At 45.8% G+C, this 144,179-nt stretch overlaps 3 protein-coding genes and 1 long non-coding RNA gene across 4 annotated transcripts; all 4 read right to left on the bottom strand.

The window, feature by feature from the left end:
- Positions 1 to 19,592: 19,592 nt before the first annotated feature.
- LOC132833923 (histone-lysine N-methyltransferase PRDM9-like) lies at positions 19,593 to 32,544 on the bottom strand. The gene is made up of 6 exons (XM_060852586.1): positions 32,508 to 32,544; positions 32,115 to 32,252; positions 30,333 to 30,604; positions 27,106 to 27,173; positions 24,053 to 24,243; positions 19,593 to 20,875 (listed from the first exon to the last, which is right to left on the bottom strand). Exons 1-6 carry the CDS (start codon positions 32,542 to 32,544, stop codon positions 19,755 to 19,757), a joined length of 1,827 nt encoding a protein of 608 aa, XP_060708569.1. The 3' UTR covers positions 19,593 to 19,754.
- Positions 32,545 to 54,071: 21,527 nt separating this feature from the next.
- LOC132833984 (nuclear factor 7, ovary-like) lies at positions 54,072 to 77,798 on the bottom strand. Its single transcript, XM_060852694.1, has 7 exons — positions 77,721 to 77,798; positions 70,221 to 70,574; positions 69,023 to 69,213; positions 65,468 to 65,563; positions 62,544 to 62,777; positions 60,802 to 60,824; positions 54,072 to 57,914 (listed from the first exon to the last, which is right to left on the bottom strand). The coding sequence occupies exons 2-7, from the start codon at positions 70,525 to 70,527 to the stop codon at positions 57,716 to 57,718; spliced, it is 1,050 nt and encodes a 349-aa protein (XP_060708677.1). The 5' UTR covers positions 70,528 to 70,574; positions 77,721 to 77,798; the 3' UTR covers positions 54,072 to 57,715.
- A 15,174-nt stretch (positions 77,799 to 92,972) lies between these two features.
- On the bottom strand, positions 92,973 to 106,240 carry LOC132833994 (histone-lysine N-methyltransferase PRDM9-like). Its single transcript, XM_060852706.1, has 6 exons — positions 106,204 to 106,240; positions 105,811 to 105,948; positions 104,029 to 104,300; positions 100,384 to 100,451; positions 97,333 to 97,523; positions 92,973 to 94,294 (listed from the first exon to the last, which is right to left on the bottom strand). The coding sequence occupies exons 1-6, from the start codon at positions 106,238 to 106,240 to the stop codon at positions 92,973 to 92,975; spliced, it is 2,028 nt and encodes a 675-aa protein (XP_060708689.1).
- A 7-nt stretch (positions 106,241 to 106,247) lies between these two features.
- LOC132833989 (uncharacterized) lies at positions 106,248 to 107,968 on the bottom strand. The gene is made up of 3 exons (XR_009647136.1): positions 107,883 to 107,968; positions 107,519 to 107,589; positions 106,248 to 106,381 (listed from the first exon to the last, which is right to left on the bottom strand). It is a non-coding gene; the product is annotated as an uncharacterized LOC132833989 (long non-coding RNA).
- Positions 107,969 to 144,179: the final 36,211 nt, after the last annotated feature.

Raw genomic sequence — 144,179 nt, forward strand, 5'->3', positions numbered from 1 at the left:
GGGTAAAGAGTCCCACCGGTAGGGAGCACAGCTGGCTAGAGGTAGGTTTCTGGGCCTATCGAAAGGCATTGGGTCAGTTGAGGTGGCCGGGAGGATAAACAGTCCCACCAGTAGAGAGCACACCCTATTGAGCCAGCGTTCCCAGCTGACCGGTAGCTACTGACTAGAAATGGTGGCCAGGAGGGTAGAGAGATCCCACCTGTAGAGAGCACACCTTGCTAGGAGGCTGCTACAGCTGTATGGACGGTGCTGGGACAGTATTATTGGCCACTGGATTATGAACACTTTACTGTTAGTAGTATCTGGGCATGCGCAATCTGCTAAATCGCAGATCAAAGTTTTAATAAGATCCTACAGTTTCCCTTAGAGAGAATTACAAGGCAGACAGACAAGGGCTGGCAGAGAAATAAAGAAGAATGGTTGGGACTCAGCACAACAGAGAGAGTGGGGGAATAAGCAGAAACAGAATAAAACTATAAAGATTGGGGTAATGTTAGTACACCAGTTAGCCAGCCTAATTGAACAAGTGAGTGCCTCCATAAGTAGGTGGAGACAGGACCAGGAGCAAATTAGAGAACTGGAGGGCAGAATAAAAAATTTAGAATTCACCTTAGAAAAATGCGAGAGAGAGAAATTGTCTGTCTCCCCTTCTACGAAACTGTTCCCTCTGTTGGACATAACATGGAGGAGTATAACTTAGCGCCCATTACCAAAGGAGACCCAGATCTCAACCTAAATGATAAACCCTCCACCCCAGGGGAGAGGCAGCAGATTATGGCCTCCCAGGTCATATTACAGCCACGGAACACCAGGTTCTGGGAAGAGCTGGATAGTTAATGGGTTGGGCACCAACTACACCTAAGGGATATACACCTGCTGGTCCAGGTAGCCTGCTCAGCGGACAAGTGGAGGCAGGTTGCTGGCTGACCCAATGCCACCGCAGCCCGAGACTTCTGGAGAGGGTGGTGGGCACATGCCGTTGCCCTCACAGCTGAGGTGGATATCCAGCAGGCCCCCTTCACTGACTTTAAAGAAGAAATCCAGAGGGTGCTAGGAAAGGTTCCCACAAAGTGGGGCAAGATCATGGACACGAAGCAACTTAAAGGGGAAGCAGCTTCTGAATATGGAAGACTATTGTTTAGGGTCTGTCAGGAATGTTCAGGGCAAGCAAACCCAGATCGGGGATCGGGCATTCATCCAAAATTGTAGAGATGGGCTCTCTAGCGCTCACCAAGCCATCCTGAAAATGGGAGTAATAATGTCCCAGGATTATTATGATCTAGATGAGTGGGCTAGTGGGGTGCAGGAAGCAAAAGCTCCTGCAACAAAGGCAAGACCTGACAAAGCAGCCTCGCAGAATGGAGACGAGAACAGAATAAAACAACCCTGCCACAACTGTGGGGCAGTTTGCTTGAGAGTCGAGGGTCCCACGAGCAGGAGATAGACCAGGGAACAATGTAAAACACTGCAGTCACTGCAAAAGAACAGGACACACAGAAGCAGTGTGCTGGGAAAATCATGGGGCATCCCCCAAACACCACCCGAACGTCGGGGAACTGCGGGAGTCCCAAGGTCAGCAGAGCTGACAACCAGCTGTATCCAGTCGTGAGGATAAGGGAGAGGGGAGAATTTACATACCCGCAGTAATAGGAGGGAGGAAATGTGAGCTGCTAGTGAACCCAGGAGCCGCTGTATCCATCACAAATCTACCCTAGCCCCGCATAAACAAAATAATTCGCTTAAGTGAGGTAGGAGGAGATAAAAACACCAGCTTACCTAAGCGAAACTACCCTCCTAGAAATAAATAATACATATCCCCATGAGATTCTGTGTATGCCAAAATAATGAGGACACCATAATGTGCAATGATCTCATGAAAGAGACTCAGTGGCTCAGTGGTTAGCACTGCTGCCTCACAGCACCAGGGACCCAGGGTCGATGCCAGCCTTGGGTGACTGTGGTGTTTGCACATTCTCCCCATGTCTGCGTGGGTTTCTCTGGCTGCTCTGTTTGCCTCCCACAGTCCAAAGATGTGCAGGTCAGGGTGAATTGGCCATGCTAAATTGCCCATAGTGTTAGGTGCATGAGTCAGAGGGAAATGAGTCTGGGTGGGTTACACTTTGGAGGTGTGGACTGGTTGGCTGAAGGGCCTGTTTCCACACTGTAGGGAATCTAATCTAATCGAATCATAATGTTTGAATTGATTGTGCAAAAGGGAAATTGATTTGGCCCAGACAGGATATTCGGAAGACTGAGATTGGGAAACTTATAAGTCACCTTGAAACTATTAAAGAGGCTATAGCCACTAATAGGGACCGGAACCTCAAAAAAGGGAGATTCTGAGCCTCTGTCACTGGAGCCTGGGCAGAAACAAAGTTAGACACAGGTCTAGTTAACATAGACCTGATAAGGATTCCCAGACCAGAGCATAAGCCTGTGGGATATAGGTAAAGCAGTGTTACTTCTGCAATCGTAATTACTTATGCAAAGTAAATGAACTCACACCAGTGTGTGATTGTTTCAGCCAAGAGCTGAGTCAACAAGAATGAAAACTGTGTGAAGGAAATAGACAACTGTTTTTGTATTAGCTAAAATGTGCATACAAGAATGAAATGTGTCTGCAAACAAAGGTAGGTGTTACAGACAAATAGATCAGGTGCTGTGAGGGGAGGGGGTTAAGCTAGATACGCCTGTACAAACAGTAGTTATAAGCATCTGTTTCCCGCTTCTGCAGAAACAAGAACAAACCACAATCAAGGAGTCATGAGGTCATATGGTCATACAAGTGAGGGTAGTGAAGGAGGATGTGCCTAACAATGGACCGTGGCGGGATGTGGTCAAACGGCCTTGTGAGGCCAGGAATAAGCATTTTGTCACAGACAAGGCTGGATAAGGCAAGAGATAAACAGGAGTAATGGGCGCCGGTCTTAGGGAAGTGGGAGATGTAAACAGGGGAGGAGCAATGGGAGGATGGAATAGAAACGAATTACATAAATGTTGTGTACTAGTTGAATTCAGTGTGTGTCCCTGCCTTGTGGACAGTGGACACCACACCCCTCTTGCAAGAGCGAAATAAATGACACTACTGATTCAGATCTTGTCTCGGACTGACATTATTGAAGTGAGTGAGCTTCGTTTCTCACAAGCCCCACCGGCAATACCCAGTAAAACCCAAAGCAGAAAAGGCAGTTGTGGAGATGGTGAAAGGCTAGTGAAGCAGGGAATCCTGAAAGAAACCACAAGTACAACTATTTCCCCAATGTGGCCAGTAATAACACCTGCTGGGAGCTACAGGCTCACCATTGATTATACAGAACAAAATAAGGTCACCCCCCAAATTGCACCCCATTGTAGCAGACCCCTCCATCATTTTAAACGGCTTGGCCCCCGAACACAAGATTTTTACTGTTTTCGACATAGCCAATGGTTTCTGGAATATCCTGTTACACCCTGAGTGCCAGAACAGATTCACTTTTACAGTAAGGGGCACGTGGACTCGCCTGACACAAGGGGTCCACCACAGCCCCACTATTTTTCACAGGGTGATGAGCGACATTCTGAAGAGAGTACATTTACCAGAGAGTAGCACTGCCCTCCGATATACAGATGATATCCTAATTGCCTCGGAGTCTGAGGCAGGACACCAGGAAGCTTTATGTCTAGTATTGCAGGAATTGCCAACCACAGGGTTAAAAGTTAACCCCACAAGGGCACAAATTGGCAAAACACAAGACATGTACCTGGGACACCTCATATCTCAGGCAGTCAAAGAAATGCCCAAATGACTACAAGGAGGCAATCCAACAGATGCCACGACCTGCCACTGTCGGGGGTGGGGGGGGGGGGGGGCTCAGAAAGGTCATGGGGCTATTCAACTCACAGTCAGAGCTTTATACCAAAGTGCACAAAATTGGCTGAACCAATCCAGAGATTAGTTAAAGGAGGCAAACCTGCCTTGAAATCTGTGACCTGGAGGCCTGAACAGGAGGAGGCAGACAGTCAGCTTAAAACCCATATCGGCCCCTGGGCTAGGGCTGCCAGATCCGAGAAGGGATTTTCACATCTCCTGTAATAATGAGGGAGGGTTTTACTCCACAGTGGTCATCCAAGGCTGAAGTATTGCCAGCCAGACTATTGAGATTAAGAGCCACCACAAATCAGACAACCGGGCTAACACCAGACACATTAATGACCGAGCAATGCAATTGTCAGAGACAATAATGAAGGTGGCACTGTTGTAGGTCCACTGAAAGACAAGATTCAGCAACATGTGATAGAATTAAGCGCCCAATTGAAAGGGGTGCCGAAATCAGTAATTGATAAACAAGACAAAAAAGGACAAGGCAGGGGAACTCAAAGTCTTCCCTGAGGTCCCAGCAACAGGAGTCCACATCCTGTTAATAGGTGGGGACATCTGTGCTTGCTCCCATCAGGCTTTATTACTGGCCACATTGGGGAAATAGTTGTACTTGTCGTTTCTTTCAGGATTCCCTGCTTCACTAGCCTTTCACTAGCTCCACAACTGCCGTGGTAATAGGTGGGGACATCTGTGCTTGCCGAGACAGTAAAGGAAAAGGCACATAGAAGCACTGGTGAAAATGTGTTGCTGGTTAAAGCACAGCAGGTCAGGCAGCATCCAAGGAATAGGAAATTCGACGTTTCGGGCATAAGCCCTTCATCAGGAATGAGGAGAGGGTGGCAGGCAGGTTAAGATCAAAGGTAGGGAGGAGGGACTTGGGGGAGGGGCGATGGAGATGTGATAGGTGGAAGGAGGTCAAGGTGAGGGTGATAGGCCGGAGTGGGGTGGGGGCGGAGAGGTCAGGAAGAAGATTGCAGGTTAGGAGGGCGGTGCTGAGTTGAGGGAACCGACTGAGACAAGGTGGGGGGAGGGGAAATGAGGAAACTGGAGAAATCTGAGTTCATCCCTTGTGGTTGGAGGGTTCCCAGGCGGAAGATGAGGCGTTCTTCCTCCAACCGTCGTGTTGTTATGTTTTGCCGGTGGAGGAGTCCAAGGACCTGCATGTCCTCGGTGGAGTGGGAGGGAGAGTTAAAGTGTTGAGCCACGGGTGGTTGGGTTGGTTGGTCCGGGCGTCCCTGAGGTGTTCTCTGAAGCGTTCCGCAAGTAAGCGGCCCGTCTCCCCAATGTAGAGGAGGCCACATCGGGTGCAGCGGATGCAATAGATGATGTGTGTGGAGGTACAGGTGAACTTGTGGCGGATATGGAAGGATCCCTTGGGGCCTTGGACGGATGTGAGGGAGGAGGTGTGGGCGCAAGTTTTACATTTCCTGCGGTTGCAGGGGAAGGTGCCGGGAGTGGAGGTTGGGTTGGTGGGGGGTGTGGACCTGACGAGGGAGTCACGAAGGGAGTGGTCTTTGCGGAACGCTGATAGGGGAGGGGAGGGAAATATATCCCTGGTGGTGGGGTCCGTTTGGAGGAGGCAGCACTGGACCCAGCTAAAACTGTTTAAAGACTCCTGTGACCAAACGAATGTCATTGACCATTCCCCAGGTGCGAACAAGTCAGTTCATCCCGGGGCGGGTGGGGTGGGGGGGAATACCGAAAACACAACAGAGCAAACCACACAAAAGCATGACTGCACCTCCAGACGAAAACAAAGACTTTGACTGTTAACTTTATTTTAACTGCAAAATTTATATATCTGTATGTATTTCACAACTGTCAGGAGCATGTCAGGATTTGAAGATAACCTCTTCTATAAAACCCACCTAAGTTTGCATCGGAACCGCACTGTCTGCTACCCACTGGCACGATCAGTAGAATCTCTATTGATGGCCACCCCACTGTGGACCCCTTGCGATCTGTATATCGCGGATACCTCGGGAGTGCAGTGTAAGGGGCAGAGAGAGAAATACAAACAGGGACTCCAGGGTAGATGTGTGCAGTGGGACAGGACCACCATCCCATGGGCCTAGCCTAGGGAATGGAAGACCCATTTAAAACCCAGTAATTAACCACTTTGTTTCACGGGGCAGGGATGGGGATGCGTTTGTGTCCTGTTTCCCAAAAACGACTCATGCGTCCAGACTCAGTGCACATATCAGCGCTGTACAATCACGAGGGGACAGTTTATCTGCACCTGCAGCGAGCAGGTGTGCTTAAATGTGACAGCAGGCAGACAATTCATATGTGGCCAATGCAATAGTACCCATGGACATATCTGTTCAATACTTAACAATGTGGGGAATATATTTGTGAAGAATGTAAGTGTTTCTTCTGCAAGAGGCTTGTAAAAAAATTAATTTTGTGTAAAATATAAGGCTCGGTGCTGCAGAAACCACATTCAGAGGGTCATAAGGCTCAGTGTGGACCATAGTGGACGGAATGTTGCCTTAGCAAACACGTACACAAAACCACAAACAGGTCATAAGGCTCAGTGTGGGGGAGAAGTGTTGAGCTAGCAAACACTTACACAGTTTGCAGCGAAAAGGGATGCACGCTAACAAAAGACCACAGAGGGATATGATGAAACGGTCAAGCTAACACTTGCACTTTGTCACGTATAAGGCCAAATAAGACAAGAAACAAACTAGAGTAAGGGGCGACAGGCTGAGATTGGTGGGAGAAGTAAACAGAGGAGGAGTGAAGTGGGTAGCTTATGATAGGTTTGACACTTTGCATGCTAAGCCAATAAGGTAAAAGAGGAGTACCGAGAGACTCAGTTGAACTGTATAACTTGCGATGTAACATGTTAATCGGGTGTGCCTACTTGTCACCCATTCTTATAAGAATGTTTTAATAAATACCAGCTTCGGAATTTGACTCAGGCTGAAATTATTGAAGAGTGAGAGCCACTTCTCACAACTGGGGGTGTTGTCTGGGATACTGTCACCACCAGCAGAGTGGTCACCATCGACGACTGGGAAGACAAGTCCCGTTCCTTTTGGAATGGTCCTGTGTTTATCGTCAGTGGGTGCCCCATCCAGTTGCCTGACGATGATCCTAGGGGAGTCATTCTGAACCAGAACAGGAAAATAAGGCAGGCGTGGAATAGTAGGCACAGCTGCAGTCAGGCAACTCCGTGCACGGACCAAGGTAAGCAAAGAGATTTTTAAGTATTGCCATGGTGACTGGGGGGTGTGATAACTGTCGAATTGAGGGACTGACAGGTTGAACACCATGGGAGGCAGAGAGCCTTGGGGGAAGTAAAATAAGACGCCTGGGAAAATGGATAGAGATGTCCCGGAAAAACATCCCTCCGGAAAGTCCTTTGGGAGGGATGTTCCACTGGGTTTGATTGGGGTTAGAGTCTCCTAGGTTTGATTGGGGTTAGAGTCCCCTGGGTGTGATTGGAGTTAGAGTCCCCTGGGTTTGATTGGGGTTAGAGTCCCCTGGGTGTGATTGGAGTTAGAGTCCCCTGGGTTTGATTGGGGTTAGAGTCCCCTGTGTTTGATTGGGGTTAGAGTCCCCTGGGTGTGATTGGGGTTAGAGTCCCCTGGGTGTGATTGGGGTGAGAGTCCCCTGGGTTTGATTGGAGTTAGAGTCCCCTGGGTATGATTGGGGTTTGAGTCCCCTGGGTGTGATTGGGGTTAGAGTCCCCTGGGTTTGATTGGGGTTAGATTCCCCTGGGTTTGATTGGAGTTAGAGTCCCCTGGGTGTGATTGAGGTTAGAGTCCCCTGGGTGTGATTGGGGTTTGAGTCCCCTAGGTTTGATTGGGGTTAGAGTCCCCTGGGTGTGATTGGGGTTAGAGTCCCCTGGGTTTGATTGGGGTTAGAGTCCCCTGTGTTTGATTGGGGTTTGAGTTAGAATTGCCTTGGTGACTGGGAGTGTGATACCTGTCACACTAAGGGACTGGCGGGTTGACCACTATGGGATGTAAAGGAAGCAAAAATGAGGCGCGTGGGATAAGTATAAAGAACTCCCAGAAGACATCCCTCCAGAAAGTCCCTTGGGACGGGTGTCGAAAAATTGGAGAAATAATTCTTGTACAAGGGAGAAGGATAAGAAAGCTATGATAAAATATTGTTGTTTTGTCTGGACCAAAGAGAGTACTCGTCCACCGTCGGAGTTTAGGCCGAAACATGGGTCGGATGAGGATTGGGTCTGACAATTGTTGAAGTCATATGTTAATGAAAAACAATCTTTCTTTTAAGAGGAGTCCAACTATGCTTCCTGCTGGCAGGGCAATCGGGACGCGCGTTTAAATAGTATTAAAACTATGACAGGAAAGGAAGAAAAGCCGCCATCGGCACCCCCTCCCCCTTGGGAAGTTCTTGACCATTTGCCCCCACCATATGACCCCCCCACCCCTCCTCCAAAATGAGCCTGACGCTCTACAAGCCTGGGTTAAGGGTGGCGGCTGGTAGCGAGCAAGGGGAGGGGGGAGATGAGGAACAGGTGAAACCAAAAGTCCTGAAAGGAGGACTGACAAAGGAAGTAAAGCAATTAGAAAAGGATATTGAGGAATATCCGTTCCCGAAATTAAATGAACAACACCAAGAGACAACGTATACCCTCTCAGGGAAGTTCCCATAGGGTAGGGAATAATTGGCTTCATAAATGCCCCTTTAACAAGCGGCAAAGTCAGGAGATGAAACTTCTTATTGAAGATCCTGTGGGTCTATCTGAGCAAGTAGATCAATTTCTAGGTCCCACTCAGGTACGGAGTTGATGTCTATTTTAAATATTCTCTTCACTGGGGAAGTGAGAGGGATGATCAAAAGAGCAGCTATGAGGTTGTGGGAACGAGAACACCCCCCTGGGGAGGGAGTTATGACGGCTGAACAGAAGTTTCCCAATACAGACCCAGGCTGGGGGAATGAGGCAGCTGACCAAACCCAGATGAAGGACCTCAAAGACTTAATAATAGAAGGAATCAGAGAGGCAGTTCTAAATCCCAGAATTTAACAAAGGCATTTGAGGTCCAACAAGAGAAAGATGAGACTCCCTCAGCATTTTTACTGAGGCTGCGGGACTCAATGAGGAAGTATTCAGATATGAATCTTGAGGATTCAGTCACAGAGGGCCTCCTCAAAATATATTTTGTGACTAAGGCATGGCCGGATATCCAAAAGTTAATTCAGAAAGTAGAGGGATGGAGTGAGATATCATTGGATGAATTATTGAGAGAAGCACAGAAAGTGTTTGTAAGGAGAGAGGATGAGAAGCAAAAACTGAAGGCAAAAGTGATGGTAGCCACGGTTGATGAGGTAGTCAAGAAAAGAGTGAAACCGGTAGTAAGTGACCAGAGTGATGATGGCTGGGCGGTATGTTGAAAATAGAGGTAGGGGAAGAGAATGAGGAGGACCCGTTAGGGGGTCCAGTCAATAGGGATAGGGATTAAGGTGGAAATCCCCACAGGCGGGATGTCACTACTGTGGACAGACAGGTCACTTTAAGCGGGTGTGTCCGGATCTGAAAAGGGAAGAGAGGGTGATACCGCTTATGAACTTTGATGAAGAATAGGGGTGTCAGGGGTTCCTGCCCCCAGGGACCCACCGGGAACCCTTGATAAACTTAAAGGCGGGACCTCATAAAGAGGATACAATTTTCTTAGTAGATACGGGGGCAGCACGATCATCTTTAAATTTTATACCTAAAGGAGTACAATTTACAAAACATAAGGTAACAGTGTCCGGTGTAAAGGGGGAAGGATTTACAGTCCCCGTATTTGAACCTATGACGATCAAAAGTGATGAAGGAAAACTTGAGGGACAATTATTATATATTCCGGACATAGAAAGTAGTTTGTTAGGAAGAGACTTAATTATATTATTAGGACTAGGGATCGGGGTGAGCAACTGACAACTAGTAGTAAAAATGGCCCTTTTGACCAAGGAACAGGAAAAACAAATAGACTCCACAGTATGGGAATGGAAAAGCAATCGAGGGGGATTGCAGATTCCCCCTCTCAAGATCAGCTTGAAACAGGTCGGGGAGACAGTATGTGAAAGACAATACCCGATTTCGACTGAAGGAAGAAGGGGGTTACAACGCGTGATTGAGCGGTTAATTAGGGACAGCCTGCTGGAGCCCTGTATGTCCCCCTATAATACCCCCATTTTGCCAGTAAAGAAAGCAGATGGTACAAGATCTAAAGGCACTTAACAGGACAGTACAGACTCGACACCCGATAGTCCCTAATCCTTATACCCTCTTGAGTAAAATCCCACACGACCACAAGTGGTTCCGTGTGGTGGACCTAAAGGACACCTTTGGGCATGCCCCCTGGCAGAGGAAAACAGAAATATGTTCACCTTCAAGTGGGAAGACCCAAGAACGGGGCGGAAACAGCAATATAGATGGACAGTGCTTCCTCAGGGATTCACTGAGTCCCCGAACTTGTTTGGACTGGTTTTAGAACAAATTTTGGAAAAGTTTATAAGTCCCCAAGGGACAAATTTGCTGCAATGTGTAGATGACCTATTGGTCAGGGAGAAGATGAGAAGGGAACAATGGAAGAAACCAATAAATTGCTAAATTTTCTGACAACAGGGATTGATGGTTTTGAGGAACAAATTACAATATGTAGAAAGGGTCGCAAAATACTTAGGGCACCTGGTCAGTGAATGAAAAAGGAAAATAAGTCCTGAAAGGATTGAAGGGATAGTGGGAATGCCAGTCCTTTGGACTAAATGGGAATTGAGGAAATTTCTGGGGCTAACAGGATACTTTTAGATTATGGATCGAGTCGTAGGCCCAAAAAACAAATTATACCTAAAATTGCTGGAAGAAGAAACACAGCTGTTCAAGTGGACAGAGGAAGAAAAAGAATTACTAGAAGGATTGAAGAAACGTTTGATCCATGCCCCTGTCCTTGTGTTGCCTTCCCTAGATAAGCCCGTTCACTTGTTTGCCACCGTTGATAGGGGAAAAAAACAATGACTGCAGATGCTGGAAACTAGATTCTGGATTAGTGGTGCTGGAAGAGCATAGCAGTTTAGGCAGCATCCGAGGAGCAGTAAAATCGACGTTTCAAGGGCTTTTGCCTGAAGCATCAATTTTACTGCTCCTCAGATGCTGCCTGAACTGCTGTGCTCTTCCAGCACCACTGATCCAGAACCGTTGACAAGGGAGCAATCCTAGGGATCCTGACCCAGCGATGGGGAGGGATGAAATAGCCAGCAGTATTCTTGTCTAAATTATTAGATCCAGTGTCTAGAGGGTGGCTCGAGTGTATATAGGCAGTAGCAGCAACTGCACTACTGGTGGAAGAAAGTCGAAAACTCAATTTCGACAGGGCATTGATAGTAAGCACCCTGCGTCAAGTACAGGCCATACTGAACCAGAAGACAGGGCGGTGGCTAACGGACTCTGGAATTTTAAAATACGAAGCAATTTTAATAGTGAAAGATGACCTTATATTGATGACAGACCCTTGTCTGAATGCAGCTACTCTTCGATAGAGAGGGGAGGAAGTATTTCCCTCGGACCTACAACATGACTGCCTTGACATTATAGAGTATCAAACTAAACTAAGGATGGACCTTAGAGACGTCCCTTTCCACGCAGGGGCCAGACTGTTTGTGGATGGGTCCTCCAGAGTAATTGAAGGCAAAAGACGTAACGGATGTGTGATAGTGGACGGAATAGAGGGGAGTGTAGTCGAGGTTGGTAGGTTGTCCAATGACTGGTTGGCACAGACCTGCGAACTCTATGCGCTAGATCGCGCGCTTAAGACTCTAGAGGGGAAGGAAGGAACTGTCTGCGCAGATTATAAATATGCCTTGGGGGTGGCACACACGTTTGGGAAAATATGGCAGGAGAGAGGACTGGTAAACAGTAGAGATAAAGGACTGGCCCATGAGGCATTAGTTCAGCAAGTATTGGAACCCCTTGTGCTGCCAAAGGAGATAGCCATAGTCCACATTAACGGTCATCAGAGGGGAGATGATCCTGAGATAAGGGGAAATAGGTTGGCGGATGAAGTCGCTAAAGAGGCAGCTCTGAACCCACAGGTCACCCAACAATACAGGAACCTACGGGGAGACCCCTATTTAGTGCTAGGGAAGAGAAGGAGTTGGAGGAACTAGGGGCTACAAAAATGGTAGAAGGTAAATCGGTGCTACCCGATGGTCGGGAAATGTTATCTAAGATGCTGATACGAGAAGTCACGGCTGTCCTACATCAAGAGAGTCGCTGGGGAGTGCAGGCAATGTGTGATTTGGTTCTTAGGAAATATGGATGTAAAGGGACCTACACAATTGCCAAACAGATATGTGAAGGCTGCATAACATGTAAAAAGATACACAAAAAGGTACAAAGGAAACAGGTCCCAGGTGGGAGAGACCCTGGGCTAAGACCATTCCAGAGCATACAGGTAGATTACACTGAATTGCACTGGGGAAGAAGGTTAAAATACATGTTGATTGTAGTAGATCATTTATCCAGTTGGGTGGAAGCATTCCCTGGCTGCAGCAACAGCAAGTGGGGTGTCTAAGATCATTCTTGAGCAGATAGATACCCAGTATGGGATTGTGGAGCGTATAGACTCAGACGAGGGAAGCCACTTCACCCCTAAGGTGCTCTAGGGAATAATGCAAAGATTGGAAATCTCCTGGGATTTTCACACCCCTTGGCACCCTCTGTCTTCAGGGAGGGTTGAGAGGATGAACCAAACTCTTAAAAGACAGTTGTCCAAATTGGTATTAGAGACCAGAGTCCCCTGGACCCAATGTATGCCGATAGCACTCCTACGAGTGCGAACGGCTCCAAAGAAAGATTTGGATCTGTCCCCTTATGAAATATTGTTCGAGCTGCCCTACTTGGGGATGACAGGGGGACTGCCAATCCCCAAGACTAAGGACTTGTTCTTAAAAAAGTGTATATTGGGCCTGGCCTCCTCTTCATCTTTTCTCAGGAGACAGGGTTTACTCGCACAGACTCCACCTCTCGATTTTGCCGTTCATCCAATCCAGCCGGGAGATTGGGTCCTTGTGAAGTCATGGACAGAGACTAAATTACAACCAGGTTGGGAAGGGCCATACCAGGCTCTTTTGACTACCGAAACGGTGATAAGGATGGGGGAGAAAGGTTGGACTCACTACACCAGAGTTAAGAGACCAGTGCAGTCTCCAGTTGAGAAAGAAGTCTGGACGGCCGAATCAACGAAAGAACCATTGAAACTCAGGCTTAAGAGACTCTGGATAACTGATTATACAGTGGCGAAGCGAGCACGGGATTATTTCTGTAGGATTGTATATTAAGTCACTCAGTGCTTCAGCACAATTTTTGGAATGAGGTGCATACTTAGATATGCGATCTTAGCTCTTCTAGTCTTGGGATTTCCAACCTTGGTGTGGTCCTCTGACTTGGTGATAACGGTCCCTGAGAGTGCTAATCTGCAAGTAATAGATACCAATGCCTGTAGCCTAGTTGATTGTGGAGATGTAGAAAATCAGAGACACTATAGCAACTCGGATATACACATTAAGTCCTATGGGGATGGACTTGGGGATGGTACTTGGATTAATCAACTCATCACAATACACCGGCACCCCTTCCAGCCAGCTCTTGAGTTACAAAATGTAACCTAATATATTTAACAATAAAGAAAACCACATGGCACGAGGTGGTTCGAGGAGGGGACTCCTGTCAGGTCCAATTAAATGAAACATTTGGGATAGAGATGAAGGCAGACGGGAAGGTTTTCTCGGGCTGTTGTTTCCGTATACAGGTGGGCAGAGGAAAGTGGCCAGTCGAAGTGAATGAAAAGAGCGCTCAGATGTCACAGGTATATCCCTTCGCCCCTCCCAATGATCCTAAGGTGATACAAATTATAGAGATAAAGGACTTAAAGCAGGTCATCGAAATAGAAATTGGTTACAGGGATTCAAATGCCTGGCTTGAATGGGTAAAGTACACTGTGAAAAGTCTGAACAAAAGCAAGTGCTGTACATGTGCCTCTGATAGGCCAGTAGCCCAAGTAGTTCCCTTTCCACTCGGGTGGCAGCAAGACAGGCAGGCAAGGAATGTACGATCGCCCTCTATCAGGATAAGACTGCGTGGAATAATGGGAATTGTACTACCCTATCACTAATGTTCCCTCCCTTGGAGAAGAAATATTTAAACCCACCACCCCCTCCATGTGATTGGCCACTGTCAGCAATCACACATCGTGTGTTAGCAGACAAGGTCTAAATCAGTTCAGAGATTTGAGTGAGCTGAAATCATGTATCGATATTGAAAAAGTGACTGGAATAGACAAGGGAGGGAACTGCTCAGCACTGCAAGTTCCCCGAGTGGATCTGTGGTGGTACTGTGGTGGGAGAATACTGAGACCCGCCCTACCTCCAGATTGGGGGTGCACATGTGCAATTGTGCAATTGGCAATCCCATTGACCTTGGCATTTGAAAAGGAAAATGTCACAAAAAGTGGTCGGAGTATAAGATCATTATTGGATACCTCTTTTGATGGTCGTATATATTTGGACTCTATAGGAGTTCCTAGAGGGGTACCGGTTGAGTTCAAGGCTTGCAACCAGATTGCAGCAGGCTTTGAGTCGGCTCTCTTCTGGTGAGGTACTGGTCAACACAAATGTAGGATTGGATAAACTATATTTTCTATAATCAACAAAGGTTCATTAACTACACTAGGGATGCAGTCAAGGGTATAGCAGAGCAGCTTGATGCAACCAGCAGAATGGCTTGGGAGAACAGATTGGCCTCAGACATGATCCTAGCCAAAAAAGGGGGCGTGCGTGGTGTTAGGGGGGAGTTTAGATTAGATTAGATTAGATTACTTTACAGTGTGGAAACAGGTCCTTCAGCCCGACAAGTGCACACCACCCAGACCAATTCTCCTATATTTACCCGTCCACCTCACACTACGGGCAATTTAGAACGGCCAATTCACCTAACCTGCACAGTTGTTGTACCTTTATTCCAAATAACACAGCGCCTGATGGTTCAATCACTCTACCCTGCGCGGGCTGACTACCTTGGCAGAGGAGTTGGCTGAGAATTCAAGGGTAGACATTTCTCTCACTGGGTGGCGGGAATCTGGCTTGGGAAATGGAAAGGTATAGTGGTCTCCATACTCATCTCCTTGATAATGGTTGCTGGAGTACTGATAGCTATAGGATATTGCATCATACCTTGTGCACGGGGACCAACCCAGCAGCTAACTAAACACATGTTCCTAACTGGTAATCAGCGACAGGAACTTTACCCGTTGAACCATGAGGGGATGAGTGATATGAAGATGCTTCCAAGATAGATGAGGTCTCAGGGATGCTGCTGACAAACTTGGAGGTGGCCTGTGCAGAAGGTAACAATTATTAGCCTAAAAGAAAAGGGGGAATTGTGGAGAATATGCTTGTGAAGGATGTAAGTGTTCCTTCTGCAAGAGGCTTGTAAAAAAATTAATTTTGTGTAAAATATACGGCTCGGTGCTGCAGAAACCACAATCAGAGGGTCATAAGGCTCAGTGTGGACCATAGTGGACGGAATGTTGCCTTAGCAAACACGTACACAAAACCACAAACAGGTCATAAGGCTCAGTGTGGGGGAGAAGTGTTGAGCTAGCAAACACGTACACAGTTTGCAGCGAAAAGGGATGCACGCTAACAAAAGACCACAGAGGGATGTGGTGAAACGGTCAAGCTAACACTTGCATTTTGTCACGTATAAGGCCAAGTAAGGCAAGAAACAAACAAGAGTAAGGGGCGACAGCCTTCAAGAGGTGGGAGAAGTAAACAGAGCAGGAGTGAAGTGGGTAGCTTATGATAGGTTTGACACTTTGCATGCTAAGCCAATAAGGTAAAAGAGGAGTGCTGAGAGACTTAGTTGAACTGTATAACTTGCGATGTAACATGTTAATTGGGTGTGCCTACTTGTCACCCATTCTTATAAGAATGTTTTAATAAATACCTGCTTCGGAATTTGACTCAGAATGGAATTATTGAAGAGTGAGAGCCGCTCCTCACACAAAAAGGGGGGAACACACAGAGGATCGGGGGTGACATGGGTAGACAGACAAATGGAAGTACAAGACAATATATGTTACAGAACAGAAAAGGGATTTTTTTTTTCTATTCAAGGTGACTTACGTGACAGACACCCCAGACCTCCCAAACCTGTTTACAGTAGGGACAATTCACCCCTCACTGTACCAAGCCCCAGAGGAGGACATGTTCGGATAATGAAAGTGACCCACTCCATGAGTCAGGAGTTCCGTGCTAACTTGCAGACCCTCACCACTTTGGGATATGGATTTTTGGGATCTCTATGTTTGGGCGGTGGGGGAGGGGGGGGGGGGGGGGAGCGGGGCGGGGTGGTCAGCAGGGCTCCTCAGTGTTAAAATCTGAAGTTATCTTGAATATGGTCTGACAACCCTAGGCAACAGTACCTCAAAATCTCTGGAAGCAATTAACACAGAGCTAGCTGAACTCAGACTCTATACACACAACAGACACATTACACGGTGGACTATCAATCAGCACAGCAAGGGGGAGTTTGGACAATTATTGGTGACAATTGTATTACCCATGTTATTGATGCCTCTCATAATATTACAGAAGCCATCAAGAATATCTGAGAGCAGCTAGACAGTTTTCGACAAGGAGCTACAATTACAGGCTAAATTGTTTGCTAGGTAAATCTTGGGAATCCTATTTGGCACACGGGATAGTTCTCCTCATTGCACTCATGCTGGTATTCTATGTGGCCTCGGGTGTTTAAAGCTCTGCACCAGCAGCGAGTATCACCACGGAAGAGTCCCCAATGAAATTGGCACTCCATGATACCGTTTGGGAGGAGGAGCTCTCGCTACATTCAAATTGGATCTCCAAAATTGCCTCCTTGACCACAAAGGGGTGGAGGTGTGGGGGGCAGTGAAGTGGGAGATGGAATGGGGCGGGGTGATATTAGACACACGGACACACAAGATGGCAGCTGAACCATACCTTGGCCAGGTGACACACAAGGTGGCCACCAAACCACAATATGGAGAGAGACAGTAGAGCAAACACAGATACTGCCTGAGGTCACCAGAATGCCAGCACAATACACTCATAATCTAGTTGATTAATTAAAGGCGGGTGGGGGAGAATACACATGAGTAGCATACACTGCCCACCAAAGTGTCTGGGTCCAGCCAACACCTTTGATAGAAATGCTAACAGTTTGATACGGACTCAATACAAGGTGATAATAGCCAGGGCTGCAATAATTGTCCTTCTCAGGAAGAGCGATTAGCGCCCATTACTACAGCAATAGATTTCCATGCTGATATTGAAACTGACAATGTTTGTGCTGAAACTAATAATGACTGCATCAAAAGTATCAATGATTCTGCAATGTTTACCATAAACAAACTATGTTACAAAGTCAATAACCTCATCACTGACCTATTGTATCACAAAATATATAAAAGCTTCTTGACATAGATGACCACTGTGCTGTTGGTGTCTTTCTCTCCCTGTAGCTCCGGTATTTCCTTGTGTAATTGTCATTGTCATTGAACCCTGACTCTGACCCCGAGAAATGTGAGTTTACAATTATAAATTCAATCTTCACATTAAATAGTGCATCCTTTAAATTACAATGGTGCTTGAAAGTTTAAAATCAATTGAAAATCATCAATTTGCTAGGAAACCACTTCCTAATATGATTGCAAAACATCAGGAAATAGAACATAGAACAGTACAGCACAGAACACGCCCTTCAGCCCACGATGTTGTGCTGACCATTGATACTCATGGATACTTTGCAGAACAATAAAAGATCAAACAACAAACTATGGCATTTTTTAAAAAGTCATTGTTCATAAACAGAGATTTCTAAAAGAGAACTAATTTCAAGATGCATTGTAAGATGAGCTCAAAGCTGTGTATATGTTCAGCAAGGCAGCTCTGATTGTCACATGCTGCCAATTCCAACAACCCTTCCATCGTGAACAAAATTAGGGCGCATGGTATTGGGGGCAAAGTACTAACTTGGATTGAAAGGTGGTTGGCTGATAGGAAACAAAGAGTACTGATAAATGGCTCCATTTCAGAATGGCAGGCAGTGACCAGTGGGGTACCACAGGGACCAGTGCTGGGACCGCAGCTTTTTACAATATATGTTCATGATATAGAAGATGGTATTAGTAATAACATTAGCAAATTTGCTGATGATACTAAGCTGGGTAAAATCTGAGGAGGATGTTAGGAGATTACAAGGTGACCTGGACAGGTTAGGTGAGTGGTCAGATGCATGGCAGATGCAGTTTAATGTGGATAAATGTATGATTATCCATTTGGTGGCAAGAACAGGAAGGCAGATTGCTACCTAAATGGAATCAATTTAGGTAAGGGGGCAGTAGAGAGAGATCTGGGTGTTCTTGTACACCAGTCAATGAAGGTAAGCATGCAGGTACAGCAGGTAGTGAAGAAGGCTAACAGCATGCTGGCCTTCATAACAAGAGGGATTGAGTATAGAAGCAAAGGGATTCTTCTGCATCTGTACAGGGCCCTGGTGAGACCACACCTGGAGTACTGCGTGCAGTTCTGGTCTCCAAATTTGAGGGTAGACATTCTGGCTATTGAGGGAGTGCAGCATAGGTTCACGAGGTCAATTCCTGGAATGGCAGGACTACCTTTAAGCTGAAAGAATGGAGTAATTGGGCTTGTAGACCCTTGAACGTAGAAGACTGAGAGGGGATCTGATTGAGACATATAAGATTATTAAAGAATTGGACACTCTGGAGGCAGGAAACATGTTTCCGCTGATGGGTGAGTGCTGAACCAGAGGACATGGCTTAAAAATACGGGGTAGACCATTTAGGACAGAGATGAGAAGAAACTTCTTCACCCAGAGAGTGGTGGCTGTGTGGAATGCTCTGTCCCAGAGGGCAGTGGAGGCCCAGTCTCTGGATTCATTTAAAAAAAAGTTGGATTGAGCTCTCAAGGTTCGTAAATCAAGGGTTATGGAGATAAGGCAGGAACAGGATACCGATTAAGGATGATCAGCCATGATCATATTGAATGGTGGTGCAGGTTCGAAGGGCAGAATGGCCTACTCCTGCACCTATTGTCTATTTCACACCTGGACCCAACACACCCTTCTCAGCTCTGGAATTATGGTTTGGCGGGGGTGGGTTTCCCTCCGTTAGCTGAGAGGCAGGTCTCCACCATGTTGAGTGTTAGCAAGACTAATACCTTTAAATTGTTCATCCCACCCAGAGTAATGAGCAGTATAGAAAACCCACACAAGTGTGGTAGGATCTAGTTGTATGAGGAGGTGTCCAAAATCTCAAAATTCTGTTGAGATACAGAAATGCTGATAGGTTGATGGGAGGATAAGGCATTTGATGGCAAGTCAGAATGGAAAAAAGACTTTATCCTCACCCAAAATACTCCCATCAGAAGAACGAATTTCCCACAAATGAAAAAGAACACTTTTATTGTATTTTTTCCAACAATGTACTTTATTTCAAAAATTCTTAAGAGTATGCCATAAAACATCTCAAATTCCAAATGACAGAAAGTGTAATAAAATTCAAACTTGTCTGCAAATGGCAGAATACACATGTGGGAGTTTAAGTCCAATTGTAACTGCCTTTTCTCTCAGGCATACAGTCTGAGGTGAAGGTTCATGTGGGGACTGGCAACAGTAAATGGTTATATTTTCAGTCACCAATGCAACCAAACAGCAACAAAATAACAATAATCACAGTGACCTTTCACTGTCACTGTAATGAACCAGTCTATGGGACAAAGATGAAACACACTCTTTAACCACTTTAATCAGTTAAAACAGAAATAAATATTGAAAGCAAGCAAGCCAGCAAATTATTTATCATTTGCTGTATCAGGTTTCAAAACAGTTTCTCAAGTGAACTTTAAAATTTGCTGAATCTTTAAAGTCGTTTCCACAATGTTGGCAGGTTTTAAAACAAGTGTGAGCTTTCAAGTGGTAGGGATAAACAAAGGTCTCCCCACAGTCAGGACATTTATACGGCCTCTCTCCGGTGTGGGTCCGCTGGTGACAATGGAGGCTCCCAGCCTGTGTGAAACTCTTTCCACAGTCAGTACATTTATACGGCCTCTCTCCTGTGTGGGTCCGCTGGTGAGAATGGAGGTGCCCAGCCTGTGTGAAACTCTTTCCACAGTCAGTACATTTATACGGCCTCTCTCCTGTGTGGGTCCGCTGGTGAGAATGGAGGTGCCCAGCCTGTGTGAAACTCTTTCCACAGTCAGGACATTTATACGGTCTCTCTCCTGTGTGGGTCCACTGGTGAGAATGGAGACTATCAGATCGTGTGAAACTCTTTCCACAGTCAGTACATTTATACGGCCTCTCTCCTGTGTGGGTCCGCTGGTGAGAATGAAGGTTCCCAGCCCGTGTGAAATTCTTTCCACAGTCAGGACATTTATACGGCCTCTCTCCTGTGTGGGTCCGCTGGTGAGAATGGAGGTGCCCAGCCTGTGTGAAACTCTTTCCACAGTCAGTACATTTATACGGCCTCTCTCCTGTGTGGGTCCGCTGGTGAGAATGGAGGTGCCCAGACCGTGTGAAACTCTTTCCACAGTCAGTACATTTATACGGCCTTTCTCCTGTGTGGGTCCGCTGGTGACAATGGAGGTTCCCAGACCATTTGAAATTCTTTCCACAGTCAGGACATTTATACGGCCTCTTTCCAGTGTGGGTCCGCTGGTGAGAATGGAGGTTCCCAGACCATGTGAAACTCTTTCCACAGCCAGGACATTTATGTAACCTCTCTCCTGTGTGAGGCCGCTGGTCGATCCCAGACAATGGGAAACTCTTACCATAGTCAGTACATGTGTGCAGTCGTTCTCCTTTGTGGATTTCCTGCTGCAAGTGATTTTCATCTGATTTAGTAAATTCTCTATTCTGGATGGATTCTGTAAATAATCCCTCCTGATTTTGTTGATGTATACGATCATTTTTACTGAAAGGAGTAGACTGTCCTGCCGAAACATGACCACATGATTCAGGATGTCTTCTGATATGCTTCTGAAGAAAACTGGCAGTGGTAAATGCAACATTGCAGTGAGGGCATGGATAACACTCATCTTCTTCCCCTGCTGGAAGAGAATGGAGGAAAGTTGTTAGTGTAAATGAAACATTTTGAAGCTGTTTTTGGAAGTTCAATTCAACAATGTGCTGCGGTGGAAGGGTTGGTATTTGTTAATTTTCTGACAATCTTTACCAGCTTTGAGTCATGAGATAGCATTCTGGTTTCTGAGCCAAGTTTGTGGGTTCATGTCCAGTTCTAGAGATGTGTGCTTATAACCCAGACGAACACTGCACCAGTGCACTTGGAGGGCAGCACTCTCAGAGGTACCATCTTTCAAACCAGGTCCCTGCCCGTGTGTTAAGGCAGACAACAATCACATGGCTCCAAGTGAAGAAGAGCAGGATGTTTTGACAGTGTTGTGGCCAATATTTATCCACTGAGCAACATCACCCTGTCAGATGATCAGATCAGCTATCTCATTGCTACTGCTGGAACTTTGCTGTGTGGAAACTGAAGTGTTCTGAAAGGGTTCAGAAAAGATTTACAAGGATGTTGCCAGGGTTGGAGCATTTGAACTATAGGGAGAGGCTGAACAGGCTGGGGCTGTTTTCCCTGGAGCGTTGAAGGCCAAGGGGTGACCTTATAGAGGTTTACAAAATTATGAGGGACATGGATAGGGTAAATATACAAATAGATGGGGTCGGGGAGTCCAGAACTAAAGGGCATCGGTTTAGAGTGAGAGGGGAAAGACATAAAAGAAGCCTAAGGGGCAACTTTTTCACATGGAGGGTGGTACGTGTATGGAATGGCCTGCCAGTGGAAATGGTGGAGGCTAGTACAATTGCAACATTTAAGAGGCATTTGGATGGATATATGAATAGGAAGGGTTTGGAAGGAAATGGGCCGGGTGCTGGCGGGTGTGACTACATTGGGTTGGGATATCTGGTCAGCATGGACAGTTGGAACGAAGGGTCTGTTTCCATGCTGTACATCTCTATGACTCTATGAACTTCAGTATGCTTCAAATGGCAATATTTCAGGGTTGGAGAAATTTGGGACATCCCAAATACATCCAAACCTCTGCCAAGATTGCCCTTCTTTCTTCACTTGGAAGTATCAGGATGATTTTAAGGAAACAGTTCCTCAATTCAGTACCTACTTCAATGTGCAAACAGTCTGCGACTCAGAGACAACAACAGAGTCAATAAGGAGTGCCCACATTATAAAGGTGAAAGGCAGGAAGTTTTGAGGAGATTTCAGAAAAACATTTTTTTACCCAGTGAGTGGTGGGGCTCTGGAATGCACTGTCTGGGTGGATAGTTGAGGCGAATAACCTCACAACCTTTAAAAAGTACATGGAGTGTCACAACAGTCAAGGCAAAGGGCCTTGTGCTGCAAAGTGGGACTAGTATAAATTGAGAGTTGATTTGTTAGTACAGACTTGATAGGCTGAACAGCTCTTCTGTATTGTATAATTCTGTGACAAGACCTGAGAAGGACTGACACATCAACATGCCATTCTCTAGGGGAATCAGGAAAGGGAACAAAGTCATAGAGACTTACAGCACAGAAACAGACCCTTCGGTCCAACCCATCCATGCCAACCAGATATCCCAACTCAATCTATCCCACCTGCCAGCACCCGGCCCATATCCCTCCAAACCCTTCCTATTCATATACCCATCCAGATGCCTTTTAAATGCTGCAATTTTACTAGCCTCCACCACTTCCTCTGGCATCTCATTCCATATACATATCACCCTCTGTGGGTGAAAATGTTGCCCATTAGGTCTCTTTTACACTTTTCCTCTTTCACCCTAAAGCTATGTCCACTAGTGCTGGACCCCCCGCCCCCCAACTCCAGGGAAAAGACTTTGCCTATTTCTCCTATCCATGCCCCTCATGATTTTATAAACCTCTATAAGGTCATCCGTCAGCCTCTGACACTCCCGGGAAAACAGCCCCAGCCAATTCAGCCTCTCCCTGTAGCTCAATCATCCAATCCTGGCAACATCCTTGTAACTTTTTTCTGAACTGTTTCAAGTTTCACAATATCCTTCCAATAGGAAGGAGACCAGAATTGCAAGCAGCATTCCAAAAGTGGTCCAACCAATGTTCTGTACAGCCACAACATGACTTCCCAACTCCGACCAAGAAGAAATGAGGAACAACACCACCAGACCTCCAGTCCAGAGAGGACCTTTTGCAGTATAAACATAATTTAGCTGAACCTAATCTTCATCACTCTCTGTGCTCTATGATAAACACAAAGATCAAACAATCAATTATCTGTGTTCTCTGGTGAACTTTTTTTTAAACCAGTTAATATAATTCTATCCTTAGCTGCTTTATCACAAATTCAAATAAGTTAAACATCTTTAATGAATATCTCTGAAGCCTTCAAGGCACAACATGGAAAACATTCACGCCTTCCATTTGACATTACACAACTGAAGTCTCCCATTCTGAATCTGTTCTGGTAAAGCCCCACTGAACACGCCTCAGCACATTGTCATTTTTTCCAAATTGAGATGCCAAGCATTTGAAATAGCATTCTATCTGAAGTCAAAAGGGCCATTTATAAAGGTTCCTCAATATGCATTTGTGTCATGTCAATAAGTCCGTATCGATGTATTAAATGCATCTCTGAGTTACGTGAATCTCCAGATTCCTCTTAGTGCATGAACATTTTATTTAATGCCATTGAATTTACATTATCACTCCTCACACTACTCTGAGCTGAATTTCATCTGCGGTGTCTTCCCATTGTACGTCTATCTGCATTTTCCTGTGGTCCTCTACTCTCCTCTTCACTATTTACATTTTCAAGGTTTGTCAGCTGCAAACACTCATGTATCCCAAAACAGGTCATTAACATATAGTGGAATCCGCAGGAGGCCCAGTACTGGAATGAACCAGATTATAACCATCTAATCAACAGATCCTCCATCCAGAATTATTCTTTATTTCCTGATTCTTAAACCTATTTTATGTTCATGCTGCCACTCCTTCTTCACCACAAGGATTTCAATTCAACTAATGTGGCACTTTATCAAACAATGTTGATATTGAAATAAAATTAGCCATTTCTGTCTGTTAAGTTCTCAATTTTGGACAGAATTCTTACCTTTTGGATTTTGTTTCATCATCCACATTGCTGTCCATTTGATTCCAAGTTCTTTGGCATATTCCTCACCATACCAGACCAGCAGCTCGCACCGAGGAGGAACACGCTTGCAGGTTCTGTAATAAATTTTGCCATGGTGCTGAAAGGCTACAAAGTTCTGCTCCTCTTCCTTTCTGGCACAGTTAACAAATCTGGAACATAACAAGTGAATACTTAACTGACCAGAAGTCAGTTCAAATTGTTGCATGAACATAGATTGAGAAGCAGAACAAAAATGTGTCAGAATGACAGGGCATACCTCTATCCATTACAAAATTACAATGCATGCTATGCATACTGTACAAGATAATTGTGTCAAACATTTCAAAGGAGATGGGGAGGGATTTTAGAAGGGCGGCACAGTGGCTCAGTGGCTAGAACTGCTGCCTCACACCACTAGGGATTGAGGTTCAATTCCCACCTCGGGCTACTGTCCGTGTGGAGTTTGCACAATCTCCCCGAGTCTGTGTGGGTTTCCTCCGGGTGTTCCGGTTTCCTCCCACGGGCTAAAGAAATGCAGATCAGGGGAATTGGCCATGCTAAATTGCCCATAGTGTTTGGTGAATTACTCAGGTATAAATGTTGGGTAGGGGAATGGGTCTGGGTGAGTTACTGCTCGGAGGGTTGGTGTAGACTGATTGGGCCGAATGGCCTGTTTCCACACTGTAGGGAATCTAATCCATAAATAGAAGCGAGGGTTTGTAAATATGGGTTGCCCAGTCTACAATTCCTCTTCTGGAAAGTGTTTGGACCAAAACTTATCCTAGACAGCTGAGAGTCTAAGGCAGACTTCACAGAGTCATCATCCTACAGCATGGAGACAGACCCTTTGGCCCAGACTGGTTCATGCTGACCAAAATGTCCACCCTTGCTAACCCCATTTTCTTGCACTTGGCCCATATCCCTCTAATCATTTAATATCCAGGTATTCGTCCAAATGCCTTTTAAATGCTGTTCATGTACCTGCCTCAACCACTTCCGCTGGCAACTCATTCATATGCGTACCACTCACTGTGTAAAGTCGATGCCCCTCAGGTTACCTTTTATTCTTTCCCTCTAACCTTTAACTGATGCCCTTCAGTCCTCAATTCTCCAACCCTGCGAAAAAGACCAAATACATTCACTCTACCCATGCCTCTCATGATCTTGTACACTTCTGTAAGAACCCCCCTCAGTCTCCTACGCTCTAAAGAAAAGCATCCTCGCTTGCCCAACCTCTCCCCGTAACTCAGACCCTTGAATCCCAGCAACATCCTTGTAAATTTCTTCTGCACTCTTTCCATTTAATAATATCCTCCTGGCAGCAAAGTGAACAAAACTGAACACATACTCCAAGCACTGTACAACATAACTTCCCAACTTCTATACCCAATGTGCTGACTGATGAAGGCCAACGTACCAAAAGCTTTTTTCACTGCTGTCTCTACCAATTACTCCATTTTCAGAGAATATGGAGTCAGCCCTTCATCAGGAACGAGGGCTTATGCACGAAACTTTGATTCTCCTGCTCCTTGGATATGGCCTGGCCTGCTGTGCTTTTTAGCACCACACTCTCAACTCTGATCTCCAGCATCTGCAGTCCTCACTTTCTCCGAAGAACCTTATCAAAGTCTTTACTGAAATCTATATAGACCATTACGGGTCAGTTCATCAAAAAACTCTAATAAATTGTGAGGCATGACCTCCCATGCATAAAAGCATACTGACTATTATTAATCAAACCCTGTCTTTTCAAAGGCATGTATATCTTACCTCTCAGAATCTTCTCAAGTAACTTACCAACTACAGATGTTCAGCTTGTGTCAAGGTTCAACGGTGTCTGCATCCATAACCCTCTGAGAGAAGAAATTCCTGCTTATTTCAGTCTTACATTTGGCATCCCTTTAGTCTGAGACTGTGCCCTCTGGTTCGAGACTCTCCCATGAGGAGAAACATCCTCACAGCATTTATCTTGTCACGTCCCTTAAGAAGTCTCTACATTTCAATTAGATCACCTCTCTTTCTTTTAAACTTCAGTGAGTAGAGTCACAATCTGTGTAGCCTTTGCTCACGAGACAATCCCTCCATGCCAGGGATCATCCTCGTGAACCTTTGCTGAATTGCTTCAAATGAAATGATACACTCTCTTAAATAAAGGATCCAAAACTGCTCACACTCCTCCAGGTGCAGTCTCATCAGCACCTTGAACAGGTGAAGTAATAGTGATGCTCCAACCCCTTTGAAGTATGGGCCAGATTTCTGTGTTTTGTGTCCAAGTACCTCAAGTCCCTTTGTGTTACAACCCCTCTGTAGGTACAGATAAATTTTATGATGTTCATTACATTATTTATACATAGTTTCAACATAATTTATTCCAAGGTTGGATTTAGAATGGATAACATATTGGTTATTCTGTGTGTCTGAAGGTTTTGATAATTGAACCACGAGTCAATCTCCAGTCCTAAGTCCTTGGCTGAAGATGGTTATGCAACACAGAATAATAATGGAGAAGGAGAGAAGACTGTAAAAAAAGATTATCAGTTTTTTCCAGACTTACAGCCAAAGTCACAGATATATTAAGCATTTTGAGACATTAGGAGACTTTTCTTAGTTTGAGCACTGCACAAAAGATGTTTTTCAGTACTGTCAAGGGTCTTTTTGGGGGGTTTGTTGGTGTTTTGCAGTCAGTGAGATTATACTTTCACTGTGTTCGATGTTTTAGAAGTTGTGACATATGTAAAAGCATTAGTTTACTTTATTTTATCATCATTTATTCTGATTCATAAATTTTACTTTGATTATCAAAACCAAATCTGCAATATTGTGTGCTTATATTTCAGTGAGAGACCATCTAGCGAAAACCAAAACAAAACATAATCTACCAAGCTGGATGATGTCAGTCTGGGATCTGGCTTGACCAGTAATAACATGACGTAAGATCATAACAGTTATTATATGTGATGCTTCAGGGTAGGGGAAATTGGCTGCGAGTCAAGTAAACAAGTTCTGGCAATATTATATCTGTCTCCCCTTACCTCATCCAATTTGATTTAGATTCATCCTTTGCATCAATGTATTCAAAATCTTGCTTTCCTTTACTGATCTGAAGAAAGGTATTTGATAAAACAATTCGATTATTTAAAGGAATCAAATATATCTTTCTTTTAGCCATTGATCTATGTTTACAAGTGCTGAGTGCAGAGGCTTCACTTTTTTAGTGAAAGCTTAACAATATGGCATGGTGGCACAGTGGTTAGCACTGCTGCCTCACAGCGCCTGAGACCTGGGTTCAATTCCTGACTCAGGCGACTGACTGTGTGGAGTTTGCACGTTCTCCCTGTGTCTGCGTGGTTTTCCTCTGGGTGCTCCGGTTTCCTCCCACAATCCAAAGATGTGCGGGTCAGGTGAATTGGCCATGCTAAATTGCCCATAGTGTTAGGTTAGGGGTATGGGTGGGTTGCGCATTGGTGTGGACTTGTTGGGCCGAAGGGCCTGTTTCCACACTGTAAGTAATCTAATCTAATCTTTATTTTTAGTTCCCTTCTACCCCTCGCCTATTCTGCATTTCTCAATCAAAAATTTCAAGGTTCTGATTTTTTGTGGCAAGTGGCAAGATTAGATCATACACAATAGAGGTAGAACAAGATATTTGGATACAGAACTGGCTCGAAGGTAGAAGGCAGAGGATGGTGTGGAAGGTTGCTTTTCAGACTCAAGGCCTCTAACCATTGGCTTTCCACAGGGATCTGGTCTGGGATCACTGCTTCTCATTATTTATGCAAATGATTTTGATCTGAACGTGGGAGGTACAGTTAGTAAGTTTGCAGATGACACCAAAATTAGAGGTGTAGAGGACAGTGAAAAAGGTTAGCTCAGAGCACAACTGGATCTTTACACAGGCCAATGGAGTGAGGAGTGGCAGATGGAGTTTAATTTAGGTAAATGTGAGGTACTGCATTTTTGAAAGGCAAATCAGGGCAGGACTTATACACTTAATGGTAAGCTCCTGGGGAGTGTTGTTGAACAAAGAGTCTTTGGAGTGCAGGTTCATAGTTCCTTAAAAGCAGAGTCACAGATATACAGGGTGATGCCTTTGTTGATCAGTGCATTGAGTGTAGGAGTCGGCTGTACAGGACATTGGTTAGGCCACTTTTGGAATGTTGCAATTAGTCTGGCCTAACTGCTATAGGAAATATGTTGTGAAACCTGAAAGGGTTCAGAGAAACATTACAAGGATATTGCCATGGTTTAAGCTTGAGGGAGAGGCTGAGTTGTCTGGGGCTATTTTCCCTGGAATGTCGGAGGCTGAGGGGTGACCTTAGAGGTTGATAAAATCATGAGTGGTATTGATACGGTAAATAGACAGGTCTTTACCCCTGGATGAGGGAGTCCAAAAGTTGAGAGGGGAAAGATTTAAAAGGGATCTCAGGGGCAACATTTTCTCTCAGAGGGATATGCACGTATGGAAAGAGCGTCTAGAGGAAGTGGTGCAGGGTACGATTACATTTAAAAGGTATCTGGATGAGTATATGAATTGGAAGGGTTGAGAGAAATATGGGCCAAATGCTGGCAAATGGAACAATGTTTATATCGAACCTCGCAGTTTTCAGACAATATTGAAAGATCCACCATCCTGATTCGGTCTTTGGGAAGAGATTTTTCTGTTGGGAGATCAAGACATTTTTCACATTGGCATATCATTTGTGTAAAAGGCAGTGCTCACCTGAATATATTTGTGATTTAAAACGCCTTGTTTATAAACATAAGTATCTTTTATACTGTCAGAAGGCAAAAAGAGGAGATACAGCAGTCTCTCCAGGATAGCAGCTGGTGACTAGTGGAACTCCACAGGGGTCAGTGTTGGAACCACAACGATTCACGTTATATATTAATAATCTGGACAAAGGAATTGAGGGCCTTGTTGCTAGGTTTACAGATGACACGATAGGTGTAGGGAACAGGTAGGGTGCTAGCTTGGAAGAGGTTCAGAAGAGGATGACAAAAATGATCATGGGGGTAAGGGCTTGTCATATAAGGAGTGTTTGAGGACCCTGAGTCAGTACTCAATGGAATTTAGAATGGTGAAGTTACAAAGGAGTAAAGGTTGAACCTCCCTGATAATCATACCAAAACATCAGCCCAAATCTGTTGTGGTGGGAATATGTCTTCCCTTCTAATAATTAAATCCACAAAACCCAGAGAAGCCTGTTCTACCCTTTGCACACTGTTATAGGTTTAAATGAAAGGAATCAGTGATACTCGCTTTGTAAGTAACAACTCATTTATTTAACCCTAACAGTGAATAAATTAACAGAATTACAAACAAACCAACCAATTCCTCACTAACTACTAACTATTCCCTTATTGAACTAAGCTCTACTGGTCTGCTGTTCAAATAAACATAAAGAATAAGAAAACAGTTAATTGAAACCTATTCTCTCAGAGTTCATACAGAATGTGGCTACTGGAAGGCTATGTTTTCTCTGTTGTCTTTCCAGTCTTCCTTCTGCTGATCTCAAGTTACAAACACATTTCTTTTGCTGATCCTGCTGTTAGGGATGTCTTCTCTGTAATTTCTTCTGTGAGGACTTTTAGCTAGAAGCGCCATGCTACTTTATGCACAGGTGGTGCTTTCTTCAAGATTTCTTGTGAGAGCTCGATGTTTATTTCTCAGATGGCGGGTTTGCACTCTCTTTGGATGGCAGTTGGCCCTCCCCAGTTTTCCAAAATGTCTCCATTTTTTCATCCTTGATGACCTTTTAATTTCTTTATAATTCAATTGGTTCAAGGTTGTCAACACCATTTGATAGGTTTTTAGTATCTGAGGGCATAGTTCAAAATGATTGGCTAAATTTGAACAAAATTGCTTTTTTGGTAAAAACACTGATTGGGCTGCTCGATAAAAATTGTTTCAATTATATCTATCTATTTGTAATCTGCAATTTTAATTGAATAGAGGTTAACTTGCTTGCTTTCACCATGTTATGGTGATTGCTATTCCAGCAATCACTCAGCAACCATCAGCCCTACAAAGAAAACTTAAGTAGGCCAATCTTAACTTACAAACCATTACGTCTTTAGGTTTGTTCAATGCCAAGTACATTACTGTCAAACTTGATTCCCCTGGCTGTCCATTCATTGTCAAGACTGGAGAAGCAACCAGAAACAGAAACCTTAAACAACTTTTCACAAAAATGTTCAAATGAGTCCTGAGCTTCTTTAAAAACATGCAAGAAACCTGGTAATGATGACAGGCACTCACCACCCATGAATAGCCACTGACAGCAGATGATTCTTCAGTTGATGTGACTCCTTCATAGGGTCCATAATGAACTCCTTTAGGAATAGCCTTTCCTTCATTCCACACACCAAGACCAGCCTTTCGAATTTTGGATATCGCAATGCTGAGGCCCTCTGGAAGAGTTAAACGTGCTCGATCTGGTTGATTGAATTCAACAACTGTGTCCTTTATGAACACTGGAGGACCATGCACAGGACACTCTTCAACAAAAAATGTCTCGCAATCTTCGCAAACTGTTGAAACACACAAAATTAAAGATGGATCAGGATTTCAGTTTATTACTCAATATTTATGAAGGTGACAGGACCAGCATGGAGAAAGCTCTCAGAAACACTTTCAATCCGTTCATTGTCAAGACGGCAACACACATTTCAAGGAACGGTAACAACGCAAGAAAATGCCACCACCTCCACTAACAGTTATGGAGATGTACATAATGGAAACAGACCCTTCGGTCCAACCTGTCCATGCCGACCAGTTATCCTAACCTAATTTAGTCCCATTTGCCAGGACTTGGCCCATATTTCTCTTAACCTTTCCTATTCATGTACCCATCTGGATGCCTTTTAAATGGTGTAATTGAACCAGCCTCCACCACTTTATTTGACAGTTTGCTGCAGACATACACCATCCTCTGCATAATAAGGTTGCCCCTAAGATCCTTTTTCTATTTTTCCCCTCTTACCTTAAACCTTATTCCTATAGCTCTGGCTCCCCCAACCCCATGTAAAAGACTGTCTATTTATCCTGTCCATGCCCTACATGTTTTTATAAACCTCTATAAGGTCAGAATATGAACAGCATTAGCTCGTAGGAGCAAGGTACTGGCATCAACAGAGATTGGCTGACTGGCAGAACAGAATGGGGATAATGAGGTCTTTTTCAGAATGGCAGCTGGTGACTAGCGGAGTTCCGTGGGACTTCATGTTGAGACCACAACTATTTATGTTAACAATCTGGATGGAAGAACCTAAGGCATTGTTGTTCAGCTTGAAGATGACACAAAGGTAAGTGGAGGGACAGGCAATGCAGAGGAAGCAGCAAGACTGCAGAAGGACATGGACAAGTTACAAGAATGGGCAAGAAATGGCAGATGGAATACAATGTCTGAAGAGTGAGGTTATGCATTTGGGTTGGAATACAGACATAGGTGATTTTATAAAGAGGCAAAGGCTTTGGAAATCTGAAGTACAAAGTAACTTGGGAGTCCTGGTTCAAGATTCTCCTCAGGTTAATATGTAGGTTCAGATGGCAGTCAGGAAGGCAAACAGAATATTGACATTCATTTTGAGAGGGCTACAACACAACAGCAGTGATATACTTGCTGAAGCTGTAAACGGGTCTGTCAGACCACATTTTGATATTTTAGGTGGTTTTGGGCTCCGTATCTAAGGAAGGATGTCATGGCCTTGGAGGGTTCCAGTGGAGGTTTCCAAGAATGATTGAAACTTACAGGATACTGAGAAACCTGGGCAGAGTGGTTGTGGAGACAGGGTAGTTAATCTGTGGAACTGGTAGGAGACTGGGTGGTTAATCTGTGGAACTCGTTGAAGCAGAGGGAACATCTTGTGATCATTTGTAGTTGGTGATGAGGAAACATAAGTGCATGTTTCTGGGCAAACACAGGGCTTTTCCCTTGCCAGGCTATATTTCTGCAGCAATGGCCTAGTTTCTCAAAGCCTGTCATATCAACCCTTCCAATAAATTCTTCCTGAAGAATTGGCTAGGTAACTTTTCACGTACACAGAAAATCATCATCACAAAGTTCCCTTTCTTCAGTGTAAATCTTTCTCTCTTTATTTCTCAAACTGTATCTTCGCTCTTCCTTTTTATTGTGTGTTTCTTCACTTGAAGATTCCAAAGTGTTTCCAGTACAGACAACTGTGGAAGAAATCAGAAAGATTTGAATAATCCCTGAAAAAATCCAACATTTTTTTTGTTGTTTTATAGAAGGGGTATTTTCTGTTTCAAGGTCAGAATCTGTAGATAATTATATACAACAAGACACTGAGTAAATTTGATGAATCACTGCTGGAGTAGACACATTGCCATCAAAAGCATTTCCTCACTAAAATATAAAGTAAAATCCAAAATCAACAAATCTATTCAGAAATTCCTTTATTCCTGGACAGATACCTTTGATGGATTCTTCTTGAGCCTCAATTTCACTCATCGTGGTATTAGTTTCTCGGTTGATTTTTTTAACTGAAACTGTCTCTTCCAGGACTGAGGGAGTGTCCTCACTGAAGCTCCTTAAACCTGCGTCTTTGTCCTCCTGTAAATGGGATGCAATTGCCAATTGTCCTTTCTCGTTCTGAAATGTAAAATGTAATTTTTACAAATTGTAACTCTCAAGTTTCTCTGCATCACCAGACTCCGTTGAAGATAAGGTATTTGTCTGTTTCCCTTTCCATTTGGTCTTCTTTCATATTTAATAAACTAAGGTTCCCAAACACCCATTTGAGAAATGTATTCTCTCTCTCTCTCCAGTTACATATTTTAGGGATTCCCTTGTTTGAAACTATCCTTTTGCATTTCACTTAGGTAAAGTTAACCTTCCGAGTAATTTGCATGTCTTTCAATCTGCTGTTATTTGAAAAGTTCAGGTTCTCAGGGTGCATTTATTGATAATCAACATCAAGATGAGGTAATTTACAATGTCACTAGATCATGAAATTTAAAATGACAAACCTGCAAGTGAAGAATAGGATTTGAGATAGGAACAAATTAGAATCAAGGTCGCAGTAACTCTGGGCAGAAACACCACCAAGGATAAAAGGAAACACTGAAGCTGGAAATCTGAGATCAACACACAAAATATTCAAGTGCGTACTAGGTCATTTTGAGTTGGAAGACTAGATAATGATGTAAGTAGAACCCTGGGTCAATCTATTTCAGCTACAGGGAGAGGCTGAATAGACTTAGGCTGGTTTTCCCTGGAGATTCAGAGGCTAAGGGGTGACCTTATAGAAGTTTATAAAATCATGAGGGGTCTGGGTAGGATAAATAGAAAAGATCTTTTCCCTGGGGAGGGGAATCCAGAACTAGAGGCCATAGGTTTAGGGTGAAATAGGAAAGATATCAAAGGGACCTAAAGGACAACTTCTTCACACAGAGGGTGGTGTCTGCATGGAATGAGCTGCCAGAGGAAGTGGTGGAAGCTGGTACAATTACAGCATTTAAATGGCATCTGGATAGGTATATGAAAAGGAAGAGTTTTGAGGGAAATGAGCCAAGTGCTAGCACATGGGACTAGATTAGGTTAGGAAATCTGTTGGCGGGGACAAATTGGACCAAAGGGTGTGTGTTCGTGCTGTACATCTCTATGACTCTATGATTCTAATATATCTTTCAGATGTTGACAAGGTTGCAATGAATATCCAATAGTTTCTTTTTCACTTGATATGTTACCTGGTAACAACTCTGCACAGACCAAATTACCTTTTTGCTGTTCTCTTTCTTTGTCTTCTTGGTACCATCTTTCTTGAAAGGTGGCTTAAAGGTTCTCACCTCTTTAAAAGAATTGCAATTTCATTTTAGATCTTCTAAAGTTGAAGCTTTTTTCCATTAGCAACACTGACAATCCTTAACATTTTCAAAGCAGAATCAAATATAATGTAGCAAAAAAGCATATTTGTGTTAATTCCAAATGCATCTGCATAATCATATGTAAAGATAAATATTCAATTGACTTGACTTTGCAAGTTATAAATGTAAAGTGACTGCCTCCAGCTTGCTCATGGCTCACACAAAATAAGAATAAAACATTTTAAGATTTTTCACAAAGGAAACAAATTCAACTTACGTAGTGGGTTTTTCACAAGACATTTAGGTGTCCAATCTTCATCTGAATCACTAGACTCATACACACAAGGTCGATTACCTCTGCCATGTCTCGACATGAATGCTGGCTTTGGTACGTTCAATCCTGTAAAAATTACAATATTTCGATCATTGACCATTTACAATTGTCAGTATTTATTTTTACTTATCAGAGTGAAATAAGAAACCTGTTGAATCCAATCATTTCAGAATCTCAGGTAAGAGCAATACAGGAAATCTTTCCATGAATGGCACCCAAATATTCATCCAGCTACAATTAAGCAAGTTAAAAGAAGCTGTCACATTACACCAGATTGCTTGGAACACAGCACCCAGACCAATGGACATCCAGCAGCCTTTAAATTTATTTTTCCCTTCTAGTGTGTGACCAACTGCAGGGTCAAAATGGAAGCAGCATATTGTGATGCCTCAATGTACAGGAAAAGGAAAGGGATCAAAGATGCAAAGGTTACCTCCATTACTTCCAAGTGATTTTTTTTAATCTTGAGTCAGCACTTTAAAATGTATAAGGTTTACTACAATGAGCAAAGGAAAACAACACAAGCACCATGTCAAAGATAAACATGGACAGCACATGAGCCTGAAATAACATTAAAGTTTGCAAAGAATCCACATTTCAGTCAGCAGCTAAGTGTGGAAAGAGGTACTTACAAACTAATGTCAAAGGATTAAGATTTTTTTCTCCTTTCTCCAAATACCATTCTCATTATAAATGACAGTGGTTCATTGTGGTCTAACACTACTGATATCAATTAGAAATCAGTTCACACTGATTGTGTTTCAGGATTGGTTGGAATATGTCCTTTCAGGGAAGCAAAATTGAGTGGCAGAAGTATATATATTCCAGCACCGTGCTTAAAACAGCAGTGAGAGCCAGAAAGGAAGTGTGCACCCCAGCATCCTTTTCATTCAATTCAGCTCTTAGCCTGGAAGATTTTAAAATATGAAATCAAACAGCATCTCATTGCAACTTATTTAGTAAAATGCACTGATTAATTGAGAGCAGTAAGCTAGTCTTGCAGCACTTGATCAGATTTGTAGGTGGCACGGTGGCACAATGGTTCGCACTGTTGCCTCACAGCGCCAGAGACCCGGGATTTCAATTTCCGCCTCAGGCAACTGTCTGTGTGGAGTTTGCACATTCTCCCAGTGACTGTGTGGGTTTCCTCCGGGTGCTCTGGCTTCCTCCCACTGTCCAAAAATGTGCAGGTTAGGTGAATTGGCCACGCTAAATTGCCTGTAGTGTTAGGCAAAGGGGTAAATGTAGGAGGATGGGTCTGGGTAGATTGCTCTTCGGAGGATTGGTGTGGACTTGTTGGGCCGAAGGGCCCGTTTCCATACTGTAAGTAATCTAATCTAATCATCTAATGGCAGTTGTCTTTTCCCAAGGATGGGAGTTTAAGATCAGGAGGAATCCCATCACGACCCAGAACCTTGCCTGAGGCCAGGCGGTCAATGGCTTTGCTGAGCTCTTCTATACTGATGGCTCTGCACCTAGTTTGTACAGGCTCAGCAAGCACATGATGGCATCAGATGGTGAAGCAAATACAGTAGACATCAGAATATTGTTCAACCCACCTCTCCATCTGCTGGCCTGTGTTTGTGATTGCTTCGCTAGTAGAGGATTTGAGGGGGGCTATCTTGCTCTGAGCCTTCTTGATGCCTTTGTACACTCCCCTTATGTTCCCTGTCTGAATTTTCTCACTTAGCTGTGTCCCATACCAGTTAGTGCAACAACTGACTGTCTGCTAAACTTGGTTCCTGGCAGCCCTGAGAATCTGCAGGTTCTTCCTGCTAGCTGACCACTTGTACTCAGCTAGGGCGACACGCTTGGCTTCAACAACGGCGGTCATCTTGGTTGTCTTAGCCTCAAACCAGCCTTTTTTCTTGCTGGTCTTCTTCCCAAAGATAGCCAAGGATGTGTGGTGCATGGTATTCTACAAAGTTTCCAACTTCTCTGTGCCAGAGTCTCAGTGTTGTGACGCACTACGTTCTCTCTCGAAAGCCTCTAAGAACTGTTGCACAAGATTCGGTTGGGACATCTTATTGACATTAATGCAAAGTTTCCCCTATTGCTTAGTGTGATGGAATCTCTTAGGTTGCAGCCTAATCTTGCAACACACTAAGGAGTGGTTTGTGTCACAGTCGCACTATGATAAGAGTGTGCGTGGAGAATATGTTTGATGATGGCAGATCTAACTCGGATCAGATAAAGTTGGTGCCAATGCTTTGAGCGCCGGTGTCTCCTTGTGCTGAGGCTTTGTCTGAAAGTAGGAGTTAGTGACACATAGTTCAAGCAGTCGTTGTCCATTCTCATTCATTTTGCCAAAGCCAAAATGCCCAAGGCAGAATGGCCATGAGTCATGGTCTGCACCAACTCTGGCATTGAAGACACCCAGAAGAACAAATTGCTCCTTCCTTGGGATGCTGCTCATGAGGGGTGCAAGTTTGTCGTAGAACTCATCCTTTGTGTCTGACGTGGAGGATAGTGGTGAGGCATACACACTGACAAAGGTGACTGGGCCTGCGCTGATGTTGAGACGAAGAGTCATGAGTTGCTCTGAGACATTGCTGCCTGGTCCTACTGTGTTCATGATGCTGTTCTGTACTGCGAAGTTGACTCCGTGCCCTCTGGGCTGTTCAAAGCCCCTCCCCTGCCAGTAAAACATCTAATCCTTCTCTTTCAGTGAGCCCGCTTCTGCCAGCCTTTTTTCCTGGAGGGCGGCTATGTCCACGTTGAGTCTCTTGAGCTTGTTATTTATGACAGCTGATTTCCAACAGTCACTGATGTCCTGGAGAGGTCGATCATCATTGTCTGGACATTCCAACCTCCTAGTTTCAGAGCTGGCCATATTTGTTGTTTTCTTTTGTCGCTTGGTGCGGTGATTACAACCTGCTGTTCGGATAATTCCTATTCCCCGTGCACCCAAATGACGATAGCAGATTGTGGCGGGACAGCACTTTACTAGCTGGGAGCTGTCCAGCTTGAGGCAGGCAATAGGTATCCAGTGGGATCCAAAACTCCCTTCCACCATCAGGAGCAACCCCTGGTGTTGCGCTCTATGCCAATCTTGCGATGACTTAATACCGGTATCTGCTGCCTCCCATGTTGTGTTGAAGCTGCGGGCGAAGCAAACTGTCCTCTCCAGGTGTGATGGTGGCAGGATGCAAGCCTAGGCAGTGTGGTATGGGGAACAAACTGTTGCCTATGAAGCATGTCTCCTCCCTCTCCACAGCACTCAAAGAACAGCAAAGCCATTACCAGTTTGCTACCAGCGTCATTGCTGAAGCTGCCAGAACGAGGCTGTAGATAACAACAAACTGCTTTTGGGGCCCTGGCTCTGGATTTTTACTACAGGTTTATTTATGAAGCCTTTCCCATGGGTGAGTCTGACTGGAAGGCAGCAGAGGTTTGAAATCAGACTTTCCTTCAGCTTGCTCAAATATCTCCTAACCCGCCTTATCCACATCTCTCCTAACCCATAACTACCCTCTCCATTTGCCCAGATTGTCTACCCAGCCTATAACTACCTTCTCATTCAATATATATATCCCCAACACCTATCCCATAACTACCCTCTCTATTCATAAGTACCGCCCCACATCCATCCTATAACTGCTCTCTCTTTCTCCACTCCATACCCAACACTCATCCCATACCTCCTTTCTCTATTTACCACCCCCACAATTGAGCACCAACCTATCTCTCCCCATTCATCCCCTCTGCATCCATCTTATAACTACCCTGTGTATTTGCCTCCCCCCCAACCCAGCCCATATCCCTCTCTTTATATCTCCAATCCCATCCCATGCCTATCCTCACCATTTGCCACCCCGCCCAGCCCATACCGACACCCTTTTTGCCCTTGAACCATGAGACCACATTAACCCCTCTCTATATCCCCAACTCCCAGCGCATATTAACCCTCGTCTCTTCCCTTATCCCTCAGACCGCCTTAACCCATCTCTCACCTCATCCCTCAGACTGCATTAAATCCCCTCTGCCCCTATCCCTCAGATCGCATTAATCCTTCTCTCCTCCCCATTCCTCAGAGCACATTAACCCCTCTCTCCCCCCATTCCCCAACCGCTTTAACCCTTCTCTCCTCCCCCAGTCCTCAGAGCGCATTATAAGAATGGTACATTTGAGGATACATTTTAGCTTGCTTGAAACTGATATGCTAAACAAAATGGTGTCGGGGTCAGGGTATTGTCAGCTAGGACATGGCTAAGTATAAACAAAGAACTTACTGTGAACAGCAAGATAACGAGTGCACATGACAAAAGGCCTGTCCCAGCAGTAACTGAATTGGGGGCAGTTGCACACAAAACTACAGGAAATGCCTCTTTTTTTAAGAAAAAGGTATAAAAAGCCTTGGCTTGTGTAATCACACAGAGGAGCACTTGCAGCATTGCCTAGTGTGTAAGCATACACTTGGGATTGCTGGGCTCCCCCACCATAAGGTGAGAAGCAATCAGTAAAGCATCTTTAACATTTGGGGGGGCCTTGTCCGGGATCCCGCTCCCTGAAGAAATGTAAGCGACTGTGGCAAACCCAGGATTCAGCAAGAGTAAGGAGTGCACGACCGAATCCCTAATGTTCGGGCTCCGATAAATGACTCTTGGGAATACTGTGGTCCCTAGCTTGAGGTTGATCTGGTTCCCCACCGGGATCCAAGAGAGAACAAGGTGTAGGAAGGACTGAACTGAAGGAAAAAGGTTTGGTGTTAATTTACAGGAATATGGTGGCCCTTAGGAATTTGTCATGGGTGGACTTGTTCAGAAAATCGGGTCAGACACCGAAGTTTCTTGAGGGTCGGTTGTGGGTTGACAACTAACCCAGCCAAAGACAGAAGTCTCGATATAGGGCTACATAAGGACAAAAGAATTAGGAAAACTAAAAACTAATCTGGTCAGAGGACATACTCTGAAACAAGCTCTGATTGACCATTAAGGCTGTGTGAATTCTTTATTGGGATTTAGGCATAAATTCATCTTACATTTTAAAAGATGGGACAATGACTAGACAAGAGTGACGGGAATTCCCCAGTACAGTACATGTATAAACAGAATTTGGAAAAGGGAAAAGACAATAGGGCATTGAGCACACAGTTGACTAAATATCTGGGCACTGATAAATGGCCACAAGGGGGTACTTGGAATGTAGCTGCAATCAAAGAGGCCAAAAGGAAAATATGAGATAAAAAGGTGAGTGATAAATGGAAGGGAATGATTAGGGAATGGAAACAGGAGGCCAAGAGAAGGCAGGACTAAACGAAAATGAAGAATTGGCAAGATAATGCATGTAAGAGAGGGACTGGGTTATGTATGACAACAGGGACATAAAAGAAATGGGAAGTTTTGAAAGCTGACTGTTATTGGTGTGACAAACAAAAGGAATTAAAACCAGACCCAAAACCTGAGAGCACTCTCCAACTGGCAGTAACTCAAAAGGAGAAGGGTAAAGGCTTAAACTGTCTGGACGACCTGTCCAGTATGGCTACACTGTTTTTAATTCTGACGATGAGGATCCCGTTAAGGGTGGGTCCTGGGGAAATCCGCCACCATATGGCCCACCACTCAAAGGTGATGGCCAATCATCACCTTACCCATCAGCACCCCACTTGAAAATGATAAATCTTCTCCGGACGATAGGGGTGTGTGGTGATTAGCCCACCAGGACATGGTCTCAACCCCGCTGATGCAGCAAAAAAGCAGAGATAATCCCAGAGAGCCGGATAGATCAATTAAGTTTGCTGATCATTCCACCAACAATGATGATTTCTTCCGGGGAAATAGAAGGGTGGATGAGTTCGCCCAGCAAGGAGCACAAGAACGGCACCACCTTATTAGCGCAGCACCCTTATCACAACTTTACAACACTGCAGCCCTGCCCAAAAGCAAGAAGGTAAAGAGCATACAGGGGATGCCCCTGTGGTCAAAAAACACATGTGGCAATGTAGGGGTGTACCAATGACGGTGCAACAGTCTTTGGCTAACCCCGAATAGTAAAGTTTGTGTATCTGATTCCTTCTTCCCCACCCTGCTTAGTTCTGTCGACTCATTAATTCATGCGGGTAAAGGGGGAGTGGTAAAATTATGTAATGCAACCTGGTGGCACACGAAAATGAATAAGGAAACTGGTGAATTGTGGCATCTTGCCACATATGTGCCAAGCACAACCCAGGAAAATTGGTGCCAGGTCCAGGAGGGAAAATATTGCTTCCGCGACAGCCTTTTCAATGTATTCGACTTACTTTTGTAGAACTACCGCGTGTGCACTGTTACAAATATTGTTTGGTTATTATTGATGTTTTTAGCTGCTGGATGGAAGCACAGCACAGCCCACTACGGATGGGATTGCGGAAACCACCATTGTGATCCTGCCACGGGACATCATTCTGAGATTCGGTTTTCCTGAAATTATCAGTTCTGATAACGGCCCCCATTTTGTGACAAAGATAAATAAGGAACTGGGTGAGCATTTTACTATCAGACAGCAGTTCCACTGTGAACTGCAGCTGCAGGCAGCGGGTATTGTGGAAAGGACTAACGGGGTCCTAAAAAAAGTAAGTTAGCAAAGCTGGTTGACGAGACTGATCTAACCTGGTTAAAGGTCTTAACATTAGCCCTTTCTGAAATGAGGGTCACCCCGCACTCCACGACTAAATTGACTCCAGCAGAACTGATATACCGCAGGCCAGTAAGAACTCCCTGAGAAACCAGACGGAACCCAACAATCACTTGTAATCTACATACAATGAATGAGAAACTAATAACATATGCTCAATCTTTAACAAAATCTGTTTTAGCTCTACATTCCCAGGTCCAGGAGGCCCAGAAGGGTAACGACGGATTGGAGGAAGTGCCTGCCTTCAGCCCGGAGACCTGGTCCTAAAACGAAACTGGTTAGAGGTTAGAGCCATGGTGGAAAAGATCATTCCAAGTTCTGCTCACTTCTCCCACTGCTGTGAAGGTCGAAGGGCTATCCAATTGGATTCAGCGATTAGATTGCAAGAGAGCTGTCCCACCACCTTTGATGACTAGGAAAACCAAGACCACCAAGGACTGATTTTAACCATGCTTGTCTTGCTCCTTGTATCTTTTCAAACATCTTCTGTTGTGGGTCTGCGGGATAATTTATTCTGGTGCACCCATCTTAAAATTCATTGTTGGGAAAGGGAGTGTGTTATCCCCTACCGCTTTCAACCAGCTCAATGTTAGTTGCTACTCCTGTTTGGTCACTCTCCAGGGGCCAGCTCTGCACCCTCCTTAAAGTCTCCAACAGTATCAAAGTCAAGTGTCAAGAGGATGCATGGAAGACCACCCTGGGAGGGAAAGCCCTGTGGTGGAGTCTGACATCTTCAGAGACACCTGAAAAAGTGGGGAACCTAACTTGTTGTCAGAGAAATTAGGTCTATAGGGAATTAGTACATACGCCAAGGTCCCGGCTGAAGTGGAGAAACCGAACAAACAGGTGTCCCAATCTCACTTGACAATATAACTATGACAATGGCACTAGTTACCCGATGTGCCACAACGGAAAGGGATGGATGCCTGGAATGGTAATTGCATCCCACAACATCTCTTGTGTGCTGAAGCAATGCCTTCAACACAGCTGTGACTTAAGTAGCGAACAATATCATTGTTCCTGTAACACGTCCCAAGTGTGCAGACCTCCCTCGAGACACTCAGATAGTGTGTGGCAAAAGACATGGGATCATGTCCAGCTCGTGAACTAGTCTTTACGAGTTAAAAATCCTAATTCCAATGAGCAATAGTCACCTACAGATAATTGGCTCAAGGTAGGTTACTCTCGGGAAAAATAGCCTAGAAATTCCACTGGTTACCAACTGACCGGCGGATGTATGTTCATGTTCAATGGTACCTATGCTACCACTGTTAGGAACATCCCCACCTGATTGGTACTGTTAGACCGGTAACCATTCCCTGTCCTTATGATATCAAAGTCCCTCATTGACTTTCATCCCTATCTGTCTCCGAGGAATTTTGTGAGCAGTGGAGGGATCCTAAGACCATTGATCCTCCATGGAGTACGGTTTCCTAGGTACCCTCAGTCTTGGTGGGTCAGGAGTGATAGTCACCAAGAACAGAAACTTCTAATCTGTGACCTCACCATCCTAGGAAACGCCACCACCAAGGCCCTTGATAGCATGAATAAGGAACTCAGGGAATTGCGACTCTTTGCCTTACAGAACCATTGTGCCCGAGATTTACCTCTTGGCTAAAGAGGATGGCATATGTAAGGCGATTAGTGACATGTGCATTATTAATATCACTGACTTCTATTACAACGTGACCCAAGAGATAGAGACCATAAACACCTACATTGAAGGAATGCAGGAGGAACCCTCTGTGGGATGGTGGCCTTTTAATTTACTGGGCAATTTCTGGAGCATGATTAGTCATTATGTCTCTGTTATTCTGTTGTTTGTAGGGGCTATATTTTGGCCTAAATGTTTGCATGGTATTATTTCCAGCCGACAACCTTTTTGATATGTGATTATGGAATAATCAAAGGGGGAAATGTAAAAATGGTACATTTTAGGATACACTTTAGCTTGCTTGAAACTGATATATTAAACAAAATGGTGTCAGGGCAGGGCATGGTTAGCTTGAAATGGCCGTGTGTAAACAAAAACTACTGTGAACAGATAGATAACAAGTGCACGTGACAAAAGGCTTGTCCCATCATGTCCCAGCAGTAACTGAATTGGGGGCAGTTGCACACGAAACTGCAGGAAACGCCTTTTTTTCAAAGAAAAAGTATAAAAAGTCTGGACTTGTGTAATCACACTGCAGAGCACTTGCGGCAGTGCCTACCGTGTAAGCACACACTCTGGATTGCTGGGCTCCCCTGCCACATGGTGAGAAGCAATCAATAAAGGATCTTTAATAATTTATTTTTCTTGTTCTCTCGTTATTAGTAGGAAAACCAAGTGAGCTTTAACAGCATTAACCCCTCTCTCCTCCCAAATCCTCAGAGCACATTGACCACTCTCTCTCCCCATCCCTCAGACCACATTAACCCCTCTCCTACCCCATCCCTCAAACTGCATTAACCCCTCTCCTACCCATCCCTCAGACTGGATTAAACCCTCTCTCCTCCCCAATCCCTCAGAGCACATTAACCTCTCTCTTCCTTCCATTTCTCAGAGCATATTAACCCCTCTCTCTCCATCCCTCAGACTGCATTAACCCCTTCTCCACTACCATTCTACAGAGCACATACTTCTCTCCTCCACACCATCCTTCAGAGCACATTAACCCCTCTCTTCCTTCCATTTCTCAGAGCATATTAACCCCTCTCTCTCCATCTCTCAGACTGCATTAACCCCTTCTCCACTACCATTCTACAGAGCACATACTTCTCTCCTCCACACCATCCTTCAGAGCACATTAACCCCTCTCTTCCCATCCCTCAGGGCAATTAACCCCTCTCTCCCCATCCCTCAAACTGCATAAACCCCTCTCTCCCCATTCCTCAGACCACATTATCCCCTCTCTCCTCCCCCATTCCCTGAAACCACATTAACCTCTCTCATTCCCCATTCCTCAGCGCACATAAACCCCCTCACCCCCACCATCCCTCAGAGCACATTAACCCCTTGTACCCCCATCCTCAACGGACATTAACCCCTCTGCACCCCTCAGACTGCACGAATCCCTCTTTATCTCCTCATCCCTCAGATTGCATTAACCCCTCTCTAGTCCCCCTTCCCTCAGACCACATTATCCCCCTCTCCCCCACCACCCCTTGCCTGACGCACATTAACCTCCCTACCTGCCCCCGCACAATCTTTCGGACCACTTCCTAAGACTAACTTACTGCTCCCATTGCATAAAGGCCTCTGTCAGTGCTAGCAAGAAGGAGCTGTATCACAGGCCATGTGGAAGCCAAGATCATTTACCTCTCCAAAAACAACGGTGAGAGGAGCAACTGCAACACCTGCAGAGGTATCTCTCTCCTCAACACTGTCGAGAAAGCCTTTGCTTAGGGTCATCTTGACTCACCTGCAGAAACTGGCAGAATGTGAATACCCAGAGTCACAGTGCAGTTTCCAAGCTGAAAGGACAACAGTGGACATCATCTTCTCCCTTCGCCAACTGCACGAGAAGTGCAGAGAACAGAAAATGCCCTGTATGTCGCTTTCATCGACCTCACCAAGACACTGACCTGGTCAGCAGGTCTTTTCAAGGTTCTCCTGAAGATCGGATGCCCACCAAAACTGCTGAGCATGATAGAATCTTTCCACAGTAACATGAAGGGGACAGTAGTTCAATCGCAGTACTTCTGAGCCCTTCAACATCTGTAGCGGCATCAAACAAGGCTGCATCCTCGCTCACACGCAGGGATGTTTTTTTTTGCTGTGGTCCTGAAACATGCCTTTGGCACCACAACGGAGGGGATTTACCTCTGCACTTGATCAGGTGGCAGGATCTTCAACCTGGCCTGCCTTAGACCCAAGACAAATGTATGTGTCAGGAACATACTGTTTGCCAATGATGCTGCAGTTGCAGGAACTCCAGCAGGAACTCCAGTTACTGACACACCGCCTCTCTCACGCTTGCAAGGATTTAGGACTATCAGTCTGAAGAAGACAAGCGTCCTGGGACAGGACACAGAGGCACTGCCGGTCATCACTATCGATAACTACGAACTCAATGTCATCCACCAATTTACTTACCTTTACTGATAACCACTCCTTAGACACAGATATCGACAAGAGGATTGGGAAAGTAGCCTCAACTCTTGCTCACCTCACAACTCTAGTATGGACAAATCCCGAGCTGACGGTGAAGACAAAAATGTCAGTCTACAATGCCTGCATCATAAGCACACTGCTGTACAGCAGTGAAACGTGGATTACAAATGCCAAACAGGAGAGAAGACTGAACACATTCCACTTGAGGAGTATCCGCTGTATCCTAGACATATCCTGGCAAGACAGAGTGTCCAACACAGCGGTCCTATCTCACACTGGCCTTCCCAGAATGCACACTCTTCTCAGGCAGCAGAGACTGCGCTTGCTGGACCACATCCACCGCATAGAGGACAGCCGAATCCCAAAGGATATCCTCTATGGAGAGCTTGCATCCAGAAAGAGACACACTGGGCAACCCCAGTGGCGCTACAAGGACATTTGCATGAGGAACCTGAAAGCGCTTGGTATCGTTACGGAGTCCCAGGAACGGCTTACAGCTGACCGTACAAGACGGAGAAGCATCCTGAACCAACACCTTAAAACAGAGGAAACAAAGCTGATGAGCCCTGCAGTGGACAATTGGGCATGAAGGAAGCAGTGCAGCAGTTCTAGCAGATCAATGACCATATACAGATGTAACCTCTGCGACCGGGACTGTCAATCCAGCATTGGTCTCTTCAGTCACAAGCGACATTGCTTCAGGGAAGCAAAGCCAGAACGAGGATGCAACCCATGGTCAGCCATGACTGAAAAGGGCCTCACCTCACCTCACTGATTAATTATGACACAGGGACCAGAAACTCCTTCATTCAATGTTTGATGTGCTTTTTACTCACCTGTAGCACAGTGACAATAGAAATGTCATTGGTGGTTTTATTTTCAGTCAGGTGGAGATATAATTGTCATTTGAGAGTGGTCACTTGATGATACCATGGGCTTTAAGAGGTTATTTTATCCTGTTAGTTTTGAAGAGAGATTTTAAGTCAAAGCCGCTGAGCAGTCAACCAGAGCCACTAACCAATGGAACAATAGAAGAAGACTGAATGGGTGTGGTCAAGCTGTCACAGAACCAGAATATTTAGTTTCAGCCTTCAGCAGTTGCTGTTGGCATCTCAAAGAAGTGGAAGCTATTTTTCCCTTTCAGTTACAGCCAAAACTGGGGATTCTCTTCCTGTTCCTGGATTTGCATGTGAGATAATCTATTTTCTGAATTTGCCTTTTGTCAAGGGATTGTTTATGGGATGATACTGGAACAGTTAATTAGTAACATTTACTGCTTTTACTATTGTTTGTTTTCCAATAGGATCAAGTTATTCCAGTTTCTTCTTTCTTTTGTTCAATTTTAACTACCGTGGATGAATCAAGGGTGTTTTGCTTTAAATCTGACAACTCCAGGTTTTAGGTTTATTTTTGACCTTGTACAACCCAGTCCAACACCAGCACCTCCACATCATTACTTTAAATCTAGCAGTTTGGCCAACTGATTTGAATCTGGAATGCAATAATTTACATTTACCTTTAAAGGAAGAAAAAGTTAGGGCCTGGTCTGTGTTCTGAATATTTTGAGGGGGTTTAGTCTGGTCCATAATACAAAATAGTTTTTCAATTGAAAGCTAAGTCTATGGTGGTCCAATGAGCAAATAACCACACTGCTGCTTAAAATCACATTGCTAAAACTCATATAGGATTTCTCACTTTTGTACTCTGGAAAATTCAGAACCTTCATCTGCGATTTAACAATGAAAAAATCAATATTCAGAAGTTCCAAGGCTCAGGACAGCAATTTACTTCTCACAACAGGTCTAATGGGTATTAATAATGCAAAATGGAAAATCCCAATCCAATGTCTGTCTTCACAAAACTAGACTGGCCAGAAAAATGCAATATTCAGAGAAGCCAGCACATGTCAAAAATTGTCAGGAAAGGCAGCTTCACAGATGGAAAGCAAAAAACATTGACTTCGTACAAACCGATTGCAAGCATGGCCTCATAGTTCCTCTTCACATTCTTATAGCGTGTTTTTTCCCATTCACTTAGCTCTGCCCACTCATCTTTAGAAAAATGATGGGCAATGTCTTTAAATTGGTCTTTAATCTGAAAATATAAAATCATGGTAATTCTTTATATGTCTCATAACTGATTGTGTAATCTTCACAAACTCAAGACTTACAAATGTGGGATGAGCTACCTTTCCAGACCGACCATTCATTATCAGAATATCCTCCAGGTCCTCAGAGTGGGCAGCAAATAAACACTGGTAAAAAAATTACACAACAAACAACTATCTTACAAGACATTTCAATGATGGAGTTGTTGTTCATATGGGTACTGCGACAGAGTAAAAATAAAGTTATATAAGTCCACATATCCACTCATTTCACTCAAAAATTCTACCACCTGGCCAGACACCTCTTCGAAGACCATCCTGAACAGTCACCCCATGTTATCTGTTGTAGCAAATTCTGTAGGTTTTTTCTGGACCTCGGACAGTTTCTGCCATGACTGCCCTTTTGAGAACAAAGAAGCTCTGTATGTCCATCTTCATTGAGTCACCAGTGCAATAGACTTTCAAGGAAGGTTTTCATTGTTTCAATCTTTGTCATTTCTTCACAATTCCCTCTGTGTTCTGGGGTCAACAATTTACTGCACAATGCTACGACCTCCTGTAACTCGCTGGTCTTCTTGTACATGACAGTGAACTATTAGGAGACAACAATCAGAGATGACTGGAGTGACATCAACAAAGTTACAACCAAAAGAATACAAAGCCACCTGGCCTTGACCAGTTGGATCAGCATAGTGCTCCAACTGCAGACTTGCTTAAGACATTGCATAACTTGGCATCATTTCCAGTTTTCATCAGGACACTCAATGTGGCATTGAGCCTTTCCAGATGAACTAGCTGCACTGAGGTCGAATTGACATAAGTCTGCATTGTCAAGACTGTAGATGTCACCAACAGCAGTGGGATGTGCTGAAAAAAATGCTATTTGTGCATTGTTTTGACTCAGGGTACATACTTTAGTTAACTGAAGCAGAGGATCTTGTACCAGAGAATCAGTTACGTGAAAGTGCCCATCTACCACCTTCTAACTTCACAGGTGCTGAAGTTGCTGCCTGCCTGACAATACCCATGATGTGAATTATTTTCTCCTTTTATCCTTAATTCCATGACATGGATGTGCCTGGCGAGCATTTATTACCTGAGGTGAAAGTGAACTGCCTTTTTGAAGCCTTGACGTCTACGGGCCTGACAGAGGAAATTACAGGATTTCGATCCAATGACGCAAATCAATGCTCATGGTGGGATCATCACAACCACAGTCTGTTGTTTCTGCAAACTTGCATGTCACTTTTCACTTTTGAAAAATGCTGACACCAAGATTGTGCTGCCAACTGTGGCCAAGCCTGTGAATGTATCTAGGAAATGGACCATGAAAGACTGGGGGCTCATGACTGTTGAAAGCCTCCATGGATATCACAGACGACCATTCCTCTTGGATTCTAAGACACAGCCATTTGCTTGCAGCACTGGCAGGTGAGTTACTGTGTAAAAGCTGCTGTCACATGGCACAGGTGTAAGTAGGTTACAGCATACAGCAGGATGTCTTCCCCATTACTTAAAAAGGATTCACCATCAAGCCGAGATGTCTGCCTTTGAACACGCAAGAAGAAACAAATGCTAGGGTGCTAACTGACTGAGCGCTAAAAGAACAAGTGATCAGAACCCAATCTGACAGCTGGGTGTATTTAAACAGCAGCAGTGAAATGATAATTGTCAATGTTCCAAGCTAAGCAGTTTGAAATGTCCTATCAGTGGATTGGACAGATGCCGTGCCATTTTTGAGAGTCTGGACATTGCTGAATGGCAAAATCCATGGACATGGCACCCAGGTTAGGTGCAAGCAAGGACTGTAGATGCTGAAGATGGAGTCAATGGTTTGGTGCTGGAAAAGGTCAGGCAGTATCTGAGGAGCAGGAGAATTGATGTTTTGGCCTAAAGCCCTTCACCAGGCATGAGGCTGTGAGCCAAGGGGCTGCTGAAATAAATGGGAGGGAAGTGGGGCTGGGGAGAAGGTAGCCGAAAGTGTGATAGGTGGCGTTAACGATGATAGGTTAGAGAGGAGAAGGGAGAAGTTAGGTGGGAAGGAAAATGGACAAATGATGAGGGCGGTGCTAAGTTGGAAGGATGGAACTGGGATAAACTGAGGGGTGGGAAAAAATGGAAACTGGTGAAATCCACATTGGTGCTGTTAGTGTAGTTCTGTTCGCCGAGCTGGAAGTTTTTGCTGCAAACGTTTCGTTTCCTGGCTATTGGAGCCTCCTGTGAAGCGCTGCTTTGATGTTTCTTCTGGTATTTATAGTGGTTTGTTCTTGCCGCTTCCGGGTGTCAGTTTCAGCTGTAGTAGTTTGTATGTGGGGTCCAGGTCGATGTGTCTGTTGATGGATGTTCTTGCCGCTTCCGGGTGTCAGTTTCAGCTGTAGTGGTTTGTATATGGGTTCCAGGTCTATGTGTCTGTTAATGGAGTTTGTGGATGAATGCCATGCCTCTAGGAATTCCCTAGCTGTTCTCTGTCTGGCTTGTCCTATGATGGTAGTGTTTTCCCAGTCAAATTCATGTTCCTGGTTGTCTGAGTGTATGGCTACTAGGGATAGCTGGTCGTGTCGTTTTGTGGCTAGCTGATGTTCATGGATGCGGATTGTTAGCTGTCTTCCTGTTTGTCCTATATAGAGTTTTGTGCAGTCCTTGCATGGTATTTTGTAAACTTCGTTAGTTTGGCTCGTGCTGGCTATTGGGTCCTTTGTTCTAGTGAGTTGTTGTCTGAGTGTGGAAGTTGGCTTGTGTGCTGTTATGAGTCCTAAGGGTCGCAGTAGTCTGGCTGTCAGTTCTGAGACGCTCCTGATGTATGGTAGTGTGGCTAGACCTTTTGGTTGTGGCATGTCCTCGTTCCATGGTCTATCTCTTAGGCATCTGGTGATAAAGTTGCATGGGTATCCGTTTTTGGCGAATACCTTGTATAGGTGTTCCTCTTCCTCTTTTCGCAGTTCTGGTGTACTGCAGTGTGTTGTGGCTCTTTTGAATAGTGTCCTGATGCAGCTTCGTTTGTGTGTGTTGGGTTGGAGGGTCCCAAAGAGGAAGGCAAAGCGTTCTTCCTCCAGATGTCAGGTGGTTAGGGAGAGATGATGGGAGAGGCCCAGGACCTGCATGTCCTTTGTGACTGTGAGGGTGCATTGAAGCTTTTGGCTACAGGGCAGTGCATTTGGTTGGTGCTGGTGTCCTGGAGATGTTCTCTGAAGTGCTCTGCAGGTTGGGGGCCCAAGATGATGGCCCTCATAACCCAGAACTGCAAAAGTGCATTTATGCCATACGGACCAAAGGATACAAACACCTGGCTGTGTCTGGTGACAGAATGGCAGCTGCCATAGATTAGCAGGCCCAGCTCTCTCACAGTATGCTATAAATGAGTGATCCTGGACTCCATGACATTCATCGTTGGTCCTCAGCACACAGAGTAATTTGATAGGGATCTTGAGCTCACTCCAAGTGCACCTTCCTCAGGTAGAAACATGAATGTCTCCTCTAAAGACACTTCATAGGTAGTCTGGGCTTCCACCTCCGGCCTTGCTGGAGAGGCAAACCAATTCTGTCTTTCATATTATAAATTCTTGGCTTCTAGTCTCCTTGTGGTGTGTGGTAGGATTGGAAGCTCTATGTTAAGGTGGTGAGATATGCCATTTAAAAAGCCATCTTAATGCTGCCAACTGGAATCTTGTCTTGACATCTGGAACTTTGTGGGGAGAAAGTAGTTTGTTATATCAGACATCGAAAAATACCTCACTGCACATATCAGACGATTTGTCTAGATTAATTGCCATTGCTTAAATGGCAGAGCCCTTTCAGATATTGCCATGAGGAACACTGACAGCATTGACGTGACTGACCAGCTGAACCTTCCTCACACCAAGCTGCAAAAAGTCCTCTGACTTTCTGGTTTCCACTGAAAATCTCAGATGACCTTACCTCAGATTTCCTCTGCTCTGACATCGCCTTTCCCTCTCCAACATCTTTCCCATTACTCTTAGCTTTATCCATTCCTTCTTGAGAACAGGCACTTTGTTTATTCTACTTGAACCTTAAATTGTAGTTCTCTACTTTACACCTTAGTTTTCTCCGTGGCTATGTCCTAAGTCTACTAATTCCTCCCTTACTTTACCATCCTACAGGTGAAAATGAATCCTAAACTCCACCAAATATTTTCCTATCAATAATAGCATCTAATCTTTATGGAACTAATGTCTGAACTGCACTTTACTTCTGACTTTCCTTCACCATCTTAGCCTTCTTTCTCACTTAAATTAGATAAGCCAAATCCATCAGGAATTCATTTTATTCCCTCCCTGCAAAAAACAAAGTCACCAAACAAATTTCTAGAATATCAAACACAAGTTACAAACTGAAAAGGAACCAAAATTCAACCTAGTGGTTATTTTTCTTTTCCAGAAAAAGTCCAATCTTTCCCCTCTCCAGTTTCAAAAACCCAAGAAAAACAAATTGTAAAACTGGCCATTCCGTTACCAGTTACCCATCCATTTTCCAAATTCGTGTTAAGTTAACAAAGAGCTCCTTTAATCTAAACCGAGCAAACTCGCTAAATAACATGAAGTGATTTTAGTCTCTCGTCTTGTTGTTTTTTTCACCCAGAGATTTATTTCTGACTACCCCCGCCCTCACTTATCTGCTCCAGCCTCAAACCCTAACTGTTTGATTCCCCGAAGGTTTAGCTAAATTGAAATATCCCTCTCCCTCGAGTCCACCCAGTGAAAGAGTTCACTTTTCCCGCGCTCTCTCCCTCTGTCAGCCTCCCGCTTTCTGCCGATCTCCCGTCGACGCCGCTCCTATTTATAGCCTCCCACGCGCGCGCACCTGTGACAGTTGGCGGCTGTTTTTCTTCAAAAGATCCTCGAGCTCTGCCGCGCGCGGCGTTCAACCGTCGACGTCGGCCGCCCTCATTGACGGAACTTCGGTCACGTGCCGCTCCCCGCGCCATGACCTCGTGGTTTGGGTCTTTGGATGGGGGGGGGGGGTGACAGACGTGTTTAAGGTGACACCTCCACCTCACCGCTTGACCAAGAGTCTCAGAGAAATGCAACAGGCCCTTCGGCCCAAACTGGTCAGTGCCGACCATGGTTACACTTGCCCGCATTTGGTCCAGTTCCCTCTAACAATGTGTCTATTCAAATAGGAGACCAAGGTTCAAGTCGTCACCGCTCCAGAAATGTGGAATAACACCTTGGAACAAGTGGATTAGAAAATATTTACAGGAGAGCTCAGGGTGCAAAGACTGTAGCTCAAATACACTTAATGGGGTTTGAAAAATATAGAATGCCTCCAGTGTGGGAGCCTGGCGAGACTACACCGACTCTCCAAAGAGCAACCCACTCATACTCTCACCCTGCGTTTTGATGGCTAATCCACTTGCACATTCCTGGACACTATGGGCAATTCATCATGACCAATATAACTAATCTGCACAACTTGAACTGCAGGAGGAAATTGAAGCCACCTGGCAAACACTGGGAGAACATGCAAACTTAACATACACAGTTGCCCGAGTCTAGAATCGAACCTGGGTCCTTGATGCTGTGAGGCAGCAATGCAAACCACTGTGCACCCCATATATCCCCTCACTGAAGAGCTCTATTTTGTTCAATGTGAACATTTCCTTGTTTGAATAGCCTTTGATACAGGCACGTAGGAATATGAGTAAGCCATTCATTTCCTCAAGCCTCTTCTGTGATTCAATAAGGTCATAGTTGATCTATGGTCTAACTGCATATACCTGCCTTGGGCCAATATCCCTTGGGAGTCTTACTTAAAAAGTGGAATATCTGAGATTTAAATTTAACATTGACCACTGTTTGAGGAAGAAAATTCCCAAGCTCCACTACCCTGATTATCGAAGTGCTTCCTCACAGCTCTTTGAATGGTTGGGTCCTAATTCTTAGGTTGTTGTCTCCTCATTCTAAAATGATCAATTAGCAATTCAATAACCACCTATCTCAACAGAATAAATTCTTCCTATTCATATTCCCATCCAGCTGCCTCATCAATGTCGTAATTGTAATAGCCTTCATCACTTTGTCGGCAGCTTATTCCATACACGACACTCTGCGTGTAAGTGTCCCCACTCACCTTGAATCTATGCCCTCTAGTTTTGAACTTCACTATCCTGGGGGAAAGACCTTCCATATTTACCCTATTCATGCCCCTCATGATTTCATAAACTTTTGTAAGATCACTCCTCAGCTTCTGACACTCCAGGGAAAGTACCCCCTGTCTATTCAGCCTCTCCCTAATGCTCTAACACTCCAATCCTGCTAACATCCTTGAATCTTTTCTGCACCCTTTCAAGGTTCACAGCACCTATCCTGTAGCAGGAAGACCAGAATAGAACGCAACATTACAAAAGTGCCTAACCAATGTACTTTATAGCTGCAACATGACTTCCCAATTTCTATACTCAATGCATTGACCAATAAAGGCAAGCATACCAAACACCTTCTTCACTATTCGATCCACCTGCGACTCCACTTACAATGAATTATGAACTTACACTCCAAGATCTCTTTGTTCAGAAACACTCCCCAGGACCTTACCATTAAGTGTACATGATTGGCTTTTCCAAAATGCAGCACCTCACATTTATCTAAATTAAACTCCACCTGTCACTCCCAAGCTCATTGGTCCATCTGATCAAAATAACATTGTACTCTGAGGTAACCTTCTTCACTGACCACTACAACTCCAATTTTGGCATCATCTGCAAACTTACTAACTGTACCTCCTATCTTTGCATTCAAATCATTTACATAAATGACAAAGAGCAGTGAACCCAGCACTGATCCTTGTGGCACACTGCTGATCATCTTTGAACATGTTGGCTCCCTAATGGTTCTGAATGGTAAAGTAAATGCTGACAGGAACAATCACTCGTTCTTTCAATACCAACTACTCTTAACGATATTAAAATGACAGAAACTGGTTCTTCTTTTGTTGCAGTCTTATTTATCAGTTGTTTGTTTCGATAAAATGCTGTTATGATTCAAAGCTAATATTTGTATTTGTTGCGAGTTCATTTCAATGCTTCCATTAACTACCATAAAAATGTTATTTTAAGATTGATCAATTGCTGGACATTTATCAGATTTTTCAAAATTCTGATTGCCAGTTAACCTCTGTGAGGGGGAGAGAATAAAGAATGAGCTCCTAACTGAAAATCAAAACCTAAAATTCTCAAACTGATGGTTCATGAATGTTCTTTAGGCTGGAGAAAGGTTTGCAGTGAAGATCCCCAGGGGTCAATATTAGGGCACTTGCTTTTCCTGCTACATTTTAATGATCTGGAGTTTGATGCGAAGTGATACGTTCAAAGTTTGCAGATGGCACTAAACTTGGATGAATTGTGAGCTCTGAAGATTCCAGTGTGAAACTCCAGATGGACATTGACATGTTTGTAGAGGTGACAGATGAGGTTTGATGCAGAGAAGTATGAGGTGATGCACTTGATTGGAAGAATATTGGAAGACAATATAAAATCAGGGGTGCAATTCTGAAGGGGGTGCAGGAGCAGGGGGACCTGGACTTATATTTACCCAGATCATTGAAGGTGGGAGGACAGGTTGAGAAATACGTTAAAGCATTCAATGTACAAGAGCAGAGATATGAGGTTAAATTTATACAAGACATTTGTTAGACTCAGTTGGAATATTGTGTAAAGTTGTAAATGCCTTATTGTGGGAAGGATGTGAACACATCAGAGACAACGCAGAAACAGTTTACAAGAATGGATCCAGGAATGAGAACTTCAGTTATGAAGATAGATCAAAGAAGCTGAGACTGCTTTCCCTGTGAGATGGCTGAGGGGAGACTTGATAGAAGTTTTCAAAATAATGAAGGGGTTGGATAGAGTAGGTGAGGGTGGAAGGTAACTGTGCTTAGAAAAGGATAAAAAAGCAGAGGACCTAGAGTTAAAGCGATTTGCAAAAGAAGCAAATGTGAAATGAGGAAAAGCTTTCTCACAGAGCTCGTAGTTGCAGTATAGAACACGCTGCCTGGGACAGCATGGGATGATTATATAGATAGAAATAAAGGACAACGACATGAGAAAATATCACGAGATTGGCAGTAGGTAACGATGCTCTCTGGTGCAAACACAATGGACTGAATGGTTCTGTGATGGAGACTGGGAGAATGTGGAACATGCTACCTGAGGGAGTGGTTGAAGTGAATAGCCTTGAAACACTTAAGGACAGGTGAGAGAAACAGTGAGGGAGATGAGAATAGATTGTCAGGGTGGGAGATTTAAATAAGAAAGGAGGCAAGCATGAATACCAGCATGGATTGGTTTGGTCTAATGGTGCATGTATATGCCCTAAAGCCCTATGCTGCACAAACTTGTTGTGATGAACCAAAATGGGTAGGGTGGACACCTTGATATGTTGGAGGATGAATAGTCTCTGGGAGGAGGTAGAGCCGTGATAGGATACAATATACAACCAATAAGGTCATTTTCAATTAGATAAAAACAAAATATTTCCACATCAGATTCACAATGACATTATATCCCATTTCCATCCTGTTTGGAACACCTGTTATTCCATGTAGAAACCACAGTGTCTTCGAGGTCTTTCATAAACCACCCGTAGTTGAGCGAATCCTACTCTGCATTGTTGTCCTATAAATTCAGTTGATTTTGGAAATAATTCACACAATGCAATCACAAACAATTTAAAGACTGGCAGTGAGTCATCAGGTATTTGGAACCTGCCAGTGAAACACAGGATACCAGAAGGCTCAGTGCCCCACCTCTCTACCTCCTCTCTCCACCAGCTTTCCCCATCAACAAAATCCAAGTCACTAAAAATCATAGAAATATAGAACCTCTGCAGTGAGAAAGCAGGCTGTTTGGCCCATCAAATTCACCCTCTGAAGAGCATCCCACCCTGAACCAGCCTCCCACTTTATCCCTGTAACCCTGTATTTCCCATGGCTTATCCACCTAACCTGCACATCCCTGGTCACTATGGCCAGCTTAACATGGCCAATCCACCCTAACTTGCACATCTTCAGACTGTGGGAGGAAACTGTAGAACCCAAAGCAAACCCACTCAAGCTGGAATCAAACCCAGGTCCCTGGTGCCATGAGGTAGCTGTGCTAACCATTGAGCTACCATCACCACCTTTTTCCATATTTTCCTTCACGGAACATGAGGATTACTAGCAAGGTCAGTATTTCTTGTTTCTTCTTAGCTGCCCTTGAAGTGTTGCAGTCTACATGCTATGGGTAGATCCACAGTGCCCTGAGAGATGGGATTCCAGGAGTTAAACCCAAAACCTCTGAAAGAAAGGCGATAACTTTCCAAATCAGGATGGAGAGTGGCTCAGAGGGGAAATTGCAGGGGGATGGTGTTCCCATGTATCTGCTGCCCTTGTCCTTCCAGATGGAAGTGTTGTGGGTTTGGAAGGTGCTGCCTGAGGATCTTGGGTGAATGGCTGCAGCGAATTTTATAGTTTGGTAGAGACTGCTGCCACTGTGTGCTGGTGTTGGAGGGTGATCGTTTAGGTTAATGAATGTGGTGCTGATCAAAAGGACTTATCTTTAAATCGTATTGAGCTTGAATGTTGGAGTCACACTCATCCAGGCAAATGGGAAGTATTCCATCAGAAATGGGACTGGATGAGTTCAGGATATCTGGTTAGCACGGACAAAGGGTCTGTTTCCATACTGTATGACACTATGACACGCCTGACTTGTCCCCTTGTTGATGGTGAACAGGAGGCAAATTACTTGCTGTAGGACTCCCAGGGCCTGACATGTTTTATAGCCATTGCATTTATATTGAATTGAATTTTAAATTTGAATTTTTTGTCACATGTACCAAGGAACGCTTTGTCTTGTGAGCAATACAGGCAGATCACAGAGTTAAGTAGCATAGGTAAGTAAATAATAGGTAAACAGCGGCAGAAACAAAAGCACAGGTACAGGTAAATTTAAGAGTTTGTGAGTCCTTTCAGTATTCTAGCAACAGTAGGGTAGAAACTGTTTTGAAACTGGCTGCCTAACACCACACAGTTATATTAGATTAGATTACTTACAGAGTGGAAACAGACCTCTTGGCCCAACAAGTCCACACCGACCCTCCGAAGAGTAACCCACCCAAACACATTCCCCTACATTTACCCCTTCACCTAACACTACGGGCAATTTACCAAAAATGCACTTTCTTGGACTGTGGGAGGAAACCAAAGCACCTGGAGGAAACCCACGCAGACACGGGGAGAATGTGCAAACTCCACGCAGACAGTTGCCTGAGGCGGGAATTGAACCTGGGTCTCTGGCAGTGTGAGACAGCAGTGCTGACCATTGTGCCATCCACGATGAGTCCAGTTCAGTTTCTGCTCAATGGTCGCTCTCAGGACATTGCTAGTGGAGGATTCATTGATGGTAATGCTGTTGTGTGTCACGGGCATATGTTTAGACTCTCTCTTGTTATAGATGATCATTGGCTGCCACTGTGTGACATGCATGTTCTTAAACTCATCAGTCTATTATTCCCTCCACTAATTCCTAAATTCCCTCTCATAGTCAATGTTTCTCTCACATTACCAACAATTCCTTGAGCACAAATGGCCTGTTTCAAATTCTAATGAACTTCCTCTATTAAACTTAAACCAAACTTAAACCAAACCAGAATAATGCAAAGATTGAATTTTCAAAAATCCTCATTTTCATCATCGTCATTGACAGACAATTCATCTTCATTGTCATCCTCCTCCTCCTCCTCCTCCTCCCCTTCTTCCTCCAGGTCCTCATTTTTCCATGTTTGAAGGACTGAAGGTAAAGGGATCCCATCAAAATTTAGGATGGGTTGAACAATCCCATTATCTGGGGAAATGATCAGTGTTTCCAGCCTGTAGGATCAGATATAAACAAGGAAGTGAGAAGGTGGTGTTTAGAAATGTAATAACTACATACAGTGCCTAATCCTGGCAGAAACAGGTCATTTTTTCCCATCTTCTCCATGCTGTCATTTGAATCTCAGAATCCCATTCTGTTTGGGACAACCTATTTGGAAACTCTGTCTATCTCTGGCCCAGGCTGTGTGGTGTTGGGCAGTGGTGCTGGCTTTTCCCTGGGATTCCTTTCCAATCCAATAAACTCTCCCAATTCCCATCACTCAGTTTCCAATGTGATAGCCTTAGAATTTGAATTCAGTTAAAAAAGAAACTGATAAAAGTTTGACAAGGCTGCTTTTCCCTAATTTTTTAAAATCTCCCATTTTTTGTCTGTCTCTCTCAATCCCTCTCTGTCTGACTCTCCCAATCCCTCTCCATCTGACTCTCCCAAATCTCTCTCTGTCTGCCTGATATAATCCAATCCTTGATTATATACAGTCTGACTCTCCCGGTCCCTGTCTATATGACTTTCCCAGTCCCTGTCCGTCTGACCTTCCCAGTCCTTGTCCGTCTGACTTTCCCAGTCCTTGTCCGTCTGACTCTCTCAGTCTCTGTGCGTCTGACTCACCCAGTCTGTGTGTCTGTCTCTCCCAGTCCATGTGTCTGACTCTCCCAGTCCGTGTGTCTGACTCTCCCAGTCCGTGTGTCTGACTCTCCCAGTCCGTGTGTCTGACTCACCCAGTCTGTGTGTCTGTCTCTCCCAGTCCATGTATCTGACTCTCCCAGTTCGTGCGTCTAACTCTCCCAGTCCGTGTGTCTGACTCTCCCATACCGTGTGTCTGACTCTCCCAGTCTGTGTGTCTGACTCTCCCATTCCGTGTGTCTGACTCTCCCATTCCGTGTGTCTGACTCTCCCAGTCCGTGTGTCTGACTCTCCCAGTCCGTGCGTCTGCCTCTCCCAGTCCGTGTGTCTGACTCTCCCATTCCGTGTGTCTGACTCTCCCAGTCCGTGTGTCTGACTCTCCCAGTCCGTGTGTCTGGCTCTCCCAGTCCGTCCGTCTGACTCTCCCAGTCCCTGTCCGTCTGACTGTTCCAATCTCAGTCCATCTGACTCTCCCAAATCCCTCTCCATCTGCCTGAGATTTCTGATCCCTGTCCATCTGACTTTCCCAAGCTGCTCTCCCTTTCGAGAGGGAGAGACAGAGACAGCCATGACTAGTGGTGAGTTTAACCAGATGGTTACCAGCTCTCAGGCAAAGGGAAATGTTGAGGCAGCAGGGCTTTCATGGTGACTTCAATCAGAAAGGTTATTGAACCACATTGTTGATGGCACTCTATGTCTCAAACAAGCGGTGCAGTCAACTGGTGTTCATCCACTTCCCACACTCCAGGGTCTATTATTCCTAAATTCCCTCTCATTGTCAATGTTTCTCTCACATTCCCAACTATTCCTAACTATACAATCCCTGATATTTTCTGCTTGCCTATGTCAAATTACAGTGAAACCATGATGAGTCGTATTCAGAGTTGCCAAATCGCCAGTTGTGCCAAAGTGAGTCAGCCTGTCCTTCTGACCAGCAGACCAGGAAATCCAGAAAAAAAGGGATATCCATGATCAACCAAAGTCTCAAACTGATCATTCTGGATTTGTCAGCCTCATGTGTGCTTGTCATATGACCACACCAAGCAAAACTGGAGCATAGTTAGACCCTGATGGAGCCCAAAATCACAGGCAAACTGACAGAGGTGGTCTGGGCCAAGTCCTCCAATGAGAGGCACCAGGAGAGCTCTTTAACACTGATAATGATAATGTCACTTGGCAATGGCCTGGCGATATTATGACCAGATTATTAATCTGGAGACCCAGGTAATGTTCTGGGGACCACGGGTTCAAATCCCACCACAGAAGATGTTGGAATATGAATTCAATAAGGAGGAACATAGCACATTATAATACAGCACAGGCCCTTCAGCCCTCAATGTTGCACTGACCTATGAAACTAATCTGAAGCCCATCTAACCTACACTGTTACATTATGATCCATATGTTTATCCATTGAACATTTAAATGCCCTTAAAGTTGGCGAGTCTACTACTGCTGCAAAATCTGGAATTAAGAATCTTATGCTGACCATGTATCTGTTGCTGATTGTCGGCGGGGGGGCGGGAAATCCCACCTGGTTCACTAATATCCTTTAGGAAGGAAGCTGCTGTCCTTATTTGGTCTGGCCTACATGTAACTCCACATCCTCAGTAATGTGGTTGACAATTAGGGTAGACATATCCAGCAATGCACACATCATGTGAATAAATTAAACTAAAATCTGTACTCTGCTTTACCATCTTTTACCAAATTGCTCTTTGATGTTTCAGCATTTTTGAAGTGTGTGGATTAGGAAAGTGGACAAAACACTTCAAGAGAAGGAAGGAAGAGGGTCTCGTGAAACCCTGCCCGCATGAAAGCAGCCGAGATCCATCACAATCCCTCCCTGCACCACAAAAACTGCACAGACAATGGGATTCAACGAAAGGCAACATGTGCTGAGCAGACACAGGTGATTGAGCTTTTCTAGAACAAGATCCCAGCATTATTCAACAGTTGTGTAAAGGGATATGGACCAAGTGCTGGCAAATGGGACTAGATTAGTTCAGGATATCTGGTTGGCACATACAAGTTGGACGAAGGGGGCTGTTTCCGTGCTGTACATCTCTATGACTTTAAATTCTTACAGTGTTGCTGCGACATTGTGTTTTCATTCTTTTTCAACACAAAACAAACTTGCAGGCAAATCAGGCTTTATAATGGTTACCTTTTCTATCTTAAATTACCACCTCTGAAATTCAAATTAGCATGGTTTTACTATATTCCCGTTATTCCCTTCATGTACATTAGAAATCTTACCTCTGCATGAACTCCATCATACCCTGGAACACAAAGAATAGTACATGACCATTTGTTACCTGGAATGATTCACACAGACACACTCCCCTCTCTCAACATTGACACTCACTCACTTCAACATTGACATTATAGCACTCAAACCTATACCTGCACTCACTCATACATAAGCACGCTTGTGCCAACTATGGACTACTCGAGCACTTACACATGCACACTAGCAAACATACATACAGAGAGAAATTGAAAATTCACACACCCAAGAATAAAAATCCTCATGTTGGACATGTTCCCCACAGGGTAGATCAGGGACTGACAGTCTCAATGGATTGAAGTTAAAGTGGGGTGGCATAATGGCTCAGTGGTTCGCACTGCTGCTCCATAGTGCCAGGGACCTGGGTTCAATTCCAGCCTCGGGTGACTGTCTGTGTGGAGTTTGCACATTCTCCCTGTGACTGCGTGGGTTTCCTCTGGTTTCCTCCCACAGTCCAAAGATGTGCAAAGCTTCAGTGAATTGGCCGTGCTAAATTGCCCATAGTGTTCAGGGATGTGTAGGTCAGGTGCATGAGTCAGAGGTAATGTACTGTAATAGGTGTATGGCATGGATCTGGGTGAGTTACTCTTCGGAGGGTCAGTGTAGACTTGTTGAGCCAAATGGCCTGTTTTTACACTGTAGGGATTCTAATTCTAATTCTTAAATACAATGTCCACACAGACATGAGGATTCAGTTACATAGACCTTTAAAATGTCTTGATCAGGTGTCGAAAATAACCAAGAAAGCTACTGGAATTTTGGCCTCTATATCTAGAGAAACAGAGTACAGAGATGCAGAAGTTATGCTGTAGTTATACAAAACCATGTTTGGATCCCACATGGGCACCACACCTGAGGCAGAATATATACATCTTGGTGGGAGTACAGTGTAGGTTTACAAAAATTATACTTAGACTTCAGGGGTTATACAAATTAGATGTGTTTTCACTGTCTCACAGACATAGAGACATCCAGCAGTTACAGACAGCAGTTACAGAGAGACAGGGAGACAGCAAAAACAGAGATGAACACAGTCTCACAGAGATAGAGACAGACAAAGTCACAGAGGGACAGCAGAAACACAGAGTGAGACAGTCTGACAGAGAAAGAGATAGTAGAAATTCAGATAGACAGAGAAGGTCTGTCTGCCTCTCAGAGACAGAGTCAGCACAAACATAGACACAGTAACAGAGATAGAGACAGCAGACAGACACAGAGAGAGGTAGACAGACATGTCGACACAGTCACACAGATAGACAGCAGACAGATGCATTTATTAAGAGGCAGACAGAAACAAACACACAATCTCAGAGATAGAAAAAGAGACAGGAGAAATAAACAGCTACAGTCAGAGAGATAGCCAGTAAAAACAAAGACAAACAGACAGCAGGAAAATGGTCTCACAGAGATACAGACACAGCAGAAACACAAAGACAAGCAATAACAGTCTCTCTCTCTCTCTCTGTCTCACACACACAAAAAAAAACAGGCAGACACATTCACAGAGAAAGAGAGAGGGAGAGAGAGACAGCAGAAACAATCCGACTGGAGAAACTTGGTGGAAGGTGATACCAACACACACGAGACCCTCATGCAGAGAGAGGAAGAAAGGCGCGTCACACATAGCCTAGAGGAGAGACAGGAGGGAGGAGTGCACAGGAAGGAACTGCAGCAGAAAACTCAATCAGTGATCGAATCTGAAACGTCATACTCTGACAAACTCGAAGTTGTCCCGAAGCCTGGATGCCTCCCGTAACGATTGGATGGTATCCTCGCAGTGTTCCAGCCTGTGCGTGGCCTGTGCCTGGAGGCCGTGGATGGAATCGAGGTGGTCATTCCCAACGTGTTGCATGTCAATCATTAACCGCTCCTTCTCGTTCTGCAGGAACTCGATCAGGCGGTCAATCTGACCTTCTGCCCTGTCCTTGGCATCAGCAATCTCCACCTGAACACGGGGACAACACATGCGGTTAGTCAGGCATCGGAGTGCACTCAGTAGGGTTCTTGTGGTGTAGTGGTAGTGTCCCTACCCCTGGACTGGGAGTCCAGTGTTCACATCCCACTGCTCCAGAGCTGTGGAATAACATCTCTGAACAGACTGATGAGGACGAATAGATTACATAGAATCATAAAGTCATAGAGATGTACAGCACGGAAACAGACCTTTTGGTCCAACCCGTCCATGCCGACCCAGATATCCCAACCCAATCTAGTCCCACCTGCCACCACCCGGCCCATATCCCTCCAAACCCTTCCTATTCATATACCCATCCAAATGCCTCTTAAATGTTGCAATTGTACCAGCCTCCACCACTGCCTCTGGCAGCTCATTCCATACACGTACCACCCTGTGTGTGAAAAAGTTGCCCCTTATGTCTCTTTTATCTCTTTCCACTCTCACCCTAAACCTAGGCCCTCTAGTTCTGGATTCCGCTACCCCAGAGAAAAGACCTTGGCTATTCACCCTCTCCATGCCCCTCATAATTTTGTAAACCTCTTTAAGGTCACTCCTCAGCCTCCGACGCTCCAGAGAAAACAGCCCCAGCCTGTTTAGCCTCTCCCTATAGCTCAAATCCTCCAGCCCTGGCAACATCCTTGTAAATCTTTTCTGAACCCTTTCAAGTTTCACAACATCTTTCTGAATCATGTGTTAAAAAAATCAAAACTTGTTAAGGGACTCTTGTGGTGTGGTGGTAATGTCCCTACCTCTGAGTTCAGAGGTCCAGGTTCAAATGCCGAGTGCTCCAGGGGTGTTCAGCCGTGCCTCAGAATGGGTTGATCAGAAGGTACAAAGAGGAACTAGTCCCACCTGCTCCATAAAGCCAACTCTAATCAGGGAAGGAGGTTAAAGCACTGAAAGAGTCCACTTGGCCCATTCTGTCTGTGCTGGCTCTCTTGTAAGAACAATGCAGCCATTCCCACTCCCTCTCCTGGGACCCCAACATGGTTTTTCTCTCTAATGAACCAATTCCCTTGGAGGCGGTCACTGAAGCAGCTCTGCTGTACTCTCGGGAAGTGCACTCCAGATGCTAATCAGTTTCTAGAGTCACACAGCACGAAACAGCCCCTTCGGCCCAACTTGTCCATGCTGACCAGGTACCCCAAAACTGAACTAGTCCCATTTGCCTGCGTGTGGCCCATATCCTTTCCTAGTCATGCATCTGGTCTAATTATACTCACCTCCACCACTTCCCTAGGCAGCTCATTCCACACACGCACCACCCTCTGTGTGAAAAAGTTGCCCTTTAGGTCTCTTTTGAATCTTTACCCCTCTCACTCTTAAACCTCTATGACCTCTACTTTTGGATTCCCCTATCCTGGAGAAAAGACCTTGTCTATTTACCCTATCCATGCCCCTCATTATTTTATAAACCTCTATAAGGTCACCCCTCAGCCTCTGACGCTCCAGGGAGAACAGCCCCAGCCTATTAAGCCTCTCCTTGTAACTCAATCGCTCTGGTTTAAACCTTCTTCATTTCTCCATTTCCTCTTTGTCCAGGCCCCTCATAACTTTGAACACCTCATTAGAATCATATAATCGAGAAGAGGTCCTTCGGCCCATCAGATCTGTGCTGTTAAAAACTACTTTAATTTTTACAGTCGTCCCTCTCACCTGCATTAGGCACATAGCCTTGAATATTGTGGCACTGTAAGTTCTCATCCAAGTATGTTTGGAAGCTTGTGAGGTTTCCCACCTCAACTACCCTCCCAGCAGTGCATCCCATATCCCTACCACCTTCTGGCTGGAAACTGTTTTCCTCAAATCCCCTTGAAACCTCCTGCCTTTCACCTTGAAACTATGCCCCCTTTGCTACTAACCCTTCAACCACAGGGAACAGCTGTTGTCTCTCTACCCTGTTCAAGACTCTCAATGAAATCTCTACCGAATCTTCTCTCCTCTCAGATCTCACCATGCAACCGATGTCCCTCTCCTTGATCCATCTTCACAAATCATCTTAGCTGCCAAAGCCTGGACAGAGTTTTCACAGCAGGTTTCTACAAGAGAAGGGACTACACAACATGAAAACCTTTCCAATTAACATCTCATCCCATAGAACTTACAATCCTATGCATTTTACTGTTTAAGATACATTAAATAGTTTCTTGCAATGCAAGTTATTCCACATCGAACAACCTGCTCTGAAAACTCTGTTCAGGCTAGACACTGCATGATATTTGATGATAATTGACAACATTCAAAATCAAACAAACAAAACCACGCCACTCCACCTCCCAATTTTTAAGTAAGTATTTCCAAGACCTGCATCTGAATTTTATCCAAAATTTAATCAGTCCTTCCTTGGGTCCCACCTTATCCACGTACAATAGTTCCTCCCCCCTCCCCTTATCCGCAGGTGTTACATTCCAAAATCTACCACGGAGGCCCAAAACTGTGGACAGTAGCGAAGCCTATATTTTGAATTAAAACTTATGACTTGAAACAATTTGAAACTTATGAATCGTTTATTTCTGGAATGTTCCATTTAATATTTTCAGGGGGGTAGTAAACTGTGGAGAACTGAAACTGTGGAAACCGAATCCATGGATTCAATGAAACTAGCCGATAAGTTTCTTTTCAGGAAAACAGGCCAGTAAACAAGGATGGGAACACTTACAAAAGGAGAACTGTCTCACCTTTGCCTTCTCCTCCAGCTCCGCGTACTGCATGACCTGGACAGACAACTTTGCGTGGTTTTCATCCAGACTTTCAACAATATTTGGCAGCATTTTCTGCTCAGAGAAAGAAAGACTATCATTTTATAAGGCAACACGTTTGTCTTAGTATCATTTCTACCTTCGTCACTCCAGGGTCAATCAAGTGAACACCTAGACCTGTTCACAAACCATGTTTCAGTGCAATGTAAAGCCAATTGAAAAGCAACAAGAAGCTACATAAAGTAGCACCGAGATCACCCCAACATAACTGCAGCAAATTGCAGGAGCACTGCATGTATGGTGCACCCATGCTGCATGGCCGGATTGAGCACTGATGTAGTATAAATCACAGCACAGAAGCAGCGCATATTGCATCATAGACGCAGGATTAATTGCAGCACAAATGCAGCATGAATTGTAGCATAAACTGTGGCACAGCCACAGCATGAATTGCAACAGAAATGCAGCAAGAACTGTAGCATAAATTGGAGACTGTCTGCATGGAGTTTGCACATTCTCCCCGTATCTGCGTGGGTTTCCTTCGGGTACTCTGGTTTCCTCCCACAGTCCAAAGGTGTGCAGGTTAGGGTGGATTGGCCATGCTAAATTGTCCCATAATGCCCAGGGATGTGCAGGTTAGGGTGGATTGGCCACGCTAAATTGTCCCATAGTGCCCAGGGATGTGCAGGTTAGGGTGGATTGGCCATGCTAAATTGTCCCATAGTGTCCAGGGATGTGCAGGTTACGGTGGATTGGCCATGCTAAATTGTCCCATAGTGCCCGGGGATGTGCAGGTTAGAGTGGATTGACCATGCTAAATTGTCCCATAGTGCCCAGGGATGCAGGTTAGGGTGGATTGGCCATGCTAAATTGTCCCATAGTGCCCAGGGATGTGCAGGTTAGGGTGGATTGGCCATGCTAAATTGTCCCATAGTGCCCAGGGATGCAGGTTAGGGTGGATTGACCATGCTAAATTGTCCCATAGTGCCCAGGGATGTGTAGGTTAGGGTGGATTGGCCATGCTAAATTGTCCCATAGTGCCCAGGGATGCAGGTTAGGGTGGATTGACCATGCTAAATTGTCCCATAGTGCCCAGGGATGTGTAGGTTAGGGTGGATTGGCCATGCTAAATTGTCCCATAGTGCCCAGGGATGCAGGTTAGGGTGGATTGACCATGCTAAATTGTCCCATAGTGCCCAGGGATGTGCAGGTTAGCGTGGATTGGCCATGCTAAATTGTCCCATAGTGCCCAGGGATGTGCAGGTTAGGGTGGGTTGGCCATACTAAATTGTCCCATAGTGCCCAGGGATGTGCAGGTTAGGGTGGATTGGCCATGCTAAATTGTCCCATAGTGCCCAGGGATGTGCAGGTTAGGGTGGGTTGGCCATGCTAAATTGTCCCATAGTGCCCAGGAAAGTGCACGTTAGGGTGGATCGGCCATGCTAAATTGTCCCATAGTGCCCAGGGATGTGCAGGTTACGGTGGATTGGCCATGCTAAATTGTCCCATAGTGCCCGGGGATGTGCAGGTTAGGGTGGATTGGCCATGCTAAATTGTCCCATAGTGCCCGGGGATGTGCAGTTTAGGGTGGATTGGCCATGCTAAATTGTCCCATAGTGCCCGGGGATGTGCAGGTTAGAGTGGATTGACCATGCTAAATTGTCCCATAGTGCCCAGGGATGCAGGTTAGGGTGGATTGACCATGCTAAATTGTCCCATAGTGCCCAGGGATGTGCAGGTTAGCGTGGATTGGCCATGCTAAATTGTCCCATAGTGCCCAGGGATGTGCAGGTTAGGGTGGGTTGGCCATACTAAATTGTCCCATAGTGCCCAGGGATGTGCAGGTTAGGGTGGATCGGCCATGCTAAATTGTCCCATAGTGCCCAGGGATGTGCAGGTTAGGGTGGGTTGGCCATGCTAAATTGTCCCATAGTGCCCAGGGATGTGCAGGTTAGGGTGGATTGGCCATGCTAAATTGTCCCATAATGCCCAGGGATGTGCAGGTTAGGGTGGGTTGGCCATACTAAATTGTCCCATGGTGCCCAGGGATGTGCAGGTTAGGGTGGATTGGCCATGCTAAATTGTCCCATAGGGCCCAGGGATGTGCAGGTTAGGGTGGGTTGGCCATGCTAAATTGTCCCATAGTGCCCAGGGATGTGTAGGTTAGGGTGGGTTGGCCATGCTAAATTGTCCCATAGTGCCCAGGGATGTGCAGGTTAGGGTGGGTTGGCCATGCTAAATTGTCCCATAGTGATAGGTGCATCAGTCAGAGGGAAAAGGGGTTTGGGTAGGTTACTCCATGGAGGGTCATTGTGGACTTGTTGGACCGAACGGCCTGTTTCCACACCGTAGGGAATCTAATCTAAATTGTAGCACAGATGCAACATGAATGCATCACAGATACAACACAAATACAGCTAAGATACAGTATGAATGACAATCCCAAGAAACACTGTTCAAACAACTGAGAATGACTAATGGCACAGCAATGCATCCATGTCAAAGCATTAATGCTAAAGCAACATGGATGCTTCCAATATGATCCCACCAGGGCCTGGGGCTGGGGCTGTTAACATCTCGTCAACCCAGCAGGGGCAGCAATATTCAGCTTCAGGTGTACAGCATTTCCATCATTTCCTGCCAGGTACTCCCAGTGCCAGCTCTAGGATGGTTCCCAGCTGCCTGTCTGTGGGATATAGGTAAAGTAGTGATACTTCTGTAATCATAATTGCTTATGCAAGGTAAATGAACTCACACCAGTGTGTGATTGTTTCAACCAAGAGCTGAGTTAACAAGAATGAAAACTATGTGAAGGAAATAGATAACTGTTTTTGTATTAGCTAAAATGTGCATACAAGAATGAAATATACCAGCAAATAATGGTAGGTGTTACAGACAAATAGATAAGGTGCTGTGAGGGGAGAGGGTGTAGGTTAAGCTAGAAATGCCTGTACAAACAGTCACAAGCATCTGATTCTCGCTTCTGCAAAAACAACAAAAAAACACCATCAAGAGATCATAAGGCTCAGTATGGACAAAGAATGGAAGGAAATATTGCTTCAGCCAGCAAGGAAGCAGATGGCAGTGGAGGAGGATATATACCTATGGACCACAGAGGGATGTGGTGAAATGGCCATGCAGGACAGACATTTGTATTGTACAAGGCCGGATGAGGCCAGAGATAAACAGCCGGGTTTAGAGTACAAAGTTAAAAATCACACAACACCAGGTTATAGTCCAACAGGTTTAATTGGAAGCACACACTAGCTTTCGGAGCGACGCTCCTTCATCAGGTGATAGTCCAAATCGGGTTTAGAGTAGTGGGAGATGTAAACAGAGGAGGAGTAATGGGAGGAGGGGAAGAGAAATGAATTGCATATAAGATATGTCCTTGCTAAACTCTGCGTGTCTATTTTAGACACCATGCTTGCAAGCGTATCATAAACGATACTGCTGCTTCAGATCTTGTCTCAGACTGAAATTATTGAAGTGAGTGGGTTCTATTTCCCACATAGTCTGCCCAGGTTGCCTTACCTTCCAGTCTTCGGTGATCTGAACCAATGGGGTGACAGTGTGGTTCACATGGTGATCACTCGATACACACAAGGGGCATAGCAGCACCCATTCCTTGAAGCACAAATGAGTCAACTCTTCCCCAGAGTGAATCCGGCAGGTTCTCCCTCCCAGGCTGCTTTCGACAGCAGTGTGGGAATCTTCCACCTCCTCTGCAGAGATGGGCAGGAGAGCATGTTTTGTCAATGCAGTCAATAAAGCACATAGCTAAGACCAACGACGGACACAAAGGCTTCACCACTGCCCCTCCGACAGTGCGGCACTCCATCAGCACTGACCCTCCGACAGTGCGGCACTCCATCAGCACTGACCCTCCGACAGTGCAGCACTCCCTCAGCACTGACCCTCCGACAGTGCGGCACTCCATCAGCACTGACCCTCCGACAGTGCATCACTCCCTCAGCGCTGACCTTCCGACAGTGCGGCACTCCCTCAGCACTGACCCTCCGACAGTGCGGCACTCCCTCAGCACTGACCCTCCGACAGTGCGGCACTCCCTCAGCACTGACCCTCCGACAGTGCGGCACTCCCTCAGCACTGACCCTCCAATAGTGCAGCACTCCCTCAGCACTGACCCTCCGACATTGCGGCACTCCCTCAGCCCTGACCCTCCAATAGTACAGTACTCCCTCAGCCCTGCCCACCGACAGTGCGGCACTCTCTCAACGTTGACCATCTGACAGTGTGGCACTCCCTGAGCACTAACCCTCTGACAGTGTGGTGCTCCCTCAGCACTGACCCTCCGACAGTGCAGTACTCGCTCAGCACTGACCCTCCGTCAGTGCAGCACTCCCTCAGCACCGACTCTCTGACAGTGTGGCACTCCCTCAGCACCAACCCTCTGACAGTGTGGCACTTCCTCAGCACAGACCCTCCAATAGTGCAGCACTCCCTCAGCACTGCCCTCCGACAGTGCAGCACTCCCTCAGCACTGCCCTCTGACAGTGCAGCACTCGCTCAGCACTAACACTGGGAGAAATGGGCAGAGATATCTTCTGTGGTTTCCCAAGAGAGTTTTGAACTTGTAACCTCTGGTGTCAGAGTTGGGGAGAAGATTACCTCTGAGCTATTGTGTGAGAGTGTATGTGAATGGTTTCTCTTCCTCTATAATGTTGTCATGTAAAGAGGTGAGGAAGCACATTAAAGAATTGCATCTTACCCAAGGAGGTGGGACACTCTTTCCTGTGCATCATCTTGTTGTAGGCCTCCACCAGCCTGACCAGGACTAGGTGCTTGGTCATCTTTGGCTTGCTCTGGTAGGACTGCCTGCAGATGGGGCAGCGGTAATCTGATTCTGGCTCCACATTCTCAAAGACCTGGTCAATGCAGACTTTGCAGAAGCTGTGCTCACAGGGCAGACGCACTGGCTCCTGGTAGAATCCCATACAGACACCACATGTCAACTCAACACCAAGCACGTTCCTCTTATCTCCTTCATCCTTGTCATCACTCAGGTACTGGGCCATTTCCACCAACGGGGCAGTGGCTAGGTTCCAGCAGGGTGTGCCAGGACCTGGACGAAACCAGAAACTCGGGTTAAATATAGATCTGAGTTATAGAGAGAGGTTGAACCAGCTAGGACTTCCTTCTTTACAGCGTAAGAGACCAAGGTGGGGGGGAAACCTTATAAGATCATGAGAGACATGGATAGGGTGATTGCTCTCAGTCTTCTTCCAAGGGTTGGGGAATTGAGGACTAGAGGGCATCAGTTTAAGGTTAGAGGGCAAAGAATACAAGGGAGAAAGTGAGGACTGCAGATGCTGGAGATCAGAGCTGAAAATGTGTTGCTGGAAAAGCGCATCAGGTCAGGCAGCATCCAAGGAGCAGGAGAATCAACGTTTCGGGCATGAGCCCTTCTTCAGGAATAAGGAAAGTGTGTCCAGCAGGCTAAGAGAAAAGGTAGGGAGGAGGGAGGAGGGGGAGGGGCGTTGGGAATGTGATAGGTGGAAGGAGGTCAAGGTGAGGGTGATAGGCTGGAGTGGGGGTGGGGGCGGAGAGGTCAGGAAGAAGATTGCAGGTTAGGAAGGCGGTGCTGAGTTCGAGGGATTTGACTGAGACAAGGTGGGGGGAGGGGAAATGAGGAAACTGGAGAAATCTGAGTTCATCACTTGTGGTTGGAGGGTTCCTAGGCGGAAGATGAGGTGTTCTTCCTCCAACCGTCGTGTTGCTATGGTCTGGCGATGGAGGAGTCCAAGGACCTGCATGTCCTTGGTGGAGTGGGAGGGGGAGTTGAAGTGTTGAGCCACGGGGTGGTTGGGTTGGTTGGCCCGGGTGTTCCAGAGGTGTTCTCTGAAACGTTCCTCATGTAGGCAGCCTGTCTCCCCAATATAGAGGAGGCCACATCGGGTGCAGTGAATGCAGTAAATGATGTGTGTGGAGGTGCAGGTGAATTTGTGCAGATATAGAAGGAGCCCTTAGGGCCTTGGAGGGAAGTAAGGGAGGAGGTGTGGGCGCAAGTTTTGCATTTCTTGCGGTTGCAGGGGAATGTGCCGGGAGTGGAGGTTGGGTTGGTGGGGGGTGTGGACCTGACGAGGGAGTCACGGAGGGAGTGGTCTTTTCGGAACGCTGGTCAGCCCTGGGTGACTTCCACACTGTCTGAGTAGCAGCCGATGACCATCTCCAAGGGGTTAGACTGTCAGCACCACTCCATGATGTTAAATAGTGTTTACCCACACAGTAACTCATGAAGTCATTTTGCTGAAGTCACACAATTTCTTGGAAAGACTATCTTTCTCCTGATTCTAAAAGACTTTCTGACCCTTTCTTTAAAAAGAAAAAAACAATCTTCGCCACCCCGAAATCCAAAAATCTATTTAACTCGACTTTGCAATCCAAATCCACAAACGACAATGATATATCAAACTTGCATCCCATCACCTCTGTCTCAAATGAAAGACACTGATTGTTGAGTGTGTCTCCATGTGAGTTGATAGAGGTACAAAAGATGTTGAGAGGCATGGATAGAGTGAATAGACAAAGACTTTTTCCCACAGACGAAATGGCTATCACAGGGTGGGCATCATCTTAAGGTGATTAGAGGAAGGTTAGGGAAAATGTCGGAGTTAGGTTCTTTACACAGAGAGTAGTGGGTGCATGGAATGCACTGCCAGCAGTGGTAGTGGAGTTCGATAAATTAGGGACATTTAAGGGACTCTTAGATAGGTGCATAGAAGATAGTACAACAAAGGAGATGTAGGTTCGTCAGATAGCAAGTTTTGAGAAGACTTGTAGCTGAGGTTGAGGTTATGAACGTAGGTTTGCTCGCTGAGATGGAAAGTTCATTTTCAGACATTTCATCACTGTACTAGGTAGCATCTTCAGTGAGCCTCCGGATGAAGCACTGATGGTGTAGCCCGCTTTCTATTTATAGTTAGTCTAATCTTCGAGTAGGGTAAAAGGCTGGCACAACATCGAGGGCTGAAGGGCCTGTACTGTTCTATGTTCTAAGCTCTAAGTCCCCCTGTGGTGGAAAACATCAACCCAGAATTTCCTTTTCCAAACCCCTTCAGGATCTTTTCTTAAATAATCTTTTCACAGGATATGTTTCTGATCGAGTTAGCATCTATTGTTCGTGTCTAACGGTCCTTGTGAATGTGGTGGAGTGTCCTGGTGTGTAGGCATGCCAACAATACTATTGGCAGGGAGGGGAGAAAACAAGAGGGTAGAAATTAACCCAGTGAACGCCTGATATGTTTCCAAGTCAGGATGTCACTGACTCAAAAGGCAGCCTGCAAGTGCTGAAGATGATTGTACCCATCTGCTAATCATGTCCTTTTAGGTGTTGACATTGCAGTTTGGAAGATGTTCTTGATGGATTCTCGGTGAGTTGCTGCAGTGTGTCTGCAAACACTGTCCCAGCTATGAGTCAGCAGCATGAAGATTGGCTTTCCAATGACCATCTTAAACATCAAATCAACTGAGCTCTTCCAGCCTGAACATTGTCGAGTTTCTTGAGTGTTGTTGGAGCTACCCCCATCCAGGGCAAGTGGGGAGTATTCCATCACAATCCTGACTTGTGCCTTGTCTATTCCTACACCTCCACGCACATCATCTCCTGTTTCCTTTGCTCCCAGTGTAGTCTCCTTTACATTGGGGAGATAGGATGTCAACTTGCACAACATTTCAGAGAACATCTCTGGGGTCATGCACCAAGCAACCCCACCACCCTGTGGCCGAATGCTTCAACTTGCTCTCCCAACCCGCCAAGGGCATGCAAGTCCTGGGCCTCCTCCACCACCAAATTCTAGCCACCTGGCACCTGGAGGAAGAATGCCTCAGCTTCCACCTTGGGACCCTCCAACCACACTGGACCAATGTCGATTTCACCAGTTTCCTCATCTCTCCTCCACCCATCTTATCCCAGATCCAAACCTCCAACTGTCCTAACTATCCATCTTCCTTCCTATCTATCCGCTCCACCCTCCACTCCGACCTATCACCATAAGCCCCCCACCTTCGTCCACCAATCGTCTTCCCAGCTACCTTACCTCAATCTCTACACCCCCCCTCCCATTTACTGAATCTCAGCCCCTCCCCCCATATTCCTGATGAAGACTTTATGCTCGAATCGTCGTCTCTCCTGCTCCTTGGATGCTGCCTGATTAGGTGTGCTTTTCCAGCACCATGTGACTCTAATCCCCAGTCCTCACTCTCTCCCCAATCCAGGCTTCTAGTGGGTTAGGATGGTGAATAACTCTGTAGAATACCAAGCCTTTGACTTGTATCCATAGCATCTGTATGGGTGGTCCCATTCAACTTCACAGCAATGGTAACCCCTAGGATGTTAATAAGGAGGGATTCATTATGGATGGAACTGCTGAAGGTCAAGGGGAGATAGTGATATTAGCGATGGTCTGTACCTGGCATTTGTGAGGAGTGGATGACACCTGTCAGTCACCATGTCAAACCTGTGTACTTTGCAGGTTTTGTTGTGTTTGAACAATGTCCTGCTTCAGTCCCTGATGACTGATGAACAGTCAAAAAATGTGGTGCTGGAAAAGCACAACCGGCCAGGCAGCATCTGAGGAGCAGGAGAGTCAACATTTCGAGCATAAGCTCTTCATCAGGAATGCTTATGCATGAAACTTCGACTCTCCTTCTCTTCGGATGCTGCCTGACCTGCTGTGCTTCTCCAGCGCCACACTTTTCGACTCTGATCTCCAGCATCTGCAGCCCTCACTTTCTCAGAGTTGATAATGATGTTGAACATTGTACAATCATTGGCAAACATCCCCACTTCGGACCTTACGGTGGATGGAAGGTCACCGAGGCAGGTTGGGCCAAGGATACAATCCTGATGGAGGTCCATGGTTTATTAATTACAAATCTGAGGTTGATGGAGGAGGTTGAGGGAGAGACCTGGAGAAAAGGCAAGCATACGCAGTCAAGACCAGCTATGATCGCACTGAATGGTGGGACAGACATCAGGTGGTCCAGGTTTTAGAAAGAAGGGGATGTGAGAGGGTGAAGGGCTTGTAAGGCCTGGGTGTAAATGGCAAACATGACTATAACAACTGACGTGGTTAGATTTGCAAAGCAAAGACAGAGTAATTCCACAAGGGGAATTTTGGGTTGGGAGGTATATACTGGTCCATGGTATTTTAATGATCTACTGTGTGTCCAGTTCACTCCAATTAGTGGAGCGACAATGCAGACTGCACTGTGAAGCAACGGGAATGAGATCTTAACAATTTGGGAGCTACGGCTTTTCTCATTGGAGAGAAGGATGAGAGGTGAGTTGATAGAGGTGTACAAGATGATGAGATGCATCGATTGAGTGGATAGCCAGAGACTTTCTCCCATAGTCGAAATGGCTACCACAAGGGGGCATAATTTTAAGGTGATTGGAGGAAGGTTTAGGGGAGATGTCAGAGGTAAGTTCTTGACACAGAGAGCGGTGGGTGCGTGGAATGCACTGCCAGCAGCGGTAGTAGAGTCAGATACATTAGGGACGTTTAAGCGACTCATGGATAGTCACATAGAAGAAAGCACAATGAAGTGGGTTAGTCTGATCTTACAGTAGGATAAAGCATCAGCACAACATCGAGGGCCAAAGGGCCTGTACTGCTCTATGTTCTATTCTTCCCACAAGTAGCTAGAATATCTCTGGCTCCCAGCACTGAGGTGTGTTGGAAGGAGTTACAAATTGCTACTCGACCTGTTTGGCGACATTTTGTACGCACCTCTCCGGGCTGACAGTTCCATGAATCTCTGGCTCAGAGATTGAGACGCTCCCTGTCTTTAATCCCAGAGATCTGTCTGCATTATCCCAAAACAACCTGCTTCAAGTTAAATACAAAAATGCCTTCAGTCCCCAATTGCTAACGTTGAGAACTGGTCAGCTCCGTTGGTTGGACAGTTGGTTTGCAAAGCAGAGTACTGCCAACAGTGTGGGTTCAATTCCCATACTACCTGAGGTTAACTGTGAGAGACTCTCCTTCTCAACCTCTCCCCTCGCCTGAGGTGTGGTGACCCTCAGGTTAAACTACCAGCAGTAGTGAGACAGTAGTCCACTGGGACAGAGGTGACTTTATCTTTGCTGTTATCATATTAAAAGTAGACAGGTAGAAGACTGGAAGAACACAGCAAACCAGGCAGCGTCAGGAAGTAAAGTTGCCATTTTGAACGTGACCCTTCTTCAGCTACTGCCTGAAGAAGGGTTACACTTGAAACGCTGACTTCTGCATCTCCTGATGCTCCTGGCTTGCTGTGTTATAGTCATAGAGATGTACAGCACAGAAACACACTGGGTCCTCTAGTTTTTGTCATTTACATAAACGATTTGGTTGTGAGCATAAGAGGTACAGTTAATAAGTTTGCAGATGACACCAAAATTGGAGGTATAGTGGACTGCGAAGAGGGTTACCTCAGATTACAACAGGATCTGGACCAGATGGGCCAATGGACTGAGAAGTGGCAGATGGAGTTTAATTCAGATAAATGCGAGGTGCTGCATTTTGGAAAGCAAATCTTAGCAGGACTTATACACTTAATGGTAATGTCCTTGGGGTTGTTGCTGAACAGAAACCTTGGAATGTAGGTTCATAGCTCCTTGAAAGTAGAGTCGCAGGTTGATAGGATAGTGAAGGCGGCGTTTGGTATGCTTTTCTTTATTGGTCAGAGTATTGAGTACAGGAGTTGGGAGGTCATGTTGTGGCTGTACAGGACATTGGTTAGGCCACTGTTGGAATATTGCATGCAATTCTGGTCTCCTTCTCATTGGATAGATGTTGTGAAACTTGAAAGGGTTCAGAAAAGATTTACAAGGATGTTGCCAGGATTGGAGGATCTGAGCTACAGGGAGAGGCTGAACAGGCTGGGGCTGTTTTCCCTGGAGCATCGGTGGCTGAGGGGTGACCTTATAGAGGTTTACAAAATTATGAGGGGCATGGATAGGGTAAAAAGACAAAGTCTTTTCCCTGGGGTGGGGGAGTCCAGAACTAGAGGGGCATAGGTTTAGAGTGAGAGGGGAAAGATATAAAAGAGACGTTAATGGCAACGTTTTCACACAGAGGGTGGTGCGTGTATGGAATGAACTGCCAGAGGAAGTGGTGGAGGCTGGTACAATGACAGCATTTAAAGGCATTTGGATGGGTATATGAATAGGAAGGGTTTGGAGGGATATGGGCCAGGGGCTGGCAGGTGGGACTAGATTGGGTTGGGATACCTGGTCGGCATGGACGGGTTGGACCGAAGAGTCCTTCCAGCATCTTGCCTGTCCCTCCTGATGCTGCCTGCCTTGCTGTGTTCCCCCAGCCTCCTGCCTGTCCCTCCTGATGCTGCCTGCCTTGCTGTGTTCTCCCAGCCTCCTGCCTGTCCCTCCTGATGCTGCCTGCCTTGCTGTGTTTCCCCAGCCTCCTGCCTGTCCCTCCTGGTGCTGCCTGCCTTGCTGTGTTCTCCCAGCCTCCTGCCTGTCCCTCCTGGTGCTGCCTGGCTTGCTGTGTTCCCCCAGCCTCCTGCCTGTCCCTCCTGGTGCTGCCTGCCTTGCTGTGTTCCCCCAGCCTCCTGCCTGTCCCTCCTGGTGCTGCCTGGCTTGCTGTGTTCCCCCAGCCTCCTGCCTGTCCCTCCTGGTGCTGCCTGCCTTGCTGTGTTCCCCCAGCCTCCTGCCTGTCCCTCCTGATGCTGCCTGCCTTGCTGTGTTCCCCCAGCCTCCTGCCTGTCCCTCCTGATGCTTCCTGCCTTGCTGTGTTCCCCCAGCCTCCTGCCTGTCCCTCCTGATGCTACCTGCCTTGCTGTGTTCCCCCAGCCTCCTGCCTGTCCCTCCTGGTGCTGCCTGCCTTGCTGTGTTCCCCCAGCCTCCTGCCTGTCAACTTTGGATTCCAGCATCTGCAGATGTTTTTAACTCTGACCATATTAAAAATGACAGGTGTATCTCACTTGCAAGGCCATCTTGGGGGAGGAAGGGAGGGGCTCTGGGTGGTGGGACTAATATTACAGCTCCTTGAATTGCCAACAGATGCACAATTTGCCAAACGGTGTCCTGCTAGTCTTTAGATTCTTTGCTGGCTTCATTAAGGGATAGAGAGCGAGCTGCTGGAGTCAGTTCTGCGCCATAGCAGAAGACAGCAGCTGTGTTTGTTTACAACAGCAATGACTAAGTTCTTGGTTTATAAGTCGAAATGATCTCTCATGTAACGGCCCAACATCAGGAGACACTCACCATGATAAAGAAGATGGCACTGAAATTCCACACATCGATCAGCCTTACCTGCTGAAATCAAAATCTCTCTTTTTGGTTTTCTGCTCGCGCTCTCTTGAAGGTTCTTTCACTTTCAGTTTGTTCAGTTCCTGTCATGTTTGGAACATTTTAAAATTTAAAGGCACCCTCACTCCACGAGAGCAGAAGTGAAACTACTGATCGAAACAACACTGATCTCAGAACATGGCAAGGAATGCTTGTATGTGTCATGGCAAGCATGACACATACAAGCATCCTTGTGCCGACACACAGAGACAGACCCACAGATAAATATATGAGTAAAATGTGAGGTCTGCAGATGCTGGAGATCAGAGCTGAAAATGTGTTGCTGGTTAAAGCGCAGCTGGTTAAAGCGCAGCATCCAAGGAACAGGAAATTCGACGTTTCGGGCCAGAGCCCTTCATCAGGAATGAGGAGAGTGTGCCAGGCAGGCTAAGATAAAAGGTAGGGAGGAGGGACTTGGGGGTGGGGCGATGGAGATGTGATAGGTGGAAGGAGGTCAAGGTGAGGGTGATAGGCCGGGGTGGGGTGGGGGCGGAGAGGTCAGGAAGAAGATTGCAGGTTAGGAGGGCGGTGCTAGGTTTGAGGGAATCGACTGAGACAAGATGGGGGGAGGGGAAATGAGGGAAATGAGTTCATCCCTTGTGGTTGGAGGGTTCCCAGGCGGAAGATGAGGCGCTCTTCCTCCAACTGTCGTGTTGTTATGTTCTGGCGATGGAGGAGTCCAAGGACCTGCATGTCCTCGGTGGAGTGGGAGGGAGAGTTAAAGTGTTGAGCCACGGGGTGGTTGGGTTGGTTGGTCCGGGCGTCCCAGAGTAGGCGGCCCGTCTCCCCAATATAGAGGAGGCCACATCGGGTGTAGCGGATGCAATAGATGATGTGTGTGGAGGTGCAGGTGAATTTGTGGCGGATATGGAAGGATCCCTTGGAGCCTTGGAGAGAAGTAAGGGAGGAGGTGTGGGCGCAAGTCTTGCATAACCTGCGGATGCAAGGGAAGGTGCCGGGAGTGGAGGTTGGGTTGGTGGGGGGTGTGGATCTGACGAGGGAGTCGCGAAGGGAGTGGTCTTTGCGGAACGCTGATAGGGGAGGGGAGGGAAATATATCCCTGGTGGTGGGGTCCATTTGGAGGTGGCGGAAATGACGGCGGATGATACGCTGTATACGGAGGTTGGTGGGGTGGTAGGTGAGAACCAGTGGGGTTCTGTCTTGGTGGCGGTTGGAGGGGCGGGGCTCAAGGGCGGAGGAGCGGGAAGTGGAGGAGATGCGGTGGAGGGCATCGTTGATCACGTCTGGGGGGAATCTGCGGTCCTTGAAGAAGGAGGCCATCTGGGCTGTACGGTGTTGGAACTGGTCGTCCTGGGAGCAGATGCGGCGGAGACGAAGGAATTGAGAATATGGGATGGTGTTTTTACAGGGGGCAGGGTGGGAGGAGGTGTAATCCAGGTAGCTGTGGGAGTCAGTCGGTTTATAGTAGATGTCTGTGTTGAGTCGGTCGCCCGAGATAGAAATGGAAAGGTCTAGGAAGGGGAGGGAGGAGTCTAAGACAGTCCAGGTGAATTTGAGGTCGGGATGGAAGGTGTTGGTAAAGTTGATGAACTGTTCAACTCCTCGTGGGAGCACGAGGCAGCGCCGATACAGTCATTGATGTAGCGGAAGAAAAGGTGGGGGGTGGTGCCAGTGTAGTTGCGGAAGATGGACTGTTCCACATATCCTACGAAGAGACAGGCATTGCTGGGGCCCATGCGGGTGCCCATGGCAACTCCAAACTAACCTACACATCCCTGGGCACTATGGGACAATTTCCCATGGCCAATCCACCCTAACCTGCACATCCCTGGGCACTATGGGACAATTTAGCACGACCAATTCATTTGACCTGCACACCTTTAGGCTGTGGGAGGAAACCGGAGTACCCGGAGAAAGCCCACGCACACACGGGGAGAACGTACAAACTCCGCACAGACAGTTACCCGAGGCTGGAATCGAACCCAGGTCCCTGGCGCCGTGAAGCAGCAGTGCGAACCACTGAGCCACCAAGTCGCCCCTAGAGGCTTCAACATGAAGAAAAATCACACGGTAATGCGGTCTCAGTGTAAAGCCCTCTTCCTGCCCCAGTCCCACCACGTGTACACCGCCTGAACTTACCAGTTGGTTCTCTCGAACCGTTCATGTTGCAGCTCTCCGACAGGTCGGCCTGCAGCCTGATCTCTGCTCCCTCTGCGGGGGTAACCACAGCGCAGTCCAGGGAGACCGCCGGGGGGGCCATGGATCCTATCAGTCCCCCGCCGCCGACAGTGGTGGTGGGCACAGACAGGGAGTGGCCGCGGGAGGCCGAGGGGGTGCTGGGGGCAGGCGGCTGTGGCTGGGAGCCGTCTTGGTGACGCTGGCCGGAGCTCGGGGCTTGGCTGGAGGCCGGAGTCGGGGAGTAGCTCAGCACCATCAGGGCCTCAGCAGCTTCCTGGTGCAGCTGCTCCTCGGACAGGAGCGAGACGAAGGAGAGCCTCCTCGGGGCACAGAGCGCCTTCCCACTTCGCGTCGGAGTCTGAAAGTCACAACAGCATCAATTATACAGCACCAGCACAGGCTCTTCAGCCCCTCCCTCCCAATGCTAGCCTCCTCCCTCCCCATCATCATACCTTCTTCTCCTTCCATGCCCACGGCTTCCCAGTCGAACCCTCCCAGTACCCCACGGGCACAGAGCCACAGAAAGGTGGTGCTCTCCTGTTACTGTCACTGGACTCGCAATTCAGAGATCCAGGTTAAAGACAAGGCTTCAACTCCCTATCACCACTGCGGCTGGTGCCATTTGAATTCAATTGTCTCACAAATCAATGGGATCTTGATCAGATGGGCCGATGGGCTGAGGAGTGGCAGATGGAGTTTAATTTAGATAAATGTGAGGTGCTGCATTTTGGGAAAGCAAATCAGAGCAAGACTTATACACTTAATGGTAAGGTCCTGGAGTGTATTACTGAACAAAGAGACCTTGGAGTGCAGGTTCATAGCTCCTTGAAAGTGTAGGCACAGGTAGATAGGATAGTGAAGGCGGCGCTTTCCTTTATTGGTCAGAGCACTGTGTAGGAGCTGGGAGGTCATGTTGCGGCTGTACAGGGCATTGGTTAACTCCTTTTGGAATATTGTGTGCAATTTTGGTTTCCTTCCTACCGGAATGATATTATGAAACTTGAAAGGGTTCAGAAAAGATTTAAAAGGATGTTGCCAGGGTTAGAGCATTTGAGCTACAGGGAGAGGGGCTGGATAGGTTGGGGCTGTTTTCCCTGCAGCATCAGATGCTGAGGGGTGATCATGAGGGGCATGGATAGGATAAATAGACAAGGTCTTTTCCCTGGGGTGGGGGAGTCCAGAACTGGAGGGCATAGGTTTAGGGTGAGGGGGAAAGACTTAAAAGGGACCAAAGGGACAACTTTTTCACACAGAGGAAGGTGCGTGTATGAACTGAGCTGCCAGAGGAAGTGGTGGAGGCTGGTACAATTACAACATCTAAAAGGCATCTGAATGGGTATAGGAATAGGAAGGGTTTGGAGGGATATGTGCCAGGTGCTGGCAAATGGCACTAGATTAGTTTAGGATATCTGGTCAGCATGGATAAATTGGACCAAAGGGTCTGTTTCCATGCAGTACATCTCTCTGATTCTATTTGGGAATGGACAGCTAGTCTTTGACTGGAAGAATGAGAAAAGCAGAGTGTTATTTATATGGGCTGAAGGGCCTGTTTTCATATTGTAGGTAATCTAATCTCATCGAAATGGGGAATGACAGCAGAATTACCAGGCACAGAGGGATCGAGATGTTCCAATGAATGAGAGAAGGAATGTTAGATTGCAGGTTGCAGCAAGAGACAGAGAAAGCTACTCTCCTCACGTTTCTTATACTTGAGCACATGCTGCAATGAAATGTAAATCTAACTCGAGAGGAATTGAACATTCAGCATGAGGCATTCTGCTTCAGGCATATAGGCCATTGGGGAGACCGCATCTTGAATACGTGTGCAGCCTCAGTCTCTTCATTTAAGGAAGAGTCGAACTGGATTGGAGCTGGTTCAGAGGAGGGTAACTGGATGGATACTTGGAGCGAGTCATAGAGATGTATAGCAAGGAAACGGACCCTTCGATCCAACCCGTCCATGCTGACCAGCTAACCCAAGCCAATCTAGTCCCGTTTGCCAGCACTTGGCCCATATCCCTCCAAATCATTTCTATTCACACGCCCATCCAGATGCCTTTTAAATGTTGCAATTGTACCACCCTCCACCACTTCCTCTGGCAGCTCATTCCATACACATACCACCCTCTGGGTGAAAAAGTTGCCCCTTAGGTCCCTTTTATATCTTTCCCCTCTCACCCTAAACCTATATCCTCTAGTTCTGGACTCCCCCACCCCAGGGAAAAGACTTTGTCTATCTATCCTATCCATGATTTTATAAACCTATGAGGAAAGGGTTGGACAGACTGGGCTAGTTTCCCCTGGAGATTAGGGAGTGAGGGGTGACTCGATTGACGGGGGTAAAATCCTGGGTGGTGTAAAAAAGGCAGATGGGGAAAGCATCTCTCCGTTGGTGGGTCAGTCCGGAATGAGTGGGACACTTAAAATTAACAGTCACCCTTTCAGGATTGAGATAAATGGATTTATTTTTCCTGTGAGATAGTTTTGTGATCTCAGAAGGTGGTGAGGGCAGGTTCTTTGAATATTCGTAAAATGGGACTAGATAATAGGGGATCAAGGTTGACCTGGGATAAGTGGAAATGGGCAATTTGAAACAGAAAAAGAGTGGCCATAATCTTACAGAACAGTGGAGCAGGCCCGAGGGTCTCTCTCTACTCCGGTTCCTTATGGTCATCTGTTTTATTTGTGTGACAGGCAGCAAACACTGAAAAAGCTGACAATGCCCATATCCCATGAAAGGGATTTCAATATAATAGTCCAAAAAATAATAACATGAACTCCGTGACTTGGTGATTATCACGGCTACCTCGCAGCGCTGGGGACTGGGTTCGATTCCAGCTTCGGGCGACTGTCTGTGTGGAGTTTGCACATTCTCCCAGCGTCTGCGTGGGTTTCCTCCGGGTGCTCCGGTTTCCTCCCACAACGGGAAAAAGCGATGTTTGGAGATCAGAGTCAAAAAATGTGGTGCTGGAAAAGCACAGCCTGTCAGGCAGCATCCGAGGAGCAGAAGAGTTGTCGTTTCGAGTGTAAGCTCTTACTGACCTTATTCCCATATTCCTGATAAAGCGCTTCTGCTCAAAACATCGACTCTCCTGCTCATCGGATGCTGCCTGACCGGCTGTGTTTTTCCAGCACCACGCATTTTGACTCTTTCCTCCCACAGTCCATAGATGTGCAGGTGAGGTGGACTGCCAAGACTAGCGGGGTTAGGCGGATTGCTCCTTGGAGGATTGGAGCAGACTTGAGTGGCCAAATGGCCTCCATCTGCACTGTAGGGATTCCATGACACAGAGCTGTGCAAGCTGTCAGTTCGGCAGATGCCCTGGTCGATCTGCACCCAGACTTTTGTAGTGATGCGGGGACCCGCTGGAATCATTTACAGCATCAAGGCCATTCCAATGGCCCACTATCCAACAGATATCCTGGCCCGCCTACATCGAGAGGCAACAAAGAGTGGGAAGCAAAGCTGGGATAGTACTGGCACCTACCTGGTATGCTGCTCTGGGTCTAACAGGCGTGCACTCGGTCTGACTGGAACTGTTTGCCTGGGATGCGGGAGGCTGTGGCACAGGCAAAGACTCACTGCCCGAGATGCTGGGCCTCACCGTCCCACAGATGTAGGGAACCAGCGGCCGGGACTCAATGTGAGGAGAGCAAGGTGTTAGTCCGGGTGAGGAGGCCGATAATGGAAACCTGCAACAGTGAGAAGGGAAAAGATGATGGACTGATTCACCATCCAAGGACCGATGAAGTGCAATTAACTCCCCGTGACAGCTCACAGGCTGAGGACAACACTTTGAAGAAAAGCTTTGCATTTCAATTGCATCTTTCACTAAGTCTGGATGAAGTGAAAACATGGCAGGCAAATCTTCTAAAACCAGCAGAATGACCTAGACCTGGTCAGGATTGGGGGTGGGGGAGGTGGGGAGGCGATGGGGAGTACACTTTGGCACAGATGTGGGTCAGTGTTTACACTAGGTCCAAAGGAGCAGTGTGAGTATTTACAGTAAATCTCCAGAAAGTGTGTTGGGAGTTAGAAACACACCAGCAAGAACTCCCCTGATCATTCACCTCCACCCAAGAGACTGGAATTAGAATCATAGAGATGTACAGCATGGAAACTGACCCTTCGATCCAACCCGTCCATGCTGACCAGCTAACCCAAACCAATCTAGTCCCGTTTGCCAGCACTTGGCCCATATCCCTCCAAACCCTTTCTATTCACACGCCCATCCAGATGCCTTTTAAATGTTGCAATTGTACCAGCCTCCACCACATCCTCTGGCAGCTCATTCCAAACACGTACCACCCTCTGCGTGAAAAGGTTGCCCCTTAGGTCTCTTTTATATCTTTCCCCTCTCACCCTAAACCTATGCCCTCTAGTTCTGGACTCCCGACACCCCAGGGAAAGACTTTGTCAATTTATCCTATCCATGCCCCTCATGATTTTATAAACCTCTAAGGTCACCCCTCAGCCTCCGACGCTCCAGGGAAAACAGCCCCAGCCTGTTCAGCCTCTCCCTGTAGCTCAAACGGTCCAACCCTGGCAACATCCTTGTAAATCTTTTCTGAACCCTTTCAAGTTGCACAACATCTTTCCGATAGGAAGGAGACTAGAATTGCGCACAATTTCCAACAATGGCCTAACCAATGTCCTGTACAGCCCCGATATGACCTCCCAACTCCTGTACTCAATACTCTGACCGATAAAGGAAAGCATACCAAACGCCTTCTTCACAATCCTATGCACCTGCAACTTGGCTTCAGTCTTATCCAAGTGTAAGCACTGCTGACAGTGCAACATTCCCTGAATGCCGCACTGGATTTTTTTTGTCCTACTCATTCGTCCAATGTGAGACTGCTGGTGTTTACAGCTCTTTCTAAAGGTCTTCTCTCTAAATATCAACACGCTTTCTGGACATCTACTGTCAATACTGACATTGTTCCTGGGAGCTAATGTAAACACTGACCCACACTCCCCAGGCACACCCGTCAACACCCACACTCCCCAAGGCACATCTGTCAACACCCTCACTCCCCAGTCACGCCCGTCAACACCCACACTCCCCAGGCACGCCTGTCAACACCCACACTCCCCAGGCACGCCTGTCAACACCCACACTCCCCAGGCATTCCCGTCAACACCCTCACTCCCCAGGCACGTCTGTCAACACCCTCACTCCCCAGGCACGCCCGTCAACACCCTCACTCCCCAGGCACGTCTGTCAACACCCACACTCCCCAGGCACGCCCGTCAACACCCACACTCCCCAGGCACGCCTGTCAACACCCTCACTCCCCAGGCACGCCTGTCAACACCCACACTCCCCAGGCATGCCTGTCAACACCCACACTCCCCAGGCACACCCGTCAACACCCTCACTCCCCAGGCACGCCCGTCAACACCCTCACTCCCCAGGCACGTCTGTCAACACCCACACTCCCCAGGCACGCCCGTCAACACCCTCACTCCCCAGGCACGCCCGTCAACACCCACACTCCCCAGGCACGTCTGTCAACACCCGCACACCCCAGGCACGCCCGTCAACACCTTCACTCCCCAGGCACGCCCGTCAACACCCACACTCCCCAGGCACACCCGTCAACACCCTCACTCGCCAGGCACGCCCGTCAACACCCTCACTCCCCAGGCACGCCTGTCAACACCCTCACTCCCCAGGCACGCCTGTCAACACCCACACTCTCCAGGCACGCCCGTCAACACCCTCACTCCCCAGGCACGCCCGTCAACACCCACACTCCCCAGGCACACCCATCAACACCCTCACTCCCCAGGCACGCCTGTCAACACCCTCACGGCCCAGGCACGCCCGTCAACACCCACACTCCCCAGGCACGCCTGTCAACACCCACACTCCCCAGGCACGCCTGTCAACACTCACACTCCCCAGGCACGCCCGTCAACACCCACACTCCCCAGGCATGCCAGTAAATTCTGACACACTCTCTAGGCACTCCTGAAAAAACTGACACACTTCGATGCACGCTTGAGACACTGACACACTCCTACGGAGTCCCCCTAATTACTGACCTGGCCTGAAGAAGGGTCCTGTCTGAAACATCGACTCTCTTGAGCCTTGGATGCTGCCTGACCTGCTGTGCTTTTTCCAGTGTGACCCTTTATCAACTCACGCTCACGGAAACACTGACACTCTTCTGGGGACTCCCTGTAAATATTGACACTCTCCCTCCCTTGAGCGGGGGTCTCTAAATGCTAATGAGCCTGTAACTGTTAACACGTGCCCAAAGGAACACCATCTAAATACTGTCCCACTCCCAGGAGAGCCCTGATAAAGCCCAGGGATTTCCAGCTAATGCTGTCACACTGTCAATGGTCTTCCAGTGAGTAGTGAGAACATGGCGTGGGGTGGAGGGGGTGCAGCATTCACTCCCGAGATCCCATCAAACACGGACATTAATTCGGTGATCGTGCCCCACCGGTCTGAACTGACCTGAGGGCAAACAGGGTCAGAGTGCCTCACCTGACCGGGTTGGTGAACTGCAGTGACGTGATGTGGGGACTCGGATACCAGTAGGGAGCGGTGTGCTGTTGGTGCAATGGCTGACCGGAGATTGGTGGCTGTGCCATGGCGTCACTCTGGCCCTGGTGTGGTGACACAACACTCTCTATAGCCAGGACCACATCTCCATGGCAACGCTCTACAGGGAGAGAGAAACATGGTGAAAGCATGCAACATGTGAACATATATTTGATTTTGTATGCGCGGGAGAGAACGAAAGGGAAGATTAGCTTAATACTGAGAAAGGTGACCGTGAATCCATCGTTGGGGAAAAAAACGCATCTGGTCTACCAAAACCCTTTATGGAAAGAAACCTCTTGGCTTCGGCCTACATGCAACTCCAGGCCCACAGCAATGTGGTTGGCTCAAAACTGCCCCTCTGGGCAATTAGGGTTGGGGAATAAACGCAGGGCTTGGCCAGTGGCGCCCTCATCCAGAGAATGAATGAAAGAAAAATGAATACTATCCCATTTTGTAAAATTGTAGAAGCTTCCAGTGTGGTGGCAAGCCATTCAGCCCATCTAATCCACACTGACCCTCCAAAGAGCATCCCACCTACTCCCCTTGTTTTGGTCAGAGGGGCTCGGAGTCTGTTATGGTCTCCCAAGCAAAACTGGAGGGTCCCAGCAAGACCCACCAGGTTTGGCCAAGGGTAACACACCATTGACGTTTCTGAGCTGCCCACTTCCCCCAGCCGTGTTCTCACTCACCCAGGACGGTCTCCAGTAGACGCGGGCTGTGCTGAGGGAACACCTGGCAGAGCAGGGCGTGGTGGCTGGGGTAGCCATGGATGAGGGTCGGCGGAGGGCCGTTGTGCAGGGTGGGGGTGCCCACATCAGGACAAGACGTACAGGTGACTCGCGTCGGCGGGAAGGCGGTGTGCTACTGAGTGATCCTGCACGCTGGCTGCATCGCCCGCTGCAGGAAAAACAACACGATCCGATTAGCTGCACAATTGGTGACCCGCTCGTCTGGGGAGGGGGTTCCTGCGATTCCTCCCCCTCCGCGATCGCGACACAGGAACTCGCACCCGCACGGAGCTGGGTTTAAACTCCCATCGACTGCAGTCTGAGCACAGATCTCTGGCGTTAAATCATCCAATAAAGGTCAACACTGGACCACTGCACCCACTGGATCATATTGACACTTTCCAGGTTCACAGGCTGGAATTCTTCACTGGATTATTTTCACCCAAGTGAGACAAAAGGAAAAGTCAAAAATCCAGGACAATTAAGCCGAGAAAATCCATCTGAATAATCCATTTGATATAGGTTGACAGGTGAGTGATCCCAATCTGCCTTGTCATCTGAAACTGCCTTCTTTGGGGGAGGGGCTGTCGCTGGTAGGGCCCGGCATTTATTGCTCATCCCTAACTGCCCCCTGTCAAGGTGGAGTTTAGATTAGATTAGATTATTTTACAGTGTGGAAACAGGCCCTTCAACGCGACAAGTGCACACCAACCCTCCGAACAGCAACCCACCCAGACCAATTCTCCTATATTTACCCGTCCACCTCACACTACGGGCAATTTAGAACGGCCAATTCACCTAACCTGCACAGTTGTTGTACCTTTATTCCAAATAACACAGTGCCTGATGGTCCAATCACTCTACCCTGCGCGGGCTGACTACCTTGGCAGAGGAGTTGACTGAGAATTCAGGGGTAGACACTTCTCTCACTGGGTGGCAGGAATCCTGGTCTGGGAAATGGAAAGGTATAGTGGTCTCCATACTCATCTCCTTGATAATGGTTGCTGGAGTACTGATAGCTGTAGGATGTTGTGTCATACCTTGTGCACGGGGACCAACCCAGCAGCTGACTAAACAAATGTCCCTAACTGGTAATCAGCGACAGGAACTTTACCCGTTGAACCATGAGGGGATGAGTGATATGAAGATGTTTCCAAGATAGATGAGGTCTCAGGGATGCTGCTTGCAAACTTGGAGGTGGCCTGTGCAGAAGGTAACAATTATTAGCCTAAAAGAAAAGGGGGAATTGTGGAGAATATGCTTGTGAAGAATGTAAGTGTTCCTTCTGCAAGAGGCTTGTAAAAAAATTAATTTTGTGTAAAATAATACGGCTCGGTGCTGCAGAAACCACAATCAGAGGGTCATAAGGCTCAGTGTGGACCATAGTGGGCGGAATGTTGCCTTAGCAAACACGTACACAAAACCACAAACAGGTCATAAGGCTCAGTGTGGGGGAGAAGTGTTGAGCTAGCAAACACGTACACAGTTTGCAGCGAAAAGGGATGCACGCTAACAAAAGACCACAGAGGGATGTGGTAAAACGGTCAAGCTAACACTTGCACTTTGTCACGTATAAGGCCAAGTAAGGCAAGAAACAAACAAGAGTAAGGGGCGACAGCCTTCGAGTGGTGGGAGAAGTAAACAGAGCAGGAGTGAAGTGGGTAGCTTATGATAGGTTTGACACTTTGTATGCTAAGCCAATAAGGTAAAAGAGGAGTACCGAGAGACTCAGTTGAACTGTATAACTTGCGATGTAACATGTTAATCGGGTGTGCCCACTTGTCATCCATTCTTATAAGAATGTTTTAATAAATACCTGCTTCGGAATTTGACTCAGACTGAAATTATTGAAGAGTGAGAGCCACTCCTCATACCAATAAGGGGGAACACACAGAGGATCGGGGGTGACATGGGTAGACAGACAAATGGAAGTACAAGACAATATATTTCACAGAACAGCAAAGGGATTTATTTTTTTTCTATTTAAGGTGACTTACGTGACAGACACCCCAGACCTCCCAAACCTGTTTACAGTAGGGACAATTCACCCCTCACTGTACCAAGCCCCAGAGGGGGACATGTTCGGATAATGGAAGTGACCCACTCCATTAGTCAGGAGTTCCGTGCTAACTTGCAGGCCCTCACCACTTTGGGATATGGATTTTTGGGATCTCTATGTTTGGGCGGTGGTGGGGGGGGGGGATGCGGGGCGGGGTGGTCAGCAGGGCTCCTCAGTGTTAAAATCTGAAGTTATCCTGTATATGGTCTGACAACCCTAGGCAACAGTACCTCAAAATCTCTGGAAGCAATTAACACAGAGCTAGCTGAACTCAGACTCTATACACACAACAGACACATTACACGGTGGACTATCAATCAGCACAGCAAGGGGGAGTTTGGACAATTATTGGTGACAATTGTATTACCCATGTTATTGATGCCTCTCATAATATTACAGAAGCCATCAAGAATATCTGAGAGCAGCTAGACAGTTTTCGACAAGGAGCTACAATTACAGGCTAAATTGTTTGCTAGGTAAATCTTGGGAATCCTATTTGGCACACGGGATAGTTCTCCTCATTGCACTCATGCTGGTATTCTATGTGGCCTCGGGTGTTTAAAGCTCTGCACCAGCAGCGAGTATCACCACGGAAGAGTCCCCAATGAAATTGGCACTCCATGATACCGTTTGGGAGGAGGAGCTCTCGCTACATTCAAATTGGATCTCCAAAATTGCCTCCTTGACCACAAAGGGGTGGAGGTGTGGGGGCAGTGAAGTGGGAGATGGAATGGGGCAGGGTGATAATAGACACACGGACACACAAGATGGCAGCTGAACCATACCTTGGCGAGGTAACGCACAAGGTAACCACCAAACCACAATATGGAGAGAGAGAGACAGCAGAGCAAACATAGATACTGCCTGAGGTCACCAGAATGCCAGCACAATACACTCATAATCTAGTTGATTAATTAAAGGCGGGTGGGGGAGAATACACATGAGTAGCATACATTGCCCACCAAAGTGTCTGGGTCCAGCCAACACCTTTGATAGAAATGCTAACAGTTTGATACGGACTCAATACAAGGTGATAATAGCCAGGGCTGCAGTAATTGTCCTTCTCAGGAAGAGCGATTAGCGCCCATTACTACAGCAATAGATTTCCATGCTGATATTGAAACTGACAATGTTTGTGCTGAAACTAATAATGACTGCATCAAAAGTATCAATGATTCTGCAATGTTTACCATAAACAAACTATGTTACAAAGTCAATAACCTCATCACTGACCTATTGTATCACAAAATATATAAAAGCTTCTTGACATAGATGACCACTGTGCTGTTGGTGTCTTTCTCTCCCTGTAGCTCCGGTATTTCCTTGTGTAATTGTCATTGTCATTGAACCCTGACTCTGACCCCGAGAAATGTGAGTTTACAATTATAAATTCAATCTTCACATTAAATAGTGCATCCTTTAAATTACAATGGTGCTTGAAAGTTTAAAATCAATTGAAAATCATCAATTTGCTAGGAAACCACTTCCTAATATGATTGCAAAACATCAGGAAATGGAACATAGAACAGTACAGCACAGAACAGGCCCTTCAGCCCACGATGTTGTGCTGACCATTGATACTCATGGATACTTTGCAGAACAATAAAAGATCAAACAACAAACTATGGCATTTTTTAAAAAGTCATTGTTCATAAACAGAGATTTCTAAAAGAGAACTAATTTCAAGATGCATTGTAGGATGAGCTCAAAGCTGTGTATATGTTCAGCAAGGCAGCTATGATTGTCACATGCTGCCAATTCCAACAACCCTTCCATCGTGAACAAAATTAGGGCGCATGGTATTGGGGGCAAAGTACTAACTTGGATTGAAAGGTGGTTGGCTGATAGGAAACAAAGAGTACTGATAAATGGCTCCATTTCAGAATGGCAGGCAGTGACCAGTGGGGTACCGCAGGGACCAGTGCTGGGACCGCAGCTTTTTACAATATATGTTCATGATATAGAAGATGGTATTAGTAATAACATTAGCAAATTTGCTGATGATACTAAGCTGGGTAAAATCTGAGGAGGATGTTAGGAGATTACAAGGTGACCTGGACAGGTTAGGTGAGTGGTCAGATGCATGGCAGATGCAGTTTAATGTGGATAAATGTATGATTATCCATTTGGTGGCAAGAACAGGAAGGCAGATTGCTACCTAAATGGAATCAATTTAGGTAAGGGGGCAGTAGAGAGAGATCTGGGTGTTCTTGTACACCAGTCAATGAAGGTAAGCATGCAGGTACAGCAGGTAGTGAAGAAGGCTAACAGCATGCTGGCCTTCATAACAAGAGGGATTGAGTATAGAAGCAAAGGGATTCTTCTGCATCTGTACAGGGCCCTGGTGAGACCACACCTGGAGTACTGCGTGCAGTTCTGGTCTCCAAATTTGAGGGTAGACATTCTGGCTATTGAGGGAGTGCAGCATAGGTTCACGAGGTCAATTTCTGGAATGGCAGGACTACCTTTAAGCTGAAAGAATGGAGTAATTGGGCTTGTAGACCCTTGAACGTAGAAGACTGAGAGGGGATCTGATTGAGACATATAAGATTATTAAAGAATTGGACACTCTGGAGGCAGGAACCATGTTTCCGCTGATGAGTGAGTGCTGAACCAGAGGACATGGCTTAAAAATACGGGGTAGACCATTTAGGACAGAGATGAGAAGAAACTTCTTCACCCAGAGAGTGGTGGCTGTGTGGAATGCTCTGTCCCAGAGGGCAGTGGAGGCCCAGTCTCTGGATTCATTTAAAAAAAAGTTGGATTGAGCTCTCAAGGTTCGTAAATCAAGGGTTATGGAGATAAGGCAGGAACAGGATACCGATTAAGGATGATCAGCCATGATCATATTGAATGGTGGTGCAGGTTCGAAGGGCAGAATGGCCTACTCCTGCACCTATTGTCTATTTCACACCTGGACCCAACACACCCTTCTCAGCTCTGGAATTGTGGTTTGGCGGGATTGGGTTTCCCTCCGTTAGCTGAGAGGCAGGTCTCCACCATGTTGAGTGTTAGCAAGACTAATACCTTTAAATTGTTCTTCCCACCCAGAGTAATGCGCAGTATAGAAAACCCACACAAGTGTGGTAGGATCTAGTTGTATGAGGAGGTGTCCAAAATCTCAAAATTCTGTTGAGATACAGAAATGCTGATAGGTTGATGGGAGGATAAGGCATTTGATGGCAAGTCAGAATGGAAAAAAGACTTTATCCTCACCCAAAATACTCCCATCAGAAGAACGAATTTCCCACAAATGAAAAAGAACACTTTTATTGTATTTTTTCCAACAATGTACTTTATTTCAAAAATTCTTAAGAGTATGCCATAAAACATCTCAAATTCCAAATGACAGAAAGTGTAATAAAATTCAAACGTGTCTGCAAATGGCAGAATACACATGTGGGAGTTTAAGTACAATTGTAACTGCCTTTTCTCTCAGGTGTACAGTCCAAGGTGAAGGTTCATGTGGGGACTGGCAACAGTAAATGGTTACATTTTCAGTCACCAATGCAACCAAACAGCAACAAAATAACAATAATCACAGTGACCTTTCACTGTCACTGTAATGAACCAGTCTATGGGACAAAGATGAAACACACTCTTTAACCACTTTAATCAGTTAAAACAGAAATAAATATTGAAAGCAAGCAAGCCAGCAAATTATTTATCATTTGCTATATCAGGTTTCAAAACAGTTTCTCAAGTGAACTTTAAAATTTGCTGAATCTTTAAAGTCGTTTCCACAATGTTGGCAGGTTTTAAAACAAGTGTGAGCTTTCAACTGGTAAGGATAAACAAAGGTCTCCCCACAGTCAGGACATTTATACGGCCTCTTTCCTATGTGGGTCCGCTGGTGAGAATGGAGGCTATCAGACCGTGTGAAACTCTTTCCACAGTCAGGACATTTATACGGCCTCTCTCCTGTGTGGGTCCGCTGGTGAGAATGGAGGTTCCCAGCCTGTGTGAAACTCTTTCCACAGTCAGGACATTTATACGGCCTCTTTCCTATGTGGGTCCGCTGGTGAGAATGGAGGCTATCAGACCGTGTGAAACTCTTTCCACAGTCAGTACATTTATACGGCCTCTCTCCTGTGTGGGTCCGCTGGTGAGAATGGAGGTGCCCAGACCGTGTGAAACTCTTTCCACAGTCAGGACATTTATACGGCCTCTTTCCTATGTGGGTCCGCTGGTGAGAATGGAGGCTATCAGACCGTGTGAAACTCTTTCCACAGTCAGTACATTTATACGGCCTCTCTCCTGTGTGGGTCCGCTGGTGAGAATGGAGGTGCCCAGACCGTGTGAAACTCTTTCCACAGTCAGTACATTTATACGGCCTCTCTCCTGTGTGGGTCCGCTGGTGAGAATGAAGGTTCCCAGCCCGTGTGAAATTCTTTCCACAGTCAGGACATTTATACGGCCTCTCTCCTGTGTGGGTCCGCTGGTGAGAATGGAGGTTCCCAGCCTGTGTGAAACTCTTTCCACAGTCAGGACATTTATACGGCCTCTCTCCTGTGTGGGTCCGCTGGTGAGAATGGAGGTGCCCAGGCCGTGTGAAACTCTTTCCACAGTCAGTACATTTATACGGCCTCTCTCCTGTGTGGGTCCGCTGGTGACAATGGAGGTTCCCAGACCATTTGAAACTCTTTCCACAGTCAGGACATTTATGTATCCTCTCTCCTGTGTGGGGCTGCTGGTAGATCCCAGACAATAGGAAACTCTTACCATAGTCAGTACATGTGTGCAGTCGTTCTTCTTTGTGGATTTCCTGCTGCAATTGATTTTCATCTGATTTAGCAAATTCTCTATTCTGGATGGATTCTGTAAATAGTCCCTCCTGATTTTGTTGATGCATACGATCATTTTTACTGAAAGGAGTAGACTGTCCTGCCGAAACATGACCACATGATTCAGGATGTCTTCTGATATGCTTCTGAAGAAAACTGGCAGTGGTAAATGCAACATTGCAGTGAGGGCATGGATAACACTCATCCTCTTCCCCTGCTGGAAGAGAAAGGAGGAAAGTTGTCAGTGTAAATGAAACATTTTGAAGCTGTTTTTGGAAGTTCAATTCAACAATGTGCTGCGGTGGAAGGGTTGGTATTTGTGAATTTTCTGACAATCTTTACCAGCTTTGAGTCATGAGATAGCATTCTGGTTTCTGAGCCAAGTTTGTGGGTTCATGTCCAGTTCTAGAGATGTGTGCTTATAACCCAGACGAACACTGCACCAGTGCACTTGGAGGGCAGCACTCTCAGAGGTACCATCTTTCAAACCAGGTCCCTGCCCGTGTGTTAAGGCAGACAACAATCACATGGCTCCAAGTGAAGAAGAGCAGGATGTTTTGACAGTGTTGTGGCCAATATTTATCCACTGAGCAACATCACCCTGTCAGATGATCAGATCAGTTATCTCATTGCTACTGCTGGAATTTTGCTGTGTGGAAACTGAGGTGTTCTGAAAGGGTTCAGAAAAGATTTACAAGGATGTTGCCAGGGTTGGAGCATTTGAACTATAGGGAGAGGCTGAACAGGCTGGGGCTGTTTTCCCTGGAGTGTTGAAGGCCAAGGGGTGACCTTATAGAGGTTTACAAAATTATGAGGGACATGGATAGGGTAAATATACAAATAGATGGGGTCGGGGAGTCCAGAACTAAAGGGCATAGGTTTAGAGTGAGAGGGGAAAGACATAAAAGAGGCCTAAGGAGCAACTTTTTACGTGTATGGAATGGGCTGCCAGTGGAAATGGTGGAGGCTAGTACAATTGCAACATTTAAGAGGCATTTGGATGGATATATGAATAGGAAGGGTTTGGAGGGAAATGGGCCGGGTGCTGGCGGGTGTGACTACATTGGGTTGGGATCTCTGGTCAGCATGGACAGTTGAAATGAAGGGTCTGTTTCGATGCTGTACATCTCTATGACTCTATGAACTTCAGTATGCTTCAAATGGCAATATTTCGGGGTTGGAGAAATTTGGGACATCCCAAATACATCCAAACCTCTGCCAAGATTGCCCTTCTTTCTTCACTTGGAAGTATCAGGATGATTTTAAGGAAACAGTTCCTCAATTCAGTACCTACTTCAATGTGCAAACAGTCTGTGACTCAGAGACAACAACAGAGTCAATAAGGAGTGCCCACATTATAAAGGTGAAAGGCAGGAAGTTTTGAGGAGATTTCAGGAAAAGCATTTTTTTACCCAGTGTGTGGTGGGGCTCTGGAATGCACTGTCTGGGTGGATAGTTGAGGCGAATAACCTCACAACCTTTAAAAAGTACTTGGAGTGTCATAACAGTCAAGGCAAAGGGCCTTGTGCTGCAAAGTGGGACTAGTATAAATTGAGAGTTGATTTGTTAGTACAGACTTGATAGGCTGAACAGCCCCTTCTGTATTGTATAATTCTGTGACAAGACCTGAGAAGGACTGACACATCAACATGCCATTCTCTAGGGGAATCAGGAAAGGGAACAAAGTCATAGAGACTTACAGCACAGAAACAGACCCTTCGGTCCAACCCGTCCATGCCAACCAGATATCCCAACTCAATCTATCCCACCTGCCAGCACCCGGCCCATATCCCTCCAAACCCTTCCTATTCATATACCCATCCAGATGCCTTTTAAATGCTGCAATTTTACTAGCCTCCACCACTTCCTCTGGCATCTCATTCCATATACATATCACCCTCTGTGGGTGAAAATGTTGCCCATTAGGTCTCTTTTATACTTTTCCTCTCTCACCCTAAAGCTATGTCCACTAGTGCTGGACCCCCCCCCCCCACTCCAGGGAAAAGACTTTGCCTATTTCTCCTATCCATGCCCCTCATGATTTTATAAACCTCTATAAGGTCATCCGTCAGCCTCTGACACTCCCGGGAAAACAGCCCCAGCCAATTCAGCCTCTCCCTGTAGCTCAATCATCCAATCCTGGCAACATCCTTGTAACTTTTTTCTGAACTGTTTCAAGTTTCACAATATCCTTCCAATAGGAAGGAGACCAGAATTGCAAGCAGCATTCCAACAGTGGTCCAACCAATGTTCTGTACAGCTACAACATGACTTCCCAACTCCGACCAAGAAGAAATGAGGAAAAACACCACCAGACCACCAGTCCAGAGAGGACCTTTTGCAGTATAAACATAATTTAGCTGAACCTAATCTTCATCACTCTCTGTGCTCTATGATAAACACAAAGATCAAACAATCAATTATCTGTGTTCTCTGGTGAACTTTTTTTTAAACCAGTTAATATAATTCTATCCTTAGCTGCTTTATCACAAATTCAAATAAGTTAAACATCTTTAATGAATATCTCTGAAGCCTTCAAGGCACAACATGGAAAACATTCACGCCTTCCATTTGACATTACACAACTGAAGTCTCCCATTCTGAATCTGTTCTGGTAAAGCCCCACTGAACACGCCTCAGCACATTGTCATTTTTTCCAAATTGAGATGCCCAGAATTTGAAATAGCATTCTATCTGAAGTCAAAAGGGCCATTTATAAAGGTTCCTCAATATGCATTTGTGTCATGTCAATAAGTCCGTATCGATGTATTAAATGCATCTCTGAGTTACGTGAATCTCCAGATTCCTCTTAGTGCATGAACATTTTATTTAATGCCATTGAATTTACATTATCACTCCTCACACTACTCTGAGCTGAATTTCATCTGCTGTGTCTTTCCACTGTACGTCTATCTGCATTTTCCTGTGGTCCTCTACTCTCCTCTTCACTATTTACATTTTCAAGGTTTGTCAGCTGCAAACACTCATGGATCCCAAAACAGGTCATTAACATATAGTGGAATCCGTAGGAGGCTCAGTACTGGAATGAACCAGATTATAACCATCCAGATCCTCCATCCAGAATTATTCTTTATTTCCTGATTCTTAAACCTATTTTATGTTCATGCTGCCACTCCTTCTTCACCACAAGGATTTCAATTCAACTAATGTGGCACTTTATCAAACAATGTTGATATTGAAATAAAATTAGCCATTTCTGTCTGTTAAGTTCTCAATTTTGGACAGAATTCTTACCTTTTGGATTTTGTTTCATCATCCACATTGCTGTCCATTTGATTCCAAGTTCTTTGGCATATTCCTCACCATACCAGACCAGCAGCTCGCACCGAGGAGGAACACGCTTGCAGGTTCTGTAATAAATTTTGCCATGGTGCTGAAAGGCTACAAGGTTCTGCTCCTCTTCCTTTCTGGCACAGTTAACAAATCTGGAACATAATAAGTGAATACTTAACTGACCAGAAGTCAGTTCAAATTGTTGCATGAACATAGATTGAGAAGCAGAACAAAAATGTGTCAGAATGACAGGGCATACCTCTATCCATTACAAAATTACAATGCATGCTATGCATACCTACAAGATAATTGTGTCAACATTTCAAAGGAGATGGGGAGGGATTTTAGAAGGGCGGCACAGTGGCTCAGTGGCTAGAACTGCTGCCTCACACCACTAGGGATTGAGGTTCAATTCCCGCCTCGGGCTACTGTCTGTGTGGAGTTTGCACAATCTCCCCGAGTCTGTGTGGGTTTCCTCCGGGTGCTCCGGTTTCCTCCCACGGGCTAAAGAAATGCAGATCAGGGGAATTGGCCATGCTAAATTGCCCATAGTGTTTGGTGCATTACTCAGGTATAAATGTTGGGTAGGGGAATGGGTCTGGGTGAGTTACTGCTCGGAGGATCGGTGTAGACTGATTGGGCCGAATGGCCTGTTTCCACACTGTAGGGAATCTAATCCATAAATAGAAGAGAGAGTTTGTAAATATGGGTTGCCCAGTCTACAATTCCTCTTCTGGAAAATGTTTGGACCAAAACTTTTGCTAGACAGCTGAGAGTCTAAGGTAGACTTCACAGAGTCATCATCCTACAGCATGGAGACAGACCCTTTGGCCCAAACTGGTTCATGCTGACCAAAATGTCCACCCTTGCTAACCCCATTTTCTTGCACTTGGCCCATATCCCGCTAATCATTTAATATCCAGGTATTCGTCCAAATGCCTTTTCAATGCTGTTAATGTACCTGCCTCAACCATTTCCGTTGGCAACTCATTAATATGCGTACCACTCACTGTGTAAAGTCGATGCCCCTCAGGTTACCTTTTATTCTTTCCCTCTAACCTTTAACTGATGCCCTTCAGTCCTCAATTCTCCAACCCTGCGAAAAAGACCAAATACATTCACTCTACCCATGCCTCTCATGATCTTGTACACTTCTGTAAGAACCCCCCTCAGTCTCCTACGCTCTAAAGAAAAGCATCCTCGCTTGCCCAACCTCTCCCCGTAACTCAGACACTTGAATCCCAGCAACATCCTTGTAAATTTCTTCTGCACTCTTTCCATTTAATAATATCCTCCTGGCAGCAAAGTGAACAAAACTGAACACATACTCCAAGCACTGTACAACATAACTTCCCAACTTCTATACCCAATGTGCTGACTGATGAAGGCCAACGTACCAAAAGCTTTCTTCACTGCTGTCTCTACCAATTACTCCATTTTCAGAGAATATGGAGTCAGCCCTTCATCAGGAACGAGGGCTTATGCACGAAACTTTGATTCTCCTGCTCCTTGGATATGGCCTGGCCTGCTGTGCTTTTTAGCACCACACTCTCGACTCTGATCTCCAGCATCTGCAGTCCTCACTTTCTCCGAAGAACCTTATCAAAGTCTTTACTGAAATCTATATAGACCATTACGGGTCAGTTCATCAAAAAACTCTAATAAATTGTGAGGCATGACCTCCCATGCACAAAAGCATGCTGACTATTATTAATCAAACCCTGTCTTTTCAAAGGCATGTATATCTTACCTCTCAGAATCTTCTCAAGTAACTTACCAACCACAGATGTTCAGCTTGTGTCAAGGTTCAAAGGTGTCTGCATCCATAACCCTCTGAGAGAAGAAATTCCTGCTTATTTCAGTCTTACATTTGGCATCCCTTTAGTCTGAGACTGTGCCCTCTGGTTCGAGACTCTCCCATGAGGAGAAATATCCTCACAGCATTTATCTTGTCACGTCCCTTAAGAAGTCTCTACATTTCAATTAGATCACCTCTCTTTCTTTTAAACTTCAGTGAGTAGAGTCACAATTTGTGTAGCCTTTGCTCATGAGACAATCCCTCCATGCCAGGGATCATCCTCGTGAACCTTTGCTGAATTGCTTCAAACGAAATGATACACTCTCTTAAATAAGGGATCCAAAACTGCTCACACTCGTCCAGGTGCAGTCTCATCAGCACCTTGAACAGGTGAAGTAATACTGATGCTCCAATCCCTTTGAAGTATGGGCCAGATTTCTGTGTTTTGTGTCCAGGTACCTCAAGTCCCTTTGTGTTACAACCCCTCTGTAGGTACAGATAAATTTTATGATGTTCATTGCATCATTTATACATAGTTTCAACATAATTTATTCCAAGGTTGGATTTTGAATGGATAACATATTGGTTATTCTGTGTGTCTGAAGGTTTTGATAATTGAACCACGAGTCAATCTCCAGTCCTAAGTCCTTGGCTGAAGATGGTTATGCAACACAGAATAATAATGGAGAAGGAGAGAAGACTGTAAAAAATGATTATCAGCTTTTTCCAGACTTAGAGCCAAAGTCACAGATAAATTAAGCATTTTGAGACATTAGGAGACTTTTCTTAGTTTGAGCACTGCACAAAAGATGTTTTTCAGTACTGTCAAGGGTTTTTTTGGGGGGTTTGTTGGTGTTTTGCAGTCAGTGAGATTATACTTTCACTGTGTTCGATGTTTTAGAAGTTGTGACATATGTAAAAGCATTAGTTAACTTTATTTTATCATCATTTATTCTGATTCATAAATTTTACTTTGATTATCAAAACCAAATCTGCAATATTGTGTGCTTATATTTCAGTGAGAGACCATCTAGCGAAAACCAAAACAAAACATAATCTACCAAGCTGGATGATGTCAGTCTGGGATCTGGCTTGACCAGTAATAACATGATGTAAGATCATAACAGTTATTATATGTGATGCTTCAGGGTAGGGGAAATTGGCTGCAAGTCAAGTAAACAAGTTCTGGCAATATTATATCTGTCTTCCCTTACCTCATCCAATTTGATTTAGATTCATCCTTTGCATCAATGTATTCAAAATCTTGCTTTCCTTTACTGATCTGGAGAAAGGTATTTGATAAAACAATTTGATTATTTAAAGGAATCAAATATATCTTTCTTTTAGCCACTGATCTATGTTTACAAGTGCTGAGTGCAGAGGCTTCACTTTTTTAGTGAAAGCTTAACAATACGGCATGGTGGCACAGTGGTGAGCACTGCTGCCTCACAGTGCCTGAGACCCGGGTTCAATTCCTGACTCAGGCGACTGACTGTGTGGAGTTTGCACGTTCTCCCTGTGTCTGCGTGGTTTTCCTCTGGGTGCTCCGGTTTCCTCCCACAATCCAAAGATGTGCGGGTCAGGTGAATTGGCCATGCTAAATTGCCCATAGTGTTAGGTTAGGGGTATGGGTGGGTTGCGTGTTGGTGTGGACTTGTTGGGCCGAAGGGCCTGTTTCCACACTGTAAGTAATCTCATCTAATCTTTATTTTTAGTTCCCTTCTACCCCTCGCCTATTCTGCATTTCTCAATCAAAAATTTCAAGGTTCTGATTTTTTGTTCCCCAGTTGGCCAATTTCCCACTATGAGGAGTACGAGAATATTAGTTTCATAAACACTCAATGTATTGAAATGAGAATTTCTTTTTCATAAAGGCTGTCAATTTTTGAATTCTTTCCCCACGCTAGCTATGGAAGCTCAGTTTTTGAGTATATTTCAAACACATGTTGATAATTTTTCAAATTAATTGTGTAAAGCGATAATGAAATCGTGTGAGTAAAAGACACTTGAGTGTCTAATCCGCCACAATCATATTCAGTGACGGACCAGGCTTGATGGGAGTGAATGGCTTACTCTGGCTCCTACGGGCCTGTGAAGGAGGAGGAAAGGAACAGAGGAAATGTAAAATAAGTTGAGGAGGGAATGAGAAAAAGAAGTGAAAGCCAAAGTAATCCAATAAGTAGTGGCAAGATTAGGTCATACACAATAGAGGTAGTACAAGATATTTGGATACAGAACTGGCTCGAAGGTAGAAGGCAGAGGATGGTGTGGAAGGTTGCTTTTCAGACTCAAGGCCTCTAACCATTGGCTTTCCACAGGGATCTGGTCTGGGTTCACTGCTTCTCATTATTTATGCAAATGATTTTGATCTGAACGTAGGAGGTACAGTTAGTAAGTTTGCAGATGACACCAAAATTAGAGGTGTAGAGGACAGTGAAAAAGGTTAGCTCAGAGCACAACTGGATCTTTACACAGGCCAATGGAGTGAGGAGTGGCAGATGGAGTTTAATTTAGGTAAATGTGAGGTACTGCATTTTTGAAAGGCAAATCAGGGCAGGACTTATACACTTAATGGTAAGCTCCTGGGGAGTGTTGTTGAACAAAGAGACTTTGGAGTGCAGGTTCATAGTTCCTTAAAAGCAGAGTCACAGATATACAGGGTGATGAAGAAGATGGTAGTACACTTGCCTTTGTTGATCAGTGCATTGAGTGTAGGAGTCGGCTGTACAGGACATTGGTTAGGCCACTTTTGGAATGTTGCAATTAGTCTGGCCTAACTGCTATAGGAAATATGTTGTGAAACCTGAAAGGGTTCAGAGAAACATTACAAGGATATTGCCATGGTTTAAGCTTGAGGGAGAGGCTGAGTTGTCTGGGGCTATTTTCCCTGGAATGTCGGAGGCTGAGGGGTGACCTTAGAGGTTGATAAAATCATGAGTGGTATTGATACGGTAAATAGACAGGTCTTTACCCCTGGATGAGGGAGTCCAAAAGTTGAGAGGGGAAAGATTTAAAAGGGATCTCAGGGGCAACATTTTCTCTCAGAGGGATATGCACGTATGGAAAGAGCGTCTAGAGGAAGTGGTGCAGGGTACGATTACATTTAAAAGGTATCTGGATGAGTATATGAATTGGAAGGGTTGAGAGAAATATGGGCCAAATGCTGGCAAATGGAACAATGTTTATATCGAACCTCGCAGTTTTCAGACAATATTGAAAGATCCACCATCCTGATTCGGTCTTTGGGAAGAGATTTTTCTGTTGGGAGATCAAGACATTTTTCACATTGGCATATCATTTGTGTAAAAGGCAGTGCTCACCTGAATATATTTGTGATTTAAAACGCCTTGTTTATAAACATAAGTATCTTTTATACTGTCAGAAGGCAAAAAGAGGAGATACAGCAGTCTCTCCAGAATAGCAGCTGGTGACTAGTGGAACTCCACAGGGGTCAGTGTTGGAACCACAACGATTCACGTTATATATTAATAATCTGGACAAAGGAATTGAGGGCCTTGTTGCTAGGTTTACAGATGACACGATAGGTGTAGGGAACAGGTAGGGTGCTAGCTTGGAAGAGGTTCAGAAGAGGATGACAAAAATGATCATGGGGGTAAGGGCTTGTCATATAAGGAGTGTTTGAGGACCCTGAGTCAGTACTCAATGGAATTGAGAATGGTGAAGTTACAAAGGAGTAAAGGTTGAACCTCCCTGATAATCATACCAAAACATCAGCCCAAATCTGTTGTGGTGGGAATATGTCTTCCCTTCTAATAATTAAATCCACAAAACCCAGAGAAGCCTGTTCTACCCTTTGCACACTGTTATAGGTTTAAATGAAAGGAATCAATGATACTCGCTTTGTAAGTAACAACTCATTTATTTAACCCTAACAGTGAATAAATTAACAGAATTACAAACAAACCAACCAATTCCTCACTAACTACTAACTATTCCCTTATTGAACTAAGCTCTACTGGTCTGCTGTTCAAATAAACATAAATAATAAGAAAACAGTTAATTGAAACCTATTCTCTCAAAGTTCATACAGAATGTGGCTACTGGAAGGCTATGTTTTCTCTGTTGTCTTTCCAGTCTTCCTTCTGCTGATCTCAAGTTACAAACACATTTCTTTTGCTGATCCTGCTGTTAGGGATGTCTTCTCTGTAATTTCTTCTGTGAGGACTTTTAGCTGGAAGCGCCATGCTACTTTATGCACAGGTGGTGCTTTCTTCAAGATTTCTTGTGAGAGCTCGATGTTTATTTCTCAGATGGCGGGTTTGCACTCTCTTTGGATGGCAGTTGGCCCTCCCCAGTTTTCCAAAATGTCTCCATTTTTTCATCCTTGATGACCTTTTAATTTCTTTACAATTCAATTGGTTCAAGGTTGTCAACACCATTTGATAGGTTTTTAGTATCTGAGGGCATAGTTCAAAGTGATTGGCTAAATTTGAACAAAATTGCTTTTTTGGTAAAAACACTGATTGGGCTGCTCGATAAAAATTGTTTCAATTATATCTATCTATTTGTAATCTGCAATTTTAATTGAATAGAGGTTAACTTGCTTGCTTTCACCATGTTATGGTGATTGCTATTCCAGCAATCACTCAGCAACCATCAGCCCTACAAAGAAAACTTAAGTAGGCCAATCTTAACTTACAAACCATTACGTCTTTAGGTTTGTTCAATGCCAAGTACATTACTGTCAAACTTGATTCCCCTGGCTGTCCATTCATTGTCAAGACTGGAGAAGCAACCAGAAACAGAAACCTTAAACAACTTTTCACAAAAATGTTCAAATGAGTCCTGAGCTTCTTTAAAAACATGCAAGAAACCTGGTAATGATGACAGGCACTCACCACCCATGAATAGCCACTGACAGCAGATGATTCTTCAGTTGATGTGACTCCTTCATAGGGTCCATAATGAACTCCTTTAGGAATAGCCTTTCCTTCATTCCACACACCAAGACCAGCCTTTCGAATTTTGGATATCGCAATGCTGAGGCCCTCTGGAAGAGTTAAACGTGCTCGATCTGGTTGATTGAATTCAACAACTGTGTCCTTTATGAACACTGGGGGACCATGCACAGGACACTCTTCAATAAAAAATGTCTCGCAATCTTCGCAAACTGTTGAAACACACAAAATTAAAAATGGATCAGGATTTCAGTTTATTACTCAATATTTATGAAGGTGACAGGACCAGCATGGAGAAAGCTCTCAGAAACACTTTCAATCCGTTCATTGTCAAGACGGCAACACACATTTCAAGGAACGGTAACAACGCAAGAAAATGCCACCACCTCCACTAACAGTTATGGAGATGTACATAATGGAAACAGACCCTTCGGTCCAACCTGTCCATGCCGACCAGTTATCCTAACCTAATTTAGTCCCATTTGCCAGGACTTGGCCCATATTTCTCTTAACCTTTCCTATTCATGTACCCATCTGGATGCCTTTTAAATGGTGTAATTGAACCAGCCTCCACCACTTCATTTGACAGTTTGCTGCAGACATACACCATCCTCTGCATAATAAGGTTGCCCCTAAGATCCTTTTTCTATTTTTCCCCTCTTACCTTAAACCTTATTCCTATAGCTCTGGCTTCCCCCACCCCATGTAAAAGACTGTCTATTTATCCTGTCCATGCCCTACATGTTTTTATAAACCTCTATAAGGTCAGAATATGAACAGCATTAGCTCGTAGGAGCAAGGTACTGGCATCAACAGAGATTGGCTGACTGGCAGAACAGAATGGGGATAATGAGGTCTTTTTCAGAATGGCAGCTGGTGACTAGCGGAGTTCCGTGGGACTTCATGTTGAGACCACAACTATTCATGTTAACAATCTGGATGGAAGAACTTAAGGCATTGTTGTTCAGCTTGAAGATGACACAAAGGTAAGTGGAGGGACAGGCAATGCAGAGGAAGCAGTAAGACTGCAGAAGGACATGGACAAGTTACAAGAATGGGCAAGAAATGGCAGATGGAATACAATGTCTGAAGAGTGAGGTTATGCATTTGGGTTGGAATACAGACATAGATGATTTTATAAAGAGGCAAAGGCTTTGGAAATCTGAAGTACAAAGTAACTTGGGAGTCCTGGTTCAAGATTCTCCTCAGGTTAATATGTAGGTTCAGATGGCAGTCAGGAAGGCAAAGAGAATATTGACATTCATTTTGAGAGGGCTACAACACAACAGCAGTGATATACTTGCTGAAGCTGTAAACGGGTCTGTCAGACCACATTTCGATATTTTAGGTGGTTTCGGGCTCTGTATCTAAGGAAGGATGTCCTGGCCTTGGAGGGTTCCAGTGGAGGTTTCCAAGAATGATTGAAACTTACAGGATACTGAGAAACCTGGGCAGAGTGGTTGTGGAGACAGGGTAGTTAATCTGTGGAACTGGTAGGAGACTGGGTGGTTAATCTGTGGAACTCGTTGAAGCAGAGGGTGCATCTTGTGATCATTTGTAGTTGGTGATGAGGAAACATAAGTGCATGTTTCTGGGCAAACACAGGGCTTTTCCCTTGCCAGGCTATATTTCTGCAGCAACGGCCTAGTTTCTCAAAGCCTGCCATATCAACCCTTCCAATAAATTCTTCCTGAAGAATTGGCTAGGTAACTTTTCACGTACACAGAAAATCATCATCACAAAGTTCCCTTTCTTCAGTGTAAATCTTTCTCTCTTTATTTCTCAAACTGTATCTTCGCTCTTCCTTTTTATTGTGTGTTTCTTCACTTGAAGATTCCAAAGTGTTTCCAGTACAGACAACTGTGGAAGAAATCAGAAAGATTTGAATAATCCCTGAAAAAATCCAACATTTTTTTTGTTGTTTTATAGAAGGGGTATTTTCTGTTTCAAGGTCAGAATCTGTAGATAATTATATACAACAAGACACTGAGTAAATTTGATGAATCACTGCTGGAGTAGACACATTGCCATCAAAAGCATTTCCTCACTAAAATATAAAGTAAAATCCAAAATCAACAAATCTATTCAGAAATTCCTTTATTCCTGGACAGATACCTTTGATGGATTCTTCTTGAGCCTCAATTTCACTCATCGCGGTATTAGTTTCTCGGTTGATTTTTTTAACTGAAACTGTCTCTTCCAGGACTGAGGGAGTGTCCTCACTGAAGCTCCTTAAACCTGCGTCTTTGTCCTCCTGTAAATGGGATGCAATTGCCAATTGTCCTTTCTCGTTCTGAAATGTAAAATGTAATTTTTACAAATTGTAACTCTCAAGTTTCTCTGCATCACCAGACTCCGTTGAAGATAAGGTATTTGTCTGTTTCCCTTTCCATTTGGTCTTCTTTCATATTTAATAAACTAAGGTTCCCAAACACCCATTTGAGAAATGTATTCTCTCTCTCTCTCCAGTTACATATTTTAGGGATTCCCTTGTTTGAAACTATCCTTTTGCATTTCACTTAGGTAAAGTTAACCTTCCGAGTAATTTGCATGTCTTTCAATCTGCTGTTATTTGAAAAGTTCAGGTTCTCAGGGTGCATTTATTGATAATCAACATCAAGATGAGGTAATTTACAATGTCACTAGATCATGAAATTTAAAATGACAAATCTGCAAGTGAAGAATAGGATTTGAGATAGGAACAAAATAGAATCAAGGTCGCAGTAACTCTGGGCAGAAACACCACCAAGGATAAAAGGAAACACTGAAGCTGGAAATCTGAGATCAACACACAAAATATTCAAGTGCGTACTAGGTCATTTTGAGTTGGAAGAGTAGATAATGAGAATAAGAGTAGATAAGTAGAACCCTGGGTCAATCTATTTCAGCTACAGGGAGAGGCTGAATAGACTTAGGCTGGTTTTCCCTGGAGATTCGAAGGCTGAGGGGTGACCTTTTGAAGTTTATAAAATCATGAGGGGTCTGGGTAGGATAAATAGAAAAGATCTTTTCCCTGGGGAGGGGAATCCAGAACTAGAGGCCATAGGTTTAGGGTGAAATAGGAAAGATATCAAAGGGACCTAAAGGACAACTTCTTCACACAGACGGTGGTGCCTGCATGGAATGAGCTGCCAGAGGAAGTGGTGGAAGCTGGTACAATTACACTATTTAAAACGCATCTGGATAGGTATAAGAAAAGGAAGAGTTTCGAGGGAAATGAGCCAAGTGCTAGCAAATGGGACTAGATTAGGTTAGGAAATCTGTTGGCGGGGACAAATTGGACCAAAGGGTGTGTGTTCGTGCTGTACATCTCTATGACTCTGTGATTCTAATATATCTTTCAGATGTTGACAAGGTTGCAATGAATATCCAATAGTTTCTTTTTCACTTGATATGTTACCTGGTAACAACTCTGCGCAGACCAAATTACCTTTTTGCTGTTCTCTTTCTTTGTCTTCTTGGTACCATCATTTTTGAAAGGTGGCTTAAAGGTTCTCACCTCTTTAAAAGAATTGCAATTTCATTTTAGATCTTCTAAAGTTGAAGCTTTTTTCCATTAGCAACACTGACAATCCTCAACATTTTCAAAGCAGAATCAAATATAATGTAGCAAAGAGGCATATTTGTGTTAATTCCAAATGCACCTGCATTTACATATGTAAAGATAAATATTCAACTGACTTGACTTTGCAAGTTATAAATGTAAAGTGACTGCCTCCAGCTTGCTCATGGCTCACACAAAATAAGAATAAAACATTTTAAGATTTTTCACAAAGGAAACAAATTCAACTTACGTAGTGGGTTTTTCACAAGACATTTAGGTGTCCAATCTTCATCTGAATCACTAGACTCATACACACAAGGTCGATTACCTCTGCCATGTCTCGACATGAATGCTGGCTTTGGTACGTTCAATCCTGTAAAAATTACAATATTTCGATCATTGACCATTTACAATTGTCAGTATTTATTTTTACTTATCAGAGTGAAATAAGAAACCTGTTGAATCCAATCATTTCAGAATCTCAGGTAAGAGCAATACAGGACATCCTTCCATGAATGGCACCCAAATATTCATCCAGCTACAATTAAGCAAGTTAAAAGAAGCTGTCACATTACACCAGATTGCTTGGAACACAGCACCCAAACCAATGGACATCCAGCAGCCTTTAAATTTATTTTTCCCTTCTAGTGTGTGACCAACTGCAGGGTCAAAATGAAAGCAGCATATTGTGATGCCTCAATGTACAGGAAAAGGAAAGGGATCAAAGATGCAAAGGTTACCTCCATTTCCAAGTGATTTTTTTTAATCTTGAGTCAGCACTTTAAAATGTATAAGGTTTACTACAATGAGCAAAGGAAAACAACACAAGCACCATGTCAAAGATAAACATGGACAGCACATGAGCCTGAAATAACATTAAAGTTTGCAAAGAATCCACATTTTAGTCAGCAGCTAAGTGTGGACAGAGGTACTTACAAACTAATGTCAAAGGATTAAGATTTTTTTCCGCTTTCTCCAAATACCATTCTCATTATAAATGACAGTGGTTCATTGTGGTTTAACACTATTGACATCAATTAGAAATCAGTTCACACTGTTGTGTTTCAGGATTGGTTGGAATATGTCCTTTCAGGGAAGCAAAATTGAGAGGCAGAAGTATATATATTCCAGCACCGTGCTTAAAACAGCAGTGAGAGCCAGAAAGGAAGTGTGCACCCCAGCATCCTTTTCATTCAATTCAGCTCTTCGCCTGGAAGATTTTAAAATATGAAATCAACAGCATCTCATTGTAACTTATTTAGTAAAATGCACTGATTAATTGAGAGCAGTACACTAGTCTTGCAGCACTTGATCAGATTTGTGGGTGGCACGGTGGCACAGTGGTTCGCACTGTTGCCTCACAGCGCCAGAGACCCGGGATTTCAATTTCCGCCTCAGGCAACTGTCTGTGTGGAGTTTGCACATTCTCCCAGTGACTGTGTGGGTTTCCTCCGGGTGCTCTGGCTTCCTCCCACTGTCCAAAAATGTGCAGGTTAGGTGAATTGGCCACGCTAAATTGCCTGTAGTGTTAGGCAAAGGGGTAAATGTAGGAGGATGGGTTTGGGTAGGTTGCTCTTCGGAGGATTGGTGTGGACTTGTTGGGCCGAAGGGCCTGTTTCCATACTGTAAGTAATCTAATCTAATCATCGAATGGCAGTTGTCTTTTCCCAAGGATGGGAGTTTAAGATCAGGAGGAATCCCATCGCGACCCAGAACTTTGCCTGAGGCCAGGCGGTCAATGACTTTGCTGAGCTCTTCTATACTGATGGCTCTGCACCTAGTTTGTACAGGCTCAGCAAGCAAATGATGGCATCAGATGGTGAAGCAAATACAGTAGACATCAGAATATTGTTCAACCCACCTCTCCATCTGCTGGCCTGTGTTTGTGATTACTTCGCCAGTAGAGGACTTGAGGTGGGCTGTCTTGCTCTGAGCTGGCCCTCGTGCCTTCTTGATGTCTTTGTACACTCCCGTTATGTTCCCTGTCTGAATTTTCTCACTTAGCTGTATCCCATACCAGTTAGTGCAACACCTGACTGTCTGCTAAACTTGGTTTTTGGCAGCCCTGAGAATCTGCAGGTTCTTCCCGCTAGCTGACCACTTGTACTCAGCTAGGGCGACACGCTTGGCTTCAACAATGGCGGTCATCTTGGTTGTCTTAGTCTCAAACCAGCCTTTTATCTTGCTGGTCTTCTTCCCAAAGATAGCCAAGAATGTGTGGTGCATGGTATCCTACAAAGTTTCCAACTTCTCTGTGCCAGAGTCTCAGTGTTGTGACGCACTATGTTCTCTCTCAAAAGCTTCTAAGAACTGTTGCACAAGATTCGGTTGGGACATCTTATTGACATTAATGCAAAGTTTCCCCTATTGCTTAGTGTGATGGAATCTCTTAGGTTGCAGCCTAATCTTGCAACACACTAAGGAGTGGTTTGAGTCACAGTCGCACTATGATAAGAGCGTGTGTGGAGAACATGTTTGATGATGGCAGATCTAACTCGGATCAGATAAAGTTGGTGCCAATGCTTTGAGCGCCAGTGTCTCCTTGTGCTGAGGCTTTGTCTGAAAGTAGGAGTTAGTGACACACAGTTCAAGCAGTCACTGTCCATTCTCATTCATTCTGCCAAAGCCAAAATGCCCAAGGCAGAATGGCCATGAGTCATGGTCTGCACCAACTCTGGCATCGAAGACATCCAAAAGAACAAATTGCTCCTTCCTTGGGATGTTGCTCATGAGGGGTGCAAGTTTGTCGTAGAACTCATCCTTTGTGTCTGACGTGGAGGATAGTGGCAAGGCATACACGCCGACAAAGGTGACTGGGCCTGCGCTGGTGTTGAGGCGAAGAGTCATGAGTTGCTCTGAGACATTGCTGCCTGGTCCTACTGTGTTCATGATGCTGTTCTGTACTGCAAAGTTGACTCCGTGCTCTCTGGGCTGTTCAGAGCTCCTCCCCTGCCAGTAAAACATCTAATCCTTCTCTTTCAGTGAGCCCGCTTCTGCCAGCCTTTTTTCCTGGAGGGCGGCTATGTCCATATGAGTCTCCTGAGCTTGTTATTTATGACAGCTGATTTCCAACAGTCACTGAAGTCCTGGAGAGGTCGATCATCATTGTCTGGACATTCCAACCTCTTAGTTTCAGAGCTGGCCACATTTGTTGTTTTCTTTTGTCGCTTGGTGCGGTGATTACAATCTGCTGTTCGGATAATTCCCCGTGCACCCAATGACGATAGCAGATTGTGACGGGACAGCACTTTACTGGCTGGGAGCTGCCCAGCTTGAGGCAGGCAAAAGCTATCCAGTGGGATCCAAAACTCCCTTCCACCATCAGGAGCAACCCCTGGTGTTGCGCTCTATGCCAATCTTGCGATGACTTAATACCGGTATCTGCTGCCTCCAATATTGTGTTGAAGCTGCAGGTGAAGCAGACTGTCCTCTCCAGGTGTGGTGTGGGGAACAAGATGTTGCCCATGAAGCATGTCAACAAACTGCCTTTGGGGCCCTGGCTCTGGATTTTTCCTACAGGTTTACTCATGAAGCCTTTCCCATGGGTGAGTCTGACCGCAAGGCAGCAGAGGTTTGAAATCAGATTTTCCTTCAGCTTGCTCAAATATCTCCTAACCCGCCTTATCCACATCTCTCCTAACCCATAACTACCCTCTCCATTTGCCCAGATTGTCTACCCAGCCTATAACTACCTTCTCATTCGATATATATATCCCCAACACCCATCCCATAACGACCCTCTCTATTCATAAGTACCGCCCCACACCCATCCTATAACTGCTCTCTCTTTCTCCACTCCATACCCAACACTCATCCCATACTTCCTTTCTCTATTTACCACCCCCCCAATTGAGCAACAACCTATCTCTCTCCATTCATCCCCTCTGCATCCATCTTATAACTACCCTGTGTATTTGCCTCTCCCCCAACCCAGCCCATATCCCTCTCTTTATATCTCCAATCCCATCCCATGCCTACCCTCACCATTTGCCAAACCGCCCAGCCCATACCTACACCCTTTCTGCCCTCGAACCATGAGACCACATTAACCCCTCTCTACATCCCCAACCTTCAGCGCATATTTACCCTGGTCTCTTCCCTCATACCGCCTTAACCCCTCTCTCACCTCATCCCTCAGACCGCATTAAATCCCCTCTGCCCCTATCCCTCAGATTGCATTAACCCTTCTCTCCTCCCCATTCCTCACAGCACATTAACCCCACTCTCTCCCCTACCCCATTCCCTCAGAGCACATTAACCCCTCTCTCCCCCCATTCCCCAACCGCATTGACCCTTCTCTCCTCCCCATTCCTCAGAGCACATTGTAAGAATGGTACATTTTAGGATACATTTTAGCTTGCTTGAAACTGATATGCTAAACAAAATGGTGTCGGGGTCAGGGTATTGTTAGCTAGGACATGGCTAAGTATAAACAAAGAACTTACTGTGAACAGCAAGATAACGAGTGCACATGACAAAAGGCCTGTCCCAGCAGTAACTGAATTGGGGGCAGTTGCACACAAAACTACAGGAAATGCCTCTTTTTTTAAGAAAAAGGTATAAAAAGCCTTGGCTTGTGTAATCACACAGAGGAGCACTTGCAGCATTGCCTAGTGTGTAAGCATACACTTGGGATTGCTGGGCTCCCCCACCATAAGGTGAGAAGCAATCAGTAAAGGATCTTTAACATTTGGGGGGGGCCTTGTCCGAGATCCCGCTCCCTGAAGAAATGTAAGTGACTGTGGCAAACCCAGAATTCAGCAAGAGTAAGGAGTGCACAACCGAATCCCTATTGTTCGGGCTCTGATAAATGACTCTTGGGAACACTGTGGTCCCTAGCTTGAAGTTGATCTGGTTCCCCACCGGGATCCACGAGCGAACAAGGTGTAGGAAGGACTGGACTGAAAGAAAAAAGGTTTGGTGTTAATTTACAGGAATATGGTGGCCCCTTAGGAATTTTTCATGGGTGGACTTGTTCAGAAAATCGGGTCAGACACCGAAGTTTCTTGAGAGTCGGTTGTGGGTTGACAACTAACCCAACCAAAGACAGAAGTCTCAATATAGGGCTACATAAGGACAAAAGAATTAGGAAAAACTAAAAACTAATCTGGTCAGAGGACATACTCTGAAACAAGCTCTGATTGACAATTAAGGCTGTGTGAATTCTTTATTCGGATTTAGGCATAAATTCATCTTACGTTTTAAAAGATGGGACAATTACTGGACAAGAGTGACGGGAATTCTCCAGTACTGTACATGTATAAACAGAATTTGGAAAAGGGAAAAGACAATAGAGTATTGAGCACACAGTTGACTAAATATCTGGGCAGTGATAAATGGCCATAAGGGGGTACCTGGAATGTAGTTGCAATCAAAGAGGCCGAAAGGAAAATATGAGATAAAAAGGTGAGTGATAAATGGAAGGGAATGATTAGGGAACGGAAACAGGAGGCCAAGAGAAGGCAGGACTAAACAAAAATTAAGAGTTGGCAAGGTAATGCATGTAAGAGAGGGACTGGGTCATGTACGACGACGGGGGCATAAAAAAAATGGGAAGTTTTAAAAGTTGAGTGTTATTGGTGTGACAAACAAAAGGAATTAAAACCAGACCCAAAACCTGAGAGCACTCTCCAACTGGCAGTAACTCAAAAGGATAAGGGTAAAGGCTTAAACTGTCTAGATGACCCGTCCAGTATGGCTGCACTGTTTTTAATTCTGACAATGAGGATCCCGTTAAGGGTGGGTCCTGGGGAAACCCACCACCATATGGCCCACCACTCAAGGGTGATGGCCAATCATCACCTGACCCATCAGCACCCCACTTGGAAATGATAAGTCTTCTCCGAACGATATGGGTGTGTGGTGATTAGCCCACCAGGACATGGTCTCAATCCCGCTGATGCAGCAAAAAGCAGAGATAATCACAGAGAGCCTGATAGATCAATTAAGTTTGCTGATCATTCCACCAACAATGATGATTTCTTCCGGGGAAATAGACGAGTGGATGAGTTCGCCCAGCAAGGAGCACAAGAACGGCACCACCTTATTAGCGCAGCACCCTTATCACAACTTTACAACACTGCAGCCCTGCCCAAAAGCGAGAAGGTAAAGAGCTTACAGGGGGCACCCCTGTGGTCAAAAAACACATGTGGCAATGTAGGGGTGTACCAATGACGGTGCAACAGGTCTTTGGCTCATCCCGAATAGTAAAGCTTGTGTATCTGATTCCTTCTTCCCCACCCTGCTTAATTATGTCCACTCATTAATTCATGCGGTAAAGGGGGAGTGGTAAAATTATGGAATGCAACCTTAGCACAGCACAGCCCACTACGGATGGGATTGCGGAAACCACCATTGTGATCCTGCTACGGGACATCATTCTGAGATTGGGTTTTCCTGAAATCATCAGTTCTGATAACAGCTCCCATTTTGTGACAAAGATAAATAAGGAACTGGGTGAGCATTTTAATATCAGACAGCAGTTCCACTGTGAACTGCAGCCGCAGGCAGCGGGTATAATGGAAAGGACTAACGGGGTCCTAAAAAAAATAAGTTAGCAAAGCTGGCTGACGAGGCTGATCTAACCTGGTTAAAGGTCTTAACATTAGCCCTTTCTGAAATGAGGGTCACCCCGCACTCCACGAATAAATTGACTCCAGCAGAACTGATATACGGCAGGCCAGTAAGGACTCCCTGGGAAACCAGACGGAATCCAACAATCACTTGTAATCTACATACAATGAATGAGAAACTAATAACATATGCTCAATCTTTAACAAAATCTGTTTTAGCTCTACATTCCTAGGTTCAGGAGGCCCAGAAGGGTAACGACGGATTGGAGGAAGTGCCTGCCCTCAGCCTGGAGACCTGGTCGTAAAGTGAAACTGGGGACGCAAGAGGTTAGAGCCATGGTGGAAAAGACCATTCCAAGTTCTGCTCACTTCTCTCACTGCTGTCAAGGCCGAAGGGCTATCCAATTGGATTCAGCGATTAGATTGCAAGAGACCTGTCCCACCACCTTTGATGACTAGGAGAGCTACGACCACCAAGGACTGATTTTAACCATGCTTGTCTTGCTCCTTGTATCTTTTCAAACATCTTCTGTTGTGGGTCTGCGGGATAATTTTTTCTGGTGCACACTTCTTAAAATTCATGGTCGGGAAAGGGAGTGTGTTATCCCCTACCGCTTTCAACCAGCTCAATGTTAGTTGCTACCCCTGTTTGGTCACTCTCCAGGGGCCAGCTCTGCACCCTCCTTAAAGTCTCCAACAGTATCAAGTGTCAAGAGGATGCATGGAAGACCACCCTGGGAGGGAAAGCCCTGTGTTGGAGTCTGACATCTTCAGAGACACCTGAGAAAGTGGGTAACCTAACTTGTTGTCAGAGAAATTAGGTGTACAGGGATTAGTACATACGCCAAGGTCCCAGCTGAAGTGGAGAAACCGAACAAACAGGCGTCCCAATCTCACTTGACAATATAACTATGACAATGACACTAGTTACCCGATGTGCCACAACGGAAAGGGATGGATGCCTGGAATGGGAATTGTATCCCACAACATCTCTTGTTGCTGAAGCAATGCCTCCAACACAGCTGTGACTTAAGTAGTGAACAATATCATTGTTCCTGTAACAAATCCCAAGTGTTACTCTTTGCCTTACAGAACCGTTATGCCCTAGATTATCTTTTGGCTAAAGAGGATGGCATATGTAAGGCGATTAGTAACATGTGCATTATTAATATCACTGACTTCTATTACAACGTGACCGCACTCGAGGCACTCAGATAGTGTGTGGCAAAAGACATGGGATCATGTCCAGGTCGTGAACTCGTCTTTGCAAGTTAAAAATCATAATCCCAATGAGCAATGGTCACCTATAGATAATTGGCTCAAGGTAGGTTATCCTCGGGAGAAATAGCCTAGAAATTCCACTGGTTACCAACTGACCGGTGGATGTATGTTCATGTTCAATGGTACCTATGCTACCACTGTTAGGAACATCCCCACCTGATTAGTACTGTTAGGCCGGTAACCATTCCCTGTCCTTATGATATCAAAGTCCCTCATTGACTTTCATCCCTATCTATCTCCGAGGAATTTTGTGAGCAGTGGAAGGATCCTAAGACCCTTGATCCTCCATGGAATACGGTTTCCTAGGTACCCTCAGTCTTGGTGGGTCGGGAGTGATAGTCACCAAGAACAGAAACTTCTAATCTGTAGCCTCACCATCCTAGGAAAAGCCACCACTAAGGCCCTTGATAGCATGAATAAGGAACTCAGGGAATTGCGACTTTGCCTTACTGAACCGTTATGCCCTAGATTACCTCTTGGCTAAAGAGGATGGCATATGTAAGGCGATTAGTAACATGTGCATTATTAATATCACTGACTTCTATTACAACGTGACCCAAGAGATAGTGACCATAAACACCTACATTGAAGGAATGCAGGAGTAATCCTCTGTGGGATGGTGGCCTTTTAATTTACTGGGCAATTTCTGTTATTCTGTTGTTTGTAAGGGCTATATTTTGGCTTAAATGTTTGCATGGTATTATTTCCAGCCGACAACCTTTTTGATATGTGATTATGGAATAATCAAAGGGGGGAATGTAAAAATGGTACATTTTAGGATACACTTTAGCTTGCTTGAAACTGATATATGAAACAAAATGGTGTCAGGGCAGGGCGTGGTTAGCTTGAAATGGCCAAGTGTAAACAAAAATTACTGTGAACAGCAAGATAACCAGTGCACGTGACAAAAGGCTTGTCCCAACATGTCCCAGCAGTAACTGAATTGGGGGCAGTTGCACACGAAACTGCAGGAAACGCCTTTTTTTTAAAAGAAAAAGTATAAAAAGCCTGGACTTGTGTAATCACACTGCAGAGCACTTGCGGCAGTGCCTACCGTGTAAGCACACACTCTGGATTGCTGGGCTCCCCTGCCACATGGTGAGAAGCAATCAATAAAGGATCTTTAATAATTTATTTTTCTTGTTCTCTCGTTATTAGTAGGAAAACCAAATGAGCTTTAACAGCATTAACCCCTCTCTCCTCCCAAATCCTCAGAGCACATTGACCCCTCTCTCTCCCCATCCCTCAGACCACATTAACCCCTCTCCTACCCCATCCCTCAAACTGCATTAACCCCTCTCCTACCCCATCCCTCAGACTGGATTAAACCCTCTCTTCTCTCCAATCCCTCAGAGCACATTAACCCCTCTCTTCCTTCCATTCCTCAGAGCACATTAACCCCTCTCTCCCCATCCCTCAAACTGCATAAACCCCTCTCTCCCCATCCCTCAGACCATATTAACCCCTCTCTCCCTCATCCCTCAGACCACATTATCCCTTCCCTCCTCCCCCATTCCATAAAACTGCATTAACCTCTCTCTCCTTCCCCATTCCTCAGTGCACATAAATCCTCTCACCCTCACCATCCCTCAGAGCACATTAACCCCTTGCAGCCCCATCCTCAACGGACATTCACCCCTCTGCACCCCTTGGACTGCATGAATCCCTCAGATTGCATTAACCCCTCTCTAGCCCCCCTTCCCTCAGACCACATTATTCCCCCTCTCCACCACCACACCATGCCTCACGCACATTAACCTCCCTACCTGCCCCGCACAATCTTTCGGACTACTTCCTAAGACTAGCTTACTGCTCCCATTGCATAAAGGCTTCTGTCAGTGCTAGCAAGAAGGAGCTGTACCACAGGCCATGTGGGAAGCCAAGATCATTGCCCTCTCCAAAAACAAGGCTGAGAGGAGCAACTGCAACACCTGCAGAGGTATCTCTCTCCTCAACACTGTCGGCAAAGCCTTTGCTTAGGGTCATCTTGACTCACCTGCAGAAACTGGCAGAATGTGAATACCCAGAGTCACAGTGCAGTTTCCAAGCTGAAAGGACAACAGTGGACATCATCTTCTCCCTTCGCCAACTGCAGGAGAAGAGCAGAGAACAGAAAATGCCCTGTATGGCGCTTTCATCATCCTCACCAAGGCACTGACCTGGTCAGCAGGTCTTTTCAAGGTTCTCCTGAAGATCGGATGCCCACCAAAACTGCTGAGCATGATAGAATCTTTCCACAGTAACATGAAGGGGACAGTAGTTCAATCGCAGTACTTTTGAGCCCTTCAACATCTGCAGCAGAGTCAAACAAGGCTGCATCCTCGCTCACACTCAGGGATTTTTTTTTGCTGTGGTCCTGAAACATGCCTTTGGCACCACAACGGAGGGGATTTACCTATGCACTTGATCAGATGGCAGGATCTTCAACCTGGCCTGCCTCAGACCCAAGACAAATGTATGCGTCAGGGACATACTGTTTGCCAATGATGCTGCAGTCGCAACATACACCCAGCAGGAACTCCGGTTACTGACAGACCGCCTCTCTCACGCTTGCAAGGATTTAGGACTGACTATCAGTCTGAAGAAGACAAGCGTCCTGGGGCAGGACACAGAGGCACTGCCGGTCATTACCATCGATAACTACGAACTCAATGTCGTCCACCAATTTACTTATCTTTACTGATAACCACTCCTTGGACACAGATATCGACAAGGATTGGGAAAGTAGCCTCAACTCTTGCTCACCTCACAACTCTAGTATGGACAAATCCCGAGCTGACGGTGAAGACAAAAATGTCAGTCTACAATGCCTGCATCATAAGCACACTGCTGTACAGCAGTGAAACGTGGATTACAAATGCCAAACAGGAGAGAAGACTGAACACCTTCCACTTGAGGAGTATCAGCTGTATCCTAGACATATTCTGGCAAGACAGAGTGTCCAACACAGTGGTCCTATCTCACACTGGCCTTCCCAGAATGCACACTCTTCTCAGGCAGCAGAGACTGCGCTTGCTGGACCACGTCTACGGCATAGAGGACAGCCGAATCCCAAAGGATATTCTCTATAGAGAGCTTGCATCCAGAAAGACACGCATTGGGCAACCCCAGCGGCGCTACAAGGACATTTACATGAGGGACCTGAAAGCGCTTGGTATCGTTACGGAGTCCCAGGAACAGCTTGCAGCTGGCCGCACAAGACGGAGAAGCATCCTGAACCAACATCTTAAAACAGAGGAAACAAAGCTGATGAGCCCTGCAGTGGACAACTGAGCATGAAGGAAGCCGTGCAGCAGTTCTAGCAGATCAACGACCATATACAGATGTAAGCTCTGCGACCGGGACTGTCAATCCAGCATTGGTCTCTTCAGTCACAAGCGACATTGCTTCAGGGAAGCAAAGCCAGAACGAGGATGCAACCCATGGTCAGCCATGACTGAAAAGGGCCTCACCTCACCTCACTGATTAATTAGGATACAGGGGCCAGAAACTCCTACATTCAATGTTTGATATGCTTTTTACTCATCTGTAGCACAGTGACAATAGAAATGGTGGTTTTATTTTCGGTCAGGTGGGGATATAATTATCATTTGAGAGTGGTCACTTGATGATACCATGGGCTTTAAGAGGTTATTTTATCCTATTGGTTGTGAAGAGAGATTTTAAGTCAAAGCCGCTGTGCAGTCAACCAGAGCCACTAAACAATGGAACAATAGTAGAAGACTGAATGGGTGTGGTCAAGCTGTCACAGAACCAGAATATTTAGTTTCAGCCTTCAGCAGTTGCTGTTGGCATCTCAAAGAAGTGGAAGCTATTTTTCCCTTTCAGTGACAGCCAAAACTGGGGATTCTCTTCTTGTTGCTGGAATTGCATGTGAGACAATCTATTTTCTCAATTTGCCTTTTGTCAAGGGATTGTTTTTGTGATGATACTGGAACAGTTAATTAGTAACCTTTACTGCTTTTATTATTGTTTGTTTTCCAATAGGATCAAGTTATTCCAGTTTCTTCTTTCTTTTGTTCAATTTTAACTACTGTGGATGAAACAAGGGTGTTTTGCTTTAAATCTGACAACACCAGGTCATAGGTTTATTTTTGGCCGTGTACAACCCAATCCAACACCAGCACCTCCACATCATTACTTTAAATCTAGCAGTTTGGCCAACTGATTTGAATCTGGAACGCAATAATTTACATTTACCTTGAAAGGAAAAAAAAGTTAGGGCCTGGTCTGTGTTCTGAATATTTTGAGGGGGTTTAGTCTGGTCCATAATACAAAATAGTTTTTCAATTGAAAGCTAAGTCTATGGTGGTCCAATGAGCAAATAACCACACTGCTGCTTAAAATCACATTGATAAAACTCAGATAAGATTTCTCACTTTTGTACTCTGGAAAATTCAGAACCTTCATCTGCGATTTAACAATGAGAAAATCAATATTCAGAAGTTCCAAGGCCCAAGATAGCAATTTACTTCTCACAACAGGTCTAATGGGTGTTAATAATGCAAAATGGAAAATCCCAGCCTAACGTCTGACTTCACAAGACAAGACTGGCCAGAACAATGCAATATTCAGAGAAGCCAGCACATGTCAAAAATTGTCAGGAAAGGCAGCTTCACAGACTGAAAGCAAAAAAGATTGACTTCGTACAAACCTATTGCAAGCATGGCCTCATAGTTCCTCTTCACATTCTTATAGCGTGTTTTTTCCCATTCACTTAGCTCTGCCCACTCATCTTTAGAAAAATGATGGGCAATGTCTTTAAATTGGTCTTTAATCTGAAAATATAAAATCATGGTAATTCTTTATATGTCTCATAAGTGATTGTCTAATCTTCACAAACTCAAGTCTTACAAATGTGGGATGAGCTACCTTTCCAGATCGATCATTCTTTATCAGAATATCCTCCAGGTCCTCAGAGTGGGCAGGCAATAAACACTGGTAGAAAAATTACACAACAAACAACATTTCAATTGTGGAGTTGTTGTTCATATGGGTACTGCGACAGAGTAAAAATAAAGTTATATAAGTCCACATATCCATTCATTTCACTCAAAAATTCTATCACCTGGCCAGATACCTCTTTGAAGACCATCCTTAACAGTCACCCCATGTTAGCTGTTGTAGCAAATTCTATAGGTTTTTTCTGGACCTCGGACAGTTTCTGCCATGACTGCCCTTTTGAGAACGAAGAAGCTCTGTATGTCCACCTTCATTGAGTCACCAGTGCAATAGACTTTCAAGGAAGGTTTTCACTTTCACTCTTTGTCATTTCTTCACAATTCCCTCTGTGTTCTGGGGTCAACGATTTACTGCACAGTGCTACGACCTCCTGTAACTCGCTGGTCTTCTTGTACATGACAGTGAGCAATTAGGAGACAACAATCAGAAATGACTGGAGTGACATCAACAAAGTTACAACCAGAAGAATACAAAGCCACCTGGCCTTGACCAGTTGGATCAGCATAGTATTCCAACAGCAGACTTGCTTAAGACATTGCATAACTTGGCATCATATCCAGTTTTCATCAGAACACTCAATGTGACTTGAGCCTTTCCAGTTGAACTAGCTGCACTGAGGTCGAATTGACATTATTCTGCATTGCCAAGACTGTAGATGTCACCAACAGCAGTGGGATCTGCTGAGAAAAATGCCACTTGCGCATTGTTTGACTCAGGGTACATACTTTAGTTAACTGAAGCAGAGGATCTTGTACCAGAGGATCAGCTACGTGAAAGTGCCCATCTATCACCTTCTGACTTCACAGGTATTGAAGTTGCTGCCTGCCTGACAATACCACGATGTGAATTATTTTCTCCTTTTATCCTTAATTCCATGACATGGATGTGCCTGGCGAGCATTTATTACCTGAGGTGAAAGTGAACTGCCTTTTTGAAGCCTTGATGTCTACGGGCCTGACAGAGGAAATTACGGGATTTCGATCCAATGACACAAATCAATGCTCATGGTGCGATCATCACAACCACAGTCTGTTGTTTCAGCAAACTTGCATGTCACTTTTCACTTTTGAAAAATGCTGACACCAAGATTGTGCTGCCAACTGTGGCCAAGCCTGTGAATGTATCTAGGAGATGGACCTTGAAAGACTGGGGGCTCATGACGGTTGAAAGCCTCCACGGATATCACAGACGACCATTCCTCTTGGACTCTAAGACACAGCCATTTGCTTGCAGCACTGGCAGGTGAGTTACTGTGTAAAAGCTGCTGTTACATGGCACAGGTGCAAGCTTTAAGTAGGTTACCGCATACAGCAGGATGTCTCCCCTATTGCTTAAAGAGGATTCACCATCAAGCAGAGATGTCTGCTGTTGAATATGCACAAAGAAACAAAGCAGGGACGTTGGGGTGCTAACTGACTGAGCGCTAAAAGAACAAGTGATCAGAACCCAATCTGACAGCTGGGTGTATTTAAATAGCAGCAGTGAAATGATAATTGTCAATGTCCCAAGCTAAACAGTTTGAAGTGTCCTATCAGTGGATTGGACAGATGCCGTGCCATTTTTGAGAGTCTGGACATTGCTGAATGGCAACATCCCTGGACATGGCACCCAAGTTAGGTGCAAGCAAGGACTGTAGATGCTGAAGATGGAGTAGGAGTCAATGTTATGGTGGTGGAAAAGGTCAGGCAGTATCTGAGGAGCAGGAGAATTGATGTTTTGGCCAAAAGCCCTTCACCAGGCATGAGGCTGTGAGCCAAGGGGCTGCTGAAATAAATGGGAGGGGAGTGGGGCTGGGGAGTAAAATGTGATAGTTGGAGTTAATTATGATAGGTTGGAGAGGAGAAGGGAGAAGTTAGGTGGGAAGGAAGATGGGCAGGTGATGAGGGCTGTGCTAAGTTGGAAGGTTGGAACTGGGATAAACTGACGGGTGGGAAAATAAGGAAACTGGTGAAATCCACATTGGTGCTGTTGGGTTGGAGGGTCCCGAAGAGGAAGGCGAAGCATTCTTCCTCCAGGTGTCAGGTGGTTAGGGAGTGGTGATGGGAGAGGCCCAGGACCTGCATGTCCTTTGTGACTGTGAGGGGACATTGAAGTTTTTGGCTACAGGGCAGTGCATTTGGTTGATGCTGGTGTCCTGGAGATGTTCTCTGAAGTGCTCTGCAGGTTGGGGGCCCAAGATGATGGCCCTCATAACCCAAAACTGCAAAAGTGTATTTATGCCATATGGACCAAAGGATACAAACATCTGGCTGCGTCTGGTGACAGAATGGCAGCTACCATAGATTAGCAGGCCCAGCTGTCTCACAGTATGCTATAAACGAGTGATCCTGTACTCCATGACATTCATCGCTAGTCCTCAGCACACAGAGTAATTTGATAGGGATCTTGAGCTCACTCGAAGTGCACCTTCCTCAGGTAGAAACGTGAATGTCTTCTCTAAAGACACTTCATAGGTAGTCTGGGCTTCCACCTCCGGCCTTGCTGGAGAGGCAAACGAATTCTGTCTTTCATATTATAAATTCTTGGCCTTGAGTCTCCTTGTGGTGTGTGGTAGGATTGGAAGGTCTATGTTTAAGTGGTGAGATATGCCATTTAAAAAGCCATCTTAATGCTGCCAACTGGAATCTTGTCTTGACATCTGGAACTTTGTGGGGAGAAAGTAGTTTGTTATATCAGACATCTAAAAATACCTCACTGGACATATCAGACGATTTGTCCAGATTAATTGCCATTGCTTAAATGGCAGAGCCCTTTCAGATATTGCCATGAGGAACACTGACAGCATTGACGTGACTGACCAGCTGAACCTTCCTCACACCAAGCTGCAAAAAGCCCTCTGACTTTCTGGTTTCCACTGAAAATCTCAGATGACCTTACCTCAGATTTCCTCTGCTCTGACATCGCCTTTCCCTCTCCAACGTCTTTCCCATTACTCTTAGCTTTATCCATTCCTTCTTGAGAACAGGTACTTTGTTTATTCTACTTGAACCTTAAATTGTAGTTCTCTACTTTACACCTTAGTTTTCTCCATGGCTATGTCCTTGGTCTACTAGTTCCTCCCTTCCTACAAGTGAAAATGAATCCCAAACTCCACCAAATATTTTCCTATCAATAATAGCATCTAATCTTTATGGAACTAATGTCTGAACGCACTTTACTTCTGACTTTCCTTCACCATTTTAGCCTTCTTTCTCACTTAAATGAGATAAGTCAAATCCATCAGGAATTCATTTTATTCCATCCCTGCAAAAAACAAAGTCACCAAACAAATTTCTAGAATATCAACACAAGTTACAATCTGAAAAGGAACCAAAACACAACCTAGTGGTTATTTTTCTTTTCCGGAAAAAGTCCAATCTTTCCTCTCTCCAGTTTCAAAAAGCCAAGAAAAATAAATTGTAAAACTGGCCATTCCGTTACCAGTTACCCATCCATTTTCCAAATTCGTGTTAAGTTGACAAAGGGCTCCTTTAATCTAAAGCGAGCAAACTCGCTAAATAACGAGGTGATTTTAGTCTCTCGTCTTGTTGTTTTTTTCACCCAGAGATTTATTTCTGACTACCCCCGCCCTCACTTATCTGCTCCAGCCTCAAACCCTAACTGTTTGATTCCCCGAAGGTTTAGCTAAATTGAAATATCCCTCTCCCTCGAGTCCACCCAGTGAAAGAGTTCACTTTTCCCGCGCTCTCTCCCTCTGTCAGCCTCCCGCTTTCTGCCGATCTCCCGTCGATCGCCGCTCCTATTTATAGCCTCCCACGCGCGCGCACCTGTGACAGTTGGCGGCTGTTTTTCTTCAAAAGATCCTCGAGCTCTGCCGCGCGCGGCGTTCAACCGTCGACGTCGGCCGCCCTCATTGACGGAACTTCGGTCACGTGCCGCTCCCCGCGCCATGACCTCGTGGTTTGGGTCTTTGGATGGGGGGGGTGACAGACGTGTTTAAGGTGACACCTCCACCTCACCGCTTGACCAGGAGTCTTAGAGAAATGCAACAGGCCCTTCGGCCCAAACTGGTCAGTGCCGACCATGGTTACACTTGCCCGCATTTGGTCCAGTTCCCTCTAACAATGTGTCTATTCAAATAGGAGACCAAGGTTCAAGTCGTCACCGCTCCAGAAATGTGGACTAACACCTTGGAACAAGTGGATAAGAAAATATTTACAGAAGAGCTCAGGGTGCAAAGACTGTAGCTCAAATACACTTAATGGGGTTTGAAAAATATAGAATGCCTACCGTGTGGGAGCCTGGCTAGACTACACTGACTCTCCATAGAGCAACCCAATCATACTCTTACCCTGCATTTTTGATGGCTAATCCACTTGCACATTCCTGGACACTATGGGCAATTCATCATGACCAATATAACTAATCTGCACAACTTGGACTGCAGGAGGAAATTGAAGCCACCTGGCAAACACTGGGAGAACATGCAAACTTAACATACACAGTTGTCCGAGTCTAGAATCGAACCTGGGTCCTTGACGCTGTGAGGCAGCAATGCACCCCATATATCCCCTCACTGAAGAGCTCTATTTTGTTCAATGTGAACATTCCCTTATTTGAATAGCCTTTGATACAGGCACATAGGAATAGGAGTAAACCATTCATTTCCTCAAGCCTCTTCTGTGATTCAAAAAGGTCATAGTTGATCTATGGTCGAACTGCATATACTTGCCTTGGGCCCATATCCCTTGGGAGTCTTACTTAAAAAGTGGAATATCTGAGATTTAAATTTAACATTGACCGCTGATTGAGGAAGAGAATTCCCAAGCTCCACTACCCTGTTTATAGAAGTGCTTCCTCACAGCTCTTTGAATGGTTGGGTCCTAATTCTTAGGTTGTTGTCTCCTCATTCTAAAATGATCAATTAGCAATTCAATAACTACCTATCTCAACAGAATAAATTCTTCCTATTCATATACCCATCCAGATGCCTCATCAATGTCATAATTGTAATAGCCTTCATCACTTTGTCTGGCAGCTTATTCCATAGACTACCCTCTGCATGGAAGTGTCCCCTCTCGCCTTGAATCTATGCCCTCTAGTTTTGAACTTCACTATCCTGGGGAAAGACCTTCCATATTTACCCTATTCATGCTCCTCATGATTTCATAAACTTTTGTAAGATCACTCCTCAGCTTCTGACACTCCAGGGAAAATACCCCCTGTCTATTCAGCCTCTCCCTAATGCTCTAACACTCCAATCCTGCTAACATCCTTGAATCTTTTCTGCACCCTTTCAAGGTTCACAGCACCTTTCCTGTAGCAGGAAGACCAGAATAGAATGCAACATTACAAAAGTGCCTAACCAATGTACTTTATAGCTGCAACATGACTTCCCAATTTCTATACTCAATGCATTGACCAATAAAGGCAAGCATACCAAACACCTTCTTCACTATTCTATCCACCTGCGACTCCACTTACAATGAATTATGGACTTGCACTCCAAGATCTCTTTGTTCAGAAACACTCCCCAGGACCTTACCATTAAGTGTACATGATTGGCTTTTCCAAAATGCAGCACCTCACATTTATCTAAATTAAACTCCATCTGTCACTCCCAAGCTCATTGGTCCATCTGATCAAAACCACATTGTACTCTGAGGTAACCTTCTTCACTGACCACGACACCTCCAATTTTGGCATCATCTGCAAACTTACTAACTGTACCTCCTATCTTTGCATTCAAATCATTTATATAAATGACAAAAAGCAGTGAACCCAGCACTGATCCTTGTGGTACACTGCTGATCAACTTTGAACATGTTGGCTCCCTAATGGTTCTGAATGATGTAAAAATATATATAGCTTACCGGTAAACTTTTGAGTGGGCGTGTCCTCGGCATTAGGTGGTCCTCTGATGCGTGCGCAGAGGATGATCACGTGATGCTCTGAGACGCGGGCGTGGTCACGTGGTCTCCCTGTTTCTCATTCCGGAAGAGTGCCGGGAGGTCACACGATCGGCCGTTTCGCGCCCCGGAAGTATGTGAGTCTGCTGGTTCGCGCCCGAACGGAGGCCGCGTGGTGTTCCTTTGTCTCAGAAAAGGGAAGGTCACGTGGGATCGGACATCCAGGAATGCGAGGAGGCGGGAATGGAGTCAGAGCAACAGCCAATTAGAAGACAATTTCACTTGAGTGATGGTATGATGTTTTGTATGGTATAAAAGACTGGGTCAGGGACAGATATACGTCTTTTGTTCTTTGTGAACTGACTTACTTAGTAGTTTGTCAGGGACAGAAAGGTTAAGACCCAGAGCTCTGTATACTTTATCCACTTACTGATAGAATAAAACTAAAAGTGTAAGATTAAATATTTTTTCCTATTGCTTTATTTAAAGAGCACGCAGGACTTGGCTCGCACATAAAAGAAAATAAGTTTGTAGATTGAGCCTAAAGTCCTTCAGATGGTGACCCCGATGTGATCTAGACTGAGCGATGTAAACGCGAGAAAAATAGAAACAACGGACACTGACATCTGATGAGTGTCAGACAAGCGGCGCTGCAAAAAAAGGTGAGCAGACACCTGTTTATATCGAAGTTCTGTGATTGGAGATACTAAATTGATTGTTGTCACTAGACTGCAAGTGTCCTAGTAATAGTAAGTAGATAAAGTATTGATTTCATACGTATGGGTTTAAAGTCCCATGGGGTTAGAGTCCTCATAAAAGCACCAAGGTACGTATGTGTGAGAAGGATTGGTTGAATACGTACAGGTTTAAAGTCCCATGGGGTTAGAGTCCTCATAAAAGCACCAAGGTACATATGTGTGAGAAGGTTTAAAGTCCTTTGAGCAGGATCTCATAAAAGCACCGCTCACGAATTTTGGTTGATGATTGATGTGTCGTAAGTTTTAAAATTATATTGGGGAATGTACGGAGGGTGGTAGGAAAGCCAATGGTGTCTCTGAGACAAAGACGGTGGTGTCTCAGTGAGAAAGAGTAAGCAGTAGAAACCTAAAGGTGATAACAAAACTGCTGATAACGTTGACTGTAAGGGCCAGTTGCTCGGGTGTATTTTATACAGATTGATTGATTTGCAACCGGATTTGTTTTAATTGGGTTGATGGCTTGGCTAAATTAAATATAAACCGATTGGTTATTGGACAAGAGGATTTAAAAAAAACAGAAATACATAAAATGATAGGGAATTTGATAAAGAGTGTGAAAAAAACAGAGGATGTTCTTCTGATTTAGTGTTGTCCGTAAAACAGCAGTGGGGTAAAGTTAGAGGTCAGTTAATTAGTGGGCTTGCAAAGAACAAACAAAAACAGTGATGCAGAAATATGGGAAGATTTATAAAAGCAGGGCAAAGTCCCTAAAGATGAGGAGAGGAAGAAATTGTCACCGTTTTTGGGAAAAGCAGAAGAGTAGGTTAGATTAGAAGTAGAAGTACATGGGAAGGGAAAGAAAGGGTCAATACTGGTTGGAAGAAAGTGGACAAAAGAAGCCGAAGAGAAAAGAAGAGAGGAGGAGTCAAGGAGTAGCACAGATAGTGAAGACGAGGAGTCCTGCCCAGGGGGTGGTCCAAACACATACCCTGTCACTTTAAAAGGCTCACTTACCATGCATATTGAACAGGGCTCCTCAGGGGTACAGCCTCCGTTTGAAAACAGTTATGATTTGTGACGGAGGGAGATATTGCAGCTGCCCATAAAATATCAGCACCAACTGCCTCTAGATTATAAAGGCACTTTTATGGGGGATGTGCATCAGCCCTTTACCTATACGGATATGAATTGTATTTTGGATAAAATGTCCCCACCCATGGAGGGAGGTGGACCCTGGATGACTAAATTTTGCCAATACACACTAGGCTTCAAGTTGGCCATGGGTGATTGGAGAGCATTATTGGGCAAACAATTGAGTACAGCAGATTGAAGTGTCTGCGGGGACCACCTTAGTACCTGACTCGGACCCGTTTGTGCAGCATGCCACCTGTGTGGGAAGGGCAATGAGGGATAGATTCCCGATTCCACCGGGAGCGATGCACTTGCTCACCTTCACAATGAAGGAGGGCGAGGAGATGCTTGCCTTTTTGGCTAGATGTAAAGGCACGTGGACAGATACTGCAGGGAGCCATCCAGGGTCAGGTCAGCTACAGAGCACGTTATTTAGGAATGCCGTTATGGCAGGGATGCCTAAGGAAGAAAAAGAGGAAATGTAGAGTAATCCTGATATCCCAGGGTGTTCTACAGAACAGTGGAAAAAACATTTGATGCATCATATGAAGCGATATAGGAAAAAACAGAATGAAGATAACCAGAGCGATGAGTCAGCACAAGTGCAGTTGCTAAAGTTACAGCTTGATGAGGCTAGACGGAAGGTTAATGAGACAAAGAGGCCTTCCAAGAGACGACTAATCAGATGGTGCAGCAGCCGTTGCCACAAAATAACCGGCAGAGTCTAGACCCGGCATCTGATTCAACGCCATATTACCCCCTTTATGGGGGCAGACCAATAGCTGTTCCAGGAGGAATGCGTGGTTGAGGAAGGGGCCGTGGAGGAGTCAGAGGTTAGCCACCGGACACTTGTTTTGAATGTGGCCATCCTGGGCATTGAAGAAGAAAATTGTCCCCGGTTGTGGGGACCCCAGGGACGCCAGGGATTGATCCGAGGACAGTATGTCCCCTTAAATCAGCCTCCTAATCTGCCTTTGACATTGCCACTGATCAGTGGTCGGACAGACTTTTTATCACCAATATATTTCATCACCTGCATGCCCTGTGAATTTGATGGGACGTGACTTGCTGGTGAGATGCAGGGTCTCGGTTCTATGCGAACCAGACAAACTCATAGTGACCTTTCCAATTGGCTATTCTGTTAATTGTTCGATGGCGATGGTTCACTCTGGACCCCAAATGATATTATCACCAGACACATCACCAATGGCAGAAGGGCAGTGGGCAGATATATACTGGGGACTCCTTGAACCTGAGAAAGGGCAGAATAACGGCATACAGTCTTTATATAACCAAGGGCGACCCTGGGTTTAAATGCTGCATCCCTATACTCCTCCTGCAGATCCCCTTCATGTGACCCTATATTACGACAGATGACAATAAAATCTATCCGCATGCATTCGATCAAAACCTGGAAGGTGTGGTGGGTGTTGTGGAACTAACTCTGGAACAGTTGGAATGGTATGAGATATCTGAAGAAGCTATACCGCATTTCACATTGGTAGTGCATGCTGAATATCAGGCCAAAGATCTGGGACTCATGTCCAAACGCTTGATAGAGCTAACTGATTGGGTTTGGACTCAGTTACCCGGTTTGCAATATTCACCCTCAGTTGAAGCTTATAGACTTGTGCACAGAACAACTGACAAGGTGTTGCTGGAACATAGGCATATTGAAAGGTTTCATGGCAGGGAAAAGACAGACCATCTACAGGCTGCAGAGATGCTTGATACACTACCGGGTGCCTTGTGGTCAGCAGGTTCGACAGACGTTGGTTACTGCAAACACGTCGCACCAATCACATTCGATTTCATAGACTACACTCCGATTTGGCAGAGACAATACCCACACAAACCAGAGGCTGAAGCCGGCATTGCCAACACAATTGAAGGATTGGTAGCAGCAGGGGTGCTAGAACCCGCTCAGTCAGCCTGGAACACTCCTATTTTATCTGGAGAAGCAGAATACAGGCGAATATAGGATGGTGCATGATCTTAGATGGATCAATAGTGTCGTTTCTACTCCAACAGTTCCAGTCCCAAACCCCTACACTGCGATGTCTGTGCTGACCCCTGACCATAAGTGGTTCTTGTGCATTGATCTGGCTAACGCGTTCTTCTGTTTGCCCCTAGCTGATCATTTCAAGGACATTTTTTTGTTTACCTATAAAGGCCAACAACTTTGTTATACAAGGGTTCATTTTGTCACCTGGGGTGTTTAATCAGGTACTGAAACAGCAGCTGAAAGATCTGATGCTCCCAAAGGGAGTGGTATTGATCCAATATGTGGATGACATTCTTATGGCGGCACCCGACCATGTTTCTTGTTTGGCAGCTACACACTCGTTGCTGTTACTCTTGTATAACGTTGGTTTCAAAGTTTCATGGGCTAAATTGCAATGCTGCTGACGAACGGTGTCTTTTTTGGGTGGAGTTATTTCTGGTAAGGGAACAGGTGTGTCTCCATCCCATAGATCCTCCATTCTGTATCATGCCAAACCAGTCACTGTAAAAGACATGCTCTCATTTTCTTGGATTGGCAGGATACAGAAGACAATTTGTTCCCTCATATAGGGAGCTTACTTTCCCTCTAAGGGCCATGGTAAATGAGCAAGGCATGAGAAATTTGTTTGCCCATTTGCAGTGGACCACGGAGTGGACGACAGTTTTATATCTCTTAAACAGGTTGTTGTGGTTCTGCTCGCCGAGCTGGAAGTTTTTGCTGCAAACGTTTCGTTCCCTGGCTAGGGAACATCATCAGTGCTGTTGGAGCCTCGTGTGAAGCAGCGCTTCACACGAGGCTCCAACAGCACTGATGATGTTCCCTAGCCAGGGAACAAAACGTTTGCAGCAAAAACTTCCAGCTCGGCGAGCAGAACCACAACAACGGACACCCAAGCTACAAATCTTCAATCAGATTTTAAATCTCTTAAACAGGCCCTAACGCGGGCTGCTGATTTAGTGGTCCCAGATTACAAAGAGCCATTTTTCCTCTATTTCTGAAAAAGAACACACAATAAATGGTGTTCTTTTTCAGAAAAAAGGGAGAGGCAGGCAGGTGCTGATGTATGTAAGTGTTACCCTTGACCCAATAGAGGGCGGCAAAGAATCAGCCCAATTGGCTGAACTACAGGCAATGAGTGAAAATTATATCAGAGAATGTAAATCGTGTTCACAATATAATGTAAAAGCAACAGTGAAACCACAAGAGGGAAAATTTCCTCCCCCAAGAATGCCAGGTCCGGAAATAGTGATTGTCTACACTGACATGGTAGAGAGAGTAAACGGATGTAGGTACCTTTTGGTACCAGTGGATGCATACACTGCTTGGCCAGAAGCAATACCTGTGAAAAAGGAAGATGCGAAGACAGTGATCAAATTTTTGATAAACCAATATATTCCAACGCATGGGTTTCCAAAGAAAGTCAGGTCAGATAATGGCACACATTTTAAGAATAAAGACCTGCAAGAAGTAGAAGCAGCTTTAGGACTGAAACATGCGTTTGGAACGGTGTACCATCCTCAGTCACAGGGAAAAGTGGAGAGAATGAACCAGTCCATAAAGGGAAAAATAGGAAAAGTGTGTGCACAAACGAAGTTAAGCTGGGTGGATGCCGTACCTTTAGCCTTAATGTCTATTAGAAGCTCAGTAAACTCTATTATAGGGTTTACCCCGTACGAGCTAACACCAGGGCAGCAGTTCCCGGCACCAGGAGCTGGAATACAGATGTTAGAGGGAGGAGTCTCAATAAGGTATAAACCTTATTATGATCAACTAACAGCTTTGGTCTCAGCTTTCTCTAAACAGGTTGGATCGGAAAAGGGGGACCTACAAAGCCAGGCGCCATCCACCAGAGTGGGTCCTGCTGAAGGTGATCAAACGGAAATGGTCGGAGCCACGGTGGACAGGACCTTACAAGGTGGTGGAAAGGACATTTCATGTGGTTCGACGACAAGGGAAAGGAGACACTTGGTACCATTTGGAGCCAGTGTGCAATCACAGAACCGCCAACGAGAACTCTAGAACAAATAAGAACAGAAAAAGAGTAGAAGGGTCTTAAACTTTTAATTTTTGTGTAACGAATGTCATGTTTATTTTGTAACTAGCCCACATTATCCTAGGCCGTTAAGGTTGGGAGTTTTCACTATTTTATGTATAAGTGTTATGATACTGTTAATAATGGCATCAACCGCGAGGGACAAACACACAGACGAGGTAGAGAGTCCCAGGAATAAGAGATCAACAGGACAAGAGATGGACAAATGTTAAGGGAGCCGGGTAGACATTAGACATGATAAAAAGTGTGACACAATATACCAATATACCAGTTTGACTTATGTCAAGTAATTGACTGTGGCCAAAATACAGGGAACTGGAGGGAGTATGATGTATATCTTTGTATCTACACCATCTACTATGACCCATGCCCGTCGTGGGATAATGTAATAACATGGACTGGGGGACAACGACACCTAAGAAGTCGTCACCCTCGGATAATAGATGGGAGGTTAGAGACCATGTGAGCCTGACAAAGGGGCAACTTGATCAATTCTCAGAGCTAAAAAATCCACTCTTGTTAACCCTGACAAGATTCAACATTAATCCTGGTTCTGAAAAGGTACAGATTTACTGTGGAATTGATGACAGAAGCTTTTATTTTGTAATAGGGGTTCCCCGCGGCGTACCTCATGAATATAAGTTGGTAGACCAGGTAACAACAGGATTTGAGAATCTCCCAATTATTAGTGCTTTATTCCCAGTTACGCCGAATAAAAACATTGATCGAATTAATTATGTACATTACAATGTACTCAGGCTAGCCAATAGAACTAGAGACACCGTGGCGGGAATCTCTGAACAGCTGGCAGGGACCTCATTGATGACAGTACAAAATAGAATGGCCTTAGATATGTTGTTGGCAGAAAAGGGGGGAGTGTGCTCTATGTTTGGAGATCAATGTAGTACGTTCATCCCCAACAATACAGCACCCGATGGCTCGGTAACCAGAGCCCTGGAAAGATTAAGAACTTTGTCTGAAGACATGTATGAACATTCAGGTGTTGACAACCCTCTAGGAGGCATTTTCGATTCCTGGGTAGGGAAATGAAAAGGATTAATTGTGTCTGTGTTTATGTCCCTCGTTGGTATGACCATTGTGTTCGTATTGTGTGGATGTTGTTGTATCCCCTGTATCAGATCTTTGTTGAACAGGGTAATTATTACAGCAATTGAAGGGAAGGCTCCACCGCCCTACCAGATGTCACAAATAACGGCGGAAACCATGGCACTGGCAAGAGGGGAGGACTATGCGTCGGAGAGTGAATGTGATGCATATAACTGGTTTGTTGGTCTCATTTTCATGAGACCAAAAGGGGGAGTTGTGAATATATATATAAAACTTACCAGGAAAATAAATTGTAGAATCTGAGAGGGCGTGTCTTCGGCGCTCGGAGGTCACGTGATCCTCTGATGCGTGCGCTGAGGATGATCACGTGATGCTCCGAGACGCGGGCGCGGTCACGTGGTCTCATTGTTTCTTGTTCCGGAAGAGTGCCGGGAGGTCACGTGATCGGTCGTTTCTCGCCCCGGAAGTGTGCGAGTCTGCCGTTTCGCGCCCGAAAGGAGGCCGCGTGGTGCTCCTTTTCAGAGACAAAGGAGGGTCACGTGGGATCGGACATCCGGGAATGCGAGGAGGTGGGGAATGGAGTCAGAGCAACAGCCAATTAGAAGACAATCTCACTTGAGTGATGGTATGATGTTTTGTATGGTATAAAAGACTGTGTCAGAGACAGATATGCGTCTTTTGTTCTTTCTGAACTGACTGACTGAGTAGTTTGTCAGAGACAGAAAGGTTTAGACCCACAGCTCTGTATACTTTATCCACTTACTGCTGGAATAAAACTAAAAGTGTAAGATTAAATATTTTTTCCTATTGCTTTATTGAAAGAGTACGCAGGACTTGGCTCACACATCAAAGAAAATAAGTTTGTAGATTGAGCCTAAAGTCCATCACTCCTGATGCTGCCTGGCTTGCTGTGTTCTCCCAGCCTCCTGCCTGTCCCTCCTGGTGCTGCCTGCCTTGCTGTGTTCTCCCAGCCTCCTGCCTGTCCCTCATGACGCTGCCTGGCTTGCTGTGTTCACCCAGCCTCCTGCCAGTCCCTCCTGGTGCTGCCTGCCTTGCTGTGTTCCCCCAGCCTCCTGCCTGTCCCTCCTGACGCTGCCTGGCTTGCTGTGTTCACCCAGCCTCCTGCCAGTCCCTCCTGGTGCTGCCTGCCTTGCTGTGTTCCCCCAGCCTCCTGCTTGTCCCTCCTGACGCTGCCTGGCTTGCTGCGTTCCCCCAGCCTCCTGCCTGTCCCTCCTGATGCTGCCTGCCTTGCTGTGTTCTCCAAGCCCCCTGCCTGTCCCTCCTGATGCTGCCTGTCTTGCTGTGTTCATTCAGCCTCCTGCCTGTCCCTCCTGATGCTGCCTGCCTTGCTGTGTCCCTCCAGCCTCATGCCTGTCCCTCCTGATGCTGCCTGCCTTGCTGTGTTCCCCCAGCCTCCTGCCTGTCCCTCCTGATGCTGCCTGCCTTGCTGTGTTCCTCCAGCCTCCTGACTGTCCCTCCTGAGGCTGCCTGTCTTGCTGTGTTCCCCCAGCGTCCTGCCTGTCCCTCCTGATGCTGCCTGCCTTGCTGTGTTCCCCCAGCCTCCTGCCTGTCCCTCCTGATGGTGCCTGCCTTGCTGTGTCCTCCCAGCCTCCTGCCTGGCCCTCCTGGTGCTGCCTGCCTTGCTGTGTTCCTCCAGCCTCCTGCCTGTCCCTCCTGATGCTGCCTGCCTTGCTGTGTTCCTCCAGCCTCCTGCCTGTCCCTCCTGATGCTGCCTGCCTTGCTGTGTCCCTCCAGCCTCCTGCCTGTCCCTCCTGATGGTGCCTGCCTTGCTGTGTTCCTCCAGCCTCCTGCCTGTCCCTCCTGATGGTGCCTGCCTTGCTGTGTTCCCCCAGCCTCCTGCCCGTCCCTCCTGATGCTGCCTGCCTTGCTGTGTTCCCCCAGCCTCCTGCCTGTCCCTCCTGATGCTGCCTGCCTTGCTGTGTTCCTCCAGCCTCCTGCCTGTCCCTCCTGATGCTGCCTGCCTTGCTGTGTTCTCCCAGCCTCCTGCCTGTCCCTCCTGATGCTGCCTGCCTTGCTGTGTTCTCCCAGCCTCCTGCCTGTCCCTCCTGATGCTGCCTGCCTTGCTGTGTTCTCCCAGCCTCCTGCCTGTCCCTCCTGATGCTGCCTGCCTTGCTGTGTTCCCCCAGCCTCCTGCCTGTCCCTCCTGATGCTGCCTGCCTTGCTGTGTTCTCCCAGCCTCCTGCCTGTCCCTCCTGATGCTGCCTGCCTTGCTGTGTTCTCCCAGCCTCCTGCCTGTCCCTCCTGATGCTGCCTGCCTTGCTGTGTTCCCCCAGCCTCCTGCCTGACAACCTCAGATTCCTGGTAAAAACCATGACTGCAGATGCTGGAAACCAGATTCTGGATCAGTGGTGCTGGAAGAGCACAGCAGTTCAGGCAGCATCCAACGAGCAGCGAAATCGACGTTTCGGGCAAAAGCCCTTCTTCAGGTATAAAAGCAGAGAGCCTGAAGCGTGGAGAGATAAGCTGGTGGGGGTGGGGAGAAAGTAGCATAGAGTACATTAGGTGAGTGGGGAAGGGGATGAAGGTGATAATGTGGTCTTCAACAGTTTCCTCATTTCCCCTTCCCCCACCTCACCCTAGTTCCAAACTTCCAGCTCAGCACTGTCCCCATGACTTGTCCGACCTGCCTAGCTCCTTTTCCACCTATCCACTCCACCCTCTTCCCCCCGACCTATCACCCATTGTACTCTATGCTACTTTCTCCCCACCCCACCCCCCTCTAGCTTATCTCTCCACGCTTCAGGCTCACTGCCTTTATTCCTGATGAAGGGCTTTTGCCTGAAACATCGATTTCGCTGCTCGTTGGATGCTGCCTGAACTGCTGTGCTCTTCCAGCACCACTAATCCAGTACCTCGGATTCCAGCAAATGCTTTTTTTTTAACTTGTGTTGCTGATTTTGACGTGTTCACACCTTCAGGACTCAACAGGGAGGTCCACAAACATCAGACTGTGAAAGCCCCTGTTCTGTCAGGTCTTTTCCCTGGGGTGGGCATGTCCAGAACCACAAGCCATAGGTTTAGGGTGAGAGGGGAAAGATTTAAAAGGGACCTAAGGGGCAACATGTTTGCACAGAGGATGGTGTGTGTATGGAATGAGCTGCCAGAGGAAGTGGTGGAGGCTGGTATAATTACAACATTTAAAAGTCATCTGTATGGGTATATGAACAGGAAGGGTTTGGAGGGATATGGGCCAAGTGCTGGCAAATGGGACTAGATTGGGTTGGGATATCTGGTCGGCATGGACGGGTTGGATCGAGGCGTCTGTTTCCTTGCTGTACACCTCTATGACTCTATAAATGCAGCTTCAGTTGGCAGTTAGGAAGGCAATTGCAACATTAGCATTCGTTTTCGGACAGCTGGAACACCTGAACAGGGGGGCAATGCTGAGATTGTGTCAGGCACTGGTCAGATAGTGTTTGGAATACTGTGCGCAGTTTTGGGCCCCGTTCCTGAGGAAGGATGCACTGACCTTGGAGGAGGTCCAGAGGAGTTTTACAAGCACATTCCCAGGGATGAAGGACCTGTCACATGAGGAACTCAACTTATCATTGACCAGAAACATCTTCCTCAGGACTCACAATCCTACCTAGTTTTGCTCTTTGGAGGGGCAGTGTGGATTCAATGGGCCGAATGATCTGCTTACACACTGTAGGGATTCTAGGTAAATATCTTTCTGACTCTCTGGGCTCCACCTCCATCTACTGTTTACTCTATACCTGTCCACAATCCCCATCTTCAAGATATATGAACATTTTCCTCGCTGCCATCAGCTCTGAAGAAGGATCACTGGACTGAAACATGAACACTCTGCAGACAAAGTCAGAGATATGTACAGCACGGAAACTATAGGGTGAATTTGCATTTGCAGATACATTCTATTTTGCTCAAAAAGTGCACAATCTGCAGGCAGTCAATCCATATAATATTTTATAAATTCCTACTTTGAAAAGAGAACCAAGATTGGGATACAGATAAGACTCTAACCTCACAATGGTCTGAGCTGAGGGGTCACCTGTTTTTATAAATCCTGAAGTTGTCTCCAGAATGTGACTTAAAAATAAATTCTGGGAAATACATATTCATAAACCAGAACCTGCAACCCATTCTAAAAGAGGAAACAACAATTTAACTTAGAAAGAGTGGGAAATTGTTTCTGTCAGGCGGAGATAGCAGGACTGGTGGGCACAGCCTTAGAATTAGCCGGGGTCAATTTAGAATGGAAATGAGGAGACATTTCTTCAGCCAGAGAGTGGTGGGCCTGTGGCATTCACTGCCATGGAGCGCAATGGAGGCCAGCACATTCAATGTCTTCAAGGCAAAGATTGATAATCTCACAAGGAATTAAGGAATTAGATTACTTACAGCGTGGAAACAATTTCCCTTTTTGTACAATTGATTCAAACACTATGATTAGATTAGATTAGATTCCCTACTGTGCGCCAACAAGTCCACACCGACCCTCCGAAGAGCAACTCACCCAGACCCATTCCCCTACACCCTACACTGTGGGCAACTTAGCATGGCCAATTCACCTAACCTGCACATCATTTGGACTGCGTGAGGAAATTGGAGCACCCGGAGGAAATCGGAGCACCGAGAGGAAACCCACGCAGACGCTGGGAAACAGAGAGTCACCCAAGGGTGGGAATTGAACCCGGGTCGCTGGCGCCGTGAGGCAGCAGTGCTAACCACTGTGCCACCCTGCCGCCCAAATATGGGAAGAGTGTAGGCAAGTGGCGTTGAAATGGCCATCAGACATGATTGAATGGCGGAGTGGACTGGATGGGCCGAATGGCTTTACTTGCACTCCTATTTCTGATGGAATACGGTCTAACAACGTGGGTTTGTTCAACATATTGTTTCGGTAACGTGACACTATGATCTTTTGCTGTAAATTCTGTGTCTCACTGTGCTGATCCACAGCTCCTTGAGGATATGTGGATTCAATCCTCCCACTTCCTCCAAACTAAAGGAGTTGCCATGGGCACCCGCATGGGCCCCAGCTATGCCTGTCTCTTCGTAGGATATGTGGACCCCGCACCGCCCGTTTCTACCTCCTGCCCAAAATCCACAAACCTGACTGCCCCGGCCGACCCATTGTCTCAGCCTGCTCCTGCCCCACAGAACTCATCTCTGCATACCTCGACACGGTTCTGTCCCCTTTAGTCCAAGAACTCCCCACCTACGTTCGGGACACCACCCACGCCCTCCACCTCCTCCAGGATTTTCGCTTCCCCGGTCCCCAACGCCTTATCTTCACGATGGACATCCAGTCCCTGTACACCTCCATCCCCCATCACGAAGGACTCAAAACCCTCCGCTTCTTCCTTTCCCGCCGCACCAACCAGTACCCTTCCACTGACACCCTCCTTCGACTGACTGAACTGGTCCTCACCCTGAACAACTTCTCTTTCCAATCCTCCCACTTCCTCCAAACTAAAGGAGTTGCCATGGGCACCCGCATGGGCCCCAGCTATGCCTGTCTCTTCGTAGGATATGTGGAACAGTCCATCTTCCGCAACTACACTGGCACCACCCCCCACCTTTTCCTCCACTACATCGATGACTGTATCGGCGCTGCCTCGTGCTCCCACGAGGAGGTTGAACAGTTCGTCAACTTTACTAACACCTTCCATCCCGACCTCAAATTCACCTGGACTGTCTCAGACTCCTCCCTCCCCTTCCTAGACCGTTCCATTTCTATCTCAGGCGACCGACTCAACACAGACATCTACTATAAGCCGACTGACTCCCACAGCTATCTGGACTACACCTTCTCCCACCCTGCCCCCTGTAAGAACTCCACCCCATATTCCCAATTCCTTTGTCTCCGCCGCATCTGCTCCCAGGAGGACCAGTTCCAACACCGCACAGCCCAGATGGCCTCCTTCTTCAAGGACCGCAGATTCCCCCCAAACGTGATCGACGATGCCCTCCACCGCATCTCCTCCACTTCCCGCTCCTCCGCCCTTGAGCCCCGCTCCTCCAACCGCCACCAAGACAGAACCCCACTGGTTCTCACCTACCACCCCACCAAATTCCGTATACAGCGTATCATCCGCCGTCATTTCCGCCACCTCCAAACGGACCCCACCACCAAGGATATATTTCCCTCCCCTCCCCTATCAGTGTTCCGCAAAGACCACTCCCTTCGTGATTCCCTCGTCAGGTCCACACCCCCCACCAACCCAACCTCCACCCCCGGCACCTTCCCCTGCAACCGCAGGAAATGTAAAATTTGCGCCCACACCTCCTCCCTCACTTCCCTCCAAGGCCCCAAGGGATCCTTCCATATCCGCCACAAATTCACCTGTACCTCCACACACATCATCTATTGCATCCGCTGCACCCGATGTGGCCTCCTCTACATTGGGGAGACAGGCCGCTTACTTGCGGAACGCTTCAGAGAACACCTCAGGGACGCCCGGACCAACCAACCCAACCACCCCGTGGCTCAACACTTTAACTCTCCCTCCCACTCCACCGAGGACATGCAGGTCCTTGGACTCCTCCATCGGCAGAACATAACAACACGACGGTTGGAGGAAGAGCGCCTCATCTTCCGCCTGGGAACCCTCCAACCACAAGGGATGAACTCAGATTTCTCCAGTTTCCTCATTTCCCCTCCCCTCACCTTGTCTCAGTCGATTCCCTCGAACTCAGCACCGCCCTCCTAACCTGCAATCTTCTTCCTGAGCTCTCCGCCCCCACCCCACTCCGGCCTATCACCCTCACCTTGACCTCCTTCCACCTATCACACCTCCATCGCCCCTCCCCCAAGTCCCTCCTCCCTACCTTTTACCTTAGCCTGCTGGACACCCTCTCCTCATTCCTGATGAAGGGCTCTGGCCCGAAACGTCGAATCTCCTGTTCCTTGGATGCTGCCTGACCTGCTGCACTTTTCCAGCAACACATTTTCAGCTCTGATCTCCAGCATCTGCAGACCTCACTTTTTACTTGACAAAGGGGCAGTGCACCGAAAGCTAGTGCATCCAAATAAACCTGTGACCTGGTGTTGTGTGCAGGGGAATGAGGGGCGTGGTCATGACGAAAGTGGGTGTGGCTGAGACATGGGGCGGGGTTGACGCAGAAAGGGGCGTGATCACGCGCGGGTGGTGGCTCGGCGGAAAGGGGCGCGTTCAATGGGAGAGCATGCGCGGTTAAGGTGGAAAGGGGGCGGGGTTAAGAGGAAAGTGAGCGCATGGACAGGGGCGTGGCCTGCGCTGTTAAGTTGGGGCGGGGCCTGCTAGGAAAGCGACTGAGGGGGCGTGGTTGCGGCGGGGAAAGGGCGCGGTCAAGCCGGGAGAGGGCGCCGTCAACGAGGAAGTGGGCGCGGTCCAGGCGGAATGGGAGGGCGTGGTAAGGTCCGTGGGGGTGTGGCGTATGACTGACAAGGGGCGTTGTTATGTAGGAGGAGGCGCGGCTGACACGGAATGCGCGTGGCATTTAAGAAAGTGGGCGTGGCCAACGCGGAATGGGCGTGGCCAACGCGGAATGGGCGTGGGCCGTGCCGACGGGGGCGTGGTTCATGGCTCGCCCTGAGGTTGAATGGTGGGATATTTGAAGGGGGCGGACCGCGGCGCCTGCGCGGTGAGGTGCGCCGACCCGGGCAGGTGCTCGAGCGTCGTTGGGTTTCATTTTTGGCGCGCTTTTCCGTTGTGGGTTTGCAACAGCCCCTTTAATTGTGTCAATTTCAGGGCAGGGCAACAAAAACCTTTCCCTATCTTCCCAAATATCCACTATCCCGGCTAACCCTGAGGAGAACCCACCCTCAATTTGGTAAACTTATCCAGCAGTCACCTTTTCCCCCACCCCTTGGACCTTAAAAGACTTCAAAAGAAACTTCCTTTTTAAAAAAATTGTCACCAAAATACAGTTGGGTAGGCAAGGGCTCTCTTATTGACAAACTCTCTCAAGGGATGTCTCAGGTGAATCACTTGCCCTGTGAAAAACCTGCTTTGGATTTATATATGTTTTCTTTAAAGCTTTTTCAGGCAATTATGGATTTTATTTTGGGGAAAAAATGAACATGCTATGTTCCAAATTTGGTGCTAGATATGAGTTCCTAACTGTCTTTCTTGTTAATTCAACAAAACAAAAACAATAGATTGTTAGAGACACAAACATTCTCAAAATTGCAACAGGTTTGGACCATTTAAAAGGAGATGGCGAAATGATTGTTGCTGGGGTAGAAGTTGGAGAGGTTGATTTTAAGTAGTGTTTGTGTATTGATGTGATAGATTTAAATATGTTTCATTGTTACTTGAAAATAGCTGCTTTAAGCAAATGTTTTGGTTTCCCTGAAAACCGATGTTTGTTTCATTAAAGGTGATTGTGGTGACCTTCAAACTAGTTAATAATTTCATAGGTTTTGTATTTCTCTTCAGAGGTAAATTTTGCTTTCTTCTTTGAAGAACCAGAAAAGACAAGGTGATGTACAGTCTTAACATTTTTTATGTATATATGTTTGTTGTGGTTTATCATAATGGAGGGCTAGACAGATGCATTGATGGAATTCAGTCACAATTTAAGGTCACATACTCTGTCCTTCTATAAATACTTCAATTTATTTCTTTGTTTACTGATAAATAATAGTTTGAAGGACAGAATTCCCTTAAGCAGTGAACTTTCTGCATTATAGGCTGCCACATGACACTGTAGCACCATCACATGGTGGGAAGTGTAATTACAACGTGACATGTTTACATAAGCCTTTACCATTGTATCTCTGGACGTTGGAATTTACAGTTTGATAAGTGGACAAAAAGTGCACCCCTTTTCTGAATTCATAGAAAAAATTGCACAAAGCTGATATCCATAACAGTCTGCAGTAGCATTGCCATTCCCTATAATGATGCAGGGTAATGACATAGGCATTGGCTACTTTTTAGGTTAGATTACCTATAGCATGGAAACAGGCCCTTCGGCCCAACGAGTCCACGCCAACCTCCCGAAGATGAACCTAACCAGACCCATTCTCCATATTTGCCCCTGACTAATGCACCAAACACTATAGGCAGTTTAGCATGGCCAATTCACCTGGCCTACACGTCTTTGGATTATGGGAGGAAACCAGAGCACCCGGAGGAAACCCACACAGCCATGGGGAGAATGTGCAACTTCCAACAGACATTCACCTGATTCTGGAATCGAACCCAGGTCCCTGATGCTGTGAGGAAGCAATGCTAACCACCGTGCCACCCCTGTCTGCTCTTTTTTTTAATAGGCACAGGGACTGCCATTTTCCACATAAGCAGAAATTATGTACTGAACACACATGGGCCTCAAATATTTCAATTATCAACTGCTTTGAGGGGCATGGATAGGGTGAATAGCCTAGGTCTTTTTCCCAGGGTAAGAGCCCAAAGCAAGAGGACATAGGTTTAAGGTGAGAAGGAAACAATATAAAAGAGACCGAAGGGGCAGCTTTTTCAAGCCGAAGGTGGTGCATATATGGAATGAGCTGCCAGAGGAAGTGGTGGAGGTTGGTACAATTACAACAGTTAAAGGCATGGATACATGCATCGGAAGGGTTTCAGGAGATATGAGCCAAATGCTGGCAAATGGGACTAGATCAGCTTAGGATATCGGGTCAGCATGGACAGGTTGTTAATTCTAAGACTGAGATTGATAATTTTTTGTTAAGCAAACATATTAAGAATTATGGGGCAAAGGTAGGTATATGGGGTTAAGTTGTAGGTCAGCCATGATCTCATTGAATGGAGGGCCTGAATGGCCTCCCACTGTTTCTACTTTCCTGATTGCTGTTGAGAATGAATGTGTTCGGCACACAGCCCTGTTAAGTATCAGATGCCTCTCTTGTCTTGCAGGTGGTGGGAAGGCAAATGGAAGGCAGTAACCTAGTGAAGGTTGCTTACTCAGAATCTGCGGCCAGTGGTGACGACTTGAGGGTTGTGGGTAACTTCGCCTCCCCCCTGCCATCGGGTGTGGCATACCGGATGATGTCTACGCGCTCCCCCACTTGTGCCCGCTGTCGTAACCATGGAATCACCGTGCCTCTGAAAGGCCATAAGAAAAGTTGTCAGTGGCAGACCTGTCAGTGTGACAAATGCATCCTAATCTTGTGAGTGACTTTACCAACAAATAGAAGGGCTTTGATTAATTTCTGTAGCGATAGCCTCAAAACTAAACACAGAGGAGTTAAACTTGACCAGCTTTGGTTAGATCCTGCCTGGAAGCGCTGTCTGGAATTCACGTTATGCAGAATTCTGAAGTTGTAAGAACCAAGACGATGTACTTACCTACCAGGCCTCTTACCTGGGGAAAAAGGGGAGGCTGAAGCTAGGAGCTAACCTGATAGGGGACTTCAAGATTATGAAAAGGATTGTCAGTGTAGCCCGAAATATGGTGTTTTCACTTGTTGGCATGAGAGCAGAATGAGGGGCTGTTGATGCAAGAACGTTGTACATAAGTACAATGGGGAATTCAGTAGAAATTTCCAATGCCTCCCCCACTCCCCATCAAGAGTGTTGGTGGAACATGGGACTAATTCCCACAGGCAATAGCAGAACAGAACCTGGGAGTCAATTCCTCTGGGAGTTGGGGGAGAATGTGGCTCTCAATCCCACAGGGATTGGGAAGGTGGGAGTCATTCCCACAAGGAGTGCAGGGAGAATGTGAGCCTGTTGCCACAGGGAGTTAGAGGGTGAGGTGCAGAATGTGGGACTCACTCCCGCGGGCTGGGGAAAGAATGCAGGATTCACTCCCATAGGGAGTCGAGGAGTGGTTGGGGAGAGGGAAGAGGAATGTGGGACTCACTCCTACAGGGGGTGGGGTGGGAAGGTGGTGTTGTGGGACTCACTCCTACAGGGGGTGGGGTGGGAAGGTGGTGTTGTGGGACTCACTCCTACAGGGGGTGGGGTGGGAAGGTGGTGTTGTGGGACTTA

The sequence above is a fragment of the Hemiscyllium ocellatum genome, chromosome 38, assembly GCF_020745735.1.
Source record: "Hemiscyllium ocellatum isolate sHemOce1 chromosome 38, sHemOce1.pat.X.cur, whole genome shotgun sequence".
Classification (NCBI taxonomy): domain Eukaryota; kingdom Metazoa; phylum Chordata; class Chondrichthyes; order Orectolobiformes; family Hemiscylliidae; genus Hemiscyllium; species Hemiscyllium ocellatum.

Excerpts from the sequence above, each read along its gene's own strand:
- LOC132833984 (XM_060852694.1), bottom strand. The coding sequence starts at position 70,527 with ATGGCCCAGTACCTGAGTGATGACAAGGATGAAGGAGATAAGAGGAAC. Across the intron at positions 65,564-69,022 it reads AGATCACCGAAGACTGGAAG|AAAATGCTGCCAAATATTGT; the intron begins GTAAGGCAACCT and ends TTCTCTGAGCAG. Across the intron at positions 57,915-60,801 it reads ATGATGGAGTTCATGCAGAG|GCTGGAAACACTGATCATTT; the intron begins GTAAGATTTCTA and ends CTGATCCTACAG.
- LOC132833994 (XM_060852706.1), bottom strand. The coding sequence starts at position 106,240 with ATGAGTGAAATTGAGGCTCAAGAAGAATCCATCAAAG. Across the intron at positions 97,524-100,383 it reads TCTAAATCAAATTGGATGAG|ATTTGTTAACTGTGCCAGAA; the intron begins GTAAGGGAAGAC and ends ATTATGTTCCAG. Across the intron at positions 94,295-97,332 it reads GATGAAACAAAATCCAAAAG|CAGGGGAAGAGGATGAGTGT; the intron begins GTAAGAATTCTG and ends TTTCTCTTCCAG.
- LOC132833923 (XM_060852586.1), bottom strand. The coding sequence starts at position 32,544 with ATGAGTGAAATTGAGGCTCAAGAAGAATCCATCAAAG. Across the intron at positions 30,605-32,114 it reads TTGTGATGATGATTTTCTGT|TTTGCGAAGATTGCGAGACA; the intron begins GTACGTGAAAAG and ends GTGTTTCAACAG. Across the intron at positions 20,876-24,052 it reads GATGAAACAAAATCCAAAAG|GACAGTCTACTCCTTTCAGT; the intron begins GTAAGAATTCTG and ends ATGTTTCGGCAG.